The sequence below is a fragment of the Somniosus microcephalus genome, chromosome 12 (assembly GCF_052327205.1).
Source record: "Somniosus microcephalus isolate GS21.2 chromosome 12, FLI_Smic_1.0, whole genome shotgun sequence".
NCBI lineage: Eukaryota > Metazoa > Chordata > Chondrichthyes > Squaliformes > Somniosidae > Somniosus > Somniosus microcephalus.
Genome location: NC_140998.1, coordinates 74304779 through 74448957, shown reverse-complemented (window position 1 = coordinate 74448957; position 144179 = coordinate 74304779). Strand labels below are relative to the sequence as shown.

At 44.2% G+C, this 144179-nt stretch overlaps 2 protein-coding genes across 4 annotated transcripts; both read left to right on the top strand.

Annotated features, from left to right (window-relative positions):
* The first annotated feature begins 37597 nt into the window (after window positions 1-37597).
* On the top strand, window positions 37598-47387 carry cdca4 (cell division cycle associated 4). Of its 2 annotated transcripts, XM_086003133.1 has the most exons (4): window positions 37655-37828; window positions 45158-45562; window positions 46438-46520; window positions 46642-47387. In XM_086003133.1, the coding sequence occupies exons 1-4, from the start codon at window positions 37811-37813 to the stop codon at window positions 46661-46663; spliced, it is 528 nt and encodes a 175-aa protein (XP_085859259.1). In that variant the 5' UTR covers window positions 37655-37810; the 3' UTR covers window positions 46664-47387. The 2 variants fall into 2 exon arrangements, with proteins under 2 accessions (XP_085859258.1, XP_085859259.1); XM_086003132.1 differs by having other exon boundaries at window positions 37598-37828; window positions 45158-46735.
* An 82-nt stretch (window positions 47388-47469) lies between these two features.
* Window positions 47470-138044, top strand: LOC147109309 (SERTA domain-containing protein 2-like). Of its 2 annotated transcripts, XM_086003130.1 has the most exons (4): window positions 123255-124304; window positions 127407-127548; window positions 128963-129081; window positions 132077-138044. In XM_086003130.1, the coding sequence occupies exon 4, from the start codon at window positions 132081-132083 to the stop codon at window positions 132921-132923; it is 843 nt and encodes a 280-aa protein (XP_085859256.1). In that variant the 5' UTR covers window positions 123255-124304; window positions 127407-127548; window positions 128963-129081; window positions 132077-132080; the 3' UTR covers window positions 132924-138044. The 2 variants fall into 2 exon arrangements, with proteins under 2 accessions (XP_085859257.1, XP_085859256.1); XM_086003131.1 differs by lacking the exons at window positions 123255-124304; window positions 127407-127548; window positions 128963-129081 and adding exons at window positions 47470-52620; window positions 71144-71668.
* Window positions 138045-144179: the final 6135 nt, after the last annotated feature.

Below are 144179 nucleotides of genomic sequence, written 5' to 3'. Positions count from 1 at the left end.
CGGCACTGTTGGAGAAACCGCGATAGCAGGAAGACTCTCTATGGGAGATGATGTATCTGACGGGGAGCAGGATTATGTATCTGACGGGGAGCAGGCACAGAGGGTTGCAGAAGAGCTTGAGAGTGAGGAATTAGAGGGGAACAGAGACATGGAAGTGGGGGGTGGGGTGGCATCATGTGGAAAGGGAATGGTTAGTGAGGGGCAGAAGGAGGGAGAAAGGGCAGCTCCTTGGCCCAAACTTAATGCAAGGAAGAGGCTGAAACAGCAGAGAAGGTTCAAACAGGAAGTGAAAAAGAGTCGGAGGCTGCAGGAAAAAGCAACAGCTGGCCAAAAAGTTGGGAAGGAGCATGTGAGGAGGGAAGGGCCAGAGATTAAATGATGGGGATTATCAGGCATACTTCCCTTCTTTGGAGCAATGATTACATTGGTCTCGATTAATGTGAACGGACTGAGGGGTGAGAAGAAATTGCAGCAGTTGTTGCAGGGTGTTAAAGGCACGGACTTGTTGTGTCTGCAAGAAACCTTTTGGGATGAGGATATCCTAGAAAGAGTTCAGAAGGTTTGGAAGGGAGAGGTGTTTGCAAGTTGTGCAAACAATAACCGTAGAGGGGTGGCTGTTTTGGTGAGTCCGTCCATAAAAGAGAACGTTGCCTTGGTGGACAAGGACACTGAGGGGAGATTTTTACGGCTAAGGGAGGAATTTAATTGCGATCTCTTTAATATCTATGCACCGAACGACCATTGCAAGCGTCGCGGGTTTTTTCGGGGGTTATTCACTGAAGCGGCAGAGGTGAAAAATCCTTGTATAGTGGGGGATTTTAATGTATTTTTATCTCAGATGGACATTTCAGCCCAGATGACCTTTAAGGATGATAACTCCAGAGGGATGATTGTAAAAATGATGGCAAATTTAAATTTGAGAGACTTATGGAGGGACCGGAACCCCATAAAAAGGGAGTTCTCCAGATCAGTTTGGGTGGGTGATGTTTTAAAACAGAACCGAATAGATTTTGTGTTAATGCGGGAAGGGTTAAGTTCTGAGGTGATGGAGATTTATTATAAAAAAGTATTTTTTAGTGACCACTCGGCTTTGGTTCTTAGAATTAGGAACAGCAGAGTTAAGATCGGTTCAGGGGTGTGGATTTTAAACAATCAATACCTGAAAGAAATTGCTTATAAAGAAGGGATTATAAATATAATAAAGAATGCTCGGATGGAACCTTTGTTCTTGAAAGAAAGAAGAGTTTGGTGGGACAATTTCAAATATGAGGTAAAAGTTTTTTCGGTACGTTATGGGAAAAAAAGAGCGGCAGCTAACCGGCATCGAGAAGAGAATATAAACAAAAGGTTTACAGATGTCTGTAAAGCAGTTGACGGAGGGGATAAGGGAGCGGAGACTAAGTTCCGGGTGCTAAAGGAAGAGTGGGAATTATTGCAAGCTGAAAAATGCAAGGGGGCTATTCTCCGTGCAAAGGCTAGAGATGCATTGGAGGGCAAAAGATGCACTAGATATTTTCTAGAGCAAGAGAAGCTGCGACAGAGATTATCGTTAATTGAAAAGTTGAAGGTTGGGGAGAAGATCATTCGTGAAAGTGGGGAGATTTTAGAGGCGGCTAGCAGCTTTTATCAAGAGTTATATACAAAAGAAGACATTTCCAATTTGGTGATGGAGAAGGTTACTGCTTTTATTGAAGAGGGTTTAAAGGAGGATGAGAGAAGCATGTGTGACAAACATAGAAACATAGAAGATAGGAGCAGGAGTAGGCCATTCGGCCCTTCGAGCCTGCTCCGCCATTCAATGAGATCATGGCTGATCATCCAAATTCAGTACCCTGTCCCTGCCTTCTCCCCATATCCCTTGATCCCTTTAGCCTTAAGAAATATATCCAACTCCTTCTTGAATATATTTAATGAACTGGCCTCCACCGCCCTCTGTGGCACAGAATTCCACATCTGCCAATGCACTTTATTATGGTTATGTTTATGTTAATGTATTACAAGCCAAATGTATGTTGAATGTTTAAATGTCTTAATCTAAATGTACACTCTCGGGAGCCGCAAGCCTACATTTCGTTGTACTGCACTTGTGCACTAACAATGACAATAAAAGTTGATTTGATTTGATTTGATTTGAGGTTCACCACTCTCTGGGTGAAGAAATTCCTCCTCATTTCAGTCCTAAATGGCTTACCCCTTATCCTTCGACTATGACCCCTGGTTCTGGACTCCCCGGCCATCAGAAACATCCTTCCTGCATCTAGTCTGTCCAGGCCTGACAGAATTTTATAGGTTTCGATGAGATCCCCTCTCAATCTTCTAAACTCCAGTGAGTATAAGCCCAATCGACACAATCTCTCCTCATACGTCATTCCTGCCATCCCAGGTATCAGCCTGGTGAATCTTCGCTGCACTCCTTCCATGGCAAGAACGTCCTTCCTCAGATAAGGCGACCAAAACTGCACACAATACTCAAGGTGCGGTCTCACCAAGGCCCTGTACAACTGCAGCAAGACATCCTTGTTCCTGTACTCGAACCCTCTTGCTACGAAGGCCAACATACCATTTGCCTTCTTAACCGCCTGCTGCACCTGCATGCTTACCTTCAGCGACTGGTGCACAAGAACACCCAGGTCTCGTTGCACTTCCCCTTCTCCCAATCTATTGCCATTCAAAAAATAATCTGCCTTCCTGTTTTTGCCACCAAAGTGGATAACCTCACATTTATCCACATTATAGTGCATTTGCCATGTTTCTGCCCAATCACCCAACCTGTCCAAATCGTACTGGAGTTTCACGACATCCTCCTCACAGCATACCCTCCCACCCAGCTGTAGGATTAGCGGAAATAAAAGTAGCAATAAGTGGAATGAAGGGGGGGAAAAGCCCAGAGTCCGATGGACTAGGTGCAGAATTTTATAAAGAATTTTTCGAGATTTTAAGTCCATTGCTCTTAGAAGTTTTTAAGGAAATTAAAATTGCGGGAAGCCTGGCCCCATCTATGAGGAGAGGTATCATAAGCTTAGCTTATATAAAAATAAAGGGGGTAGACGGGATCTGAAGAATTGGAGGCCCATCACATTATTAAATGTGGATTATAAGATCTTGGCGAGGGTTATGGCAAATCGTTTGAAGGAGGTGTTACCGCCGATAGTTTTATTGAAGGTTTTGGAAGCATTTGGTTTCAAGTAAAATTTCATTCAGTGGATAAGGATTTTTTATTCAAACATATTTAGCTGTGTTAAATGTAATGGTTTTTTATCCAAGTATTTTCCGATACAGAGATCAGTGAGACAGGGTTGTCCCCTGTCCCCGTTGTTGTACACATTGGTAGCAGAACCATTAGGTTACATGATGCAAAAGAAACAAGGTGTAGTTGGGATTGTGGTCCCCAGTTCTGGGCTGGTGTCGGTGATACACCAATATGCAGATGACACAACCTTAACATTGAGAAATGGGGAGTCAGTGAGGAAAGCTATGGATGTAGTGGAGGAATATTGTAGAGCTTCAGGAGCCAGAGTGAATTATAGTAAGTTCCAATGCCTGGTTGCAGGAAGGGGTAGGGGGGAATGGTTGGGGGAATGTCCCTTTAAGGTGTTGGAGGTTTTGGAAGTTCTGGGTGTGCATATGGGGTGCAAGAAAGACAGGGATGAAGTGGATCGATTAAATTGGGAACCGAAGGTTATGAAAATTAAAAAGATTTTGGGAAGATGGGAAAGAAGTTGGTTGAAAGTGCAAGGAAGAGCGACAGTGGTGTCTGCTCTCCTGCTATCTAAGCTATGGTACTCATTGACGGTGGAGGATATTCCTGAGTGGGCGGAAAAGTCCATCCGAGAGGCTTGTGTGAGGTTTTTATGGGAAGGGAAATCATTGGACGGAGAAATCAGGGAGGACTCAATTTCCCAGATATTGATTTGAAGAAAAAATCCTTTAGAATCAAATGGGTGAAGAGATTTCTTCAGAAGTCAAATACAAGTTTTTGGAAGAGTTGTTTTGAGCATTTTTTTAAACGAAGTGGAATAGGAGGGCAGGGGATATTGTATATGGAATACAATAATATGTTTTTGCAATTGATTAAACTTCTCCCTCGGTTTTATAAGGGGGTTGTAGAGACTTGGGCCCAATTTTTAAAAAGTGTGCAGTTTATGCCCAAGGGGGCTGAGGAATTTTTAGAACAGCCCTTATTTTTGAACATGTGGGTCAACATCGAAGGAGAGGTTTGTAGGAATAGGTGTATTCCTAACCAAATCAGAGGTCAACTCAGGAGAAACAATCCAATAGGTCTTTAATGAAGGATTTGACGAAGTACAGCAAATAACATAGATCGATGCAGGAGCGCCTTGGAACAGGTCTTACCCGAACGGGGACGCCACGAGAACCGAGTCCGCAGTCCCGTGGATTGCGTGATGACGTCATCACGCTCAGCCGCGTTTTCCTGCGCTTGGGTGGTCACGTGACCGCGTCGTGACGTCAGCGTGTTTGCCCGCGCTTGGGCGGTCACGTGACCCGCGTCGTGACGTCGGCACGTCTACCCGGCACTGTAGCTGGCCGTTGCGGCTGAAGTCGCGGGAGCGGGAGGCCGAACCGGGCCGGCGGCCGTCGCGGGAGTGGAAGGCCGAGCTGGGCCGGCTCGCATCTGGGTGAGTCACGTGATGCGCGACGTGACATCAGTGCGTTAGGTCGCGCTTAAAGGGGCAACGCCCCGTACATGCAAACTCTAAACTTCTTAAAGGGGCAACGCCCCGAACAGGTAAGTTAAAGGGAATTATGTATAATAAGCAAGGGACACTCGGTGGTACCGCCACAGGTTTTATTTAATCAAGCTTTTATAAAAACTGGGATTATATGAGGTAATTCCAGGTTGGTTGCTGGAAGTGATAGTGAGGGACATGGTGTGGGAGGAGGATCAGGAGGTAGAGGAAAAAGCAATAGGGATCATGTATGAGAAGATTGTGAGGGCAATGCCACAGGATTGGATGGAAGAAATAAATGCGGAAATCTCCAAAGGAAGTAAAATGCGTCCTGCTTTTCCAAGCTTTCTGCTGGAAAAAGGGGGAGAGTTGGTCCAATTTGACAACTGTAATACTCAAGATTTCTATGAGGTATTTAGAGAATGGAGATTCAAGACACCTGCTGGTCAGGAGTTTTGGCAGAGTATATGCCCACAGCTGGACTTCAACAGGATTTGGAAGGGAGTGTGGGCGAATTTTAAATGTCCAGAATGGATTGAACTGGATTTCAAATTGGCTCATAACCGGATTTTTACCATGACGGTCTTGTGCAAGGTTGGACGAGTGGAGGCGGCAACTTGCCCAGTGTGTGGGACACGGGATGAGACTCTGTCCCATTTACTGGTGTTATGTCCACAGTTAAATGACTTTAAGTACTATGTTCAACAGTTGTGTGAAGCTTTTTTGCTGGGTGGGTACCGAAGAGCGAGAATGGGAATCCCGTGGGACTCAATTTTGAGATGGGGATTGCAGGAGAATCTGCCCGAGTCTAGCGGAGCGGCAATTAATTTAATGTTCAGTTTGGCTAGATTCGTGATTGTGCAAAGAAGGAATGCTCTGTTTTTTAAGGGGAGGAGAATCAATCTAAAAGAGTATTTTAAATAAAAGCTAAAAGATCATTATAAGGCTCTGTGGATGTTTTATTCAGAAAGGAATTTAAGGATAGTATTTTACAACCAATTTTTAAAGTACAATCGTTTAATATATGTTACAGGAGACAAATTAAACTTCAGGTTTTGATGTTAAAATGTGGTGGCGGAATGGCTGTGTAGAGCGGTGGAATTGATTTGTATCATACAATGAAATGATCACGATGTTGTAAATGTTCGTAATGTTCAATAAAGTATATTAATTTTTAAAAAGTGGGTAGCACACTCGCCTTTGAGTCAGAAGGTTGTGGGTTCAAGTCCCACTCCAGGGACTTGAGCACATAAATCTAGGCTGACACTCCAGTGCCGTGCTGAGGGAGTGCTGCACTGTTGGAGGTGCCGTCTTTCGGATGAGACCTGTCTGCTCTCGCAGGTGGACGTAAAAGATCCCATAGCACTATTTCGAAGAAGAGCAGGGGAGTTATCCCTGGTGTCCTGGCCAATATTTATCCCTCAATCAACATAACAAAAACAGATTATCTGGTCATTATCACATTGCTGTTTGTGGGAGCTTGCTGTGTGCAAATTGGTTGCCGCGTAGCCCACATTATAACAGTGACTCCACTCCAAAAGTACTTCATGGGCTGTAAAGCGCTTTGAGATGTCTGGTGGTCGTGAAAGGCTCTATGTAAGTACAAGTCTTTCTTTCTAAAATTGAGACCATCCGTTCAGCTGCCTCTGCCACTTGCCTTCCTTCCCCTAGCCCACTGGGCCAAACTTCCTCTATGGTTCCCCCCTGCCCTAGCCCTGAACTCACATCTTTCTCCAGTTTCTTTCCAATCTCCCCTCATGCCCTCTCTGCACTCATTTTGTCAATGAGACCCACTTCCTGCTCCCTCGACCCTATTCCAACCAAACTGCTGAGCACCCAACTTCCTTTTCTGGCTGACATTGTTAATGGTTCTCTCTCCTCAGGTACTGTCCCCTTCTCCCTCAAATCTGCCGTCATCAGCCCTCTCCTCAAAAAAACCCTTGACCCCGCTGTCCTTGCAAACTACCACTCCATCTCCAACCTCTCTTTCCTCTCCAAAGTCTTTGAATGTGTTGTCGCCTCCCAAATCCATGCCCATCTTTGCCGCAACTCCAATGACCGAAGCCATTGTTTTCGGTCCCCACCACAAACTCCGTTCCCTAGCCACTGACTCCATCCCTCTCCCTAACATCTGTCTGAGGCTGAACCACACTGTTCGCAACCTTGGTGTCATATTTGACCCTGAAATGAGCTTCCGACCACATATCCGTGGTATAACAAAGACCGCCTATTTCCACCTCCGTAACATAAACCGTCTCCGCCCTTGCCTCAGCTCATCCGCTGCTGAAACCTCATCCATGCCTTTGTTACCTCTAGACTTGACTATTCCAATGCACTCCTGGCTGGCCTCCCATGTTCTACCCTACTTAAACTTAAGGTCATCCAAATCTCAGCTGCCCGTGTCCTAACTCGCAGCAAGTCCTGTTCACCCATCACCCCTGTGCTCGCTGACCTACATTGGTTCCTGGTTAAGCAACGCCTCGATTTCAAAATTCTCATCGTTGTTTTAAAATCCCTCCATGGCCTCGCCCCTCCCTATCTCTGTAATCTCCTTCAGCCCCACAACCCCCCGAGATATCTGCGCTCCTCTAATTCTGCCCTCTTGAGCATCCCTGATTATAATCGCTCAACCAATGGTGGCCGTGCCTTCTGTTGCCCAGGCCCCAAGCTCTCGAATTCCCTGCCTAAACCTCTCCGCATCGCTACCTCTCTTTCCTCCTTTAAGACGCTCCTTAAAACCTACCTCTTTGACCAAGTTTTTTGTCGTCTGCCCTAATTTCTTCTTATGTGGCTCGGTGTCAAACTTTTGTCTTATAACACTCCTGTGAAGCGTGTTGGGATGTTTTACTACATTAAAGGTGCTATATAAATACAAGTTGCTGTTGTATGCTATTGCTCTAGAAATGAACCTCTACTTTGTTTGCACCCTTTATGGCCTTATCAATGTGTCGAGCTAGACTCACAAAAATTTTAAATGCAGTGTTGCTATACTAATTTATAGACAGTAATAGTACAGCTGTGGCTTCACATACTAAACCAGCAGAGCTCCAGCAATCTGAGCAGTGCTGCTATTACTGCACTGCTTCCACCCCATAGAGGCCCCACACAGTGCACACGGCAGTCAGTCAGAAACGTTCGCTCTGAACGTGTTCATTTGATTTCCACTAGGTGGAGCTGACACAGTATATAATAATACAAGTGTACTTTCAGGACTTTGTTACACAAAATTTTGATTATTCAGCAAATGATCAGTAACAAAGATATATTCTACAGATTTTTATTATCTTCTGTAATACTTGACTTCCCAAATCTGCCTTAAGTATCTATAGGCAACATATATGTTTATCAGAAACTGAAACGTTCTTGTTTATGAAGACCATAAAGATCCCAATATGCTAATGTTATGGGTTTCTTGAACACAAGCTGAGTTTCTATGTGGCGGCGCACTGCTCCAGAATAATGTACCACTGTACTACATATAGTATTCTTATGAGTCTGCTAGCTAAACTTTGAACGTTGTTTCCAGATACACCTTCCCTCGGATATTTCCATCCATCATGGCATGGAAAAGTAGGATGACATGGAATTTCAGTATAAAGATCTTTTGTTAAGATGAAAATGTTACATGTGTAAATAGATGTTTCAAAAATAATTCTTGTACGGGCAAGAAGGGGCCTTCAGCAGCATTCACTGTCCTCAAAAAGGGTGCTTGTGGGGATATAACAGCTGAATTTAACAAGATGCATCATGTAGAATTTGATTTTGGTAGAGCTGTGGTAGGATGAGCAAAACTCACTGCTCTAAGTAAAATAGGTTCATCTGTTTTACTACTTGTGCATATCATTTACTTGCAAAACAACAGATTATTTCATATCTTTTAAAAACCATTTATGCTGCTTTAATTGATAATAAAGACAGGGTTAAGCATACATTCTTTTTATTACAGCACCTCAGCTATGCACTACTATCCCCAGTGTAACACATAAACATTTAAATGTTACCCTGTGAAAAATCTTACACCTGTAAACAAAATAACAAATAAATTATAATCTGAATAGCCATTACCTTTAAGGTAATTCTTTCATATTTCTGCTCTTTATCTGCTGGTTTACAATACATCTGCTTCTTATTTAGCCACAACTGCAATACTGGTGCAAGACAACCACCCAACAGAACATTGCATACAATGATTTGTAAATCACAAATACCTGTGTGGAGGTGTGATTTACACATTGATTAGTAACATTATGCATAGCTTTCTGAATTGTTATTGCTATCAATTTTTTTTTCTTCCCTTCTTTAGTTTCCTGTCCTCTGGTAGTGAGAATAGACAATCTGCTCCCAAGCATCTACATTTGCTACTGGAGCAGACTGATAGGAGCTATATCAAAGTGACACTGGATGATTCTGTACTCTGATTTTCCTCCATCACTGTTGAAAATATCTGGCATATATTGAGCATGTTGTCCCTCCTCACCTCTGTGCAGTCTTCAATATGGTTGACCACTTTAACCTCCTGTGTCTTCATGGTAATCTCTGGCAGACGTAAGTTTCCATCTTCTGCACCCTCCTAATCCTTATAAACATGCTGCCTCTCAGCAATATTATTCATAAGCATTGGGTAAGCGTTAGAACATCCAGCTTTACCTTTCCTCTTCAATTATTGCTTATTGACTGTCATTCATCTTAAACATCTTCATTTTTCCCCTTTTCTCCCTACCAATCTCTCCTCCCTTACTACTCTCATGAAGATAGTGTAGCAGTCGGCGCAGACGCCATGGATTTTTTTTTAGATTATGAACATATACCCTTATTAAAAACTGGACAGGCTGTTTGGGGGGGAAGCAGTGGAAAACCACTCAAGCTGGAGGTGGCTGACGTAACCAGGTTGCATTCGTATAGTAATGAACTGTCCTTGGGAACAATGGCCCGAGAGGCCCACTCCCAAGTCTTGAATAACGAGGCTGGCGACTCATTGTTTCTGGAGAAGATGAGCTCGTTAAGTTATCGGCTGGGAGATCGAAACGAGATCTAAACCATCCAAACCTTGGAGGAGGCCTGGAAACCATTTCCCTGAGGCCATGTGTCCATTAAAACCACAGACTGCGGTCTGTGTATTGGAGGGGTATATCAGAGAGCAGTTTGAATAGCTCTCTCTCTCTCTCCTGCCCTCCACACAACGAAACGTCAAGAGGAGCTGAGCCTTGCTCTTCCAACCGAGACAGACTTCGACTCAGACTGGGACTCGCATGCCGCAAGGCCGGTACGGAACCAGGTAGCCGAGACGGACAGGAGGAAGCTACAAGCAAGATCAAGGGCAATCTAGGTGAGCATTGCCAAGCCTACACACCCACAAGATCACTTAGCTGTGTGAGCGGGTGCCTGTATGTTCCTACCAAACCAGAGGGGGTTTAGCGTTGGAAGGGTCCTGTGATAGTTTAGTTCACGGGAGGGTGTTTTTAGGCCATGGTAAGTCAGCACGGCAGGGGCTTGTTGGACAAATCAGGGTTGTACTGTTTTAAACTGTACTGTTGTGTTCACGCCACTCGTACTGTATGCGAGTGGAGTGGTTTTGTCAACCTTAATAAACACTGTATGGGTGAGCCCGAAAACGCTGTCCGTGTTCAAATCTGTCCTCAGTAATCCCTATCGTCCAGAACTTGTAGTAAGGGGGTTTGCATCCTCGCTATGGGCGGGGCGAAACCACTTACAATAATTGGCAATTGCGGCAGGGCCCATAGGAAATTGGCCACTGCAAAAACCAGTTACAATAGCTACTTCTTGCTAGACTACAATTCTTCAGTATTGGTCACTCTTCAGTACCTTACATAAATGGTCATTCTTCATAAGTCTTGGCACAACATCAAGTCTAATCTGATCCTCATCCAACACTCATACAAGCGCGTGTCCAGCAGGGTATACTTGATAGTGATTACGAGTGGGGCCCCTGACTGATTTTACACTCCCTACCCCAGAGATGCTGTGACTATCCTGCCACCAATGCCACAGAAACTGAGTTCAGCTAACTGAGCACAGATCAAGGATTGAATATGGCTCTGCACTGCTTTAACTAACTGATCCATTGGCACAGCTCACTCAATTTATTTCATGGGATTTGCAGTGTTTCGAACTACCATTCAGCATTCTTATCAACTGAAGAAAAATGCGATACAAAAGCAAAATACTATGGATGCTGGAAATCTGAACTTAAAACAGGAAATGCTGGAAATACTGAGCAGGTCAGGCAGCATCTGTAGAGAGAGAAACAGAGTTAACGTTTCAGGTCGATGACCCTTCGTCAGAACTGGAAAAAGTTGGAGATGTAACAGATTTTTAAGCAAGTGTAGGGGCAGGGAGGGGGGAGGGGAGGAAGGAACTAAAAGGAAGGTCTGTGATAGGATGGAAGGCAGAAGAGATTAAGAGACAAAAGGGATGATGGTGCAGGCAAAAGGAGATGGTAATGGGACAAGTTAAGAAAAAAAAGATGACTCTAGATGAAGTGTAAATAGCAATGGCACCATCCTCCGTCTGCTTCACGACGACATGCAAGCCGTGATCCTGACCAACGGATCCACCACAGACCCAATTCACGTACGGATCAGGGTCAAGCAAAGCTGTGTCATCGCACCAACGCTCTTCCTTGCTGCAATGCTCCATCTCACCCTCAGTAAGCTCCCCGCTGGAGTGGAGCTAATCTACAGAACAAACGGGAAACTGTTCAACCTCTGTCACCTCCGCTCCAGATCCAAGGTCATCCCATCCTCTGTCATCAAATTACAGTACGCAGATGACACTTGCGTCTGCGCACACTCGGAGGTCGAACTCCAAACCATCGTTAACACCTTCACCGAAGCGTACGAGAGCATGGGCCTTACACTAAAGATCCGTAAGACAAAGGTCCTCTACCAACCTGCCCCCGCCACACAGTACTGCCCCCCGATTATCAAAATCCACGACGAGGCCTTGGACAACATGGACCACTTTCCATACCTCAGGAGCCTACTGTCAACAAGGGCAGACGTCGATGACGAAGTCCAACACCACCTTCAGTGTGCCAGTGCAGCATTCAGTTGCCAGAGGAAGAGAGTGTTTGAAGTCCAGGACCTCAAACCTGGCACCAAGCTAATGGTCTACAGAGCAGTAGTGATTCCCGCCCTCCTGTATGCTTCAGAGACATGGACCATGTACAGCAAGCACCTCAAAGCACTGGAGAGGTACCACCAACGCTGCCTCCACAAGATCCTGCAAATCCATTGGCAGCATAGGCGCACCAACATCAGTGTTCTCGCTCAGGCCAACAACCCCAGCATCGAAGCTTTGACCATGCTCGATCAGCTTTGATGGACGGGCCACATCGTCTGCATGCCCGATACGAGACTCCCAAAACAAGCGCTCTACTCAGAGCTCCGACACGGCAGGAGAGCCCCAGGTGGGCAGAGGAAACGCTTCAAGGACACCCTCAAAACCTCCTTGAAAAAGTGTAACATCCCCTCCGACACCTGGGAATCCCTGGCCTAAGACTGCTCAAAGTGGAAGAGAAGCATCCGGGAAGGCGCCAAACATCTCGAGTCTCTGGAGCAAGCGGATGCCAAGGGCAAACAGCGGAAGGCGCGCACGTCAACCCAAGCACCCCACCCACCTGCCGCTTCAACCACCGTCTGCCCTACCTGTGACAGAGACTGTAGGTCCTGCATTGGACTCATCAGTCACCTGAGAACTCACTTTTAGTGTGGAAGCAAGTCATCCTCAGTTCCAAGGGACTGTCTAAGAGAGAAAAAGAAATGGCAATGGCAGAATGATCGACAGCTGCCATGTGAGAGAGAGAAAAAAAAATAGGGGCAGAGGTTATGGTATGAAATGGTTGAACTTGATGTTGAGTCCAGAAGGCTGTAAAGTGCCTAATCGAAAGATGAGGTGCTGTTCCTCGAGCTTACGTTGAGCTTCACTAGAACAGTGTAAGAGGCCGAGGACAGAGAGGTCACAGTGGGAGTGGAGCAGAGAATTAAAATGACAGGTGACCGGAAGCTCAGGGTCACCCTTACGGACTGAACGGAGGTGTTCCACAATGTAGCATTTATCAGACGAACCCAACATAAAGAGGAGCGTTATAATGTGTAGGTTTTTTAATGTGTATTTCCAAGTGTTTTTATTGCTGTTTTACCTTTTAAACTACATACTGCTGATTGGAGTTTTGGGAAGTTGAAAAGCAGGCTTTGCCTTTACCAAATAAAGAGAGCATCTTGCATTATCTTCCTATAGTTTTTCAGCATATTAGTCATTGGCTTGAAGTACTAAGCATTTCGGCGGTGTTAACATATTGGCCCAGAATTTGCTGGAGCGGGAATCTTGTGACAGGGCATCTGAAGTTAAACTTTTTACCTCACCATTCAGCTCTCAAATTATTTGTCCTGTAAGTTGCTGGATGTGCGAGCTGATAACGGCAAGGCGAGGGCAACAGGGCATCCGGGACCTCAGGGAACGATGGAACCAACAGTCTATCTTTTTAACCAATGAGATTTAGGGATTGAGAAAGTGTGAAGGAATAGCCATGATTCAGAGAAATACATGATACCATGAACAGATTTCTAATATTATTAATAAAAGACATACTGGGTTTAAAAGACACAAGTCTCAGTAGACAAGGCTGTGAACAGAAATACAGGCTTCTGAGATAAAGATCAGTTGATAACAAAGTTGTAAACAGGCTTTGAAATGGGAAAGGGATATTGACCAAGAAACTAAGACCCTATTGAAAAGCAAAGACTTGCTTCCGAAGAGTCTAGAGTTTGGGTGTAACACAATGAGAAGACCCAGTTTACGTGTTAAGAGCTAACACGTTGGAACAGAAACACAAACATTAAAAGAGGCATGTGCCTTTGAAAACATGACATCAAGTAAAAGAAACAACTGCTGGTCAAATAGTTCTATGTTAAACTTGGAAAACAGGAAACATAAGATTAAATATGCAACCAATTGAGATAGCTAGAAATGCATGAACCACCCTGATCAAAGTGTCTTTAATTTAGATATAGTAAAAACCATACCAAGAAGACTTTGAAGATATGACTTCAATAGAGACACCAAGCAATTGCATTGTGTTTGTACTGAACATGGAGCAGTAAGGAAAGACACAGGGGGAAAAATTCAGTTGGTAGCACCACCTGTTAGCGCTAAGTGGGGCACAAACCAACTAGCGCCTGGGCGCGGTGATATCTGCGCCTCTCGCGAAATTGATCGGACATTTTGCGGCGGCGCTAAACACTACTGCCACGATCTCCTGTGCCGGCAGATCGTGACGTCAGTCGAGTGCGCAACGCCCCGGTAGCGCCCCGGACTGGAAATTGAGTGGCGCCCCCTGCCTTAACACCTGCCGCTAGCAATGACAGGTTGAGGGGAGCGTTTTGCAGTCGGGAAGGGACTGGGGGAGCGCTATTTAAAGGCGACCGCTTCCTGCCTTTTTTTGTTGGTGACATTTTTGCACCATGCATTCTGAGAGAGAGAGAGAGAGAGACTTCTGGAGAGATTCTACACTGTGTGAAGGAGTTTTGCATACTGAGCAGCACTTTGCAGGTTCATTTTGATTTGCCCTTTCTTGTATCTATTTAGAAGAGACTGTGGGGGCTGCACTCTGAGCTCTTTCCCTGGGTCTCTCCACTGTTCTTTCCAGCAGATTTGATGTACAGGTCTCTCCAGGCCGAGACTCAAGGCTGCAATGAACAGGATGTGGATGGAGAGCAAGATAAACCCTCCCCTTTAAGATAAAAACAGAAAATGCTGGAGAAACTCAGCAGGTCAAGCAGCATCTGTGAAGAGAGAAACAGAGTTAACGTTTCAGGTCGATGGCCATTCATCAGAACTCCCCTTTAAGAATTGGCCGGTGCCAGTGTGTCTGTGTTCCATTACTGACTGAAATCACATGAGCTTCGCCAGCGCTCTGAGGTAGCGCCTCGCTCCTTGGCCTTTGCGCCTTAAGACAGATGTGAAGCGCCTGATTTAGCGCTCCAATCACCTCCAGGGGCAAGAGAGGCGAATTTTGCAGTCGGCGACGCTAATTTGCGCCGGGCGCTAATTTTTGCGCCCGGCCGATAATTGCGCCCCAAATGGGGCGATACCGAATTTCTCCCCCACAATGTCTGCAAAAAAGCAGTTAAGCCAATATTAAGAATCTTCGATAAGAATGACATCAAATAAAAAACTATAGCTGTCATTGTTTTTATGATGGTTTTTGGAACACCTAAAGGTAGAGAAATAATTATGCATGCAATAGTTGAATTGATAGTAAGAACAGAAAGCATTCGAAAGAGGTAGCAATAAAGACAATTAGCTAACATCAGCAGAGAACATCAAAGAAGAAACTACTGCCAAAAGGGTATAAAAATAAGACCTTTTTTACAGAAGTCAGGAGACGCTGAACGGGCAGGGCGTTTCTCAACTTTCCAGAGACATCTCTGTAAGTCTTTAACTATGAGTCTCGGGAAGTCAGGTTGATTTTTGGTGGATGTTCTGGATTTAGAAATAAGTAAGAAATAAGAAATGTAATGAAGTAAAGATTTGAGAATAAGGATCTCTGAGAAATAAGAAATGTAAGCTAACTGTATTTTGAATTGTTAATGTTGCGACTGATTCAACAGATGTTAATTGAATGTCGGCTCTTAAATAAAACTATATATTTTTATGAATTAATGTCAAATCAAGTACAGAAAGAGAAATAAAGAGAGGGAAAGAAAGATTGGAATAAGAAAGAGAAAAAGAGAGACAGGAAGGAAAAGTAAGAAAAGAATTTTAAATGTAATTTTTTAATTAAAAACATTTCTTATATATTTTTAGAATTGTCTCAAAGAGTAATTCTGTATAAACTCGCGAACCCACAAATTCTGTACACTCTTTTGTAAGGAGTTGCAGAATTCTGGGGGGTATTCCGGACCCTTATAATATCCGGAAGGTTAGTCTAGTTCAACTTATTAAAAGTGCTATCCGGAGGACGGTAACATCTTTAGTCGTTCCTTTCCTTTAGGGAGAGATAGCCTGAACCTTTAGACCCATTTAAGCGTCTTATGGAATTCGGCTATCTCTAACTTAAGTTGAAGACGAACATCTGGGGAATACGCCTGATCTGGGATAGCCCAAAAGGGCTAGGACTGTAATTATCCCTTCAAAAGAAACAGAGGAACAACAGAGAAGGAGGGTAAATTAGAGTGGGTGAATTAATGTCAAATCAAGTACAGAAAGAGAAATAAAGAGAGGGAAAGAAAGATTGGAACGAGAGAAAAAGAGAGACAGGAAGGAAAAGAAAAGAATTTTAAATGTAATTTTTTAATTTAAAAAATTTCTAACAACAATTTACTACCTTTAGCAATGAGACGCCACAGTTTAAATTGCGCCCTTTCTGGGCCGGAGAGGTTGACTGGCATTGCAGGAACTTGCGTAAATGCAGTAACTTTATGAAACTCACAGGGAGGTTGAGATTTAACTGCCATTTTTGCGAGGCTATCGGTGGAGTGGCGCAAATCATCCAGCCACTTGTGGCTATTCGCAATTAACAGGGTATCTCTTCGTCAGAAGTTGCTGGACGATTTACACATTAATAACGACGAGCACCATTAAGCAAATTCTGGGCCATAGAATTGTTACAGCACAGTAGGAGGCCATTTGGCCCATCGAGCCCGTGCCGTCTCTCTGCAAAAGCCCTTCAGCTAGTCCCACTCCCCTGCCCTTTCCTCTTAGCCCTGCAAATGTTTTTCCTTCAGGTACTTATCTAACTCCCTTTTGAAAGCCATGATTGAATCTGCCTCCACCACCCTTTCAGGCAGTGCATTCCAGATCCTAACCACTCGCTGCGTAAAAAAGTTTTTCCTCATGTCGCCTTTGGTTCTTTTGCCAATCACCTTAAATCTGTGTCCTCTGGCTCTCGACCCTTCTGCCAATGGGAACAGTTTCTCTCTATCTACTCTGTCTAGACCCCTCATGATTTTGAGCAACTCTATCAAATCTCCTCTCAATCTTCTCTGCTCGAAGAACAACCCCAGCTTCTCCAGTCTATCCACGTAATTGAGTCCCTCATCCCTGGAATCATTCTTGTAAATCTTTTCTGCACCCTCTCTAAAGCCTTCAAATCTTTCCTAAAGTGGTGCCCAGAATTGGACACAATACTCCAGTTGTGGCCAAACCAGTGTTTTATACAGGTTCATCATAACTTTCTTGCTTTTGTACTCTATGCTTCTATTTATAAAGCCCAGGATCCTGTATGCTTTTTTAACTGCTTTCTCAACCTGCCCTGCCACCTTCAACGATTTGTGCACATATACCTCGAGGTCTCTCTGTTCCTGCACTTCCTTTAGAATTGTACCCTTTAGTTTATATTGCCTCTCCTCGTTCTTCCTACGAAAATGTGTCACTTCGCACTTTTCTGCGTTAAAGTTCATCTGCCTCGTGTCCACCCATTCCACCAGCCTGTCTATATCCTCTTGAAGTCTATCCCTATCCTCCTCATTGTTCACTATACTTCCAAGTTTTGTGTCATCTGCAAATTTTGAAATAGTGCCCTGTACATCCAAGTCCAAATCATTAATATATATCAAGAAAAACAGTGGTCCTAATACTGACCCCTGGGGAACACCACTGTATACCTTCCTCCAGTCTGAAAAATCATTCACTACTACTCTCTGTTTCCTGTCACTTAGCCAATTTCATATCCATGCACCCGCTGTCCCTTTTATTCCATGGGCTTCAACTTTGCTGGCAAGCCTATTATGTGGCACTTTATCAAACGCCTTTTGGAAGTCCATGTACACCACATCAACTGCATTGCCCTCATCAACCCTCTCTTTTACCTCATCAAAAAATTCAATCAAGTTAGTTAAACACGATTTGCCTTTAACAAATCCGTGCTGGCTTCCCTTAATTAATCCACACTTGTCCAAGTGACTGTTAATTTTGTCCCGGATTATCGTTTCTAAAACCTTCCCCACCACCGAGGTTAAGCTGACTGGCCTGTAGTTGCTGGGTTTATCCATACACCCTTTTTTTTTGTATATGGAGTGTGAGAGGTTGCAGCCATTATTTGAAGGGGCTGCACTTCAGTGCCACGCTCCTGATCTTTGGTCACCTGGTGCGGAGGGGAGCGGGCAGGTCGGGGGACCTCCTCGTAGGCTCCTGGGCCTGGCCAAAGTGGCCATCAACTGGTCCAGGCAGTGGGCGGTCGAGGGGGTCGTTCGGCCCGACTGCCTGCCTCTCTTCCGCGGCCAAGTTCACGCCCGGGTGGCCCTGGAGATGGAGCACGTGGTGTCCGCCGGCACGATCGAGGTCTTCTGCAACCGGTGGGCACCGCAGGGACTGAAGTGCATCATCACCCCCGGCAACCAAATTTTAATTCAATTTCATAAGTTTCATTTAATGTTTTAAGTTTAGTTACAGTCTATTTGTTTATGGATTGCTCAAAAGAGTACACCCTGTTTTGAACAAGGGTGTAAACATTTGCAATTTTCCAGTCCTCTGGCATCACCCCTGTATCTATGGAGGATTGGAAGATTATGGCCAGTACCTCTGCAATTTTCACCTTTACTTCCTTCAGCATCCTAGGATGCATCCTATCCAGTCCTGGTGACTTATCTACTTTAAGTACAGCCAGCCTTTCTAGTGCCTCCTCTATCAATTTTTATCCCATCCAATATCTCAACCACCTCCTCTTTCACAATGACTTGGGCAGCATCTTCTTCCTTGGTAAAGACAAATGCAAAGCCGGAGCTGAGCGGCGGACCTGCGAGAGGCACAGAGTCAGCGAGAGGAGGATAAAAAGAGTGCGGAGAGGAGGCCTGGGACCGGAGCTGAGCGGCGGACCTGCGAGAGGCACAGAGTCAGCGAGAGGAGGATAAAAAGAGCGCGGAGAGGAGGCCTGGGACCGGAGCTGAGCGGCGGACCCGTGAGAGGCACAGAGTCAGTGTGAGGAGGATAAAAAGAGCGCGGTGAGGAGGCCTGGGACCGGAGCTGAGCGGCGGACCCGTGAGAGGCACAGAGTCAGCGAGAGGAGAGAGAGAAGTAAAAAGTAATCAAAGTGTGACATCACCAAAAAGCAGGTAAGTGATTGGTAGGTAAGTATTTCTCTTTTTTCCAAATTAATTTTTGTGGTTTATAGTTTCTAGGGTCTCTGTTGTGTAACAGGGAGTGCTGGTAAACAAGGGCCCGTGAGTATATCATTTAATTGTAGTGTAATTAGTGGTATTGATTTGATTCCAATTTAATTTGAATTAATTAAAGGGTAAGTCATGGCAGCACAGCTCAGACCCGTGGCATGCTCCTCCTGCACTATGTGGGAAATCAAGGACACTTCCTGTGTCCCTGACGACCATGTGTGCGGGAAGTGTATCCAGCTGCAGCTACTGACAGACCGCATTGCGGCGCTGGAGCTGCAAATGGATACATATTGGAGCATACACGATGCTGAGCACATCGTGGATAACATATTTAGGGAGTTGGTCACACCGCAGGTAAAGGCTGCACAGGCAGGAAGGGAATGCGTGAGCACCAGGCAGAGTAGTAGGCACAGGCAGGTAGTGCAGGGTTCCCCTGTGGCCATCCCCCTTTCAAACAGATATACCACTTTGGATATTGTTGAGGGGGATGGCTTATCGGGGAAGGCAGCAGCAGCCTACTTCCTGGCACCATGTCTGGTCCTGCTGCACAGGACAGGAGGAAAAAAGCGGGAGAGCTATAGTGATAGGGGATTCTATTGTAAGAGGAATAGATAGGCATTTCTGCAGCCACAAACGAGACTCCAGGATGGTATGTTGCCTCCTTGGTGCAAGGGTCAAGGATGTCTCAAAGCGGCTGCAGGGCATTCTGGAGGGGGAGGGTGAACAACCAGTTGTCATGGTGCATATAGGTACCAACGATATAGGTAAAAAATGGGATGAGGTCCTAAAAGCTAGGGAGTTAGGAGGTAAATTAAAAAATAGGACCTCAAAGGTAGTAATCTCAGTGCCACGTGCGAGTCAGAGTAGAAATAGAAGGATATTTCAGATGAATACGTGGCTAGAGGAATGGTGCAAGTGGGAGGGATTCAAATTCCTGGGACATTGGAACTGGTTCTGGGGGAGGTGGGACCAGTACAAACTGGATGGTTTGCACCTGGGCGGGACCAGAACCGATGTCCTAGGGGGAGTGTTTGCTAGTGCTGTTCGGGAGGGCTTAAACTAAAATGGCAGGAGGTTGGGAACCTGTGCAGGGAGACAGAGGAAGGGGAAGCAAGGATAGAAGCAAAAGACAGGAAGGAGAAAAGCAAAAGTGGAAGGCAGAGAAATCAAGGGTGTAAATCAAACAGGGCCACAGTAAGTAATAATTCTAAAAGGACTAAGAGTGTTAAAAAATCAAGCCTGAAGACTTTGTGTCTTAATGTGAGGAGCATTTGTAAGAAGGTGGATGAATTAGCTGCGCAAATAGATGTAAACGGATATGATATAATTGGGATTATGGAGACATGGCTCCAGGATGACCAAGTCTGGGAATTCAACATCCAGGGGTATTCAATATTCAAGAAGGACAGGAAAAAAGCAAAAGGAGGTGGGGTAGCATTGCTGGTTAAAGAGGAGATTAACACAATAGTAAGGAAGGATATTAGCTCTGATGATGTGGGCAGAGCGGAGAAATACCAAAGGGCAGAAAACGTTAGTGGGAGTTGTATACAGTCCCCCAAACAGTAATGCTGAGGTTGGGGATGGCATTAAATGGGAAATTAGAGACACGTGCAATAAGGGCACAGCAGTTATCATGGGTGACTTTAATCTACATATAGATTGGGCTAACCAAATTAGTAACAATACTGTGGAGGAGGAATTCCTAGAATGTATACGGGATGGTTTCCTGGACCAATATGTCGAGGAACCAACTAGAGATCAGGCCATCTTAGATTGGGTATTATGTAATAGGAAAGGATTAATTAGCAATCTTGTTATGCGAGGCCCCTTGGGGAGGAGCGATCATAATATGATCGAATTCTTCATTAAGATGGAGAGTGAAGTAGTTGACTCAGAGACTAGGGTCCTGAATTTAAATAAAGGAAACTACGATGGTATGAGGCACGAGTTGGCTAGAATGGATTGGGGAATGTTACTTAAAGGGTTGACGGTGGATAGGCAATGGCAAACATTTAAAGATCGCATGGATGAACTACAGAATTTGTTCATCCCTGTTTGGCATAAAAATAAAACAAAAAAGGTGACTCAACCGTGGCTAACAAGGGAAATTAGGGGTAGCATAAGATCCAAGGAGAGGACATATAATTTGGCCAGAAAAAGCAGCAAACCTGAGGATTGGGAGCAGTTTAGGATTCAGCAAAGGAGGACAAGGGGATTAATTAAGAGGGGGAAAATAGATTATGAGAGTAAGCTTGCAGGGAACATAAAAACTGACTGTAAAAGCTTCTATAGATATGTGAAGAGAAAAAGATTGGTGAAGTCAAGCGTAGGTCCCTTACAGTCAGAATCAGGGGAATTTATAATGGGGAACAAAGAAATAGCAGACCAATTAAATACATACTTTGGTTCTGTCTTCACAAAGGAGGACACAAATAGCCTCCCAGAGATGTCGGGGAACATAGGGTCTAATGAGAGGGAGGAATTGAATGAAATCAGTATTTGTAGGGAAATGGTGTTAGGGAAATTGACGGGATTGAAGGACGATAAATCCCCAGGGCCTGATAATCTACATCCTAGGGTACTTAAGGAAGTGGCCCTAGAAATAGTTGATGCATTGCTGGTCATCTTCTAAAATTCTATAGACTCTGGAACAGTTACCATGGATTGGAGGATAGCTAATGTAACCCCACTATTTAAGAAAGGTGGTAGAGAGAAAACAGGGAATTATACACATCGGTAGTGGGGAAAATGCTAGAGTCCATTATAAAAGATGTAATAGCACAGCACTTGGAAAACAGTGACAGGATCGGACAAAGTCAACATGGATTTACAAAAGTTAACTCATGCTTGACTAATCTACTGGAATTTTTTGAGGATGTAACTGGTAGAATAGATAAGGGAAAACCAGTGGATGTGGTGTATTTTGACTTTCAGAAGGCTTTCGATAAGTTCCCGCATAAGAGATTAGCGTGCAAAGTTAAAGCACACGGGATTGGGGGTAAGGTACTGTCTTGGATAGAGAACTGGTTGGCAGACAGGAAGCAAAGAGTTGGAATAAAAGGGTCTTTTTCCGAGTGGCAGGCAGTGACTAGTGGGGTACCGCAGGGATCGGTGCTAGGACCCCAGCTATTCACAATATATATATAAATGATCTAGATGAGGGAACTAGATGTAATATCTCCAATTTTGCAGATGACACATAGAAACATAGAAGATAGGAGCAGGAGTAGGCCATTCGGCCCTTCAAGCCTGCTCCGCCATTCAATGAGATCATGGCTGATCATCCAAATTCAGTACCCTGTCCCTGCCTTCTCCCCATATCCCTTGATCCCTTTAGCTTTAAGAAATATATCCAACTCTTTCTTGAATATTTTTAATGAACTGGCCTCCACTGCCCTGTGTGGCAGAGAATTCCACAGGTTCACCACTCTCTGGGTGAAGAAATTCCTCCTCATTTCAGTCCAAAATGGCTTACCCCTTATCCTTAGACTATGACCCCTGGTTCTGGACTCCCCGGCCATCAGAAACATCCTTCCTGCATCTAGTCTGTCCAGGCCTGACAGAATTTTATAGGTTTCGATGAGATCCCCTCTCAATCTTCTAAACTCCAGTGAGTATAAGCCCAATCGACACAATCTCTCCTCATACGTCATTCCTGCCATCCCAGGTATCAGCCTGGTGAATCTTCGCTGCACTCCTTCCATGGCAAGAATGTCCTTCCTCAGGTAAGGTGACCAAAACTGCACACAATACTCAAGGTGTGGTCTCACCAAGGCCCTGTACAACTGTAGCAAGACATCCTTGTTCCTGTACTCGAACCCTCTTGCTACGAAGGCCAACATACCATTTGCCTTCTTAACCGCCTGCTGCACCTGCATGCTTACTGATGTAAGAAAAGGAGTCTTACACATCAAGTAACTTTAAGGTAAGCTTTAAGCAACTTACAAACACACTATATACAAGAGAGGTCTTTACCATGCCTCTGGTAGAAGCCCCTTACAATACTGAACAGTCCAGTATTTATACCAGTCCAACAGGAAGTGACATGTGACAGGAAGTGAGGTATGTACACAGTTCATAGTTCACAGGAAGTGATGACATAACTTCCCGGAAGTTATTATTATTATCACATTCTTCCCTCCTGCAGGATTAGGAGGCTGTGGTCTACCTTTTGTTCCGCAGCCGCCGAACGAGGAAGAGTCGCACCCGTTTGGGTTCCCGTCGTAGAGGGTCGCTGGTCCGCTTACATGCGGTTGGCCATTGGTCAGAGTCTGTGTGGCCTGGATTACCCTGTGAAGGGTCGGGGAGATCATGGCTCCGTGTACGAGCCCCAATAGGTTCAAAGTCGGACTGCCTCTGTTCAGAGGGAGGTGCAGAGCTGGTCTGTGGCGGATCAGTACTTTCATGCGCGGTACTGGGAGGGTCGCAACTTTGAGTACGGGGTTCTACTGGCACCAAGCTAGTTGGTGTCCGATCAGGATCCTGGAGAGGGGTACCCGATAGGTCCCAAGAGTTTCCTGGTGAAATGCCATCACCCGATGTCCTACTAGGTCCTGGTGGGCAGGGAGCCAGATCCCGTAATGATACGGTAGATTCTCGGCCGTCAGAATATCGTATGTTTGCATAGGTTGGGTTGGCATCGGTTAGTTCGACCTCGTCTACGAGAGGGTCATTTTTAGACGTCCGAACGTATCTTCGGAGTAATACAGGTCCAGGAGTAGTTAGCCATGACGGGAGTGATGTCCCATGAGATGAGCGACGCTGGAATCCAAAGAACCGCTCATGAGGTGTAGTATTTGTGGCTGTAGAAAGCAGGGACCGTATAGAGTGCAATGCATCCGGAAGCACTGTTTCCCATTGCTGGTCTGGTAGGCCCCGAGATCTTAAAGCGAGACGTACGGAATTCCAGATGATACCGTTATACCTCTCTACCTGCCCATTTCCGATGGGATGGTATGATGTTGTTTTGCTTGTAGCAATTCCCCATTCTGAGAGGTAGTCCTTGAGTTCCCTTGACATAAAGGATGGACCCCGATCTGAGTGAATATAAGCCGGCATGCCACAGAGAGAAAATACCTGCTCAAGGCAGCAGATTACTGTGGACGCCAGTATATTGGAGCAGGGGAAGGCAAACGGAAAACGTGAATATTCGTCGATCATGGTGAGCAAATATGTGTTCCGAGTTGAAGAGGGCACTGGGCCCTTAAAATCGATGCTAAGTCGTTGCATCGGTTGGGTTGCATGTATGAGTATACCATCTGAGGGGCGGAAGAACTGAGGTTTTAATTCCGCACAAAGCCGGCATTCTGAGCATATTTTCTTTACATCTCCAGTGGAAAAAGGGAGATTCCGTGATCGTACGAAATGTAGCATGCGCGTAACGCCAGGATGACACAATCCATTGTGGACATCCATGAGAGTCGACGACGACATAGTGGAGCAGAATGCCCGTGTGAGGGTGTCCGGGGCCACATTCTCCTTGCCTGGCCGACAGAGAATGGTATAACCAAAAGAGGCCAGTTCCATCCTCCAAAGTTGTATTTTATTATTCTTAATTTTGGTTCGTTTTCGATTATCGAGCATGAAGGCGACTGATCGTTGGTCCGTGATTAATGTAAAGTGCTGGCGAGCTAGAAAATGGTTCCACTTCCGTACTGCCTCTATGATGGCTGTGGCTTCCTTCTCAACCGGAGGATAATGTAGCTCGGCACCTTGTAAGGTCCTGGACATAAATGCTACAGGACGACCTTCCTGATTCAGAGTAGCCGAGATCGCCACCTCCGAGGCATCACATTCAACCACGAAAGGGAGATTCTCATCGATGGAGTGAAGAGCCGCTTTCTCCAACTGTTTTTTTGAGAAGGTTAAAGGCTGCAACAGCTGCTGTTCCCAGTGGAAATGATCTAGCATACAGCAAGGGTTGGATTTTGTCCGAAAAATGAGGAATCCATTTAGCGTAGTATGCAAACAGACCGAGAGCCCGACGTAAAGAAGCCGGATTCTTAGGTGACGGGAGCTCTTGGAGCGGGCGAAGTCTTTCTGGGTCTGGCTTAATGATACCATTGCCTACGCAGTAGCCAAGGATGTTGATGGTCGGTTGCGACTCAACAGATTTGGATTCATTCAGGGTTAAATTACGGCGATGGAGGGCATCCCGAAATTTTTGGAGGTTGGCGTCGTGTTCCTGTTGATCGTGACCTGCAATGGTAATGTTATCAAGATAGGGAAAAGTATCCCTTAGGTTTTCCTGTTTAACCAGGCCATCCATTGCCCGTTGGAAGACAGCCACTCCATTAGTAACCCCGAATGGGAGGCGATGAAATTGGTACAGCCGTCCATTAGCCTCAAAGGCCGTGTACTGCTTATCTGAGACCTTCAAGGGTACCTGATGATAGGCACTTTTTAAGTCGTAAGTTGAGAACACTTTGTATTCGGCCAGTTTATTAAACATATCATCAATGCGTGGCAATGGGTAGGCGTCCAAGTCAGTATATTGATTGATGGTTTGCGAATAATCAATGCATAGTCGCTGTTTGTGAGGTTTTAGAGGGTTCTTGACAATGACGACTTGAGCCCGCCAGGGCGATGAACATGGTTCGATGATATCCTCTGCTAGAAGTCGAGAGATTTCAGCCTCAATAAAAGATTGGTCTTCCGGATTAAAGCGCCGCGATTTCGTTATTATTGGTTTGCATCGAGGCGGAATACTGGCAAATAATGAGGGTTCATCCAGTGAAGCTGCTGATAATGCACAAAACGGTAATTTAGACGGTATATTAGAAATAGTAAGACCAGGTTTGGATCCGCCGAACTCAATAGTGAGTTTCTTATGCTGTTTCTGGCAATCCAGCCCTAAGAGGAGATCACTACATAAGTCCTTGAGTACCGAAAGTCGGGTGGAGGGATACATGCGACCATTAAGTGTCATATCAACAATACAAAAGCTGGAGATTCTGGTATTCAGTGATGACTGAGCCATCGCAATTGCCTGGTCCGATGGGAAGACGTGTAGTTTCAATTTCGCAACAATCTGTTCCTTAATGAAACTATCAGTACTTCCTGAGTCAATTAAGGCATCTAAGGTATGCCCTTTAATTGAAACTTTTGTAGCTGCATGAGACAGGTTCTGTGGGCAAGCAGCTATAATTGGTGTCGTTGCACAGAGAGTGGCTAAAACTCTCGGTGTGCTTCTTCGGGAGCGAGCTCAAGAGGAAGCTTGATAGGTCCTAGCTGGAGCATCCTGATAGGCCCTAATTGGGGCAGTTCGGTAGGCCTTAGCTGGATTGGCCCTCGTAGAAGCCCTTGATAGGCAAACTTTAGCAAAGTGTCCTTTTTTTTTGCAATAACTGCAGATTGCATTGCGAGCAGGGCAGGTTTTCCTAGGGTGAAAAGCATCTCCACAAAAGAAGCATTCCCTCCTAGATTGCCAAGAGGCTGCTAAAGTGGGGTCATCCTCCTCTTCTTCATCAGAATTATCAGAATTAGATTCCCCCATGATAGGGTTCACCTGAGACCGCTTGAATTGTCTGGTTGCAGTTACAGCAGCAGATCGAGATCTGGGTAGCTGATAGAGGTCTGCATTTCTCTTTGCCAAATCCAGAGAACAAGCTAGGTCAAAAGCTTTTTGTAGCTCAAGTGTTTTACTTTCCAGTAGACGCTGGCGTATAAATGGAGAGGCAATCCCGCAGATGAAAGCATCACGAATCATTTCTTCGCGGTACAGCTCAGCTGAGGCTGCCTGAAAGTTACAATCTATGCTGAGCCTGCGAAGTTCTATAAGGAATTCGTTAATCGATTCCCCTGGCCCTTGTTGGGCTGTGGCCAGTAGATGTCTAGCATAGACCTCATTTGGGGTCTTGGCATACAGTTTCTTAAGTGCCCGAATCACCTCATCGTAATTATCCCATTCATCAACATATTCGAACACTTTTGGGGTTACATAGTTGATAAGTATCCTCAATCTAGTAGGAGCATCCGCTTCACATTCATCCAGAAAATTCTCAAAAGTACGGTACCAATGCTTCCATACCCTGCCAGCTGCTGGTGTATTCGGGTCCAAGTCCAGACGAATAGGTCTAAGGATTCTCTCCATGATGGGTGGTTCCCTGGATCCTTAACTCCGAGTTTGTCCGAAGGTCTAGTATTTGTGAGTGTAAATACTAAGTTGCTTAAATTGATGTAAGAAAAAGGAGTCTTACCATCAAGTAACTTTAAAGTAAGCTTTAAGTAACTTATAAACACACTATATACAAGAGGTCTTTACCATGCCTCTGGTAGAAGCCCCTTACAATACTGAACAGTCCAGTATTTATACCAGTCCAACAGGAAGTGACATATGACAGGAAGTGAGGTTTGTACACAGTTCATAGTTCACAGTTCACAGGAAGTGATGACATAACTTCCCGGAAGTTATTATTATTATCACACTTACCTTCAGCGACTGCTGCACAAGAACACCCAGGTCTCTTTGCACTTCCCCTTCTCCCAATCTATTGCCATTCAAATAATAATCTGCCTTCCTGTTTTTGCCACCAAAGTGGATAACCTCACATTTATCCACATTATAGTGCATTTGCCATGTTTCTGCCCAATCACCCAACCTGTCCAAATCGTACTGGAGTTTCACGACATCCTTCTCACAGCTTACCCTCCCACCCAGCTTTGTGTCGTCTGCAAATTTGGAGATATTACATCCAATTCCCTCGTCCAGATCATTAATATATATTGTGAACAGCTGGGGTCCTAGGACCGATCCTTGCGGTACCCCACTAGTCACTGCCTGCCACTCGGAAAATGACCCGTTTATCCCAACTCTTTGCTTTCTGTCCGCCAACCAGTTCTCTATCCAAGTCAGTACCTTGCCCCCAATCCCATGTGCCTTCATTTTGCACGCCAATCTCTTATGTGGGACCTTATCGAAAGCCTTCTGAAAGTCCAAATACACCACATCCACTGGTTATCCCTTATCTATTTTACCAGTTACATCCTCAAAAAATTCCAGTAGATTAGTCAAGCATGATTTACCTTTTGTAAATCCATGTTGACTTTGTCCGATCCTGTCACTGCTTTCCAAGTGCTCTGCTATTACATCTTTTATAATAGACTCTAGCATTTTCCACACTACTGATGTCAGGCTTACCGGTCTATAATTCCCTGCTTTTTCTCTACCACCTTTTTTGAATAGTGGGGTAACATTAGCTTCCCTCCAATCCATGGGTACTGTTCCAGAGTCTATCGAGTTCTGGAAGATGACCAGCAATGCATCTACTATTTCTAGGGCCACTTCCTTAAGTACCCTGGGATGTAGATTATCAGGCCCTGGGGATTTATCGGCCTTCAGTCCCATCAATTTTCCTAACACCATTTCCCTACAAATACTGATTTCTTTCAGTTCAACCCTTTCATCAGACCCAATGTTCCCCGGCATCTCTGGGAGGTTATTTGTGTCCTCCTTTGTGAAGACAGAACCAAAGTATGTATTTAGTTGGTCTGCCGTTTCTTTCACAGAATCACAGAAACCCCACAGTGCAGATAGAGGCCATTTCGGCCCATCGAGCCTGCACCGACACATATCCCACCCGATCCCCGTAACCCCTACACCAACACATGTCCCACCCTATCCCTGTAACCCCACGTATTTAATCCCCCTAACACTAAGGGTCAATTTATCATAGCCAATCAACCTAACCCGCACATCTTTGGACTGTGGGAGGAAACCGGAGCACCTGGAGAAAACCCACGCAAACACGGGGAGAATGTGCAAACTCCACACAGACAGTCGCCCGAGGCCGGATTCGAACCCGGGTCTCTGGCGCTGTGAGGCAACAGTGCTAACCACTATGCCACCGTGCTGCCCTTTGTTTCCCATTTTAAATTCCCCTGATTCTGACTGCAAGGGACCTACGCTTGACTTCACCAATCTTTTTCTCTTCACATATCTATAAAAGCTTTTACAGTCAGTTTTTATGTTCCCTACTAGCTTACTGTCGTATTCTATTTTCCCTTTCTTGATTAATCCCTTTGTCCTCCTTTGTTGAATCCTAAACTGCTCCCAATCCTCAGGATTATTGCTTTTTCTGGCCAATTTATATGTCCTCTCCTTGGATCTTATGCTATCCCTAATTTCCCTTGTTAGCCACGGTTGAGTCACCTTTTTTGTTTTATTTTTATGCCAAACTGGGATGAACAAATTCTGTAGCTCATCCATTCAGTCTTTGAATGTTTGCCACTGCCTATCCACCGTCAACCCTTTGAGTGCCATTCCCCAAAGCTGGGTGGGCGTGTGTGCTGTGAGGAGGATGCAGAGAAACTCCAGTATGATTTGGACAGGTTGGGTGATTGGGCAGATGCATGGCAAATGCAGTATAATATGGATAAATGCAAGGTGGCAAAAACAGGAAGACAGATTATTATCAGAACGGCAATAGATTGGGAAAAGGGGAAGTGCAACGAGACCTGGGTGTCCTTGTGCACCAGTCGCTGAGGGTAAGCATGCAGGCGCAGCAAGCTGTTAAGAAGGCAAATGGTATGTTGGCCTTCATAGCGAGAGGATTCGAGTACAGGAGCAAGGATGTCTTGCTGCAGTTGTACAGGGCCTTGGTGAGACCACACCTTGAGTATTGTGTGCAGTTTTGGTCACCTTATCTGAGGAAGGATGTTCTTACCATGGAGGGAGTGCAGCGAAAATTCACCAGACTGATACGTGGGATGGAAGGAATGACGTATGAGGAGAGATTGGGTCGATTAGGCTTATATTCGCTGGAGTTTAGAAGAATGAGAGGGGATCTCATTGAAACGTATAAAGTTCTAACAGGACTAGACAGACTAGATGCAGGGAGGATGTTCCCGATGGCGGAGGAGTCCAGAACCAGGGGTCACAGTCTAAAGATAAGGGGTAAGCCATTTAGGACAGAGATGAGGAGGAATTTCTTCACCCAGAGTGGTGAACCTGTGGAATTTTCTACCACAGAAGGCAGTTGAGGCCAATTCATTAAATATATTCAAGAAGGAGTTAGATATATTTCTAAAGGCTAAAGGGATCAAGGGATATTGGGAGAAAGCAGGGACAGGGTACTGAATTTGGATAATCAGCCATGATCTCATTAAATGGCCTACTCCTGCTCCTATCCTCTATGTTTCTAAAGTACTCATTTAGTACCTCAGCCATGCCCTCTGCCGCCATGCGTAGGTCTCCTTTTTTGGTCCCTAATTGGCCCACCCATCCTTTTACTACTCGTTTACTATTTATATATGCCTACAGAAGACTTTTGGATTCCTTTTTATATTAGCTGCCAATCTATTCTCATACTCCCTCTTTGCCCCTTATTTACATTTTCACTTTCTCTCTGAACTTTGTGTATTCAGCCTGGTTCTCGCTTGTATTCTCAACCTGACATCTGTCATACGTCCCTTTTTTCTGCTTTATCTTACTCTCTATCATCATCCAGGGATCTCTGTCTTTGGTTGCCGGAACCGATGTCCTAGGGGGAGTGTTTGCTAGTGCTGTGGGGGAGGGTTTAAACTAAAATAGAAGGGGGTTGGGAACCTGAGCAGGGAGACAGAGGAAAGGGAAACAAGGATAAAAGCAAAAGATAGGAAGGAGAAAAACAAAAGTGGCAGTCAGAGAAATCAACGGTTTAAATCAAACGTGGCCATAGTAAATAATAATTCTGATAGGTCTAAGAGCGTTAAAAAAACAAGCCTGAAGGCTTTATGTCTTAATGCGAGGAGCATTTGTAATAAGGTGGAAGAATTAGCTGCGCAAATAGAGGTAAACGAATATGATTTGGTTGGGATTACGGAACCGTGGCTCAAGGATGGCCAAGACTGGAAACTCAACATCCAGGGGTATTCGATATTCAGGAAAGATAGGCAAAAAAGGAAGGAGGGGTAGCATTACTGGTTAAAGAAGGGATTAACACAATTGTAATGAAGGATATTAGCTCTGATGATGTGGAATCTGTATGGGTAGAATTGAGAAATACTAAGGGGAAAAAAACATTAGTGGGGGTGGTATATAGACCTCCAAACGGTAACCGGAGGTTGGGGATGGCATTAAAAGGGAAATTAAAGAAGCGTGCAATAAGGGCACAGCAGTCATCATGGGTGACTTTAATCTACATATAGATTGGGCTAACCAAATTAGTAACAATACTGTGGAGGAGGAATTCCTGGAGTGTTTACGGGATGGTTTCCTGGACCAATGTGTCGAGGAACCAACCAGAGATCAGGCCATCTTAGACTGGGTATTATGTAACGAGAAAGGATTAGCAATCTTGTTGTACGAGGCCCCTTGGGGAGGAGCGATCATAATATGATCGAATTCTTCATTAAGATGGAGAATGAAGTAGTTGACTCAGAAACTAGGGTCCTCAATTTAAATAAAGGAAACTACGATGGTCTGAGGAGCGAGTGGGGTAGGACTGATTGGGGAATGGCACTCAAAGGGTTGATGGTGGATAGGCAATGGCAAACATTCAAAGACCGAATGGATGAACTACAGAAGTTGTTCATCCCAGTTTGGCATAAAAATAAAACAAAAAAGGTGACTCAACCGTGGCTAACAAGGGAAATTAGGGATAGCATAAGGTCCAAGGAGAGGACATACAAATTGGCCAGAAAAAGCAATAATCCTGAGGATTGGGAGCAGTTTAGGATTCAACAAAGGAGGACAAAGGGATTAATTAAGAAAGGGAAAATAGAATATGAGAGTAAGCTTGCAGGGAACATAAAAACTGACTGTAAAAGCTTTTATAGATATGTGAAGAGAAAAAGATTGGTGAAGTCAAGCGTAGGTCCCTTGCAGTCAGAATCGGGGGAATTTATAATGGGGAACAAAGAAATGGCAGACCAACTAAATACATATTTTGGTTCTGTCTTCACAAAAGAGGACACAAATAACCTCCCAGAAATACCGCGGAACATAGGGTCTGATGAAAGGGTGGAACTGAAAGAAATCAGTATTTGTAGGGAAATGGTGTTAGGAAAATTGATGGGACTGAAGGCCGATAAATCCCCAGGGTCTGATAATCTACATCCCAGGGTAGTTAAGGAAGTGGCCCTAGAAATAGTAGATGCATTGCTGGTCATCTTCCAGAACTCGATAGACTCTGGAACAGTACCCATGGATTGGAGGGTAGCTAATGTTACCCCACTATTCAAAAAAGGTGGCAGAGAAAAAGCGGGGAATTATAGACCGGTAAGCCTGACATCGGTCGTGGGGAAAATGCTAGAGTCTATTATAAAAGATGTAATAGCAGAGCACTTGGAAAGCAGTGACAGGATCGGACAAAGTCAACATGGATTTACAAAAGGTAAATCATGCTTGACTAATCTACTGGAATTTTTTGAGGATGTAACTGGTAAAATAGATAAGGGAGAACCAGTGGATATGGTGTATTTGGACTTTCAGAAGGCTTTCGATAAGGTCCCGCATAAGAGATTGGCGTGCAAAATTAAGGCACATGGGATTGGGGGCAAGGTATTGACTTGGATAGAGAACTGGTTGGTGGACAGAAAGCAAAGAGTTGGAATAAACGGGTCGTTTTCCGAGTGGCAGGCAGTGACTAGTGGGGTACCGCAAGGATCGGTCCTAGGACCCCAGCTGTTCACAATATATATTAATGATCTGGACGAGGGAATTGGATGTAATATCTCCAAATTTGCAGATGACACAAAGCTGGGTGGGAGGGTATGCTGTGAGGAGGATGTCGTGAAACTCCAGTACGATTTGGACAGGTTAGGTGATTGGGCAGAAACATGGCAAATGCACTATAATGTGGATAAATGTGAGGTTATCCACTTTGGTGGCAAAAACAGGAAGGCAGATTATTATTTGAATGGCAATAGATTGGGAGAAGGGGAAGTGCAAAGAGACCTGGGTGTTCTTGTGCACCAGTCGCTGAAGGTAAGCATGCAGGTGCAGCAGGCGGTTAAGAAGGCAAATGGTATGTTGGCCTTCGTAGCAAGAGGGTTCGAGTACAGGAACAAGGATGTCTTGCTACAGTTGTACAGGGCCTTGGTGAGACCGCACCTTGAGTATTGTGTGCAGTTTTGGTCGCCTTATCTGAGGAAGGACGTTCTTGCCATGGAAGGAGTGCAGCGAAGGTTCACCAGGCTGATACCTGGGATGGCAGGAATGACGTATGAGGAGAGATTGTGTCGATTGGGCTTATACTCACTGGAGTTTAGAAGATTGAGAGGGGATCTCATCGAAACCTATAAAATTCTGTCAGGCCTGGACAGACTAGATGCAGTAAGGATGTTCCCGATGGTCGGGGAGTCCAGAACCAGGGGTCATAGTCTAAGGATAAGGGGTAGGACATTTAGGACTGAAATTAGGAGGAATTTCTTCACCCAGAGAGTGGTGAACCTGTGGAATTCTCTGCCACAGAGGGCGGTGGAGGCCAGTTCATTAAATATATTCAAGAAAGAGTTGGATATATTTCTTAAGGCTAAAGGGATCAAGGGATATGGGGAGAAGGCAGGGACAGGGTACTGAATTTGGATGATCAGCCATAATCTCATTGAATGGCGAAGCAGGCTCAAAGGGCCGAATGGCCTACTCCTGCTCCTATCTTCTATGTTTCTATATTTACCCCTTGTGGGAATGTACCTCCACTGTACCTGAACCATCTCCTCTTTAAAGGCAGTCCCTTGTTCAATTTTTTAAAAATTTGTTTATGGAATGTAGGCGTCGCTGGCAAGGCCAGCATTTATTGCCCATCCCTAATTGCCCTTGAGAAGGTGGTGGTGAGCAGCCTTCTTGAACCGCTGCAGTCCGTGTGGTGAAGGTACTCCCACAGTGCTGTTAATTCCAGGATTTTGACCCAGCGACGATGAAGGATCGGCGATATACTTCTAAGTCAGGATGGTGTGTGACTTGGAGGGGAACTTGGAGGTGGTGGTGTTCCCACATGCCTGCTGCCCTTGTCCTTCTAGGTGGAAGAGGTCTCGGGTTTGGGAGGTGTTGCCGAAGAAGCCTTGGCGAGTTGCTGCAATGCATCTTGTAGATGGTACACATTGCAGCCACGGTACGCCGGTGGTGGAGGGAGTGAATGTTTAAGGTGGTAGATGGGGTGCCAATCAAGCGGGCTGCTTTGTCCTGGATGGTGTCGAGCTTCCTGAGTGTTGTTGGAGCTGCACTCATCCAGGCAAGTGGAGAGTATTCCATCACACTCCTTATTTGTGCCTTGTAGATGGTAGAAAGGATTTGGGGAGTCAGGAGGTGAGACACTTGCCACAGAATACCTAGCCTCTGGCCTGCTCTTGTTGCCACAATATTTATGTGGCTGGTCCAGTTAAGTTTCTGGTCAATGGTGACCCCCAGGGTGTTGATGGTGGGGGGTTCGGCAATGGTAATGCCAATGAATGGGAAGGGACAGTGGTTAGACTCTCGCTTGTTGGAGATAGTAATTGCCTGGCACTTCTGTGGCGCGAATGTTACCTGCCACTTATCAGCCCAAGCCTGAACGTCGTCCAGGTCTTGTTGCATGCAGACATTGACTGCTCCATTATCTGAGGAGTTGTGAATGGCACTGAACACTGTGCAGTCATCAGCGAACATCCCCATTTCTGACCTTATGTTGGAGGGAAGGTCATTGATGAAGCAGCTGAAGATGGTCGGGCCTAGGACACTGCCCTGAGGAACTCCTGCAGCGATGTCCTGGGGCTGTGATGATTGACCTTCAATTACAGTTTTGCCTGCCAATGTTTGATTCCAATTTACCCAGGCCAGGTCCGTTCTCAACCCACTGAAATTGGCCCTCCTCCAATTAAGTGTTTTGACTCTAGATTGCTCTTTGTCCTTTTCCATAGCTAACCTAAAACTTATGATACTGTGATCGCTGTTCCCTAAATGGTCCCCTATTGAAACTTGATCCACCTGACCCACATCATTCCCCAGAACCAGATCCAGCAATGCCTCCTTCCTCGTCAGGCTGGAAACGTACTGATCACTCTTCAGAAATTGTTTCCTCTCTCTGCCCTTTACACTATCACTATCCCAGTCTCTATTAGGATAATTGAAGTCCCCTTTATCAGTACTCTATAGTTCTTGCACCTCTCTGTAATTTCCCTGCAAATTTGCTCCTCTATATCCTTCCCACTAGTAGGTGGCCAACAGAATACACCTAGTAGTATAATGGCACCTCTATTGTTTCTTAACTCTAACCAAATAGATTCTGTCCTTGACCCCTCAGGACATCCTCTCTCTCCAGCACTGTAATAGAAAGAAACATAGAAAAATAGGAGCAGGAGTGAGCCATTCAGCCCTTCGAGCCTGCTCCACCATTCAATATGATCATGTCTGATCCTCTATCTCAATACCATATTCCCGCTCTCTCCCCATACCCCTTGATGCCTTTTGTGTCTAGAAATCTATCTATCTCCTTCTTAAATATATTTAGTGACTTGGCCTCCACAGCCTTCTGTGGTAGAGAATTCCATAGGTTCACCACCCTCTGAGTGAAGAAATTTCACCTCATCTCAGTCCTAAATGTCTTACCCTGTATCCTGAGACTGTGACCCCCTCGTTCAAGATCCCCCCCAGCCAGGGCAAACAACCTCCCTGCATCCAGTCTGTCTAGCTCTGTCAGAATTTTATACGTTTCAATGAGATCCCCTCTCATTCTTCTAAACTCTAGTGAATACAGGCCTGGTCGACCCAATCTCTCCTCATACGACAGTCCTGCCATCCCAGGAATCCGTCTGGTGAACCTTCGCTGCACTCCCTCTATGGCAAGTATATCCTTTCTTAGGTAAGGAGACCAAAACTGCACACAGTACTCCAGGTGTGGTCTCACCAAGGCCCTGTACAACTGTAGTAAGACATCCTTGCTCCTGTACTCAAATCCTCTTGCAATGAAGGCCAACATACCATTTGCCTTCCTAACTGCTTGCTGCACCTGCATGTTTGCTTTCAGTGACTGGTGTACAATATTTTCCTTAATCAATACTGCCACCCCACCTCCTTTCTTTCCTCCCCTATCTTTCCTGAACACCTTATATCCAGGATTATTTAGTACCGAATCCTGGCCTTTTCTGAGCCAGGTCTGTTATTGCCACAACATCATATTCCCATGTGGCTATTTGAGACTGCAGCTCACCCACCTTATTTACCACACTTCATGCACAGTAAACCTATCTTAGACCTTCTTGTATTTTCTGTTAGTCTGACCCCATCTAATACCGCACTAATTCTTACTCTAGTGCTTTCTGTATCGCCCACTCTTCTGTGCACTTTGTTTCTCCTTCCTACTGCTACATCCTGGTGCCCATCCCCCTGCCAAATTAGTTTAAACCCTCCCCAACAGCATTGGCAACCCCGCCCCCCTCATGAGGATATTGGTCCCGGCTCTGTTGAAAGGCAACCCGTCCGGCCTGTACAGGTCCCACCTCCCCCAGAACCAGTCCCAATGTCTCAAGAATCTAAAGCCCTCCCTCCTGCACCATCTCACCAGCCACGCTTCCATCTGCTCTATCCTCGTATTTCTAAACTCACTAGTGTATGGCACCAGGAGTAATCCGATTACTACCTTTGAGGTCCTGCTTTTTAATCTCTTTCCTAGCTCCCTAAAATCTGCCTGCAGGCCTCATTCCTCTTTCTACCTATATTGTTGATACTGATATGGACCACGAACTCTGGCTGTTCACCCTCTCCCCTCAGAATGTTCTGCAGCCGCTCAGTGACATCCTTGACACTGGCATCAGGGAAGCAACATAGCATCATGGAATCACGTCTGCGGCTGCAGAAACGCCTGTCTGTTCCCCTAACTATTGAATCCCCCGTCACTGTTGCTTTCCCGATCTTCCTCCTCACCCCCGTACAGCTGAGCCACCTGTAATACCGTGGACTTGGCTCTGGTTGTACTTCTCAGAGGAACCATCGCCCTCACCATACCGGTTAGAGAGTGAGACGCACCCAGGGGACTCCTGCACTACCTGGGCCTCCTTTTCTGTCTGGCAGTCACCCATTCCCTCTCTGCCTGCACTCTCTTAAGCTGCGGGATGACCACCTCCTGAAACGTGCTATCCACGTAGCTCTCAGCCTCACGGATGCACCAGTGACGCCAGCTGCTGCTCAAGCTCCAAAACCCAGAGCTTGAGCTCCTCCAGCTGACGACACTTCGTGCATATGTGGTTGTCCAGGACATGGGAATCATCCTGAATTTCCCACATGGCACAAGATGTGCATTCCATGGGACTGAGGTGACCTTTATTTAATAGACTATAAATTAACTTAGCAGAAATAAACTTAAAACTAAAACGAACTCACCAATCCTTTCCTTGTGCTGATGTCACTTTAGGTTTTTTTACTCCGACGTCACTCTTTCAAATTCTGCCTGTGTTGAGTTGCTCCCAGCTCCGCTCCTTCTGGTCTCAGGCCTGCTGTTCCGGCGCTATTTATGCCGCTCCGCTCCCGCTCCCGCTCAGCTCCTTCTGCAAGTACTCAGGGTGGCTCTGAAACAGAATCAGGCTATGTCCACGGGCTCACTTCATGCCATTCGGGACCGGTGGGCACTGCAAGGGCCATGTTGATTTATTGATGATAGGAATAATGCTATATTTTAACTTGAAGCACATGTTTTTAATTTGTTAGAACCAGTTGTTTTAGTGGTGCTCCTGAGTGGGCACTTGTTGGGGGATTAGTTGTTGTCCAGGCTTTTGGAGCACCAAATGCCACCTCACTGGTTCAAACAAAATATGCATGGTGCAACTGCCGTCTTACTGTGGACCGGTCCACAATCCAATCGAACGTCACTGTGTGAGGAAAGGGGGGAGGGGTGAACAGTGACAGAATGGGCGGAGCTAGCGCACATTGCCCCTGCCAATCAAACTACCGGTGAAACCATAGCAACCGGATTTACAGGCTGTCAATCAGAGAGCAGCGCTTCCTGCCGCGGCGGCTGCGATTGTGGTCCGTTCCCGTAATTTACAGATCTGAAACCTCACCCTCCCTGTGTGCCACCGTCCGTTCTTTATGCCTGCCGTTTAATGTATTGTTTGATGCAGGTGAGTGAAGCTGCGGGAATGTTAATGAAATTTTTTTTTTTTTTAGCCGTAGTTAGATTCGGTTAGGAACGAGTTAGCGAACCTAAAATGGCGGCCGTTAACGTTTGGCTAAGATTCGACTTTGTGTAGTAGTATCGTCAAAGAGAGTGCACGGCCTCCTTAATTCACTGCGGTTTGCACTGCCGCTTGTTTGGGAAGTCTTTTATCCCAGCATTTTCTGCCGGTAAATTGGAGTGCCGGTCCGTGCTGCTGAAGCCTGCCCGCGTAGGCCTGGAGTCACGTAGTTTCTTCAGGCACCATTGGTAACGTCACAAGTGTCAAGGGGCGGGAATCGACTTAAGACTCTTAAAGAGGCAACAGCCAGTGCCGGAGGGCTGCCCCAGGCTTCATGGGCTGTTTCTTTGGTACCATGGAACCGCACATAAAGGTTCCCATTAACCTGCATACATCTCAACTTGCTGATCTATTTGTTTTGAAGACTTAAAAAAAAAACTAGTTAGCATTTATAAAAATAAAAACAAAATGCTGGAAATACTCAGCAGGTCAGGCAGCATCTGTGGAGAGAGAGCAACAGTTTACCTTTCAGGTTGATGACCTTTGATCAGCACTTTTGTAGCAATTATAAAAGTTTTATCCCACAGTCATATTGAGGGGGTGGTGGGGAGACACTGCTGCAGATGCAAGACATAACCGTCAGACATTCTTTCAGCATTATAACAGTAAGTGGGTAGTTTGAAACCTGTTCTTCCCCCCCCCCTTAGCCACCAATTCCAACCCCACCTTGGCTACTGTCTTGGGTTGAACCAGACTTTTCACAACTTTGACGTCCTGTTTGACCCTGAGCTGAGCTGCTGGCCCCAAAAGCTCTCGTCACAAAGACTGCCTACTTTCACCTCTAATATTTCAGAACTCTGGCCTCTTGTGCATCTCCCACTTCCTACACCCTGCCGTTGGTGGCCATGCCTTCAGCCATCTGGGCCCTAAACTCTGAAATTCCCTTGCTCATCCTCTCCTTTAAGACAGTCCTTTTTTAAAAATGACCTCTGACCAAGGTTTTGCTTACTTGTCCTGATGTCTCTATCTTTGGGTCTGTCAATGTTTGTCTAATTACGCTCCTGTGAAGCGTTTTACTATGTTAATGGTACTGTAGAAGTTGTTGTTTTCTCATTACAGGGGTTGATTTGCTGTGTATTTCCAGCATTTTATTTTTATTTCAGATTTTCAGCACTTGCACAATTGCATTAAGTACAGTTTGTTCCAGAGGATTGTAAGAATAACCTAATTTTATGTTATAATTCTGTATGCATGCAAATTAGCTAGTCCCAAAAACAGCCCCAGAAAAGCTGATGATTCAAAAACAGATAATCACACTGTCTTATAATTTACTCATCATTCCATCACTTGTATTGAAAGAAAAAATACAAGTTTGGAGAGCCTGAAAGGGGTTAGGATGGTGAAGGGACATGATTAATTTTCTTGGGAGGTCATGGAGCATGTTTTTTTACAAACCTTTTATTTGGTGCATTTCAACATTGAACATGGGGATTGCAATTTTTATCTGAAAGCAATGGGTATTTGGTGAATTTTAGCAAAAACTACTCTCTAGTTGTCATTTCTTTATATTTCAGTAGCAGCAGATAATTATTAGTGAGATTTATTTTAAAAGTGCAAATAGAAGATTCAAACCTGATGTCTGGACCATTTCAGTCAGACTAGGTAGCAAATTTGGAATTGTGCACACTTAATGCTATTACCCCTCATCTCCACCCTCTCCCCATGGTAAGTGTTGATTAATATCTAGGGAGGTGGAGGGTAATCCACCTGGAAAATGTTCCCATTTTTGGATTTCAATGAACAACCAGATCATTTACTTATGCAAAAGCTACTTCAAAAGATATTTTACCTCCTCCCAATGCCATCCTACACCCTCCCAGTGGTCTGATCCACCCTTCCTCTGATCACTCTAATTCATGCTAATACTTTTCTCTTCCTCCATTCCTTCACTTAACCTTGGAACTCTGATTTCTCCTCCTCCCCATCTACTGCTTCTGGATTCTCGTATTCTCACTCTTTCTCTTCCCCCCCCCCCCCCCCCCCCCCAAAAGGGCTCCTATCTGATTCCTGTTGTCGTCACTGCGTTCACCAAAGTGATTGAACATGACTGTTCCCTCCCACAGTATTCAGCCACGTTAGATGACTTGAGTCAAGAGCTGCACTTGCGGGAGGGGCCTAGTTCATATTGATTTTTCACCTGTGGACCAGTCCCAAAACTTTCCGCAGCACGTATGATTCTGTGTGTAATTCTGAGAATAATTGGATAAACTGTTCTCATGTTTCTGTTAACACTTTAGGATTTGTGCAGTTGGTAGCCATGATGAGTCACAACATACTGATTTTTCCTCTGTTATAAGAGGGGAAATTTGCTTTGCTTTTCCTTGGTACTTGACCAAGATTTGAGTTTTAATTTGCGAGGAAGTAGGGTTCATGCATTTCCAATGTATACTATCCTGCTTTACTGTTGGGAGTGATGCACTTGAATTACTTCAAATTTTTTTATTAAAATAAAAATTGTTACCTGCAGTGAACAAAAGGCAACCTGGCTAGATGACTATTTCTTTTTCAATATATCCTTACAACAGTCTGTGTCTATTAGGGTTGCAAAATTCTGGGAATTTTTAAAAGAGGAAACTTTCCATGGGAATTTTCAGGAATTTATGGGAATTTTGAGTTTTTTTGCACACTGATGGTTTTTGTCTCTGACCCTTATATTCTTTGTCGTCAAAATAGACATACTGTTCCATACAAATAAAAACAGGCTTTCAAAACTTTATTTAGGTTATAATTTTGAACTTTATTGAACCTCCACAAAAAAGACCCATCTAAAATAAAATAAAAAGAGCGTCAGCTTATTTAGCCTGTAATTTGTCCTTATTTTGTCCCTTTGAGTCTTCTACTCATTGCTCCTCCTGATTCTCTGGCTCTGACGTGTCCATTTCCTCCTCTGTGTCAGTGTCTAGCTGTGTGGTGGACACTTCTGTATCTGGCTCAATAAGTTGCAGGTTCGCCCGGATAGCCACCAGTTTCTCCACTCTCTTGTTAGTCAGCCTGTTGCGCACCTTTGTATGCGTATTCCCAAAAAGTGACCAGTTTCGTTCAGAGGCCGCTGATGAAGGTGGGATTTGGAGTATCACCGATGCAATAGGTGACAGGGCCTCAGATGCACAAAGTCCCTTCCACCAGGTATGTGCACTGATATGCTTGCATGATTCCCATATCCCATCCCCATTCCAAAGACCTTGCTTGGTAGAGAACTTTGCCAGACTTCCCAGAACTTTGCCCACATCCAGATTGAGATGGTGTGAGAGGGTAGAAATCACACTGTAAGCGCTGTTGATCTGTTCTCCAGAAAGTATTGGTCTCCCAACATGCTTTGGGTTCAGCATGAATGCTGCAGCATGAATCGGCTTGACACAAAATTCTTGACGCGTCTGTATGAATTGAACAATTGCCTTCTCCTCTGCTTTGAGCAGCAGGGATGTGGGTAGGGCAATGCTGATTTGTTCTTTTAAATCAGTAAAAGCCTGAGAACATCTGACAAGACAGCGTCATCTCCTTCAATCTGAGCAATTGCAGATGCTACTGGTGAGAGCAGTTTAAGGCTGCTAACCACTCTCTCCCAAAACACATCATCCAGCAGTATTTTCTTGATGGTGGTTTCCATATCCCCAGACTGGGATATTGCCATTTCTTGCAGCGACTCCTTACCCTCCAGAAGGCTGTTGTACATTATGACAACACCACCCCATCTAGTGTTGTTGGGCGGCTTCAGTGTGGTGTTCTTGTTCTTTGTCATTTGCTTGGAGTTGTAGGTTGCTGCAACTACCTGTTTTCCCCTGACATACTTAACTTGCTTGGCTCTCTTGTACAGTGCTTCCATGGTTCTCAAACCCATGATGTCCTTGAGGAGCAGGTTAAGCCCATGAGCTGCGCACCCAATAGACGTAATATGAGGGTAGGCCTCCTCCACTTGAGCCCAAGCAGCCTTCATATTCGCAGCATTGTCAGTAACTACTGCAAAGACCTTTTGTGATCCAAGATCGTTGGATAAATGCTGCTGCATCTTTGTGGCATTCTTTACATATGGCTTTCTACAGTGTTTGCACATGTACACAGTCTTTCCATCTTTAATGCCTGGGGTAAAATGCTTCCACACATCCGACGGTAAACGTGGCATTGTTCTATGCAGAGAAATAAAGGGCATTCATCTCTGTGTCGAACTGCGGTCGATCAGCACGATTGCAACAGGGTGAGTACATTTTTGCTGATGCTCCATGTGATGGAAGCATGACCTGTACACACACGACGCTACATCACCAATAGTGTATTATTTTGTATATTTTAAATTGAAGGACAACAGAGTTCAACAAGTAACTGGTTTATTTGGTATAAAGTCTGATTTGCTTACTGCATCATCACAACATCAGCAGAAAACACTGACTTCCCTCAGGACCCCTAACCTGGATCTTAAAAAAAACTATAGCAGTCTTACAGATGCCTGCAGGCCAATCACAATTCGATATGCAAATATTACAAATAGAGGGAGCTAATCGCTCATCCACTCATCCAACCAATCAGGACACACTTGTTCACAGTCACACACAAAACTTGTAATTATTAAAACAAGCCAAGTAAGAAGATAAACATATATTGTTAAGAAATTCCTTAATAATTAAGATTCCATCTCTGTTAGTAATTTTAAGAGAGGACCTGTGGGGAGGGGGGGGGGAAAGAGAGAAATACAAAAAAAAAATATTATGCTAGCATGTGCTTTTTTGGGCAAAATTCCCAAGCTAAACTTCCCGTGGAAAATTTCTGGAAATTTACCGGAAACTTTCCACCCCTTTGCAACCCTAGTGTCTATACATAGAATTTACAACATTTGGTTCAACCAGTCTATTGGCATTTACCCTCCATACAAGCAAATAGTTGTAATCACATTTACCCACCTTGTTCCCATATCCCTCCAATCTCTTCTTTCATCCACCTAGCCAATCTAATCTTGAATGTTGACATAGTTTCTGCCTCAACCATTAACGCTAGAAGTGAATTCCACAGCCTCGCAACTCTTGTGAAAAGAAAGATTTGCATTTATATAGCACTTTCACGACCTCAGGAGTTCTCAACGCGCTTTACAGCCAATTATGTGTAGTCACTGTTGTAATGTAGGAAACACGTCTGCCAATTTGCACACAGCAAGCTCCCACAAACAGCAAAGTGATAATGACCCAGATCATCTGTTTTAGTGATGCTAATTGAGGGATAAACACCAGGGCTAACTCCCCTGCTCTTCGAAATAGTGCCATGGGATCTTTTACATCCACCTGAGAGAGCAAACGGGGCCTCGGTTTCACATCTCATGTGAAACACAGCGCCTCCAACAGTGCAGCACTCCTTCAGTACTGCACTGGGCTCATTGGCATAGATTTTTTTGTGCTCGGGTCTGTGGAGTGGGACTTGAACCCATAACCTTTTGATGCCCAAGGCGAGAGTGCTACCAACTGAGCCACGGCTGACACTTGTGTGAAGAAGGTTCTCCTGCCCTCGCTTCTAAATCTTGTATCTAGCTCCTTGTTGCAGACTGTTCAACCACTGGAAATAGCCTGCTTCTATTCTTCCTGTTCCATCCTTTCATAATTTTAAAGACTTGTATTATATTGCCTCGTAATCTGTGTTCTAATGAAAAAAGACCCAACTTTTCAAGTCTCTCTCCGCATTTCTTCAAAACAGGCAGCATCTTATTGAAGCTGTGTTGTACCCTCTCTAAAGCCTCAATCTCTTTCCTATCGTGTTCAGCCCCACTACATACAGTACTCTAACTGAGGTCTTAATTAGGTTTTATATAGGCTCAGTCATTACCGTTTAGCTTTTATATTCTGTACCTGAGGAAAAAAACCTAGATTTTTAAAAAAAATTTTTTTTTACAGCTTTATCAACCTGAGGTGCTGCCTTTAACGTTCTCTGAACCTGTACCACCAAGTCCCTCTAATTCCATTGAGTATAATTATGCTTTTTTTTTAACCAAAATGTAAAACCTGACATTGAATTTCATCTGCCACTTATTAGCTCATTCTTCAACTTATCATTATCCCTTTGCAGTTTCCTTTCACATTCTAAAGAATTAACTATACCTCCTATTTTGGTATCATATATGCAAATTTGAACACCACTCCCTGTAGGCCTCTTATGTAAATCATTGGTGTATACAGTGAACAGAAGTGACCTTAGAATTGAACCATGAGGGACATCATTACCCACTTCAACAACTTTGGAAAACCTGCCCTTAATTCCTACTTTCTGTTTACTCCCTTCTAACCAATTTTTAATCCAGTTTGCTATTCTTCCCCCTAATTCCATACTCCTTAATCTTCTCTGGCTATTTCCCATGTGGTACCTTGTCAAAGGCTTTCCTAAACTCCATGTACACAACATCCACTACATTTCCCTCATCTGCCATGTCTGTTCCTCAAATAATTCTTGAAGTTTGAAATCCATTTTAGCTACTTCTAACTATTTTTCTTTAGATATGTAGTAATTTCATGCTTAATTGGAGACTCCTGCTGCACATGTTAAGCTAACTGGCCTGCAATTATCATTAGCTCTCTCCCTTTTTAAAAATGCACACATTGGCCATCCTCCAGCACACAGCCACATTCAATAGAACCCTGAAATATAATTCCTAGGGCCTCTGCAATTTCCTCCCTCGACTTCTTCAGGATCAGTTTAACTATTTTATCTAAAATTTTCCTCTTGTCCATCATAATATTGCTCACTGTGAACCAATTCAGGATTGATCTCTTCTCCGACAAAGTACTTATTAAATACCTCTGCTATTTTTGATCATCCTCTACTATTTGACAATACTGTCCTCCTCGGGTGTCCCGTCTCGCTTAACAATTCTCTTTTTTTTATTGTATCAGTATTTCATTTTTAAGTAGTTTGGAATTAGTAATGAAATACAGTAGATGAGTTAAAATTAATTGGTGGAGTTAAGGGTGTTTATGCTCCAAACAAAATCTGCATTAAAAGTATTTAAATGGAGTGCAAATATTGATTATATTTAAATCCTTTGAGATTTGGCATTAATGATGACAAAAAAAAGTGCAATATAGCCTGAGAATTAATATTACAGCAAAATCTAGACTTTTGTATTGAATGAAATATATGCTATTGTAGTTGGGTTTTCTGTAAGTTGTGGTTAGTTCCAAAATATTTTATAATTTCTTTAATTTTGCAGAATGAGTCTTTAATTGTGATTACTTTGTTTTGTAGGTCAACATGTTGGCAAAAGGCACAAAGCGTAAATTTCCTGAAGAACAGGTTGTGGATGCCTGCCTTGATCCTGTTGGTAGCAATCTTAGTTTGCCATATAACTTGCAACGTCAGTCACTTCTAAACATCTCATTGTTCAAACTTCAGCTCTGCAAGATGTTGGTGGAACCAAACCTTTGTCGCTCCGTGCTTATAGCCAACACTGTGCGACAGATCCAGGAGGAAATGATACAAGACTGCAGCTGGCAGGGACAAACGGCTTTCACAGGAAGCGATCTGTACATAGGTCATACTTCCTCAGATAGTCTAATTGCCACAGATTTCTTATGTACTCCAACAAAAGAGCTACATGTAGAAAGTTCCACTGCCTCCACCAGTAATACCAGCACTCTTACTAAAAGCAAGGTAAACTGCTCATCTTGTGAGAATATTACTTGTTCTTCAGCTGCTGCTTCTGTTAAAGACACCAGTACTGTAAAAGATCTGGTCCAAGCACATTTTGAAAATGATCTGAATATGTTGGAATCTGAGGAGCAGCAAGTGGATCTGAAGGAGTGTCCAAAGCCCTTGGATCAAGTATTCGGGAGTTTTGAGATTGCAAATTATTCCAGTTCTCTCACAGATATGACAATAGATGATCTGTTTGCTGATATTGACACTTCTTGGCATGAGCTTGACTCAGTGATGTCTGGGTTGATGACTAGTCCAAAAACAACACCAGTCATATTTGAATTACTAAACGGTTTACCATCACACACATCAACACCCATAAATTCTACCCAAAACTGCAAAACAGACTTAAATGAGCTCGATCACATCATGGAGATTATTGTTGGGTCCTAAACTTAAGAGTCTTCTCCATTCTCTTGAAGATATTTGTATACTACATATCCACCTGGTTTTATTTTCAGTTATATCTTGTAAAGTTTTCTGTCCAGTTTTCCTTTTAAAAATATTGTAATCAGTGTTCAGATAATGCCTTTTGCACGCAATGCTTTCATTGCGTCCATTCCTCTACTTCTGGACAAAACTGTTAAAACTAAAATGGTACATATTTTCATACATTTAAATATATATTTTAATACAGATTAGATTTTTTACAGTTTCAAAAGTTTCCTGTTTGAAATTTTTACTTCAACAGGTAAAGTAGTTTTGAAATAATATTTTGTTATGTATCTAAACAATGTGATTCAAAGAGGATTTATTAAAAATGTCTTCCTTAGCTGTGCCAAGTAAAGATCAACTCTTGCGTTGTCTAAATAAACCTCTTGCATTTTCAGAATTGCCACATAAATGGAACCCTTTTATCTCTCCATGGCAATTCAGGAAAATATCACAAAAAGGGAATTGTCACTATAAAAATGTAGGGAAAATATACTTGCATTATTGTCTTACAAGCACAAAGTTCTTGATTATAATCTTTTAAGTTCATTGGATAAAAAGTTTATACGTGCTATAATGGTATTGAATTGTTTCCTTGCTAGATTCTCTGTGGACTTGACATGAAAATGTTCCACTTTGTTCTGTGTAATCGCAACAGTACTGTGAATCTGGGCACAGAAGACAACGCTGGCTAAGGATTGAAAATTGTGAAAATTTAAAGGTTTATTCCCAATTTTTTTTAAAAATTCAGCGCTTATGATTTACGCTTTGTGGTGCATATTTTATTTCAAATTAAGCCACTTTTTACGTTTATAAAAGCCATAATTTCTGATGGTTGGATAGTTAGCACAAGCTGAATTCTAATTGGGACAGTTGATCTAAGTTATTACAAGCGTTATTTATTTATTTAAGTGCATATCATACATTTGTGAAATTTTGGGTTGCAGCCCACAACTGATTTATAATTATGAATCCTGATTTGGATGGCAGATGTCTAGTCCAGTTTGTAAACGTCGTAAGAGCTATTTTAAGAGGTCAGAATTCTTTTCAAGCAGTATTATATAGAATTGCTCTCTTTTTAGTTAAAAGCATTAGAAAAAATTGCAGTATATTAATAGCAGTAATTATCGAGTTGTAAGTCCCAGAAAAAACTTTTGAGGTTAGGTTATGTTAAATGTGTTAAAACTAATCTATTTTGTATTATTCATTAATAAAGCACATTTTATTAGTCTTTTTTAAGCAATAACATAAAGCCTGAAACATTAACATGTACTTTAGACATTCGTAATTGTATGCTAATTTTTTTTACTGAGAAATTGTATATCTGTTAAATAAAAATATACACATGCATTTTTGTATAATTATTGACTTGCTAATTATATTAGCATGAGGAATTACATATTGCAAATGCAAGCTTACTTTAAAAGTTTTTCTTTCCTCTTCCTTACCTTACTGAACAAAACTATTTATCTTTTTTAATTAAAAAAATATTGTGGTCATTTTAAGTTCTCATTTATAAAAAAAAACTTAGTTTGCCCCAGGTTTATATTGTAGAATTAGCACATTGGTTGCCATGTCTCAGCAAAATAATCTTATTGGCGTACAAGTGTATCGATGGAGCTTAAATGGTGTCTTATGTATGCTGCCTACAGTGTAGATATTGGAGCCATTGAATAAGGACTTCAAAGCTGGTTTGGATTTAACTTCACACAGTATCCATTGCACATGGAGAAGTGAGGGATTTTAATATGTATATTGGGGAGAGGAGGTGGAAGGAGTTCAGTGTTGGGTTGATGTAAGAGAATAATTAAGAATGGCCTTGTGATCTTTACAAAACTGAAGGTTACTCTCCACAAGCAAAGCTGGTTTTAAATAATGGGACTTTTAGGATAAATGTATGATGCTTCAACCAGGGATTTCTGAAGGTGCAAGTTCTGTGCTATAATTTTAACATGACAACGGCTTAGAGTTTCACCAATTATTTACTTTGTAACACTTTCAAATTTCCTAGATAAGCTTTCCTTTCAAAGTTTAAAAAAAATTATAAAGTTGATTAAGAAAAACAAATAGTATATATTTGGTGTAATACACCATGAACATTTCTGAAATCTGCTTTTTGATCTTTTGCATAAAAGATTTGCAGCCACAGTTTGCACATAATATTGGAAAGAAAGGCAGACATGCTGATAACCTGAGACAGGGCAATACTTGCTTTTCCTGAAGCTCCACTGTCACTCCCACTGATCTGAGGAAGAGCAGACTGCAGGAGATGACTAGCACTTTGAAAGCCCCAGTCCATGTGGTTGCACCAGTCTCTCCAAGCTGGAGCAGATATTGGAGCTCAGAGTCTGATGGCAGCTGTCTGATCTTCCATCAAAGCTGGAAAAGCTGGTGGCATGACTCCTGCTATGAGGGCTTGGCTGCCGTATCCCTGGAGGTGGCCATACTGTCTAGGGTAAATTGCAGAGTGGAAATGCCATGAGAGAAGTCGGCATGTGCTGGAATTGCGCACTTCCATACTTTCAAACAAGGTGCTCAGTGATTGGCAGGTCTGCCAATACCTCATAATCATGGTGTGCCTCAACCATTTTTCTTTCTATGGTCAAACCCGGGAGGTCCGCATCTCTGTTGCGCTCAGCAAAGCTAGAAGAGGAGGTCTCGCTGTGAGGAGCCAACTCCTGGACTGTCCTTGCCACCAGTACCTGCTTTTACTCGTGCTGTGTTTCACAGGGTGCAGTGACATCTAACTCGCTATCACATCAGGGGTGCCAATTTCTGTGCTGGTGCTTGAGAGGGATGTAGTGCTTGATTATGGTTCCTTGGGAGGAATGCCGTCTGAGGTATTTTCAGGAGCTTGTTGAGGCTGATTTTGCTGCTGAGAAGGACCTAGAGCAAAGAAGAAGGGGATAAGAGATAGTATGGCAATGAAAGACTGGATATTTGCATATGAAAGGCTTGGCCATGCTAGTTATGGTCTTGATGTTGGCAGTAGGTACAATTGCTAGAGATACATGAAGTGGTACAAGTGATAACCAGTCATCTTGCTCAGCGGAGCCACCAACCTCGCCATCTCCAGCGCTCATTGCTCTGGATGCCTCACTTGATTTCCAGTGCCACCTCCTCTACCTGGGCTAGGGCCAAGATGTCGGCTGGACCTTCACCAGTCTTGGTTCTCTCCCTTGTGTTTTTGCACTCTTCTGCAGAAGGAGGCAGAAAGGGTTATGAGTGGCTACTGAGAAGGCAAGTGCACATGCTGGGCTTCTGCATGTATACAGCTGAGGGAAAACGAGCAAGATGCTAGGCGAATGAGGATATCTTGAGTGAATGTGAGTAAAGGAAGTGAGAAGAGGTGCAGGTTCAGTAATTGACAGCCGATGAGATGAGCATGCTGTAAGTGGAGCAGCGAAGGCAGCAAGTAGGAGGTGTTAGGAGTGAGCATGAGGTGGTAGTGTGCCCTTGTGATTTGGGGGGGGTGGTGAGGGAAGTGATGCAGGGATGGTGATTGGTCTGAATGCTGGAAGGAAGAGTGACTGAGCGGGTGCAATACAAGAGATGGGGGGTGGGTAGAAAGGAGCTGTAGTTCGAGTTTACTGATCTGGTGAGGTAATTGATTCTCTTGTGGCACTGGATCCAGGTCTTTGGGGTGATGCTCCTGCCACTCACTTCCTCTGACACCTCCAACTGGGCTTTCTTTGTGATGCTGGTGGGCCTGTTATTGCCACTGTGGGAACAGCACTTCCCTCCTGGCCCTGACTGCTGCCAGTAGCACTTCCAGGAAGGTGTCTGAAAACTTGGGGGCAACTTCGGCCCGCCCCCCCCTGAACTTCCAGCCATGTCCGAACTGCAGTACCGTAGCAAACAGGGAATAAACCAGTCTTCCAATTGATTGAATGCCACCTCTCTCTTTTTAAGAGGTGCATTTGCCCTTTAAATAGTGGCTCAGGACTGCTGCCAGAAATTGCTTGGTCAAGGTGAACAGCCATCCTGCTGCCGATGGGATCAGCCGCCCAGCCTGACGACCTTATAATGAAGCCTGGCCGTTCAAATTGTCTGGGCCTCGCTTCGTTCCTGATTTTCAGTTGCGTGGCCCCCAGCACCAATTCAGCCTCCTGTTAAAATCAACCACCCTGAATTAGTATTTTTTATCTCTTATGGAAATAGAGCTATTGGCAAAGGATGCACTTTATAGAAATGTTTAAGAGGTCATAAGAATCGCTTAAGAAATTGTAACTTTTCATACAAGTCAAATTCTGTTAATAGTTGAACAAACTTTAATTTTAAAAATGTCCAATTTTTGTATACCAAATTTGAAATTATCTTCGACTGCTAGCAAGAGTAGGAATCAAGAGAGATAAAGGTGATAGATTGGAAAAATATTTACGTGGGATCTTAAGGGTGCCTGCAGTGATGTAGGTAAATCTGAACAAAGTTTTTTTTTCAGAACATTGCGGAGTTTTACTTGGAGCTGGTGTACTTGGTCACCGTCTTTGTCCCTTACGACATGGAGCTTTCCCGTGCAGCAGCAGGTACATGGCGGTCTGGCTCTCCCTGGAGCTGATGGTCGAGCGCGTATTGTAATGGTCAGGCAGGAAGTTTCACCTGCATTGCACTCAAATATCGTTCACAAAGGAGTTCATGACGCTCACAGGCTTGGAGGAGATGCCAGAGTTGGGGTGAACCTGCTTCATTACTTTGTAGATGTAAATCGAGTATCTCTCCTTCCTCGACCTTCTCCGCTTTGTGCCGTCCTTTGCTTGGGTTTACTTTATGGCTTTCTTGGCACCATTCTTGGGTGGTGGTTTGCTCTCCTCGGGCGTCACTTTTAGACACAAGAAAAAGATGCTGAGCCAATGTTTGGAGATATTAGGTGGGGTGACCACAAGCTTTAAAAAGGAGGTGGGTTTTAAAGAGGGTCTTAAAAGAAGGTGGAGCGGTTTTGGGGAGGGAATTCCAGAGCATAGGGCCTACACGGCTGAAGATTAGCAATGGTGGATTCTGTGGGTGTAGAATAGAGGTTAATGATGATCATTAAGCACTAGCAGAAAAACTAGTATTTGTTTACCAAGACTTTGAGACTTTGCTCTTTCTCGGATTTCAGACCTCCAGGCATCCATTTAAGGAGGAGCTCCAACTATCATCTCACTTGTCATTGTCTACTAAATGTACCCAGAATGTCATATTGGTTTGGGTCTGATCTGAGATGTACTTGTAGGGGCTCTGATTTTGGTGGTACATAAGTGAATGCTTGTTAGAAATTCAGAACTGCCATTGATGCCTTCTGGGGTTCTGCAGCATCAGTCACTCCAGTAAGGGATCTGAGCGTCTTTTATGGGAGTTGATTCACATTGCCCTATATCTACTTGTATGATAGGTGTAACATTGGAACCCCCTTGTAATCTGAACCAGATAGGTGTTTCTTGCATATGTATTCCATCAATCTCTTCAAAGGCAAACAAAATAAACACTGAGGCGTAGATTGGTTCAAATCATCAAGCTGCTTTATTTCACAGTAAAGTGAATGTACAGAGATAAGATTCACTTAGTTTAATCAATACCAACTTATGTCTGAATAATAACATGAATATGCTGTGTTCCCACTTCAGTGGGTTGACTTATTTGGCCTGAATGGACTAATTACTCTGCATTCTGACTTGTTGATCCTACCTCTTCTGGGGCCTTTTTTGCCTAAGCTGCAGTTTCTGTTGCACAAGCTAGACTGCTTTTCAGGAGTCTTACTTTCTACTTTTATTCCTGACTGTTTTAAGCTGCTTTGGTAACAGAAATGACTGTCTCCTAAAAAAGCATTATTGTTTGAATTGGAATGTAAATACTGTAATTTGGAACATATCCCAAAGATAAATGTCAGAATTAAAATACTAATCAACACCCATCCCCCATATTTAGTGCATACCTTATTTGATATTTGAGTCAGCAGTAAATGAATCACCTATCCCACCAATCACTCAGTCACCTACCCAGTGTGTTTCCCACAGTACACTCACCAACCTAGCACTGAAATGTCACTCACTTATTTATACCCCAAATCACTCAGCAACTTCATCCATCTTCTACACTGTTGGTAGCTACTTATACTATTAGTTTAAAGGGCAGAACTATGTTTAGAAATAGCTATAGGAATCAAATGTAAATGTTAAAAGAACACAGGAATTTTCAGAATATAAGCTCTACCTATAAAAATCCACATTTGTAGGTAGTAATAGAAAAGTATTTTTTTAAGGAAGCTAGGAGAAAGTGACAAAAACTGAAGCATTTTTGCATGTGATTGTTTTTGTTTTATTACTAGTAACAGCACAAAGGGTTAAAAACCTAGGTTCGTTCAGAAAATGGCCTTTTCGAAAACTCATTGTTCACTGCTGACTGCAAAATCCGGGTCAAACAGCGCTCACTGTTCATTATTCTTGCAGCTGCCCACAGACTTTTTGTGGGCTTTTGAGCAGTAACTTACAGTCATCAAGAATCTGATCTGGGACCTGTGTGAACAGGACAAGCAACAGCGTGTCTCTTCAACCAATCAGACTGAAGATACCTTACTGAGGCATGCAGAGTCTGAAATAGGAAGTGTAAGTTAGAATATTTAATTCAATGTAAAATCAAAAACTTTTTTTTAAAACCTCCAATAATAATTAAAATCTGAAGGAATTAGACTCCACACTTGTAAAAGTAAATTTTCAGTACCAGAGAGGTGGTTTGGTAGTAGACTTATCACACTGTTAAAAATTCACTCTCACTTGAATGGACAAGCCCTAACTTTTTAAAATTTGTTTATGGGATCAGGGCGTCGCAGGCAATACCAGCATTTATTGCCCATCCCTAGTTGCCCTTGAGAAGGTGGTGGTGACCCGCCGCTGCAGTCCATGTGGTGAAGGTACTCCCACAGTGCTGTTGGGTAGGGAGTTCCAGGATTTTGACCCAGCGACGATGAAGGATCGGCGATATACTTCCAAGTCAGGATGGTGTGTGACTTGGATGGGAACGTGGAGGTGGTGTTCTTCCCACGTGCCTGCTGCCCTTGTCCTTCTAGGTGGAAGACGTCGCGGGTTTGGGAGGTCCTGCCGAAGAAGCCTTGGTGAGTTGCTGCAGTGCATCTTGTAGATGGTACACACTGCAGCCACGGAACACCGGTGGTGGAGGGAGTGAATGTTTAAGGTGTTGGATGGGGTGCCAATCAAGCGGGCTGCTTTGTCCTGGATGGTGTTGAGCTTCCCGAGTGTTGTTGGAGCTGCACTCATCCAGGCAAGTAGAGAGTATTCTATCACACTCCTTACTTGTGCCTTGTAGATGGTGGAAATGCTTTGAGGAGTCAGGAGGTGAGACACTCACCGCAGAATACCTAGCCTCTGACCTGCTCTTGTTGCCACAATATTTGTGTGGCTGGTCCAGTTAAGTTTCTGGTTAATGGTGACCCCCCAGGATGTTGATAGTGGAGGATTCGGTGATGGTAATGCCATTGAATGTCAAGGGGAGGTGGTTAGACTCTCGCTTGTTGGAGATAGTCATTGCCTGGCACTTCTGTGGCGCAAATGTTACCTGCCACTTATCAGCCCAAGCCTGAATGTCATCCAGGTCTTGTTGCATGCGGGCATGGACTGCTTCATTATCTGTGGAGTTGCGAATGGCACTGAACACTGTGCAGTCATCAGCGAACATCCCCATTTCTGACCTTATGTTGGAGGGATGGTCATTGATAAAGCAGCTGAAGATGGTTGGGCCTAGGACAGTGCCCTGAGGAACTCCTGCAGCGATGTCCTGGGGCTGTGATGATTGACCTTCAACCACCACAACCATCTTCCTCTGTGCTAGGTATGACTCCAGCCAGTGGAGTGTTTTCCCCCTGATTCCCATTGACTTCAGTTTTACTAGGGCTCCTTGATGCCACACTCGGTCAAATGCTGCCTTGATGTCTAGGGCAGTCACTCTCACTTCACCTCTGGAATTCAGCTCCTTTGTCCATGTTTGGACCAAAGCTATAATGAGGTCGGGAGCCGAGTGGTCTTGGCAGAACCCAAACTGGGCATCAGTGGGCAGGTTATTGGTAAGTGCCGCTTGATAGCACTGTTGATGACGCCTTCCATCACTTTGCTGATGATTGAGAGTAGACTGATGGGTGGTAATTGGCTGGGTTGGATTTGTCCTGCTTTTTGTGGACAGGACATACCTGGGCAGTTTTCCACATTGTCGGATAGATGCCAGTGTTGTAGCTGTACTGGAACAGCTTGGCTAGAGGCGTGGCTAGTTCTGGAGCACAATAGCCAAGATGTTGTCGGGGCCCATAGCCTTTGCTGTATCCAGTGCACTCTACTATTTCTTGATATCATGTAGAGTGAATCAAATTGGTTGAAGAATGGCTTCTGTGATGGTGGGGACCTTGGGAGTAGGCCGATATGGATCATCCACTCGGCCGTTCTGGCTGAAGTTGGTTGCAAACGCTTCAGCCTTGTCTTTTGCACTCACGTGCTGGGCTCCACCATCATTGAGGATGGGGATATTCTTGGAGCCTCCTCTTCCCGTTAGTTGTTTAATGGTCCACCACCATTCATGACTGGATGTGGCAGGACTGCAGAGCTTTGATCTGATCTGTTGATTGTGGGACCGCTTAGCCCTGTCTATAGCATGCTACTTCTGCTTTTTAGCATGCATGTAGTCCTGTGTTGCAGCTTCCCCGGGTTGGCACCTCATTTTTAAGGTACGCCTGGTGCTGCTCCTGGCATGCTCTTCTACACTTGTTGTTGAACCAGGGTTGGTCCCCTAGCTTGGTGGTAATGGTAGAGTGAGGGATATGCCGGGCCATGAGGTTACAAATTGTGGAATACAATTCTGCTGCTGCTGATGGCCCACAGTGCCTCATGGATGCCCAGTTTTGAGCTGCTAGATCAAACATCTGTGTTTGAATACTGTGAAATATTAGCCAGTTGTCCTGAGCGAGAACACTGACGTTGGTGCACCTATCCTGCCAATGGATTTGCAGGATCTTGCGGAGGCAGTGTTGGTGGCACCTCTCCATTGCTTTGAGGTGCCTGCTGTACATGGTCCATGTTTGAGGCATACAGCAGGGCGGGTATCAATGCTGCTCTGTAGACCATGAGCTTAGTGCCAGGTTTGAGGTTCTGGTCTTCACTCTCTTCCTCAGGCGATCGAAGGCTGCACTAGCACACTGAAGGCGGTGTTGGACTTCATCGACGTCTGCCCTTGTTGACAGTAGGTTCCCGAGGTGTGGAAAGTGGTCCACATTGTCCAAGGCCTTGTCATGGATTTTGATAATCGGGGGGGCGGTACTGTGTGGCGGGAGCAGGTTGGTAGAGGACCTTTGTCTTACAGATGTTTAGTGTAAGGCCTATGCTCTCGTACGCTTCGGTGAAGGTGTTGACAATGGTTTGGAGTTCGACCTCAGAGTGAGCGCAGACGCAAGCGTTGTCTGCATACTGTAATTCGACGACATAAGAACATAAGAAATAGGAGCAGGAGTAGGCCATACGGCCCCTCGGGCCTGCTCCGCCATTCAATAGGATCATGGCTGATCTGAATCTAGACTCGCGTCCACTTCCCTGCCCTCTCCCCGTAACCCCTAATTCCCTTATCTGCTAGGAAAATGTCTATCTCCATTTTAAATTTAATGTTGCAGCTTCCACAGCTCTCTGGGGCAGCAAATTCCATAGATTTACTACCCTCTGAGTGAAGAAGTTTCTCCTCATCTCAGTTTTGAAAGGGCAGCCCCTTATTCTAAGATTATGCCCCCTAGTTCTAGTCTCACCCATCAGTGGAAACATCCTCACCGCATCCACCCGATCAAGCCCTCTCACAATCTTATGTTTCGATAAGATCGCCTCTCATTCTTCTGAACTCCAATGAGTAGAGTCCCAACCTACTCAGCCTTTCCTCATACGTCAACCCCCTCATCTCTGGAATCAACCGAGTGAACCTTCTCTGAACCGCCTCGAGAGCAAGTATATCTTTTCTTAAATATGGAAACCAAAACTGCACGCAGTATTCCAGGTGTGGCCTCACCAATACTCTGTATAACTGCAGCAAGACTTCCCTGTTTTTATACTCCATCCCCCTTGCAATAAAAGCCAAGATTCCATTGGCCTTCCTGATCACCTGCTGCACCTGCATACTAACTTTTTGTGTTTCATGCACCAGGACCCCCAGATCCCTTTGTACTGTAGCACTTTGCAGTTTCTCTCCATTTAGATAATAACTTGCTCTTTGATTTTTTCTGCCAAAGTGCATAACCTCACACTTTCCAATATTATATTGCATCTGCGAAATCTCTGCCCACTCACTTAGCCTGTCTATGTCCTTTTGCAGGTTTTTTTATGTCCTCCTCACTCACTGCTTTCCCTCCCATCTTTGTATCGTCGGCAAACTTGGATACGTTGCACTCGGTCCCTTCCTCCAAATTGTTAATATAGATTGTAAAGAGTTGGGGTCCCAGCACTGACCCTTGCGGAACACCACTAGTTACTGATTGCCAGCCCGAGAACGAACCATTTATCCCAACTCTTTGTTTTCTGTTAGATAGCCAATCTTCCACCCATGCCAGTATTACCCCCAATCCTGTGATTTTTTTTATCTTGATCAGTAATCTTTTGTGTGGAACCTTGTCAAATGCCTTTTGGAAGTCCAAATACACTACATCCACTGGTTCCCCTTTATCCACCCTGTATGTTAATCCTCAAATAATTAGAGCAAATTTGTCAAACATGACTTCCCCTTCGTAAAACCATGCTGACTCTGTCCTATCAAATTATGTTTATCCAAATGCTCTGTTACTGTTTCCTTAATAATGGACTCCAACATTTTGCCAACCACAGATGTTAGGCTAACTGGTCTATAGTTTCCAGCTTTTTGTCTACTTCCCTTCTTAAATAAGGGTGTTACATTAGCAATTTTCCAATCTGCCAGGACCTTTCCTGAGTCCAGGGAGTTCTGGAAAATGATCACCAATGCATCCACAATCCCTACTGCCACTTCTCTCAAGACCCTAGGATGTAGGCCATCAGGTCCGGGGGATTTATCCACCTTAAGTCCCATTATTTTACTGAGTACCAGCTCCTTAGTGATTTTAATTTGTGTTTAGCTCCTCCCCCCCCCCCCCCCCCCATTGCCCCCTGTTTGTCCAGTGTTGGGATATTTTTTATGTCCTCTACTGTAAAGACTGATACAAAATATTTGTTCAGCGTCTTTGCCATCTCCATGTTCCCCACCACTAGTTTCCCGGTCCCATCCTCTAAGGGACCAATGTTCACTTTAGCCACCCTTTTTCTTTTTATATAGCTGTAGAAACTCTTGCTATCTGTTTGTTTTTATATTTTTTGCTAGTTTACTTTCATAATCTATCTTCCCTTAATTAATCTTTTAGTTATTGTTTGCTGGCTTTTAAATGCTTCGCAATCTTCTATCCTCCCACTAGATTTGGCTAATTTATATGCCCTTGTTTTCAGTCGAATACTATCCTTTATTACTTTACTAAGCCACGGATGGCTGTCTTTTCTTTTACTCCCCTTTTTCCTCAGTGGAATATATTTATCTTGAAAGATGTGAAATATCTCCTTGAATGTAGACCACTGCTCTTGTACCGTCTTCCACTTGAATCTGTTTTCCCAGTCCACTTTAGTCAATTCTACTCTCATACCTTCATAGTTTCCTTTATTTAAGCTTAGTACGCTGGTTTGAGATCCAACTCTCTCGCCCTCAAACTGAATTTCGAATTCAACCATATTATGGTCACTCATTCCAAGGGGATCCTTTACTAGGACATTTTTTATTAATCATGTTTCATTACACAGGACCAGATCTAAGATTGCCTGCCCCCTGGTTAGTTCAGTTACATACTGCTCAAGGAACCCATCTCTAATACACTCTATGAACTCTTCCTCAATGCTGCCATGCCCAATTTGATTAGTCCAGTCAATATGAAAGTTAAAATCCCCCATAATTATAGCTGTTCCCTTATTACAAGCCCCAACTATTTCCTGATTTATACTCCGACCAACAGAGTTGCAACTGTTAGGAGGCCTATAGACTACGCCCACTAGTGACTTTTTCCCCTTATTATTCCTTATCTCCACCCAAACTCTTTCACTATCCTGATCCTCGCCAGGGGATGGGACGACATTGGATATGGATTGGAGGTGACGGAGGTTGAACAGTTTCCCGTTTGTTCTGTAAATCCATTGGCAGGATAGGCGCACCATCATCCGTGTTCTCGCTCAGACCAACATCCCCAGCATCGAAGCTTTGACCACGCTTGATCAGCTCCGATTGACGGGTCACATTGTCCATATGCCCGATACGAGACTCCCAAAACAAGCGCTCTACTCGGAGCTCCAGCACGGCAAGAGAGCTCCAGGTGGGCAGAGGAAACACTTCAAGGACACCCTCAAAGCCTCCTTGAAAAAGTGTAACATCCCCGTCGACACCTGGGAATCCCTGGCCCAAGACCGCACAAAGTGGAGGAGAAGCATCCAGAAAGGCGCCGAACACCTCGAGTCTCTGCCGGGAGCAAGCGGAAGCCAAGCGCAAGGAGCGCACGTCAACCCAAGCACCCCGGCCGCCCGCCCCTTCAACCACTGTCTGCCCCACCTGTGACAGAGACTGTAGGTCCCGCATTGGACTCCTCAGTCACCTGCGAACTCATTTTTAATGTGGAAGCAAGTCATCCTCGGTTCCAAGGGACTGCCTAAGAGATTAGCCAGTCTAATTAAAAGTGCTTAGTTTGTTAATGGTTTTTGTTTTGAAATGTTTTCAAAAGATGTTGAAACAGGCAAGTCAAGTTACCTGGCACAGATGACTCAAACCAGCTTGGGTGGTATATTGATTGACAGTAGTGTGTCTGAGACATGTGGGAATGAGCAGGGTCATAGATTGGCTGTAATCTTTGATGACAGCACTGTGGCTAGAAGCTTCTAATGTGGGTATATCTTTAGGTGTGGGTGCTTAGATCACCATCAGAGGCACTGGGTTCCATGGTAGAGATCTGCCATACAAGAAGTGAGCAATCATTTTCAGGGATCTAGTTTTATTGAATGATAGCTCAGGAGAAACATCTTTGCTGTTTTGATATATTAGGAAGGTTAGCAAAGTTTGTAAATTACTACACTAATTTCTTTCGTTTACCTCTTCTATGTGAAATAAATTGTCAGTTGGTTTATAGTCTGAGCCTTGGTCTGATACAATGTGTATTCAATCCACTTGGCAAAGATGAGAAGTCCCATGGCACTCGGTAAAGTACAGTTTCAAGAGTTCTCTGCTCAATCTCTGGGCTCACTATCATTTATCTGCATGATGATGATGACAGCCGATGATGATGACCGCCTATGATTCATCTCCAATTTAATACAAGTTGTGAGTTCTCATATGACTGTAAAGTCCAATTTTTGCGATGGCTGTTTTCCCACACACAGGACATCAGATTGAGAGCTGATCTTTATTTCCTTTGGGCTCTCTTCTTCAGCTAGCTGGATACGACTTGCTTATTGGACTTATTTATCTACACATTGGAGAGGTAAAGACACACTCTGGTTTGTAGAAGATCTGAGATTTGCTTACAGGTATGATCGGTGATGCTAAACCCAAGGAGAACATCATAGTCATAGTCATAATGACACAGAAGGAGGCCATTGAGTCCATGCCGGCTCTCTGTAGAGCAATCTAGTCAGTCCCATTCCCCCGCTCTATCCCCGTAGCCCTGCAAGTTTATTTCCCTCAAGTGCCTATCCATTCTCCCCTTGAAAATATTAGTGTCTCCGCTCCCACCACCTCCGTTGGCAGCGAATTCCAGGTCCTCACCACTTGCTGCGTAAAAAAGATTTTTCTCACATCCCCCCTGTATCTCTTGCCCAAAACCTTAAATCTGTGTCCCCCAGTCCTTGTACCATCAACTAGTGGGAGCAGTCTTTCCCTGTCTAGCCTATCCAAACCTGTCATAATCTTGTACACCTCTTATCAAATCACTCCTCAACCTCCTTTGCTCTAATGAAAACAAATCCAGCTTCTCCAACCTGACCTTGTAGCTAAGATCCCCCATCCCCGGAACCATTCTGGTAAATCTCCTCTGCACCCTCTCAAGGGCCTTCACATCCTTCCTAAAATGTGGTGACCAGAACTGAATGCAATACTTCAGTTGTGGCCTAACCAGCACTTTATAAAAGTTCAGCATAACTTCTTTACTTTGTACTCAAAACCTCCATTTATGAAGCTCAAGATCCCATATGCTTTGATAACCATTCTCTCAATATGTCCTGCCACCTTCAGGGACCTATGCACATTAACTCCCAGGCCCCTCTGTCCCTGCACACTCTTTAAAACTGTGCCATTAAGTGTATATTGCCTCTCCCTGTTCCTTCTGCCAAAATGCATCACCTCACACTTCTCTGTATTAAATTCCATCTGCCCATTCTGCTAGCCTCTATGTCCTGTTGCAGTCGATTGGTATCATCCTCACTGTTTGCCACACCCCCAAGTTTGGGGTCATCGGCAAATTTAGAAATTCTACTCTGTATTCCAATATCCAGTTAATTTATACATTATATATCTATATCAAAAAAAGCAGTGGCCCCAGCACTGACAGTGGGAACACCACTGTCTACCATCCTCCAATCTGAAAAACAGCCATTTACCACAACTCGCTGTTTTCTGTCTTTAAGCCAATTTCTTATCCAAGCTGCCACTGATCCACCTATTCCATGAGCCTCAATTTTGTTAACCAGCCTTATATGTGGTACTTTGTCAAACGCCTTCCTAAAATCCATGTAGACAACTTCCATTGCATTCCCTTCATCAATCCTCCGTTACTTCATCAAAAAATTCAATTAGATTAGTCAAACACGATCTGCCTTTTATAAATCCGTGTTAGCTCTCCTTAATTAGCTTTAACCTCTCCAAATGCCTGTTAATTTTTTCCTTGATTATTGTTTCTAAAACTTTACCCACCACTGATGTTAAACTGACTGGTCTGTAGTTACTAGGATTGTCCTTGCACCCTTTCTTGAACAATGGTGTCACATTTGCCACTTTCCAATCCTCCGGCAGCTCCCCCACATCTGGGGGAAGATTGGAAAATGATGGCTAGCCCTTCTGCTATCTCCTCCCCCAATTCCCTTAGCAACCTGGGATGCAAGCCATCTGGACCAGGCGACTTATCCACTCTAAAATATACCCAGTCTTTCTAGTACATCCTGTCTATCAATTTTCACCCCTTCCATTGCTTCTACCTTTTCCACTTCTACCGATATTCTGTCAGCATCCAACTCCTTAGTAAACACCGATACGTACAAAGTACTCATTGAATATTCTAGCCTTGCCCTGCGCCTCTAAGCATATATCACCTTCTTTGTCTCTAATAGGCCCCACCCCGTCTCTTACTACCCGCTTACTGTTTACATGCCGGTAGAAGATTTTTGGGTTCCCTTTTATGTTAACCATTCATATTCTCTCTTTGCCAATCTTATTTTCATCTTCACTTCCCCTCTCAACTTATTGTATTTGGTCTGGTTCTCCCTTGAAGAATTCACCTGACATTCATCAAACACCCTCTTTTTGTTTCATCTTCTCTATCTCGCTCGTCATCCAAGGAGCCTTTGCTTTGGTTCCCTTACCCTTCCCTCTTGTTGGAACGTACCTAGCCTGTACTTGGAACATCTCCTTAAAGATCTCCCATTGTTCCGTAACAGTTTTTCCTGTCAGTCTTTGGTTCCATTTTACTCTGGCTAGATCCTTTCGCATCCCATTGAAGTTAGCCCTATTCCAGTTTAGAAGTTCCACTCTAGATTGTTCCTTGCTCCTCTCCATTGCTAATCTAAATCTTATGATACGATGATCACTCGTACCCAAGTGTTCTCCCACAGACACTTGGTCGACCTGGCCCACCTCATTCCCCAGCACCAGATCCAGCAATGCCTCATTCCTAGTTGGGCCAAGAACATACTGGTCAAGGAAATTCTCCTGAACACATTTTAGAAATTCCACCCCCTCCTTTCCCTTTACCTTAGCATTATCCCAATCGATATTTGGGTAATTAAAGTCCCCCGATATCACCACTCTATAGCTCTTGCATGTCTCTGCAATTTCCCTGCAGATTTGCTCCTCTACCACCCTCTCACTATTTGGAGGCCTGTAGAATACCCCCAATAGCGTGATCATACCCTTTTTGCTCCTCAACTCTAACCAAATGGATTCTGTCCTTGTCCCCTCAAGAACATTCTCCCTTTCCAACACTACAATGTCTTCCTTAATCAGCACTGCCACTCCGCCTCCCTTTTTTCCTTCCCTATCTTTTCTGAACACCTTGTACCCTTGAATATTAAATGCCCAGTCCTCACCGTTTTTAAGCCACGTTTCTGTTATTGCCACGTCATATTGCCACATGGCTAATTGTGCTTGTAGCTCACCAACCTTATTCACCACACTTTGTGCGTTTACGTACATGCATTCTAAACCCATTTTTGAATTTTTCGTAGTCTTTCTTAGTCTGCTCCTATCTAATATGGTACTACTTCTGCCTCTAGTACTACTTTCTTCTCTAGTACTATCCAACACACTCGCTCTTTTATGCACCTTATTCTTCTTTTCTACTCCTATATGCTGGTGCCCATCCCTCTGCCAAGCTCGTTTAAACCCTCCCCAACAGCACTAGCAAACCTCCCCGAGAGAATATTGGTCCCGGCTCTGTTGAGGTGTAACCCGGCTGGCTTGTTCAGGTCCCACCTTCCCCAGAAATGGTCCCAATGCCTCAGGAATGTAAAGCCCTCCCTCCTGCACCATCTCTCTAGCTATGCATTCATCTGTTCTATCCTCCTATTCCTGTACTCACTAGCACGTGGCACCAGGTGTGTTCCAGAGATTACTACCTTTGAGGTCCTGCTTTTTAATCTCTTTCCTATCTCCCTATAGTCTGCTTGCAGGACCTCATCCCTCTTTTTGCCTATGTCATTAGTATCGATATAACGACCTCTGGCTGTTCACCCTCCCCCCTCAGTGGCCTGCAGCCACTCAGTGACATCCTTGACCCTGGCACCAGGGAGGCAACATACCATCCTGGAGTCACATCTGCAACAACAGAAATGCCTATCTGTTCCCCTAACCAATGAATTCCCTATCACTATTGCTCTTCCACTCTTCTTCCTTCCCTCCCCCCCCCCCCCCCCCCCCGTGCAGCTGAGCCGCCTTGGCTCTAGCTGCTCTCCCCAGGGGAGCCATCACCCCCACCAGTTTCCAGAACTGTGAACCAGTTAGCAAGCGAGATGCACTCTGCGGATTCCTGCCTTACCTGCCTGGCGGTCACCCATTCCCTCTCTGCCTGCACATTCTGAGGCTGCGGGGTGTCCATTTCTAGAAACGTGCTTTCCAAGTATTTCTCAGCCTCGCGGATGCACTATAGTGACTCCAGCTGCCGCTCAAAATCCGAAATCCGGAGCTCGAATTGCTGCATTTGGCGACATTTCCTGCACACATGGTTGTCCAGGCCGCAAGAAGCGTCCAGGATATCCCACATGGCACTGGATGTGCAAATCACGGGACTGAGCTGCCCTGCCATGCCTCTAACAGACTATGGAGGTAATTTAGCAGAAATAAACTTAAAACTTAACAAGAAACACTCAACAGCCACCACCAATCAGCACTTCCCTCTATTTAGATAGGCTATGATCTACTTAGCAGAAATATACTCAAAACAGAACAAAAAAAACTTACCCCAAATACTCACCTCTCAGCCCCCTTGTGCCAACGCCACCTTTGAATTCTGAAGTCACTCCTTCGTTGTGTCGCTTGCCGACTGGCTCCCTTGCAGGTAGTCCGCTTACTCAGACTCCCAGGCCTCTGCTCTGCGCTGCCTTTATCCCTGGTCTCCGACTCTGTTCCTCCCGCAGGTCCGCTCGCTCAGACTTAGGGGAAAGTTTTTTTTTCCAGGGGCAGACGCATAAGTTGGAAGGGGAATGCGAGTGGTGAGGGATACAAGGAAGTGATCAGAGATTGCCTTGTCTATGATTGAGATGATGGGAATAGAGGCCATGTGAGATGGCAAGGTAGAGAGGGCTGCCATGACTATTGGTAGGAGGGTTTATATAGATGAAGAGGTTAAGGGAGGACAGGAGGGCAGTGAACTCAGAGGAGAGTGCAAGTTGAGATTTGATGGAAACTGAAATCACCGAGGATGAGAAGTCACTCAGTACAGAGGCTGAGGGAGGAAAGGAGTGAGGCTATCTCAGTGAGAAACTTGGGTGGTGCTTGGATGGGCAGTAGGGTAAGAGAATTTTAAAGGAGAAGTGAGAGGGGAGGAACAAGGTGAGGTGCTCAAAGGCGGCGACGGTGCCAGAGGAGTAGAAAGACAGACCAAGTTGAGATTTGGTGATAAGGGCCACAACGCCACCACAGTGGTTTGGGTGGGACAGATGACGGAAGGTATAGCCAGGCAGGTGGCTTCAGTATGGAGAACGGTCTTGTCTCCTGTAAGCCAAGTTCCCATCAAAGATGCGAATGAGGGACTTAGTGGTGTTGGCTGAGGTATAAATATTGGCCAGGACACTGGGAGAACTCCCCTGCTCTTCTTTGAACAGTGTTAGGGGATCTTTTACATTCACCTAAAACTGTAGACGGGACTGGTTTAACATCTCATCTGAAAGACGACACCTCTGACAGTGGAATATGAAATAATAATCAGAATTCTTTGTACAGGGTTGAAACCTGTTTCACATAACAAACAAGGTATTCAAGTACCTTCCTTACTAATACCACACATAAACTGAATATTGAATAAGTAGTATGATCCTGGTTTTCACACTTCACTTTTTTGGGTTCCAACTATAAACAATTTTAATTTGCATCAAATTTAGGGCTTTTTTATGATTGTATTGTAAAAAAGTGAAATTCAGAGCAGTAATCCTAATTATCAGCTGAACACTATTCTCTGATTTAATGTTTGCTGTCTCCTGTGCAGAGTCGGGGAGGGCGGTGGAATGCTCAAATCAAGGATTGGAGCTTGAATTCCATTTCTGAATTGAGTATTTAACTTTTATCTGCTCATCTTTCATACCAGGATGAAAAATTTAAAGAAATATAAATAATCAAATTAATATTGAAATAATTACAATTATGAATAAATACTAATTTCAAAATATTTTGATCAGATGAGGCTTTTAAAATCAGTTCAACCAGAAAACAAGGAACTCTTTTAGTAAGCCAAATACAGAATTTGTTCCAGAAATAAGGAATGCACCAAACATCTCAGATTTTCCAACTGGATAAATTGCATATTGGAGAGATTCAGGTTCCTTGTTTTGTAAAGTAGTTCTTAAATGTATTGTACCTATTGTTAACCTCACTATTTTAATCAAATGCCAAAGCAAGCATATAACTTTCTTTAAGCTTCTGAAGAATGATAAACATAAAAAATACATTCTACTTTACTGTAAAGAAACTAGTTAAGAGGAAAGTGAATTATATTAAAAGGTAATAAAAACAGAAAATGCTGGAAATGCTCAGCAGGTCAGACAGCATCTGTGGAGAGAGAAAGAGAGTCAACATTTCAGGTCAATGACCTTGTCTCAGAAGGTAAGTTTTGTTGATTTTACTCCATCTATATGATGATCAGTGTCCACAGCTTACTGTTCTTTATATTTTAAGATGATGTAGAGTTTCAGTAAGATATCTTCAATGGTAATATTTGAAAATTACTTCCAGGGCAAGATCCCTCCAGAGTCTATGCATTGCATTTTAACATCCTCTGATGCCAGGCAGGGTTTCCAACGAACAGATATACTAACCACAGTGAGATTTTTGGGAGTCCTTCTGTATAGACCAGTCGTGAGCTTTCATTTCATATTTAAATCCATTCCTTCAGTGGTTTATTGCTGAATACTTCCCTGTCTGTTCCATCCTCAGCTGTAATTACTGGTGCAAGAAGCTCTGAAATGTCTTTACCAAGATAGAGACCACACGTGCAGCTGCCACTGCTGCACCCTTTCCCCTTGTCCACATAGCCAAACCTCCCCAGTTCCCCATTGACCCTAACTCTGAACCCTCATCCCTCTCTAGTTTCTAGTAATGGGATTAATTAAGAGGGGGAAAATAGATCGAGAGTAAGCTTTCAGGGAACATAAAAACTGACTGTAAAAGCTTCCATAGATATGTGAAGAGAAAAAGATTGGTGAAGTCAAGCGTAGGTCCCTTGCCGTCAGAATCAGGGGAATTTATAATGGGGAACAAAGAATGGCAGATCAATTAAATACATACTTTGGTTCTGTCTTCACAATGGAGGACACAAATAACCTCCCAGAGATGTTGGGGAACATAGGGTCTAATGAGAGGGAGGAATTGAATGAAATCAGTATTTGTAGGGAAATGGTGTTAGGGAAATTGACGGGATTGAAAGCCGATAAATCCCCAGGGCCTGATAATCTACATTCTAGGGTACTTAAGGAAGGGGCCCTAGAAATAGTACAGGTAGATGCATTGCTTGTCATCTTCCAAAATTCTAGAGACTCTGGAACAGTTCCCATGGATTGGAGGATAGCTAATGTAACCCCACTATTTAAAAAAGGTGGTAGAGAGAAAACGGGGAATTATAGACCGGTGAGCCTGACATCGGTAGTGGGGAAAATGTTAGAGTCCATTATAAAAGATGTAATAGCAGAGCACTTGGAAAACAGTGACAGGATCGGACAAAGTCAACATGGATTTACAAAAGGTAAATCGTGCTTGACTAATGTACTGGAATTTTTTGACGATGTAACTGGTAGAATAGATAAGGGAGAACCAGTGGATGTGGTGTATTTGGACTTTCAGAAGGCTTTCAATAAGGTCCCGCATAAGAGATTAGCATGCAAAGTTAAAGCACATGGGATTGGGGGGTAAGGTACTGTCTTGGATAGAAAACTGGTTGGCAGACAGGAAGCAAAGAGTTGGAATAAACGGGTCTTTTTCCGAGTGGCAGGCAGTGACTAGTGGGGTACCGCAGGGATCGGTGCTAGGACCCCAGCTATTCACAATATATATATATATATATAAAAATGATCTAGACGAGGGAACTAGATGTAATATCTCCAAGTTTGCAGATGACACAAAGCTGGGTAGGTGTGTGTGCTGTGAAGAGGATGCAGAGAAACTCCAGTATGATTTGGACAGGTTGGGTGATTATACTGCATTTGCCATGCATCTGCCCAATGTTGATAAATGCGAGGTTATCCACATCGGTAGCAAAAACAGGAAGACAGATTATCTGAACGGCAATAGATTGGGAAAAGGGGAAGTGCAACGAGACCTGGGTGTCCTTGTGCACCAGTCGCTGAAGGTAAGCATGCAGTACATCAGGCGGTTAAGAAGTCAAACGGTATGTTGGCCTTCATAGCGAGAGGATTCGAGTACAGGAGCAAGGATGTATTGCTGCAGTTGTACAGGGCCTTGGTGAGACCACACCTTGAGTATTGTGTGCAGTTTTGGTTGCCTTATCTGAGGAAGGATGTTCTTGCCGTGGAAAGAGTGCAGCGAAGATTCACCAGACTGATACCTGGGATGGCAGGAATGACATATGAGGAGAGATTGGGTCAATTTGGCTTATATTTGCTAGAGTTTAGAAGAATGAGTGGGGATCTCATTGAAACTTTTAAAATTCTAACAGGACTAGACAGACTAGATGCAGGAAGGATGTTCCCGATGGTGGGGGTGTCCAGAACCAGGGCTCACAGTCTAAGGATAAGGGGTAAGCCATTTAGGACTGAGATGCAGAGGAATTTCTTCACCCAGAGAGTGGTAAACCTGTGGAATTCTCTACCACACAAGCCAATTCATTAAATATATTCAAGAAGGAGTTAGATATATTTAAGGCTAAAGGGATATGGGGAGAAAGCAGGGACAGGGTACTGAATTTGGATGATCAGCCATGATCTCATTAAATGACGGAACAGGCTCGAGGGACCGAATGGCCTACTCCCACTCCTGCTCCTATCTTTTATGTTTGTTTTGCATCTCCCCACGCCCTCGCTCAACTCATCTCTTCCACGAGACCTACCTCCTGCTCCCAAGACTCCATTCCCACTAAACACCTAACCAACCAACTTCCCTTCCTTACTCGCATGCTAGCTGATTTTGTAAATAGTTCCCTCTCCCCAGCCCTTTCAAAACCACCTTCATTCCCTCCTCCAAGAAAAATACCCTTGACCTCTCAGTTCCCATTTCCAACCTCCCTTTCCTCTCTGGTCTGTGAACATGTTACCTCTCAGATCTGTGCCTAATTTTCCCAGCAATTCTGTTTGAATCCCTCCAATCAGGTTTCCGACTCTACCACAGCCCTGAAACAGCTCTAACAAAAGTCGCAATGACATTTTCTTTGACATGTAACCATCCTTTCTGCTACCTTTGACACAGTCAATTACACCATCTTTCTTCAATACTTCTCCAACACTGTCCAGCTTAGTGGGAATACCTTCGCTTGCTTTCAGTCTTACCTATCCAATTGTAGCCAGAGCAACTGCAGCAATATCTTCTGTTCCCATCTCCACACTGTCGCTTCAGGAGTACCCCAAGGATGTATCTTTGGCTACCTGCTTTGCATGCTGACCCTGCGGACATCATCCACGGACACCCAGCTCTACCTCGTGATCCATGCCTCTGTGCTATCAGAGTGCTTATCTGACATCCAGTCTTGGATGAACCATAATTTCCTCCAGCTAAACATTGGGAAGACTGAAGCCATCACCTTCCACCCTTAGCAAAAACTACATACCCTCACCATCAACTTCATCCCTCTCCCCAGCCACTATCTCCGGCTGTACCAGAGTATTCATAACCATGGTGTCCTATTCAACTCATAGAAACATAGAAGATAGGAGCAGGAGTAGGCCATTCGGCCCCTTGAGCCTGTTCCGCCATTTAAATGAGATCATGGCTGATCATCCAAATTCAGTACCCTGTCCCTGCTTTCTCCCCATGTCCCTTGATCCCTTTAGCCTTAAGAAATATATCTAACTCCTTCTTGAATGTATTTAATAAGTTGGCCTCAACTGCCTTCTGTGGTGGAGAATTCCACAAGTTCACCACTCTCTGGGTGAATAAATTCCTCCTCATCTCAGTCCTAAATGGCTTACTCCTTATCCTTAGACTGTGACCCCTGGTTCTGGACTCCCCCGCCATCGGGAACATCCTTCCTGCATCTAGTCTGTCAACTCCTGTTAGAATTTTATAAGTTTCAGTGAGATCCCCCCTCATTCTTCTAAACTCTAGCGAATATAAGCCTAATCGACCCAATCGCTCTTCATATGTCATTCCTGCCATCCCAGGTATCAGTCTGGTGAATCTTCGCTGCACTCCCTCCATGGCAAGAACATCCTTCCTCAGATAAGGTGACCAAAACTGCACACAATACTCAATGTGTGGTCTCACCAAGGCCCTATACAACTGCAGCAAGACATCCTTGCTCCTGTACTCGAATCCTCTCGCTATGAAGGCCAACATACCATTTGCTTTCTTAACCGCCTGCTGCACCTGCATGCTTACCTTCAGCGACTGGTGCACAAGGACACCCAGGTCTCGTTGCACTTCCCCTTTTCTCAATCTATTGCCGTTCAGATAATAATCTGTCTTCCTGTTTTTGCCACCAAAGTGGATAACCTCGCATTTATCCACATTGTACTGCATATGCCCAATCACCCAACCTGTCCAAATCATACTGGAGTTTCTCTGCATCCTCCTCACAACACACACACACAGCTTTGTGTCATCTGCAAACTTGGAAATATTACACTAGTTCCCTCATCTAGATCATTCATATATATTTTGTGAATAGCTGGGGTCCTAGCACCGATCCCTGCGGTACCACACTAGTCACTGCCTGCCACTCGGAAAAAGACCCGTTTATTCCAACTGAGCTTCACACCCTGTCAGAAAGACAGTCTACTCCCACGTCCAGAACATTGACTGCTTCTGTCCTTACCTCAGCTCATCTGCCACTGAATCTTCATTCATGCCTTTATCACCTCCAGAATCAATTATTCCAATGCTCTCTGTAAACTGCAACTCATCTGAAACTCTGCTGCCTGTTTCCTATCCTTCCACTTGCCCATCCTCACTGACCTACCTACATTGGCTCCTGGTCCCTCAATACCTCAAATTATAAATTCTCATCTTCCTATCTTTGTAACCTCTCCAGCCCACAAGCACGCCCCCACCCCTTAAGCTTTCCGTTCCTTTGACTGGCCCCACTCTCTGGAGTGCCTTCCCTAAACCCCTCCTCTTAAGATTTTCCTTAATGCTTTTGGTCATCCCTCCTAAGTTTTCATTTTTGGGCTCAGCGTCCATTTTCCCTCACTCTTCTGTGAAGCACTTTGAGCCGTGTTTTTTTCACGTTAAAAGAGCTATATAACTGCAAATTGTTGATCAGAAAAAGAATATAACGACATAGTGTCCCAAAGAGCAGTCCTTCAGCTCGCGGTAACTTAACGATAGGAATTAATTTAAACCTAGTTGTGGGCTAACTACACTTGTAAAACGTGAAAGTTTTTTCATGCATTTCTTACCTCGCCTGTAACCAACTCTTATTTCCCCCTAGTTTGACAAGAACTCTTCGTGTCCACAAAATCTTCCTCTCAGGAAGAGGTTGACAAGACATGGTACAATGGTTGCTCTCTTAATAGTGCCGGTATTGTAATAGAGAGCATAAAAACGCGGGCCTTTACCAAACGCATAAGTGTTTGTAAATAAATTGGCTAAATTGACGAATTCCAACAAACAGCACGACAACTTAGCTATAGGGATGTTTTCAAAAGCAGTAACTAATTTGCAAGACTGACTTTTTTTTGGAAGTGTTCACGTAGTAACGATAGATGGTCTGTCAAAGATTAGCCAGTGATTGCTCAACAGAAATACGGTACCTCAGCCGACGCCAGCCAGCTATAGTAAAAGCTCCTTCCAGTGCACTTTACCTTCGTCACTACTGAGAGCTGGGGCTTTAACTATTTCAGCTCTTGTATGTGTTTGACCACTTTTAACTCTGAAACTAGGCTACTACAAATGCACCATTGACACTGCATAGCACTACCTGAAACTGTAGAGGAGGTACTCTATATACCTAAATAACACCGTGCCTCTATTTTACAGACACACAACTGACCAACACTACCAGGCTGCTGCGCTCTTTCACGGGTTAAGAGACATCCCACGCTTCCGCTCGCTGGGCGGGCGCTCGCTGCCTTGCGACACACGCTGCATCGTTTTGATTGGTCGAAACCGGGGGCGGGCGAAGCACTGATACAAGTTACAGGCCAATCAGAAATCGCCCCTTGTTGCCCGGACGACGTCTCCCTCCAATGAAGGAGCGCGCACCTGACGAGATGTCAATCACCGAGTATCTTTCCCGTAGTTTCGACGCTCTTGAGCCCTGGAGCCGCTTTCGAACGAGCGACGAGACTGGAAGCCGAGGGCTTCTCGGAGCGCAGCTTGTGCGGAAATGTAGCGGAGGGTCTGCAAACCAACCTGCAATGTAGATCCAAAATGCATCAGGGTGAATGTCTCTGAGAGACTACTTTCCCATGAAAATAAAGAAAATCTCTCAAGAATCTATTTCCCTGCTCAGTCCTCCGCTGGTCGAGAGAAGGAAGTTGCAAAAGTCTCCTCTGTATTAAGGTGGGTGTTGGAACTGTAGACAGACATTGGGTTTATTTTCTGGTGTGTAAGCATTTTTACAGGGTTAGAGAAGGGCAAAATCCGAAGCTTCTTATATAAACATATAGCAGTATATTTGTAACATTACACAAGTCATAAAATCATCGTGACAGTCTCTCGAGGCTCCTGTACCCTAATGGCTGATGCGAAGACTTTAGTCAGAAAGCTAATTTGTCCAGCCTTCTATACTATGTGGGTCTTTAAAAAGTGTCCGAGGTGTTTTAAATATGTATGATCTCTGGGGAAAGGAACTGTTGTAAACCTTTACTTAATTGGAGTTCGTCATCAGTACTGCGAAGCGTAAAAAACGCTTCATTTTACAATTTCTAATGACTAATATTTCATCACACACTCCTATTCTCTTTCAAATTACTAAGCTTCTGTAGTTAAATGCTGGCATCTTCTAACATTATGTTGCTTTTCCAGCCCACCCGACTCCGCAGTGGTTTGGGAGAACTGGTTGTTCCGCTTGATTTGATGCACGGTTTTGCCAGTCTGACAGTTTGGCGGATGAATGAGTTCATGTTTACTGTCCCAGTAAAGATTGACACTTTCCCCCAATTCAGAAAGCAAATGGGGCAGAATAGGGACCGGGAAGAGGCGGGATCATAGCTGATATTTTCCTGGCTGATTATGAACATGAATTGAAAAGGTTAATAACTAATGTCTTTATATTGTAAGATACAAGAAATAGAAAAATGGGCATATGATCCAGGAAGGTTCCTGTTTTGATCCGGGCCTGTCTTGAGTAAGTTGATCTCAACCAAAGTAATGGTGGAACTCTAAAAATGTACTTGATGTCTGTCACGCTTTAGGATTTCAGACTTTGTCATGGGGAATGAAGGGAAGGAAACCTTGGTGTAAAATGTTAAAACGCGCCTGTTGAGCTCTTAAGGGGACCTGTAAGCATAAATTCGTTTTCAGATGGAGTGTCTGGACCTGTGTCCTGGAGACAATGAAAGATCGTTTGCCGTTCCAGTCATTGTTCACACTCTTTGGGACGACTCTTTCATTTGAATTTAACAGAGGCTATATCCAAGTTAGGCTGGTGGATTCCTCTTGGGCGGGGGGAGACTAACTGACTTAAAGCTGACACTGGAGTCAGGCTTTTATAAAAAAAAACAGGGCCATTGGGACAACAATGGGCTGTAAGAAGGATGGAACAGAGGTGGGGGAGTTAGGAAATTAGCTTTAAATAAAGCAAGACATCCCACTGAATAGCCTGTTTTTTTTATTATGCAGCGATAAGTTGTATTAATGGAAATAAGTGAAACTGATTATAACAGTTCTGTATCTTCACCTTACTGGGAAATAAAGCAATTTAATGATTCGTATCAATTCAGCTCACTTAATGGAAACTTGGCCCACCACCAGGAAGGTTGAATTTTTTTTTTTTAAACTCAAGTATCTGGTCCAGATCACAAGGGGATTCTATTGTTACATCCCTGGATTATACTATCGTACAAGTAGATATAGGATAGTGTGAGTTAACTTCCATAAAAATAAGATGTCAGACTTATTAAAGATCAACTGATGGCACTGAACCTAAGAAGGTATCTACAGCAGACCTGAATTTGTTAGTGTTCTTGGATTAGGAAGGGTAAAAATGAACTTGGGTTCCTACTGCTGATCACCTAACCCTTACTGGAAAGTGTGTATATGTGTCAGTGTACAGTGAGGATAGATTGGGCCTGGCCAATTATTTTTCCTGTGGTTGAATAGCCTTTTGATGCTTGCTGTCTAGGCTCTGGCATAATCAATAACCTCTTGGGGAAGGTGTTAAAGGACTGCTGCTGCCCATTCAGCACGAGTCAATGGGAGAGAATTGAGGGGGGGTGGTGGGGAAAAGGATTTCTGACTGAACAGTTTCAGATGGTGGCAATCTGATTCTATACAGTCTTCACTAAGAATGCCAAAATAAAATTTGCACACATTTTAGACATACAGTACGACTTCAAATTGGTAGGAGATGGCCTCATGAAGGGGGCTCATACTTCTTGATTTATACTGCCATTTTTGTGTTGGTGTGCACCCAAAACTGTTGCACATTGATATAAAGGTGGCAGTCTAACCGCAGCCCTATGTTCTGTGTTAAATAAATTGTGCATGTTTTAGAAATCAAGAATTTATCTACTGATGGTGGAATTTAGTGTGGCAGGCATTGTCCTGATGATGAGTGCTAAAATTACTTGTGTAAGATAGCATGTTACATTATTGTTAAATGCTTTCATTACAGTGGATGTTGCGTCAGGGACAATGTGATAAATCAGGAGTTCTACAACCTTTTCATTGGGCTTTTTGCTTGATGCAGTTGTACTTTGTGACCAAGTGTCACATTGCTGCTTTTCTTCTCTGTTCAAACTTCTTGATAAGACAGCCTTAAAATGACAAACCCACTGACAAAATACACTAAAGCGACATTGTGGAGGTGGACCCCTCAGAAAAGTGTATTTTTTTTCCCTTAAGCTACATATCTGCATAAAACTTTTTCTTAAAGACGATTGGATAAGGGAAAGGCCACCTAATACCGAAATGAGGAGGAATTTCTCCACTTAGAGGGTCGTGAATCTTTGGAATTCTCTGCCCCACAGGGCTGTGAATGCTGAGTCTTTGAGTATATTCAAGGCTGAGATAGATTTTTGGACACTAGGGGAGATCGAGCGGGAAAGTGGAGTTGAGGTCGATGATCAGCCATGATCTTATTGGCCGTATGGCCTACTCCTGCTCTTATTATTATTTCTTCTTCCTTTTCTTCTTGTTTAAGACTACTGTTGCCATTGCCAACTTTAATGTTGAAACATTTTAAATGCAACTCTAGGTTTTAGGCCTATACTCTTCCACAGCCTCTCCACAAGAGTCATTTAAATGGCATGTACCCGCACTGTAGTGTGCATCAATACAAGATTGGTACTTTGTTAATTTTTTTGGTTCAAACATTAATTTAGTGCTACAATTTATCATTAGATTCATGAATAGAATACCACATGGGTGCTAGTATGATATTCCATTTAAACAACTCAACTGGACATAACCACTTTTGTGAATTAGTTGCTTGTCAGTTTATCATCTTTAAATCTGTTATCAAACTGCGATCTGTTTGGTACAGGTGCACTATCCCTTATCCGAAACCCTTGGGACCAGATGTTTTTCAGAATTCGGAATTTTTCGGATTTCAGAATGGTATTCAGAATCAGTATGTAACACCCTAGCAGGGGTCTGGGCAGCACCCTGTAAGCAAACACATTAATATTTCTGCAGCGAACCTTATGAATATTCACACTGAGTGGGATAAATAAAGAATATAAATAGTATTACAGTTTATTTGTACAGTAATAATTTGGTAAATTAAATAGTGGGATAAATATAGACCATAAATACTCTAGTTACGCGCCACGAAAAAACTTGAGGTTTTCGGTTTTCGGAAGTGCGGATAAGGGATAGTCTACCTGTATTATCTTTGTGTGCAACATAAGAACATACATAAAATGTGTTGTAGCATTTAGGATTCTGGATGGATGAATTAAGATGGACCGTACTCTTCTGTAAGTATCTTGTGATCAAGTAGCATATAAACAAAGCTAGATAACAACAACAACTTGCATTTATAGTGCCTTTAATGTTGTAAAACGTTCCAAGACACTTCACAGGTGCGTAATCGGAGAGAAATTGACACCGAACCAAAGGAGGAGACATTAGGGCAGATGACCAAAAGCTTGGTCAAAGAGGTAAGTTTTAAGGAATGTCTTAAAGGAGGAGAGAGAGAGTTGGAGAGGTTTAGGGAGGGAATTCCAGAGCATAGAGCTTAGACAGCTGAAGGTACGGCCACCAATGGTATAGCACTACATTTACCTATGTAATAATAATGACTACACTTCAAAAGTACTGCATTTAACATGAAGCACTTTAAGATGTTCTGGGGCATTTTTTTTTTACATTAGCTGATTTGGTCCTCCTCTTGGTAATTGGATCGGAACAACAACAACTTGCATTTATATAGCACCTTTAACACAGTAAAACACCCCAAGGCGCTTCACAACAGCATTAGCAAACAAAATTTGACACCGAGCCACATAAGGAGATATTAGGACAGATGTCCAGAAGCTTGGTCAAAGAGGTAGTTTTTAAAGATCATCTTAAAGGAGGAGAGAGAGGTAGAGAAGTGGAGAGGCTCAGGGAGGGAATTCTAGAACTTAGGACCCAGGCAGCTGAAGGCACGGCCACCAATGGTGGAGTGATTAAAATTGGGGATGCACAAGAGGCTAGAATTGGAGGAGCGCAGAGATTTTGGAGGGTTGGAGGTCTGGAGGAGGTTACAGAGATAAGGAGGGGCGAGGCCATGGAGGAGTTTGAAAACCAGGATGAGAATTTTTAAATTGAGCTGTTGCTGGACCAGGAGCTAATGTAGGTCAGTGAGCACAAGGGTAAGGGGTGAACAGGACTTGGTATGAGTTAGGATACAGGCAGTACAAAATATATACTTTAATATACACTCTATTATATAAAATTAAGATCTATGGGAAAAGAACACTTCAGAATGCTTACACTCTGGTATTATGAAGAGTGTACATGATCTACATGTCTGTTATACTGATCACAAACTTTAAATGTTCTCTGTAAGGAAGCTGACAGTTTGTATTACAGGTTGAGCGCCCAAAATCCGGAGTTCCGGAATCCGAACTCCGGGACGATTGGTGGCAGGGTCGTCCGGAATCCGTAAAATGTTCCGGAATCCGGACACCCTGTTTCCGCCGCCAGCCGGGCCCAGGCATTTCCGGGCTCGGAATGTGTTTCTGATGTCTGAAGTCCGGAAATGCCCGAGCCCAGGTTGTGATATTTCCAGACTTTGGACATCAGAAATACATTCCGAAGTCCGGAAAAACACAAAAACCGGCTCAGCCTCGGTCCCGAGGTTGCCGGATTCGGGACATTCAACCTGTACTCCTATTTATTGCTTCTAATGCATAAGTTGATGTAGGTTTCTCTTTATGCAATTATATATTTGTTTCAATCATAAAGGATTCAAGAAAGGAGGGAGCGAGAAACTAGGGAACTCTACAGGCCAGTTAGCCTGACATCAGTTGTTGGGAAATTGCTGGAATCTATTATTAAAGAAATGGTAACAGGGCACTTGGAAAATCATAATATGATTAGGCAGAGTTAGCATGGTTTTATGAAAGGGAACTCATGTTTAACAAATTTATTAGTTTTTTGAGGATGTAACTAGCAGGGTAGATAGAAGGGAACCAGTAGATGTAATATATTTGGATTTCCAAAAGGCATTCGATAAGGCGACACATAAAAGGTTGCTATGCAAGATAAGGGCTCATGGGGTTGGGGGTAATATATTAGCATGGATAGAGGATTGGTTAACAGACAGAAAAGAGAGTAGGGGTAAACGGGTCATTTTCAGGTTGGCAGGCTGTAACTAGTGGGGTGCTGCAAGGATCAGTGCTTGGGCCTCAGCTATTCACAATCTATATTAATGACTTAGATGAAGGGACCGAGTGTAATGTATCTAAGTTTGCTGACGATACAAAGCTAGGTGGGAAAGTAAGCTGTGAGGAGGACACAGAGTCTGCAAAGGGATATAGACAGGTTAAGTGAGTGGGCAATAAGGTGGCAGATGGAGTGTAATGTGGGGAAATGTGGGGTTATTCACTTTGGTAGGAAGAGTAGAAAAACAGAATTTTTTAAATGGTGAGAAACTATTAAATGTTGGTGTTCAGAGAGATTTTGGTGTCCTCGTACAGGAAACACAGAGTTAGCATGCAGGTACAGCAAGCAATTAGGAAGGCAAATAGCATGTTGGCCTTTCTTGCAAGGGGGTTGGAGTACAAGAGTAAGGAAGTCTTGCTACAATTGTACAGGGCTTTGATCTGAATTATGCAATGCACTAACAGTGATGGGAATTATTTGCAGTCATCAAACTGGCATCGTGACATGCAGATAAAGTGGAAACCTGATGAGGGAGAGTACAAATGGAGAACTAAACTTGAGAAAGTTCAAACATCCCCATCAGTTCCCATGTAACTAATTGTTTATAGTGAAAAACTGTGCTAACCTTTAGATGTTTAGTCATGGAATGTACCTCACAGATAAATGCAAATTGGTACTTCCAAAGTGTTGAAGTACTTTTATGCGCTGTCAGTTGTTTTTGCAAGCACTTGTATGAGTTTAGCTAATGTTCTATGTATTGTAACCTGTTGATAACGTGTACAGTCAGTTTCAAATCTTTACCTGAAATGGTGAAATAAAAATCATCAGAAAATGGTTCTACGATGTACTTCAATATATATGTGTTCTTAAACTAATAAATATGGCCCCAGAACTTTAGAATCATAGAATGTTACAGTACAAGATGTGCCATTTACCCCATCAAGTTTTCTACATATGAGCTACGTAGTCTAATCCCACACTCTTGCTCAATCTCTATATCCCTTAATGGTCCTCTTTTGTAAAAGCAACTATTTAATCCTCTTAAAGAATGGACTCTGCTTCAACAACAGTGTATGGTGGAGAATTCTATGTTCTTAAATTTCTGTATTCACATTACCATCTAGCTGACCAGTGGGGAAAAAAATCTTTTACCTTATCATAATCTTGAACACTTCTTTCAGGTCAATACTTAACCTTTTCATGCTCTTACCGAGCTAATCTTGTCTATGAGAACCAACTCCCGTTCACTTGACCTCATTACCACTAATAGAAAGAAAGAAAGACTTGCATTTATATAGCATCTTTCACGCCCTCAGGACTTCCCAAAGTGCTTTGCACACAATGAAATACTTTTGAAGTGTAGTCACTGTTGTAATGTAGGAAACGCGACAGCCAATTTTCACACAGCAAGTCCCACAAACAGCAATGTGAGGGATAACTATTAGCCAGAACACCAAGAAGAATGCCCCTGCTCTTCTTCGAATAGTGCCGTGAGATCTTTTACATCCACCTGAGCGGGCGGATGGTGCCTCGGTTTAACATCTCATCCGAAAGACAGCACAGCACTCCCTCCGTACTGCACTGAAGTGTCAGCCTGAATTATGTGCTCAAGTCTCTGGAATTGGACTTGAACCCACACTGAGCCACGGCTGACACCTAATCCTCTGACCACCCCATTTCCCTTCCTAGCCCCATGCTAGCTGACATTGTAAATGCTTCCCTCTCCTCGGGTACTATCCCCCTCCCTTTCAAAACTGCCATCATCATCCCCGCTTTTATATAAAAAAAAAAAAAAGAAATCCTTAACCCCTCTGTCTTTGCAAACTACTCCTCCATCTCCAACCTTCCTTTCCTCTCAATTCCTTGAATGACTTGTTCTCTTCCAAATCACTGCCTAGCTTTCCAGCAAATCCCTGTTTGAATCTCTGCACTCAGGTCTCTGCCCCTGCTATGGAACCAAAACTGCTCAAACTAACATCACAAATACATCCTCTTTGACTGCGACTGTAGTACATAACCCCTCCTCGACTTCTCTGCAGATATGCTCAACCACACCATCCACCTCCAACACCTCTCCTGCCCTTGCTTGATTTCATTCTTACCTATCCAGTCATAGCCAGAGCATCTCCAGTAATGACTTCTCTTCCCATCCCCGCGATCTTGCCACTGGAATCCCCAAGGATCTATCCCTTCACAGAATCACACAGAATCACAGAAACCCCACAGTGCAGATAGAGGCCATTTCGGCCCATCGAGCCTGCACCGACACATATCCCACCCGATCCCCGTAACCCCTACACCAACACATATCCCACCCTATCCCCGTAACCCCACGTATTTAATCCCCCTAACACTAAGGGTCAATTTATCATAGCCAATCAACCTAACCTGCACATCTTTGGACTGTGGGAGGAAACCGGAGCACCCGGAGGAAACCCACGCAAACATGGGGAGAATGTGCAAACTCCACACAGACAGTCGCCCGAGGCCGGATTCGAACCCGGGTCCCTGGCGCTGTGAGGCAACAGTGCTAACCACTATGCCACCGTGCTTCATCTATATGCTGCCCCATGACATAGGGTCAGGTTCCACGTGTACGCCGATGACTCACAGCTCTACTGCGCCACCCTTTCTCTTGACCCGCCACTATCTGTGTTGTCAAACCGGTTGTCCAACATCCAGTCTTGGATGAGCTGCAATTTCCTCCATGGGGAAGACCAATGCCATCAACATCAGCCCCTGCCACAAACTCTGTATCCTTGCTACAATTCCATCTCCCACCCTGCCTACTCTCTCAGGCTGAACTACACTGAACTTCAGCATCCTACTCAACTTCGAGCTGAGCTTTTGACCCTATAGTCTGTCCATCATTGAGACCGACTACTTCCACCTCCACAACATAGCTCGTCTCAGCCCATTTGTTGCTGAAACTCTCATCCATGCCTTTGTTGCATCCAGACTCAACTATTCCAATGTTCTCCTGACCTCACTCGCAACCTCCACGCTCAGTAAACTTCAGCTCCTCCAAAGCTCTGCTGCCCGTGTCCTATCCCACACCAAGTCCTCTTCAAGTAACACCCTGCCCCACCACCGATGGCTGTGCCTTCACCCGTTTAGGTCCTATGCTCTGGAATTCCCTCCTTAAACCTCACTGTCTCCCCTCCTTAAAACCCACCTCTTTGACCAAACTTTTGGTGACCTCTCCTAATAACTTCTTTCCATGTGGCAAACATTTTTTTGTTTACGTCTCTGTGAAGTGCCATGGGATGTTTTTCTATGTTAAAGGAATTGTATAAATGCAAGTTGTTGGTGAAAGAAGCCATAACTTCTTAAGTCTCTCTTCAGAATTGTAACCTCTTATCCCTTGTTTTAAAAAGACATGACTGCTGAATATTATCCCTACAGCTTAGATATTGTCAATAAATTGCTTATGTTATTGAAAGATTAGATATTTGCAAACAAGATCTTAAAATTACCCAATGGAAGTTTTTTTTCTCCTTAAATACTTCAGAGTTGGTAGTTTATAATGGAAGCTTAATTTCTGCCACAATGAAGGGATTCTCTCCCTCTCATGGATCACTCAGTTGAAGTACAATACTGTAAAAGTTCCCATCCAAATTCTCAACCTGCCGTGAATTGGCAACCTAATAGTTAAAAGCCCAGCAAAGGTGCAAGCCGACCTGGCCTGACCCAAAGGATTCTGTGCAGTGTTTTATTCTCAGTGGATTTTGTAGAGCCCAGAAAAAGAAGCAGCCTGATCTGATCTGAAGTGCATGTTGAAATTAACTGAAGTGTGTATAATGCCAGGCCCAAAGTTGCAGTCCTGCAGTTGAAACGTGTGATCCAACCCAAAGATCCAACTCCTGTCTGTCTATCTTGCACTTAATTGCAAACATGAATAATAGGAGAGCAGATATTTGGTTGTATCTAGTGTATTTTAGCTACAGTTGGATAAGAATAAGAGCTGGTAGAGGGAGCATGGAAATTGAATGTCATGCCTTTGTAGCATTAGTGTAGCAGAATATGTGTTGCTCCATTATGTGAAGTTTGGCTCACTAGGATGTTTTTCTGATCATTTAATATAAACACTTCAGATTCCCTTTGGTTAAGCCTCTTTGATGTTATCACAAGAATTTTTGTGTTATTCATAAAGCAATTCAATGGAATTACTAAACTGGATTTTATAATTTTTAAGTGATTGTGGAACATGTAACCTTTGATTAAAATTTCTGTACAATATGTGTTACATTAGTCTGATGGATTAGGCGTTCCTTGTAATCGAGCTACAGTGCACTATCATGAATTCCTCAGTTATTTTTTTCAAAGCCCCAGGTCCCCTTGTGTTTACCACATTTATCCTCGGACCTGAAATTGGCAGCAGTGTGAGCATTCAGCAGCCCCATTTTCTTCTTGTGAAACTGCCCCATTTGTTGTTCAAATGGCTTCCTGACTGAGGGAAGGGCGAGTGTCTATAGTGGTGAAAAAAGCATGGCTGCTCTTCTCCTCCTGTCCTTCCACCTCTCCGTAGTTTTGGTTGTGCTTACCTTGAGTCAAGCTCCTCTGCTCACCATACTAAATGATAATTGGACAAAAGTGAATTTTAAAAAGTCTGCATGTTTAACATCAGATATTTTGCATTGTGCAGCATGTTCCTACACGTGCTGTGAACAATTTTTAAATTTGTTTAGCAGTATTTTAGAATGGTGGAAAGAGGAACAGTGTGCTGATTTACATATTTAGAGTAACGCTTGGGCAAAATTTAAAAATGAATGAAAGCAGGCTAAATGCCACACTGAAGTTTAGCATTACATACATTTGAGGTTTGGTTTTAAGCCAAGTCTTTCTGTAAATCACTATTCCAAGATATGAAAAAAGAAACACTTGCATTTATATAGCACTTTCCTAAAGCGCTTTACAGCCAATGAAGTACTTTTGAAGTGTAATCACTGTTGTAATGTAGGAAACACGGCAGCCAATTTGCGCACAGCAAGCTCCCACGAACAGCAATGTGATAATGACCCAGATAATCTGTTTTAGTGATATTGTTTAAGAGATAAATATTACCCAGGACACCAGGGCTAACTCCCCAGCTCTTCAAAATAGTGTCATGGGATCTTTTACGTCCACCTGCGGGAGCTGATGGGGCCTCGGCTCAACATCTCATCCGAAAGACAGCACTCCCTCAGTATTGCACTGGAGTATCGGCCTAGATTTTTGTACTCAAGTATGCAGGTACAGCACGTCATTAGGAAGGAAAATGGAATGTTGGCCTTTATTGCAAGGGGGATGGAGTATAAAAGTAGGGAAGTCTTGCTACAACTGTACAGGGCGCTGGTGAGACCACACCTGGAGTACTGCGTACAGTTTTGGTCTCCTTATTTAAGGAGGGATATACTTGCATTGGGGGCAGTTCAGTGAAGGTTCACTAGGTTGATTCCTGAGATGAAAGGGTTGTCTTATGAGGAAAGGTTGAGCCTATACGCATTGGAGTTTAGAAGAATGAGAGGTGATCTTATTGAAACATATAAGATTCTGAGGGGGCTTGACAAGGTAGATGCTGAGAGGATGTTTCCCCTCGTGGGGGGGCATAGTTTCAGGATAAGGGGTCGCCCATTTAAGAGGGAGATGAGGAGGAATTTCTTCTGAGTTGTGAATCTTTGGAATGCTCTTCCCCATAGAGCCTTGGAGGCTGAGTCAGTAAATATATTCAAGGCGGAGATGGACAGATATTTTAGCTACAGGGGAGTCGAGGGTTATGGGGAACAGGCAGGAAACATAGAAACATAGAAGATAGGAACAGGCGTAGGCCATTCGGCCCCTCGAGCCTGCTCCGCCATTCAATGCGATCATGGCTGATCATCCAAATTCAGTACCCTGTCCCTGCTTTCTCTCCATATCCCTTGATCACCTTAGCCTTAAGAAATATATCTAACTCCTCCTTGAATATATTTAATGAATTGGCCTCCACCGCCCTCTGTGGTAGAGAAGTCCACAGGTTCACCACTCTGGGTGAAGAAATTCCTCCTCATCTCAGTCCTAAATGGCTTACCCCTTATCTTTAGACTGTGACCCCTGGTTCTGGACTCCCCCCACCATCGGGAACAGCCTTCCTGCATCTAGTCTGTCTAGTCCTGTTAGAATTTTATAAGTTTCAATGAGATCCCCTCTCATTCTTCTAAACTCTAGCGAATATAAGCCTAATCGACCCAATCTCCCTTCATACGTCATTCCTGCCATCCCAGGTATCAGTCTGGTGAATCTTCGCTGCACTCCCTCCATGGCAAGAACATCCTTCCTCGGATAAGGCGACGAAAACTGCACACAATACTCAAGGTGTGGTCTCACCAAGGCCCTGTACAACTGCAGCAAGACATCCTTGCTCCTGTACTCGAATCCTCTCGCTATGAAGGCCTGTGAGTCAGTAGGTTGTGGGTTCAAATCCAACTCCATGAGACTTATAAGAAACACAAAAAATAGGATAGGAGCAGGCCATTTGGCCCCTCGAGCCTGTGGCGTTCAGACCAAGATCAGATCTGATTTTATTGAATGGCGGAGCAGGCTCGAGGGGCCAAATGGCCTACTCTTGCTCCTGCTCCTATCCTATTTTTTGTGTTTCTTATAAGTCTCATGGAGTTGGATTTGAACCCACAACCTTCTGACTCACAGGCGAGAGTGCTACCCACTGAGCCACGGCTGACAACTCAATATATGGTTTGTTATTGGAACTTGCACACCAATTAAAAAAAACAAAATACAGCGTACTCCATTGTATGTGCAGTCTTCTGATTGGAACTTCCAATTCTGATGATGTCAGACATTTAGAAAGTTTGGAGTGCTGAGTTCTGGCATTCATTGTCTAGCCTAGTACTTCTGGCCTCCTGCAGCACGAGCTATTCCCATGCTAGTGGATGGATTATATTTCCATTATAATAATGTACATCACCCCACTGACTTGTTGCTTTCAATTGTCTGTGTTTTTATATTTAGTACATAGGAAATGTGTTCTTGTCAGTATTATTTACATCCCAAGACAGCATTGACAACCCATCCCTAGTCAACCACATAGTGAGGGACTAAAGTCACGTGTAGGCTGGGCCAGGGTTGCAGCTTCCCTTCCCTAAAGGACATTAGTGAACCGGGTGGGCTTTTATGACAATCCAACAATTCAGTATCACAACTTGCCATGGGTAGGACTTGAATTCATAACCTCTGGGTTACTAATCCAGTACCATAACTACTAGGCTGCCATACCCGTAGGCCTAGTTACTAAAATTTAGCACTTTGGTGCCCTACCATCCCTATGAATATTTCATGGAAAAATGGTGGCTATGTCAGTGGTCACCCATACATAACTATGTTTTTAAAAAAGCTTTTTTAAATCTGCAAACGAATAAAAAATATGTGGGGCAATTAATGGATTAAAAACTCTAGGATAGGATCATTATCTAGGTTTATCTGAGTAATTCTTTAATACAATAAATTGTAAGGATCACAGATCCTACAATACAGATATACAATGATAGCTTTAGCATGTTCCTTCAGTCTTCACATTTATAAAAGAAAGGTTGACAACAACTTCCATTTAAGTAGAAAAACATCCCAAGGTGCTTCATGCAATCAGACAAAAATGGGGGCAAATGAAGGCGATATTAGGAAGGTGAAACTTGGTCAAAGAGGTGGGTTTTAAGGAGGATCTTTAGATAAGAAAGGGAGGTGGAGAGACTGCGGGGTTTAGGGAAGGGATTTCCAGAACGTGAGGCCTAGGCGGCTGAAGGCACAGCTGCCAATGGTGGTTCAAAGGGAGTGAATGTTGCCCAAGAGGCTAGAGTTGGAGGAATGTAGAGGTTAGGGGAAAAGTTGTAGGGTACAAGGAGATTAGAGATAGGGAGGGGCATGGCCACAAAAGGGTTCAACACAAGGATGAGAATTTTAGATGTTGGAAGATTGGGAGCCAATGTAGGTCAGCAAGGACAGGAGTGATGGGCGATTGGGACTTGGTGCAGGATAGGTAATGGCCTCAGAGTTTTGGATGACTTGAAGTTTACAGGGGATGGGAGGCCGGCCAGGAGAGCATTGGAATAGTTGAGTCTGGAGGTGACAAAGGTATGGATGAGACTTTCAGCAGCAGATAGACTGAGGCAGGGACCCAGATGGGTGATGTTTATGGAGATGGAAGTAGTCGGTCATTGTGATGGAGGGGATATGGAGTTGCCAGCTCAGTTCATTGTCAAATAGGATGCCAAGATTGCCAACAGTCTGGTTCAGCCTGAGACAGTGGCCAGGAGAGGGTTGGAATCCGTGGCAAGGGTATGGAATTTGTGGCATGTATTGAAGATGATGATTGGAAGAAATTGCAGCTCATCCATGATTGGATGTCGGAAATGCAATCTGACAGCACAGAGTCTAAGAAAGTAGTATAATTATTATGTATCTTTATTCCTAATTGCCAATGTTACTTTATCAATAGATAAATATTTTTAAAAATATATATTTCCAATGGAATTGCTTAAGTTTTGATGTGCTCTATTCACATCTGAAGAACAAACTGAAACTCTGGTATTGCACCTGTAGCTAACTCACTCACTCATTTCTGTTCTCCATTAAAAAAAAGTTTTTCTTAAGTCTGCTTACCAGTTTACTTTATACTGTATGACTTTTGTAGCTGCCATTTCACTTTTTAATCTTGCACTTATTGTGATGTGAGCTGTAATGACCTTGTTAAAAGCTTTTTTTGAAAGTTTGGGGTAGGAATTGGTAGGCATTTTGCATCTTTCCGGGTCCAAAATGGTTGCCACAAAGTCTAATTCTGCAATAAGATGTACCGCTGGAAATGTGCGCAACACCATATTGGTTCGAGCACTCGACAGGTGTCCTTGCTCCTTCAGACCTCCTCCATCTATACCTCCAGTGCAAGGGGGGCTGCAGCTTCTCCTGTGCCTGTCATTGTCCACAATCCTCAGTTATAGTTGCCTGCAGCCAAAGTGCACCTCCTTTAAGAGATGCAGACTGCCTTTAAATGCCATCAACAATGCGTAATATTGACGCCCATCTTTACGTGAGCTGCCAGTGAACGGCGCGAGTAGCGCTGGCAGCCCGCCTATTTTATTTAAATTACTCAGAGTGATCAATTTGGAGCCTTCGTTGCATCCTCATGATTGGGTTCTCACTCTGAGCACAGTGCTCATTCTAAGCCTAAAAAAGGAACTTAAACCAACTTTACCCCTTAGCCTGCTATGGGTGGATTCTTTAGTTACTTCTATACTCGGAAAGTGCAGTCGGCTTCAGATAAAAAACATATATGATCTGTGCTTCGAATTCTAGTGTACTAAACCAGGGGTGTCCATGCTTTTTGTACTTGAGGAGCCACATGTAAACTGTAAAATTGATGTTCCCATCAATTTGCAGAAATCTAATGTTGCTGATATGAACGGGCCTTGTTCTGATTTAGCAATTATCTATGAACAAAGTAACAGTGCTAAAAACCACCCTATCCAAACTTTCAGGCCCAAAAATTGAAATGGACAAATTAGCAAATAAAAAATAGAACTGAATAGCTTGAGCTTTGACGACCGGATTGTCTGGTTACAAGTGCTACATGTGATAGAACTAGGGTTGCCAACACTGGTCGGATGTATTCTTGAAGGTTCAGTCAAGTTCTGTGTGATCACATGACATGCAATCACGTGACATTGTTCAGGCTCACATGAAGAAAGGCTACTCGGCTGGTGGAACCGTACCCCAGTGAGAGTCAGTGCCAGGTGAATCATACTCCAGTGAGAGTCAGTGCCAGATGGATCATACCCCAGTGAGAGTCTGTGCCAGGTGAACCGTACCCCAGTGAGAGTCAGTGCCAGGTGAATCATACCCCAGTGAGAGTCTGTGCCAGGTGAACCGTACCCCAGTGAGAGTCAGTGCCAGATGAACCGTACCCCAGTGAGAGTCAGTGCCAGATGAACCGTACCCCAGTGAGAGTCAGTGCCAGGTGAACCATACCCCAGTGAGAGTCAGTGCCAGGTGAAGGATACCTCAGTGAGAGTCAGTGCCAGATGAACCGTACCCCAGTGAGAGTCAGTGCCAGGTGAATCATACCCCAGTGAGAGTCTGTGCCAGATGAACCATACCCCAGTGAGAGTCAGTGCCAGGTGAACCGTACCCCAGTGAGAGTCAGTGCCAGGTGAACGATACCCCAGTGAGAGTCAGTGCCAGGTGAATCATACCCCAGTGAGAGTCAGTGCCAGGTGAACCGTACCCCAGTGAGAGTCAGTGCCAGATGAACCATACCCCAGTGAGAGTCAGTGCCAGGTGAACCGTACCCCAGTGAGAGTCTGTGCCAGATGAACCATACCCCAGTGAGAGTCAGTGCCAGGTGAACCATACCCCAGTGAGAGTCAGTGCCAGGTGAACCATACCCCAGTGAGAGTCAGTGCCAGGTGAACCGTACCCCAGTGAGAGTCAGTGCCAGGTGAACCGTACCCCAGTGAGAGTCAGTGCCAGGTGAACGATACCTCAGTGAGAGTCAGTGCCAGGTGAACGATACCCCAGTGAGAGTCAGTGCCAGGTGAACGATACCCCAGTGAGAGTCAGTGCCAGGTGAACCGTACCCCAGTGAGAGTCAGTGCCAGATGAACCGTACCCCAGTGACAGTCAGTGCCAGATGAACCATACCCCAGTGAGAGTCTGTGCCAGGTGAATCATACCCCAGTGAGAGTCAGTGCCAGGTGAACCATACCTCAGCAAGACTCAGAGTTTAGGAGAGAAGGGGAAGAAACAAACAAACATGGTCTTGAAAAGGAAGATTATTATATTGGGGGAAAGGAATTCCCCTTTAAATACTGGGCTATTTCATATACACTGTCTCTTTAAGAGATGCGTTGCTGACCTTTCTGACGTTTGGTCCAAAGCGTTCATATTATTTGTCAGGAGCTGAAATTCGCTGATTCGGATTCTTTCTTCCTTCAGGTAGCTGGAGTAGGTCTGTTTAAATTCCAGCTGAAGGCCAGCCCCAGGAATTCCTTCTTGTCTCCAAGCCACAGGCAGTTCAGCACCATCTTGGTGAGGTTCAGGAACGTTCTGTCGAAGCACAAGCCATTGGACAAGTGGAGCCTCACCTGCTCGGTGATGTCCTATCATTGGTGTGCAGCATGGCCACCACATTTCGACTTACTGCAGGCAAAGCTGGAGTCAGTCTGAGAAATGAAAGTGTGCAGGCGTGAAGCAGGAATGTGAAATTGTTTTCTCCCGAGTTGCCAGCAGAAGCGCTCAGGAGACGAATTGCCAATTTCGGGAGACTCCCAGCCAAAGCAGGAGGAATGGCAACCCTAGGTACAACCCTATTTAATAATATCCCATTCACTCTCGCCTTGATCCAGCCATATATTCAGTCAACAGATGTGGATTTCACACATGAAATGTTAAGACTTCGCAAATATTGGCCCAGATGTTACGGTATGTCCGACCCTGTACACACAGTGTACGCTGTTGTAAACCTTCAGAATGATCCCACAGGTTCTGCGTTTCGCGCATGCAGAAACCCGGAACTTGTGATCTGTGAAGTTTCGCTTGGAGAGATTCACTGCATCCGCTACAAATTCACTTTCGCTGGCACAGAGTTGGGCTATTTGCTCAACAACTGCCCAGCGAATACCAACAAAACCCTTATGCCTGGTAAAAGCAGGCGTAAGGTCTTTTTACCAGTGTAAAGGTTAAAATAAATTTAAAATACATTTTTTTTAATGATTTAAACATTCACATAGATTTAAAATTAGTTTAGGTCAATTTTGTCCCGTTTACATTTATTTTTCAAAAAATGAAATTTTTATTTTACATGTTTAATTAAAGGGTATTTTAATGAATTTTGAACATATTTTATTTTTATTTAAGTGGTGTGAAATTTAATTTTTTAGGTGATTTCTATTTTGCTTATGGGGATTCTGTACGTAAATGGAATCCACATAAGCATCATAGGAATCCCCCTTTGTCATTGGTTGGCCTGGCCCACGGGACCACGGGGACGCTTGAGAACCGCATGCGCCCCTGGGATCCGTGGGCCTTTACACAGGCGTACACCTGCAGGACCAGGACCGCAAGAGTCCGAAGCTCTGGAGACACCAGGTAAGTTCGTACTTTTCTTTCGGTTTGGAGGCGTACGCCGGCGGCAAGCCTCCAACCGCAATTTCCAGGCCATTCAGTTTTAAATATAGTTAGCCCACTGCCAAACTTCACCTGCAGACAGCAATACACTTTAAGAATCTAATCATGTAAATTTTGTTTGCGTTGCTAAAGGGATCATTAAATGGTCATGGTAGAAAGATTTTCAAGTTGGCTATTTTTTATTTATATTTGAGAGTAAACTTATTTTTCTCTCTCTTCATCCCATTCATTTGGTACTTTCCCAGGGCCTTGCACCAACTGTGGTGAGAGCTACATCCAAGCCTCTTCCACTCCTGATTCCAGATGGACATTGGGAGGTTAATGAGAGTGGCCTGGGGTGGCGATCTGTATCTCCTTTCCCACAACAATGTGCTGAGGGTGGAAACCGAAGAGCATGGTCAATCAAACCTGCAAACATTCTTCCATGAGAGCTTTACTAGATTTTGTTCAGTGCAATTTAAACTTTTATCAGGCTCCACAATTGATTACAATAAAAGATGAACAAAAGGGAAATTAAAGAAGCGTGCAATAAGGGCACAGCAGTTATCATGGGTGACTTTAATCTACATATAGATTGGGCCAACCAAATTAGCAACAATACTGTGGAGGAGGAATTCCTGGAGTGTTTACGGGATGGTTTCCTGGACCAATATGTCGAGGAACCAACCAGAGATCAGGCCATCTTAGACTGGGTATTATGTAACGAGACAGGATTAATTAGCAATCTTGTTGTACGAGGCCCCTTGGGTCGGAGCGATCATAATATGATCGAATTCTTCATTAAGATGGAGAATGAAGTAGTTGACTCAGAGACTAGGGTCCTCAATTTAAATAAAGGAAGCTACGATGGTCTGAGGAGCGAGTTGGGTAGGATTGATTGGGGAATGGCACTCAAAGGGTTGACGGTGGATAGGCAATGGCAAACATTCAAAGACCGAATGGATCAGCTACAGAATTTGTTCATCCCAGTTTGGCATAAAAATAAAACAAAAAAGGTGACTCAACCGTGGCTAACAAGGGAAATTAGGGATAGCATAAGATCCAAGGAGAGGACATATAAATTGGCCAGAAAAAGCAATAATCCTGAGGATTGGGAGCAGTTTAGGATTCAACAAAGGAGGACAAAGGGATTAATTAAGAAAGGGAAAATATAATCTGAGAGTAAGCTAGCAGGGAACATAGAAACATAGAAGAAAGGAGCAGGAGTAGGCCATTCGGCCCTTCGATCCTGCTCCGCCATTCAATGAGATCATGGCTGATCATCCAAATTCAGTACCCTGTCCCTGCCTTCTCCCCATATCCCTTGATCCCTTTAGCCTCAAGAAATATATCCAACTCTTTCTTGAATATATTTAATGAACGGGCCTCCACCGCCCTCTGTGGCAGAGAATTCCACAGGTTCACCACTCTCTGGGTGAAGAAATTCCTCCTCATTTCAGTCCTAAATGGCTTACCCCTTATCCTTAGACTATGACCCCTGGTTCTGGACTCCCCGGCCATCAGAAACATCCTTCCTGCATCTAGTCTGTCCACACCTGACAGAATTTTATAGGTTTCGATGAGATCCCCTCTCAATTTTCTAAACTCCAGTGAGTATAAGCCCAATCGACACAATCTCTCCTCATACGTCATTCCTGCCATCCCAGGTATCAGCCTGGTGAATCTTCGCTGCACTCCCTCCATGGCAAGAATGTCCTTCCTCAGGTAAGGTGACCAAAACTGCACACAATACTCAAGGTGTGGTCTCACCAAGGCCCTGTACAACTGTAGCAAGACATCCTTGTTCCTGTACTCGAACCCTCTTGCTACGAAGGCCAACATACCATTTGCCTTCTTATCCGCCTGCTGCACCTGCATGCTTACCTTCAGTGACTGGTGCACAAGGACACGCAGGTCTCTTTGCACTTCCCCTTCTCCCAATCTATTGCCATTCAAATAATAATCTGCCTTCCTGTTTTTGCCACCAAAGTGGATCACCTCACATTTATCCACGTTATATTGCATTTGCCATGTTTCTGCCCAATCACCCAACCTGTCCAAATCGTACTGGAGTTTCACATAAAAACTGACTGTAGAAGCTTTTCTAGATATGTGAAGAGAAAAAGATTGGTGAAGTCAAGCGTAGGTCCCTGCAGTCAGAATCAGGGGAATTTATAATGGGAAACAAAGAAATGGCAGACCAACTAAATTCATACTTTGGTTCTGTCTTCACAAAGGAGGACACAAATAACCTCCCAGAGATGCTGGGGAACATAGGGTCTGATGAAAGGGTGGAACTGAAAGAAATCAGTATTTGTAGGGAAATGGTGTTAGGAAAATTGATGGGACTGAAGGCCGATAAATCCCCAGGGCCTGATAATCTACATCCCAGGGTACTTAAGGAAGTGGCCCTAGAAATAGTAGATGCATTGCTGGTCATCTTCCAGAACTCGATAGACTCTGGAACAGGACCCATGGATTGGAGGGTAGCTAATGTTACACCACTATTCAAAAAAGGTGGTAGAGAAAAAGCGGGGAATTATAGACCGGTAAGCCTGACATCGGTAGTGGGGAAAATGCTAGTGTCTATTATAAAAGATGTAATAGCAGAGCACTTGGAAAGCAGTGACAGGATCGGACAAAGTCAACATGGATTTACAAAAGGTAAATCATGCTTGACTAATCTACTGGAATTTTTTGAGGATGTAACTGGTAAAATAGATAAGGGAGAACCAGTGGATGTGGTGTATTTGGACTTTCAGAAGGCTTTTGATAAGGTCCCACATAAGAGATTAGCGTGCAAAATTAAGGCACATGGGATTGGGGGTAAGGTATTGACTTGGATAGAGAACTGGTTGGCGGACAGAAAGCAAAGAGTTGGAATAAACGGGTCGTTTTCCGAGTGGCAGGCAGTGACTAGTGGGGTACCGCAAGGATCAGTCCTAGGACCCCAACTGTTCACAATATATATTAATGATCTGGACGAGAGAATTGGATGTAATATCTCCAAATTTGCAGACGACACAAAGCTGGGTAGGAGGGTAAGCTGTGAGGAGGATGTCATGAAACTCCAGCACGATTTGGACAGGTTGGGTGATTGGGCAGAAACATGGCAAATGCACTATAATGTGGATAAATGTGAGGTTATCCACTTTGGTGGCAAAAACAGGAAGGCAGATTATTATTTGAATGGCAATAGATTGGGAGAAGGGGAAGTGCAAAGAGACCTGGGTGTTCTTGTGCACCAGTCGCTGAAGGTAAGCATGCAGGTGGTTAAGAAGGCAAATGGTATGTTGGCCTTCGTAGCAAGAGGGTTCGAGTACAGGAACAAGGATGTCTTGCTACAGTTGTACAGGGCCTTGGTGAGACCGCACCTTGAGTATTGTGTGCAGTTTTGGTCGCCTTACCTGAGGAAGGACGTTCTTGCCATGGAAGGAGTGCAGCGAAGATTCACCAGGCTGATACCTGGGATGGCAGGAATGACGTATTAGGAGAGATTGTGTCGATTGGGCTTATACTCACTGGAGTTTAGAAGATTGAGAGGGGATCTCATCGAAACCTATAAAATTCTGTCAGGCCTGGACAGACTAGATGCAGGAAGGATGTTTCTGATGGCCGGGGAGTCCAGAACCAGGGGTCATAGTCTAAGGATAAGGGGTATGCCATTTAGGACTGAAATGAGGAGGAATTTCTTCACCCAGAGAGTGGTGAACCTGTGGAATTCTCTGCCACAGAGGGCGGTAGAGGCCAGTTCATTAAATATATTCAAGAAAGTGTTGGATATATTTCTTAAGGCTAAAGGGATCAAGGGATATGGGGAGAAGGCAGGGACAGGGTACTGAATTTGGATGATCAGCCATGATCTCATTGAATGGCGGAGCAGGCTCGAAGGGCCGAATGGCCTACTCCTGCTCCTATCTTCTATGTTTCTATGTAAGCTTTTGTAAAGAGGCCTGCTGGAATGTTTTTCCTGATTCTCTTCCTTTTTTGTTGTATGTGAAAGACATAGGTTCACAAACCGTTCCATGAACGAGCACACCCTTTTCCTTTCCTATTAATATTCATCTGTTAAATGCCCAAAGATATGCAGCTTAGCAGTGATTTTGCTTGTGCCACATGTTGTAACATTATATTTTCAAAACATAGGGAAAATGTGCTGTGATACATTGCAGTTGTCAACTTTAAAATGTTTATTAGAAAATCTCAATAATTTATATATTAGGCCCTTTAATATCAAAAGCTAAACTCTAGTAATTAAAATAACATTTCTAAGCAGGTGACTCCATTCATCATCGATATGCTGTATGAAGATACCATTGCCATGAAAGATGCCAAATCAATTTAAATCGCAACTACAGGCTATGGATAGTCACCCTTCACTGCAGTACTTGCGTGGGCTGCAGATGGAACCAAGTTTACCCACTTAATGTACATTAGATCACACTCTAGTGTCACTTGCAAATGGCTTTCAATTCATATCTTGTGTATAGTGCATGTTCTGTTCTCCACTTTTAGACAGTTTTTTGGGCAACTATATTATTCAGATTTCCAGGAAGCCTTTAAATCTGAACTGATCTGCTTTATTTATAAAAAATATGCTGGGAGGAGACTATTATAATTCAAGATAATTTGTTAAATGAGAATTCAGTGCCTTTACCAGTCTATTAGATATCTCCAGATTTCAAAATAACTTAAAAGATCAAGGGCTAGAAATTCCCCTGGTTTGCACCTCTTGTTAGCTCCTCTGGGGGGTGATGATGTGGCGCTACCAGCTTTGCGACCGGGCGCGGTGAGAGTACTGACGCCCGTGAACTTCCCCTGCAGGTTAGCGGTGGCGGTAAACCCTAATACCATGATCTCCTGCACCCTGGAGATCATGACGTCATCCAGTGCGTAGCGCCCCGGATGCGAACTTGGCTTCTGCCCCCTGCAGCATCGCCGTGCTTCAATACCGGCAGCTACAGGAAGTGTTGTCACCGCAGATGGCCGCTTGGGGAGCGGTAGTTAAAGGGATTGACGGTGAGGTAGGTGAAAACTGTTTCATCAAGACTCTGTGCACTTTTTTTATTTTTCCGGTGCCGCGATTGATCAGCCCTGCACTCTGTTAGAGAGCTTGGGGCTGATCGGTGCCAATCGGAGGTGCCGTCGGCGATCAGGGGATTCGTTTTCTTGCAGAGCCTGCAGCAATGGCCCTTCCCTTTAAGGGAGGGAAGGAGCCTCTGTTCACGGCAGCGCTGCACTGGACATTGTGAAGCGTTCTACCGCTACTGCCCCATTGCCTGGTTTAGCACCCCAAGGGAAGATTTAGCGCTTGATTTAGCGCTGCACTTCCCTCCTGGAGCACTAAACTGGAAGTTCGCGTCGGTTAGAATTGGGTAGCGCCCGGTGATACTTTTGTGCTCCTGCAAAAGTTATTGCCCCAAACCCAATTTCTTCCCCCAGGTGTTTTAAAATATCAGTAAGATCCTGGAGTGCAGTAAGATACTGTATAGAAGAGACCTTGATTAATAAACTGTGCCAATGTGCTGCCCATTATAAATACATTCTAATATAAGAGCATAACAAAGCAGCGAATCAGAAAAGACCTTCAGACCCCTCAAGCCCACTCTGTCCAAAGACTATGCACAATCTACGTTATTATAAACTTAAGCTGCCCATCTCATATCCTGAGAGGATGTCCAGCACAAACACTCCCTGATTCTCAACAATAATTAAGCAAAAGTGCCGATTATGTATTCATCTACATGATTCGACCCTGGCCTGCTGCTCTTCACTGGAGATAACCCCTCCACCCTTGCCCACCAGCACAGGAACTATTGTAAAGCTAATGGATGGAAAATAGCGGGCTGGGAGTGAACAGTCTTGCGATTTGTGCTCCTGTTGGTGTGACCAAGATGTGGTGCATAGCAATTTTTTACCTCTTGGTTGTAAAGTGGAACTTATAGATCTTGTAACTTCTGACACTGATGTTGTTCAATATATTTCTGCATGCCAGCTACACTTACTGGATGTTCTTGCTTCCTGTAACCTATGGAGCAGCACTGTGTAAGTATGTACATGACACATGGTGAAGAACTGTGGTACTCCCAAGATTGTCAGATAACTGGAGCATCCATTGTGTATGGCCAATATAATCTGCTCAGCACGTATTACATAGTAGATCATTGCCTGTTGATTCAGTCCAATTTTTGCCACCAGGTGTTGGCATTGATGCATGGCATGGCACATAGGGATAATGGAGCGGAAAAATGCTACTTCACCTGGAATGGAATTCCTAAAATGTGTACAGAACTCCTTCCATAAAAAGCATCCTAGTAGGCCTACAAGGGTGTAGTCGCTGCTAGGTCAGTTTCTGAATAATGAAATAGATCAGGTAGATGAAGTAAATGTGGGTGAGCACCCTGGGAGTAGTGACAACAATATGATGGGGTTTAAGATCCAACTATAACGGGAAAAAAATCAATACAAAAACTAGAACACCAAATTGGATTAGGGTAGAGTTTAGGAAGATGAGCGGGCTAACAGGTGAAGGAGAACTTGACACACAGGACTGTAAACTGTGGAATGTTTTTAAACAAGATTGCAAATGTACACAATAAGTATATTCCATTCAAAAACCAGGAAAGTAGTTTTAGGATGCCATGGATAAATAAAGAGAAGAGGTTAGAAACCAATTACATTGAAGAAAGTGATTATGGGGACTAAGAAGAATAATAAAAAAGCTAAAGGAGAATATGAGAAAATAGAGGTCAAGAGAGGGATAAGAAAAGCTAAGAGGGAGTATGAGGAAAAAGTGCAAACAACATGAAGAGAAACAGTATTTTACATGTTTATCAGTGGAAAGAGAATTGCTAAGTGAGGTGGGATCCCTGAGAGGAGAGTATTGTCACTATATAGATGGTCAAAAATTGGTGCAGTTATTTAATAAGTACCTCACATCATTTTTTACTAAAGAGAAGCATATCAGAGAGGAGTTGAATACTGAAGTGGTTGAGAGTGAGATGAGCGATATTATGATGCATAAAGGAATTTTTAAAAAGTTTACGCTAAGGGAAGACAAAGCACCAGGGCTTAACAGGATACATCCTAGGATCCTGCGGGAGATGAGGGAGGAAATTTCAGCTGCCCTAGAAACTATATTTGAAAGATTATTTAAAAATATAATATTGCATATAGTATCGAATGAAATGTGTGTTGGATTAAGCATTTTGTTCTACAAATGTAATGGACATTAAGTTATAAAGTACTACAAGAGTAAATGATTTCTATTCATATGCATCAAATTTTGATCATGATACAATTTGAATTATGAATCTGCTCCTACAACACTGGCATAGGGATCTTCACAAAATGGTAAGTGCTATGGAACTGCATTAACTGCATCAACTAGGTGTCTTTCAGACAAGACATGATTATTGATGAATTATAATTAAAGAATAAATGATATTGAAAGAAACCCCTTAAAAGTGATAAAGGAGCTGCACCAGTTGAAGGCACTATTAAAAAGGTATGATTAATTGACAAACCAGACAAAAAATAAGTCATTTAAAATCTTAATTCCAAGAAAATTGCAGCAATGGGTGAATTCTGAGTGTGGCCCTGTGTCACACAACAACAAATGTATTCGTACCATCATAAAGCACGTGTGCATGTGCGTGCGTGTGCAACGGTAATGAAGTTGCACTGTGACCATTCACTGGCCTAGAAATTCAGTTGGGCGCGCCAGCCGTTAGCGCCTTAGGAGGAGTAGATCTCGAGCGCTAGGCGCTTATCGCCCGGGCGCAGCGCGATCTGCGCCTCTCCCCAACTTCAGGACACATTTAGCGCCGGCGCAAAGTCTTAGCGTGCGCCCTGCTGCGCGCGCAGATCATGACGTCATTTAATAGTGCAACGCCCTTTGTGCGCCCCAAACCGGAACTTCACTCGCGCCGGCCCATTGTGCACCGGGCGGCCCGAGCGACTGTGAAGTGGAACGGTACACAGGCCAGCCGGGCCGCGGGGAGTGCAAATTAAAGGGCACTTACCCAGCAGTATAAAGGCCAGCCATTTTGCAGCATTCACTCTTGAGCAACGGTTTTTTGGACAGAGACCAAAGAGGAGAGTTTACTGGTTTGGACCAACACTTGGACAGGTATTTTTGGCTCAGGCTAGAGCTTACCAATTATCTTTGCCTTCATTCAGAGCTCAGTGTTTGCCAGCATATAATGGGGGCTGCATTGGGTGGCAACGCTGAATTTCAGCCTTATGCCAGAAGGGCTTACAGACGCCGTGAGAGTGGCAGCCCTGGCTAGACGCAGAGGGGGCGACAGGCGTCGCCAACTGAGGCCTTACCCACGCAGGGTATACCACCAGCAGACCTCCTATCTGACCATGTCTGCCGCGATGTGTGTTAGGAGGCTGCGATTCCGAAGGGAGGTGGTTGCAGACATCTGCCGGCTGCTTCAGAGAGATCTGCAGCCACAGCTGATGCGCAGGACGTCTCTGTCGGTGGCAGTGAAGGTGACGGTGGCTGTCAACTTCTATGCCTCCGGCTCCTTCCAATCCGCTACTGGGGACATCGCTAACATCTCCCAGTTCGCCGTGCATTGCTGCATCCGCCAGGTGACCGAAACCCTTTTCAGAAGGAGACATCAATTCATCTCCTTCCCCATGACCCTGGACAAGCAGCAGCAGCGTGCAGTGGGGTTTGCAAGAATAGCGGGCTTCCCCATGGTGCAGGGCGCCATTGACTGCACACATGTGGCTTTGCGGGCACCTCTTGAGCATGCCGAGGAGTACCGCAACCGGAAGGGCTACCATTCCCTCAATGTACAGCTGGTGTGTGACCACAGGCAGCGCATCCTAGCTGTCAATGCCCGCTTTCCAGGCAGCAGCCATGATGCCTTTATCCTGCGACAGACAACTGTGGCTGACATGTTCCAGGCACAGCCTCCCCCAAGAGGATGGCTTATCGGGGACAAAGGCTATCCTTTGTGTACCTGGCTCATGACCCCGCTCCGCGCGCCCACGACCCCTGCTGAAGAGGCATACAACGAGAGCCATCAAGCGATGAGGAACCTCATAGAACAAACAATCGGCGTGCTCAAGCAACGGTTCCGCTGTCTCGATCGCTCCGGGGGAGCCCTCCAGTATTCGCAGGATCGAGTCTCCCAATTCGTCGTCGTTTGCTGCATGCTGCACAACCTGGCTATCCGCAGGACTCGGGCACTGCCACCTCACGTTGGACCACCACCTCGGGAGGAGGAGCATGAGGACGACGAGGACGAGGAGTACCAGCCCAGGAGGGACGCACAAGGTCCAAGGGCCGCCCGTCGGCGGCTTATTGAACGTCACTTCTAGGCCCCCTGTCAGGGAATGGCTTGTGCCAATGATAGGACATGATTGCAGCTGCTCCGCAAGCCCTCAGCCGGTTAAGGCAACAAACACTTCAAAGATCAAACATGGACAATGTGAATAAATAAAATGCTTTATTGTACAAACTCTGGGCCCTTCCCACATGAAAACCAAAAACAGACGAAACCCCCCAAAAAACACTCAAACACATTACTCGCTCCCACAACCTGGAGAGGATTAACAAAATAGGGCAACTAAAATGGCCGTCATTCTCAGCCTTCGTCCAAAACAAACATCACATCATCGGCCTTCAAAAAACAAACATCCAATTCTCGGCCTCAAGAAACAAACACAAATGGCCACACATTCGACTATTTGGCCCGCTAGGGCGATGCCTTGGCCATCTTTGGGTGGCCCCTGCCCGCCCTGCTGCTCCGCCTCAAAGTAAGGCCATTGGCTGCTGCAAGGCTGGGGGCAGGCTCCTGAGGGGCACATGTCGTGACGGCAGATGCCCTTGGGGGTCGGCCTAGTCGAGGTCTGGCCGTCGAGCGGGCGGCTGTTGATTGCTGCAGCTGTGGCTGGCCAGCATCAGTCGCTGCAGCAGCTCCTGGCAGCTCCACTGGGGGAGTGGCAGTGGCGGCTGGAGGAATGGCGGCAAGCTGGCGGATGGCAGGCGCTCGCAGGTCGCCTGAGACACTGGCACTCGCCCGGGCCAGCACTGCAGCATGCGCACCAATCTGCCGAGGGACAGACCACTGTGCTGCTGCAGCGCGCCGGGTGCCCTGGCGATGCCTGGCTGACACAGCGAGTGTGGCAGCAGTGAGTGCCCGTGTTGACCTGTTCACTGACCGCAGCAGAGCAGCCAGTGACTGGACGGCACCACTGATCACCTGGCCAGTCGCTGACAGATCTGCCCGGTATTCCGCCCGACTAGTGGCCTCTAGGGGCCCGAACTCGGCCACATTCCGAGAGAGGGAATCGATGGACTCAGGCAACCGTGCCACTGCCGCCATGAGCTCCGTGTGCCGGCGCTCCGAGTCCGCGGACAAGTCTTCGAGGCGCTCCATCTCCTCGGCGAAGAGCATCTCCTGACTGGAGGCCGGACTCTCCCTCTGGGGAGAAGGCCGCTGAGCTGGCCGACCCTTCCTGCGTTGCTGGAGGCCGCTGGGCCCAGCAATTGGACTCCCCTCCGACGCATCCCCCCTCTGGGGAGAAGGCCGCCGAGCTTCCACCCCCCTCCCGCCTTTCTGCAGCACGCAGGTCCCAGGAGCTCCCCTCCCCTTCGACAGTTCCGCCACGCTGCCCTCCAGGGAAGACGTGTCCCCTACATTGGCCTGGGTGGCCGCGGCTGAGGGTTCCCCTGATGGGCCGCCTTCCTCTTGCTTCTCCTCCTGCTCCTCCTTGGAGGGTCTGTCACTGGCAAGTTGAGGGACCTCCTCTTGACCATCTGAAAGCAGGAAGGCACAAGAGTAGCTTTAGAGTGAGGAGAGGGCGTCAGTGCGGGATGCATGAGTGGTGGCATTCAGCGCATTGGTCGGACAGTGGCAAAGGATGTAGATCTGATGCGCAAGTGGGACGAGAGAGGTGCAAAAGGTGATGTCCTTACCATTGCTGCCCAGAACAGGGTCGGCATCTCCACATGCAACGGGCCCAATCACCCGGCCACCCATGAGGCGCTCCACGCGATGTTGCAGGTCGGTGAGTGGCTGGATATGGGGTCGGCCTCCCCCGGTCGCAGTCCGGCTCTTGCGATTATTCGCCAGCTTGGCCTGCAAGAGAAAGGACGGCCTCTAAGTACAGTGTGTCGCCGTGATCTTGTGTGCACTGCCTCCCATGGTGGAATAGCCTGGCCAGTGTGTCGCCATGATCTGGTGTGCACTGCCTCCCATGGTGGAATAGCCTGGCCAGTGTGTTAAGTGCAGAATGTGCAATTGATGCTCATGCCTGTGCCATAGCTGCTGGATGAAGGCTGGCCATTAGAGCTTTCAGGTCCCTTTGCCCATAATGTGAGGTGCACATGCAAGGATGAGGAGGTCATTGGAAAGGGTACTCACCCTGACAATGCGTGTGAGGTCATTTAACTTTTTGCGGCATTGGGCACCGGTCCTGGGGACGTCGCTGTTGGCTGACAGCTTGCTGGCGACATGCCTCCAGGCTCTCCTGTAGACGCGGACCGTCGCCTTCTTGCCATTGTCCGGGTACAAAACATGGCACCTCTTCTCCACAGCAGCAAGCAGCACACTCAGATCATGCTCTGAGAAGCGCTGCGCACGTTCACGGGCCTTCTCCATGTCTTCAGGCGCTATTTGGGTCCAGCAGCAGTGTTCAGGCCTAGCTGGAGGGCTCCACTATCCAGGGCGTGGCAGCAGACACAGTCGACCCTTCCCCCTTAAGAGCTGGCCGGCGCCAGGGTGTCTGCTGTCAATCACGAGATGGCCACACCTGCGCTGCGCCCGGCCTCGGCGCTATCGATCACCACCTCCGGCTTAGCGCCCAAAGAGAGGCGTCCAGCAGCAGTTTTAGCGCTCGCCCGAACTAGTAGGGCGAAGCTAATGAATATCGGAGAAGTGGCCTAGATTTGGGGACGGCTGCAAACTTTAGCGGGCACCCCAAAAGTGGCGTCAATGAATTTCTAGGCCACTATCTTGCTCCCTGAATGCTTGCCTAGTGGTTGGGGGTTTCACTGTTAAACTGATATGAAAGTTCAAGAGGTTTTATCAGCAATGATTTGAAGATGTACTATGAATGTTCAAACATCTGGGAGGGGGGTGTCTGCGTTAGAACCTTGTAACACTACTTAAATGTATACCTTTGCCACTTGAGTGTCAATGCTATGCTTTTGTCATCTATAGTTTCAACTATATTGTCCTCCCCAATCTTTGAGAATCATGCTGTTCAAAAAGTGTTATTGCAAATGGTATAACTTGAAGGAGATGTTTATATATTTGCCTATTAGAGAGAAAGAAGGGGCACCATAAACAATGTTATAACCATTGTGTGGGGATGAGACAGGGTAGATAGACTGTTTCCAGTGGTTGAGAGATCTAGAACGAGGGGACATAGATATAAGATTAAATGTAAGAGATTTGGGACAGGGAGCAGGACAAACCTTTTTACACAGAGGGTTATGAAACTGGAATGCGTTATTTGAATTGGTGATTGAAACAGAGACTATGTCAGCTTTTAATATTAGGTTAGATAGTTGGTTGAACTAAAGGGAATAAAGGGATACGGGAATAGAGTAGGCATCTGGGATTAGGATGACTACTCATGGGGAGGATTAACACCAAGAAAGACAGGTTGGGCCAAATGGTGTGTTTCTGTACAGTAGTTCTATGTAATACAATATCCAAGAAAATATTAGTGAAGTACTGCTTTTGAAAATGACTTAACATAGTGCCTCTTGGAATGATCAAAAAATAAGTTAAAATACTGTTTGTGTTCTACAAAGTGTCTGTTAGTTCAGTCATCACATCTAGTTTAAACTTTTCTTATAGCTACAGAAGAATTTGTAACTGGGTGACTAACATAGTGACACGTGTAAATGAGTCATAATAGGCAGCTGTTTCACTTACTGATATGGACAGCAATGTCTTTCAGCTTGTAACTCTCCTTTAATGGTAAAATAGTCCTAATGAGGAGGACGGCTGGTGATTGGCCTGGCCTGAGCTAAAGTGCAGCCCACTCAAATGCAGCTTTCTACGTGGCTACAACCATCACCCATCACTCACTTATTTCCTGTCGTTGGCTTGCTTCTTTGTCAGGCTGCAGCCAGTAAGAGGCTGGTTCATGATCCTGCCCTAAGTGTGTAATCCGTGGGAGTCAGACTGCCAAACGCCTACTGCTTGCCACTGCATCACTGAGTCACGCGTAACAATTTTTAATGCTAGGTGACTGAATTGTACCAACAAAATGTTAATAAAAGTATTTTAATGTTAAGCACAGTAGGAAGTCTTTATATGGTGTCTAATTTTAACTGAATTTTTTTAGCTGGAGAAAATTAAGCCTTTAAAATATGGCATTCAAAACCACCTACATTACATTTTAAAAATACAGCAGATGTGCTAAAATTAGAGGGTGAAATACTACGTGTAAGTAGTTCATACTCATCCTTCTGCCATAAAATTGTGGACCATCTATGCTGGAGATTTTCACTATGCTTCCTGGTGAGGTGTGGCTCTGTGCTATCTCTATTGGTTTGAGAGCTACACCAACAGCAGGACAACCACTGATGTATTATCTTTTTTCTTTAAAAGGGGAGGGATTGTTATTCTTTTTGAATGGGAAATCATTTGGCTTTTGAAAGGCTGAATGTTATTTTTGATGTGTACCATGCAAAGCAACACAAACAAATCTGACTTTCATGCTGTGGAGTTTATGTAGTGTGTTTATAAATAGAGCTTCAAATTTGTAACAATTTTACAAGAGCAATGATGCTTTAAGTCCTTCCTGATGGCTTAGCGAGTTTAGTCAGCAATAAATGATCTACAGAGACTAGGTTCAATCGGAGGTTTCTACTGAATCACTGAGGTAGTGGTAGGAATGTTAGAATTGACTTCTGTGCTCTGGGTAAGGAGAGAAAAATTGTCCAGAGTTCCTGATTCTGATCACTTTTTATATGACCCTTTCTGAAGGTGTGTGCGCGGGTTTGTGATTGCGGGGATGATTTTGCCAATGGGGAGCTTTTGGAGGTGGAACTCCCACTTGTCGGGTTTCAGTCCCGCCTCCATCAACTTCTGGCCAACCCACGCTATCTTCCCTTGATTGACCTTGTTAAGCCCATCCAGCTGTGAAGCTGCCAAACAGTGACATTCTCTGTAGTCCCTCTTTCTTTTGCAGAAATGAGATGGTTGTTGCATTGGAGAATGCAACGGCCATCTGTCATTGCTACCACGGAGGTGCTAGACTCTCCGCATACCCACTGACTGAAGCCTGCAGGAAGAAACAAAGGTAAGTATGTAGGAACGGAGGTTCCTAACTAAATAATTCAGCTCAACTCGATGGATTAAAAGACTGGAATTTAATAACAACGAAGTTTGCTGGATGTTACAAGGAGGAAATCAAAACACGTTCGTTCAAGATGCCAGGTAGTCGAAGACTGCTGGAAAGTTCTCTAAGCTGACGTCATGACGTCCCCATGTTCTTCGCGCCACTGGCAGTCACGTGATCGGCGTCATGACATCACCACGCAGGATAAAGGCAAACACACACTGTAAAGGTAACAATCAGTTTAAAGGTGCAGTCCCCGGCTGCACTATAATACAATTAAGGGGATTATACTAAAGTACACTGAGTCTCTTGTGGCTCCTCCACAGGCGCCCCCCCAGCATCCCCGTTAATGGCCAGTGTCAAACGAACAGGGGGCTTGATGGTTCTCTCCGAGCGTCGATGACCCTCAGGCGGCGGAAGTGGAACGTCGGGAGAAAGCATGGAGCCTGGCTGTGGTTGTTGCGGCGTGTCAGGTGCGGCGAATGCAGTGTCTGACTGCGAAAACGACGGTGAGGCATCTGTAGGCAGTTCAACGGCTGGCTGCTGTAATGATGAATCGGCGTGCAACGGCGGTCGTCCTCGGCGAGGTGGCTGGGCAGGCACTATTGTTCCAGTGCAATCGAGGTGAGCGGCCTTCAGACGGTCGATGGAGACGGTGTCCGGTCTGCCACCTACGTCGACAGTGAAATATTTCTCACCGGCAGATATGACACGAAATGGGCCGGCGTATGGTGGTTTAAGTGGGTCTCTGTGCGCATCGTGCCTGATGAAGACATAATCGGCGGACATGAGGTCCGCAGGAACGTGAGGCCTCTGTAAGCCATGATGCGAGGTCGGAATGGGCAGGGAGTTCTTGGCCGCCTCGCGATGCTGGATAAGCTGCTGAGTTGCAGACCACGGTTCTGTATGCGGAGGCAGGAAGTCACCAGGGACCCTCAAGGTTTGCCCGTAAACCAACTCAGCTGATGAAGACTGAAGGTCTTCCTTGGGAGCCGTCCTTAGCCCCAGCATCACCCAAGGCAATCTGTCTACCCAGTTGGATCCGCGCAGGCTGGCCCGAAGGGATGCCTTAAGCGACCGATGGAACCTTTCGCACAGGCCATTCGCCTGCGGATGGTAGGCGGTGGTACGGCGTAGCTTGGTACCTAAGCCGTGTGCAACGGCGTTCCATAATTCAGAAGTGAATTGTGGACCTCGGTCCGATGATATGTCGGATGGGACGCCGAAGCGAGCCACCCACGACGACAGGAATGCCCTGGCAATATCAGCTGTAGTGGTAGCGACCAATGGAATCGCCTCTGGCCACCTGGTGGTGCGGTCCACTATTGTGAGGAGATGCGTGAAACCCCGTGAACCGGGGAGAGGACCCACTAGATCCACGTGCACGTGGTCAAACCGTCGCTCTGGCACTGGAAACTCAGCCAAAGGGGCTTTAACATGCCGGTTGACTTTCGCTTTTTGACAATCAATACAACTGTTTGTCCAATCTCGGACATCTAAGTGCATGCCCTTCCACACGAACTTGTGGGACATGAGACGTTGCGAAGCTCGCATCCCTGGGTGCGACAACCCGTGTATCGCCCGAAAGACTTTCTTGCGCCAGTCGACCGGCACTATGGGACAAGGCACTCCCATGGACGTGTCGCACAAAAGGGTGGTTCCTGCTGAGTAGAACTGAACGTCAGCGACTTGCCAACTGGAAGGCGTGGTCCGCTACGCTTGAACTTCGGGGTCAGCCAACTGCTCTTCTGCTAAGCCAGCGAAATCGACGCCCAGGTTAACTGCCAGGACTGGAACGCGGGAGAGGCAATCGGCCACGAGATTGTCCTAACCCGAGATGTGTCGTAGATCGGTGGTGAATTCCGAAATGAAGGTGAGGTGGCGCTGTTGCCGCGCTGACCAAGGTTCAGACGTTTTGGCCATGGCAAACGTGAGTGGTTTGTGGTCCACAAACGCGGTGAACGGGCGTCCTTCTAGCAGAAAGCGAAAATGTCGAATAGCCAAAAACAGGGCGAGCAACTCCCTATCGAACGTGCTGTACTTGCGTTCGTTCTTGCGTAGTTGGCGGCTGAGAAAGGCCAGCGGCTGCCAAGTCCCGTCTACCCACTGCTCCTGCACCGCTCCAAGGGCGTAGTCCGAAGCGTCCGTCGTGAGAGCGATGGTTGCACCTGGAATAGGGTGTGCCAGCATGGTTGCATCTGCCAGTGCTGCTTTGGTATCTAGGAAGGCCTGGTCCATCTGGGGAGTCCAGTTGATGAGGTCTTTGCCAGATTTCCCTTTCAGTGCTTCATACAGCGGTTGCATCAACTGCGCTGCCTTGGGGACAAAACGATGGTAAAAATTAACCATCCCCAGGAATTCCTGCAAGGACTTACAGCTTTTCCACGTCCCCTCGCTGTTAACAGCCTCGACCTTGGTGGCTAGTGGAACGGCGCCGTCTGATGTTATCCTGTGCCCCAGGAAATCGATGCTGGTGAGACCGAATTGGCATTTGGCCGGGTTGACAATGAGGCCATGTTGGCTTAACCGAGTGAAGAGCTGGCGTAGATGTAACAAGTGTTCCTTGGGGTTCTTGCTAGCGACGAGTATATCGTCCAGATATACGAAAAGGAAAGGCAAATCCCGTAAAACAGAGTCCATGAGCCGCTGGAAAGCCTGCGCTGCATTTTTTAACCCAAAAGGCATTCTGAGAAATTCGAAAAGGCCAAAAGGTGTGATGACCGCCATCTTGGGGGTGCACCGCAACCTGGTGATACCCGCGGACGAGATCCACCTTTGAAAATATTGAGTTTCCAGCCAAATGTGCTGAGAAATCCTGGATATGAGGTATGGGATACCTGTCCGGAGTCATGGCATCGTTTAGTCGTCTGTAGTCACCGCAAGGCCGCCACCCTCCACCTGGTTTGGGGACGATATGCAGTGGAGAGGACCAAGGACTGTCGGAGCGTCGGATGATCCCGAGGCGCTCCATTGTTTGGAATTCGGCTTTAGCCGCCACGAATTTGCTGAGTTCTAACCTGCGCGCCCGGGCATAAACCGGTGATCCATTCGTGGTGATATGGTGTGCCACACCATGTTTCGTGACTGCTGCCGAGAAGGTAGGCCGGGTGAGCTCTGGAAAATCGCTGAGTAGGCGTGTAAACCCGTCTTGAACTGGTACCGCACAGGTGACCGACCAGGACACGGCGGTGCTGCGGTGGCAGGGCACCACGTGGTAAGTGGACGCGTGAATAAGGCGGCAGTTTTTGACGTCGACTAGAAAACCATTTGCACAAAAGAAGTCGGCTCCTAGTATGGCCTGTGACACTGTGGCAGTGATAAATTGCCAGAGGAACTGCTGACCGCCGAAAGTAACGGTAACCGTCCGTTTCCCAAAAGTGCGAATCGCCACGCCATTGGCTGCCTCGAGTGCAGGGCCGCGGCCGCCGGATTGTAGATCCAGCCTGGAATCTGGCAAAATGCTGCACTGGGACCCAGTGTCGCAGAGGAATCGCCTCCCCGTTGTGGAATCCGTAACAAAGTAATTTCCCCGTTGAACCGACCACCATGGTAAATTGAACGTGCTTTTCAGGGCTTGTCGTCCTTTTCGAAGGGCGATGGCTTGCTGAAGGATTTTTTTTGGGGGGGAGAAACTGCAGGGAGGCTTGCAGCATCGAGCTTTGGCACCAAAACGGGCGTGGTACGTGCACCAGCCTGCTGGAGGAGGGCTGGGCTTCGCACGCGCAGGAGAGGGGCGCCTCGTGGCTGCACAGCACTGCTGTGAGACTGCAAAAATTTTGTCTGCCTCTGCCGCGAGCTTAACACAGTCGGTGATCTCAGAGCTGGCCAAGGCTGTCTGCACCGCGTCAGGTAGCTGGCAGAGGAAAAGTTCTCGGAATAAAAAACATTGGTCTTCCGAACCAAGTAGGGTGAGCATTTGGCTCATTAATTCCGAAGGCTTTGAGTCCCCGATGCCTGGCATGGCAATGAGCCTGCGTGCGCGCTCTGATTTGTTAAGGCCAAATATTTGCAGTAAACGAGCTTTGAGAGCTTCATACTTGCCCTCGTCTGGTGGACTGCTCAGTAGGCTGACGACCCTCGAGGCCGTGGCGCTGTCGAGAGCGGAGACCACGTAAAAATAACAGGTCGAATCCGCTACAATCTCCCGCAGGTGAAACTGTGCTTCCGTCTGTAGGAACCAAGCTTCTGGTTGCTGCTCCCAGAACTGAGGCAATTTGAGGGCGACGGCATTTGTGCTCATGTTAAATTCTCTTCAAAGTTTGTTCGACGAGATCGGGGTCACCAATGTAGGAACGGAGGATCCTAACTAAATAATTCAGCTCAACTCGATGGATTAAAAGACTGGAATTTAATAACAACGAAGTTTGCTGAATGTTACAAGGAGGAAATCAAAACCCGTTCGTTCAAGATGCCAGGTAGTCGAAGACTGCTGGAAAGCTCTCTAAGCTGACGTCATGACGTCCCCACGTTCTTTGCGCCACTGGCGGTCACGTGATCAGCGTCATGACGTCACCAGGCAGGATAAAGGCAAACACACACTGTAAAGGTAGCAATCAGTTTAAAGGTGCAGTCCCCGGCTGCACTATAATACAATTAAGGGGATTATACTAAAGTACACTGAGTCTCTTGTGGCTCCTCCACAAGTACACTTTTTCTAACACTTCCACTTACCTCGGATACTCACCTCTCCACACTTGCATCGAATACTTACCTTCATAGCACACTTTTGCACCCCCGAGCCCCGCAGACCCACTACTCGCCTCGGTGACCCTGGCGGGGTTTGGAGCCTTCAAGAAGCCCGCAAAATGATGATAAGCCTATTTTCTGCCTGTTAACTACCTGTTAACAGGTAGTTAATTGGCTTTAATCCCTTCCCGCCTCCAAGGTTGGGTGATTGGGCAGATGCAGTATAATGTGGATAAATACGAGGTTATCCACTTTGGTGGCAAAAACAGGAAGGCAGATTATTATCTGAATGGCAATAGATTGGGAGAAGGGGAAGTGCAATGAGACCTGGATGTCCTTGTGCACCAGTCGCTGAAGGTAAGCATGCAGGTGCAGCAGGCGATTAAGAAGGCAAATGGTATGTTGGCCTTCATAGCTAGAGGATTCGAGTACTAGACAGACTAGATGCAGGAAGGATGTTCCCGATGGCGGGGGAGTCCAGAACCAGGGGTCACAATCTAAAGATAAGGGGTAAGCCATTTAGGACAGAGATGAGGAGGAATTTCTTCACCCAGAGAGTGGTGAACCTGTGGAATTCTCCACCACAAAAGGCAGTTGAGGACAATTCATTAAATATAGTCAAGAAGGAGTTAGATATATTTCTTAAGGCTAAGGGGATCAAGGGATATGGGGAGAAAGCAGGGACGGGGTACTGAATTTGGATGATCAGCCATGATCTCATTAAATGGTGGAGCAGGCTCGAGGGGCCGAATGGCCTACTCCTGCTCCTATCTTCTATGTTTCTATGAGACGGGACTTGGCGCGGGACAGCTACCCGTTTCCTGGCAAGATGGCATGGGGGTGGGTTGGGCACCCGCCCCCAAATTTTGCCATTTTCCCGGCAGACCCGCCTCCCCAGAGCTGGCAAGATCGCACCCTCAATGCTTGTGTGCACTTGTGCTTAGTGGATGTCTGGTGAGGACAGGATCAGGCTTGGCTCTGATAGCTCATGGTAAAATAGCCAGCCACAACTTGCATTTGAGACTCTCACAATAATGGCCATAAGAGCAAAGGCCATCTGATGTACATGTAACTGTAGCTTTGCAAGATCAGTTTTGCTTTTTTTTATTCGTTCATGGGATGTGGACTGTCAAGGCCAGCATTTATTGCCCATTCCTAGTTGCCATTGAGAAGGTGGTGGTGGGCCGCCTTCTTGAACCGCAGCAGTCCGTGTGGTGAAGGTTGCGAGTTTGGGAGATGCTCGAGGAACTGCTTCAAGAGAGGAGGGAAGATGAGAAAATTGGTGAAAAATAGATGTATGTTGTTATTGTGCATATAAATAGATTCTTGGGATGTCCCGGTGTTCCAGCAATACCTCTGGACAAAAATAATTGTTTGGTCCACAGGTTGATAATCCTTGGCTTAGTAAATGTATAGTTGATAAGAAAGCCAACCTGGTGAGCTTTATATTATCATAATGTAGGACTGAAGAATAGAGATGCAGTCGGAAACCTCTTCAAAGAATTGTTCTTCTAGAACTTTCTTTCACATGGTTTGATGCTGAGCAAACTTCTATGTATTTGTTAATTGACCCTTTACATGTGACAGAATTGTAACTGGGTACCAAAAGCAGTTAAGCTAATAAGTGCGTCAATTGTCAATTAATGTACATTTGTGCACTTATTAATTCTAATTGCCCTGTATCATCCTTCATCACATTTTGAACACGTACACTTTCTGATGAAATGTACATTTTATGTGACATATAGTTAAATAATCTTTCAACAGTGATGTATTTTTGAGCATCTGCAAAGCTTTTAGCACCTTCAATTTAAAGTCTAATTTTACTATTTTGTGCATGCCACTGCACATATAGTGTGCATTGTCAGCTGCACACTAATATGGTCTAGTCAGTTTATTAAGTAAAGGAGGAATAATGGATGATGTAGGAAAATATCTGCAGATTTAACATTATTAGGAGTAAGTACATTGTGTTACACATGGGAAGTTAAGACCAAGTGTAATCAGGTAATATGGGTTAGAAGGTTGGGAATAATTGGGCCAAGGCACATGGCAGTAATTTATACCTCATTTTAATTTTTTTACAGTGAAAGTTGTTTCTTTCTAAAACATTCAGTCCTTACTTTTATTGAATACTTTGATGTTATATATTGGGCCTGAATTTGCAATCGGAGACTTCCCGCGGGCGGATGCCTTAAATTCATCAAAAAATCGACGAATTTACCTGGTGGTCTGGGAGATACGGAGGCTTCCGATCCTGGGCCTCTCCTGGTAGAAATGCGTAGAGGCCCACGTATCCCAGGGCGCATCTGGTTCACGAGCACCCCTGGGATCACGTGGGCTGGTTCAAGCAATGAAAGAAGGGAATCCTCATTCATACTTATGGGGAGTCCGTATGTACGGAACTGTCATAAGTATGAATGGGGATCACTTAAAAAATACACGAACACATGAAATTTAAAAAAAAAAAAAATTACATAAAAAATTAATTAAAATGGCATTTAATTAAATATATTTTAAACAATTTTTTAAATATGTTTTAACGGGGCTAATTATAAACTTACCTTATTGGACAGGGTATTTAATGTATAAGTGAGTAATTTTATTTTTCTATTTTTTAAAACTCTTATGCTGGTAAAAATTCCACGGCCTTTCAGCGGGCGGAGGTTGGGCAAATTAAATAAATTTAAAATGGAGATACAGTTTCCTAGCTGATAAGGGAATTAGGGGTTACGGGGAGCGGGCAGGGAAGTGGATGTGAGTCTAGGTTCGGATCAGCCATGATCCTATTAAATGGCGGAGCAGGCCCGAGGGGCCGTATGGCCTACTCCTGCTCCTACTTCTTATGTTAAATAGCACAACTCTCCACCTGCAGAGACTCTTTTCCTGGGGATGCGGAGGATCTGTCGAGAAGATTCTTGACAGATCGCAAGTGCCGGGTTTCAGCGCATGCGCTTCACATGCCTAAACCCGGAACCTGTGCGGCCCCTACAGGCGCGTGCGCACCTCGTACACACCCGTAGGGGACACAAAATACGGCCCATTATTTATATTAAAGAGTAAAACTTGCAGCAATCTGGGAAGCAGAGAAGTAGAGTTGGTTGGAGCAGAAGAGATTCTCTGCAGTATAGGCTGAGGACGTGGGACATGCAAAACTGAAGCATTATAGTGTCACTACTGGTGAGGGAGTGTAATTACATTGTGACAAGTTTACATAGGCAGTTTCCATTACAAATGGAAGGTGCTATATAAATGCAAGTTCTTTCTTTAGTGGAGTTTTCCATAGAACCAGACATAGAAGTTTTCAATGCATTATGCAATGAAATGTTGCTATCCACTTTGCAATTTTAATGTATACGATAGATAATGTACCCCTTAATCTGCTGAAATGCTCAGGAATTTGCACATCATTTATTCTGTACCAATTATTTTTCACAAAATCCCTTTTGAGGAGCATTGGTAGTAAATTTATGCTGTAACTGAGACTGGTAGTTGCAGTAAGGGTTCCAGTTAGGCAGTCAGGCTCCAACTGTAATTTTCTGTTTGCACAGAGCTCCCATCCCAGGTTGCCCAGGACATCCAATACAACCCCTCCTCCATTTCTGACTATTTTTGAAATTAGATTTGACCTAGCATTGTAGTTGTACTCTGTCCAGTGTCAGACTTGAGTTGTGAGAGAGTACCTCTTCTAAGGGTCTTCTGCTCCTCTCCATTGTCTGGTTGGGCCAGAGTTGTACTGCAACTTTAGCATTGCTGTAAAGTAGAAACCTATTCACAGTAATGCTAAAGTTGTAGTATAAATAATACATTCTGAGTTTCAAATAATGGTTTTAGCACCTTTTGAGTGTTGTAAAAGTGAATTATCCCACTTGCAATATCAAACCCGTATAGTGACAAAAATGTAGTATTTTTGTTCCTGGTTTATAGGTCTTCTCTATGTACTATGTTATGTAAATAAAAAACAATATGTTTTTTGTAAGAGGTTCACTCTTAAAATGGCTACCACTATTGCATGCTGGGAAGCTAGCTATGTTTCTCTGGCCATGCCTGAAGCTGGGGAGGCCACCTTACCCTTTTCCAGCTGTTAAGGTTTTGCCCACCCTTCAACTCCTCCAGATTCATGGCTCAGTCAATGGCCAGGTAGTGCATTATGCAGTGATGACAATAATTCTGGCTGATATAGAAGGGTGCTGTAACATTTGCATATTGAATTATCATTGGCCCACAGGCATCTGTAAGGAATACCTATTATATTCACATGTGATCACATGCTGAGTTGTCATTGGCCTGCAGGCATCTGTAAGGACTGCTATTGTTTTGAAGACCCAGGCTAGGGGTCCTAACACCATCTTGTCCCCATGGTGCTGTATGAGTCAGATCACAGACCTATTGCTTATTAAAAGAGTTAAACTGTAATACTCCGTTGTCCTGCAAGTTATTATTTTTGTACAAGTGTGCAAAACAAGACATGGTGTCAGAACAGAGATTGAAAATGGACATCGTTGGAGCGCCCTTCCCTTGAATGAATTGGGGATCTTTGAACTTACCTGTAGAATGGCGCAAGTTCAAGCAACACGTGGAGTTAATGTTCTCGGATCCGTTGAAAAGCAAAGGGGAGGAAGAAAGATGCAGCTACCTACTGCTGTGGATCGGAGAAACAGGGAGAGACATTTTTAACACATGGTCTCTCACCACGGATGAAGCAAAGGTACTGAAAAGTTATTTTGACCATTTTGAATCCTATGTGATGCCCAAGACAAATACGATATTCGCTAGGTACAAGTTTCAGGAGAAAGTACAAGGAGCTAGTGAGTCATTTGAACAGTTCGTGACTGAGTTAAAACTGCTGGTAAAAGACTGTGAATATGCAGGTAAAGATGAGATGGTCGGAGACCACATCGTGTTTGGAATACATTCAGCTAAAGTGAGAGAAACTTTTTTGAATGTTGGGTCCGGGCTAATGCTGGACAAAGCTATGGACATAGCTAGATCACACTAGATAGCCCAAGCACAGTTGAAAACCATAACCGGTGCCACGAGCAGCTCACGTGAACAGACAGTGCACGCAGTTAATAGACACACACCAAAGAACACTGCCCAGAGAGCGTGTTTCAGAACAGAAAGAACAGAGAGTTCTAAAAATGAGCGACACAGACATAAAACGCTTCAAAAACTGTGGATATTGTGGAAACAAGATGCATGGAGAGAAGGAGCACTGCCCTGCCTAAGGAAGGCAATGTGGTAAACGGAACCACTTTGCTAAAGTTTGCAGGACAGTTTTTGGAATGCAGTGCACACAGTGAGTTACAGCCAAATGCCAGATAGAGAGCCAAATGCAGAGGAACTGTTTATTGATTCTGTGTCAAAGAAAAAACAGATTTCAGAGACTGAGCAAGCCTTTGCCGATATTGAGATAGGAAAACAGGGCACAGAGCTTAGGTTTAAACTAGACACTGGAGCTCAGGTTAATGTAATTCCTCTGAGTGAGTATCACAGCTTGAAAGATGAGTGTGAGCTACAGCCCACCTCACGCAGACTGACCAGCTATGGGGGTGAGCAGCTCATTGTAAAAGGCACATGCGTGATGAAATGCAAGTACAAAGAAAGCGACATGATGTTGGACTTTTACATTGTTGACACTCGAGCACCTCCAGTACTAAGTCTAAAGACATGTTTAGACATGGACCTCGTCAAGCTAGTGCTATCATTGACAGCAACAGTTGACAAGCAGACAGTCATGGAGGAGTTTGCTGACGTTTTCAAAGGAATCGGACTATTCCCAGGTGAATGCACTATTCACCTTGACCCAGCAGCAACCCCTGTGGTTTGCCCACCGAGAAGGATACCCCTTGCTCTACGTAGTCGCCTGAAGGAGGAGCTGCAGAGCATGGAGAATACAGAAATCATCGTCCGGGAAACAGAACCGACAGAGTGGGTCAACGCGTTAGCAGTGGTTGAGAAACCACGTACAGGAAAGCTCAGAGTCTGTCTCAACCCCAGAGATTTGAACAAGGCTATCAAATGCCCTCACTGCCCTCTACCAACGCTAGATGACATCACACCCAAGCTAGTGGGAGCACGTTACTTCAGTGTAATGGACGCATGATCAGGATACTGGACTATCAAGCTCACGGAAGAGTCATCAAAGCTAACAACGTTCAACACACCATTTGGACACTACCGATTTCTGCGTTTACCATTTGGTCTTATCTCCGCTCCGGATGAATTCCAGTGGAAGATCGACAAAACCTATGAAGGCCTCGACGGAGTAGTCGCAATCGTAGACGACATCCTCATCTATGGCAGGAATAGAGAGGAACATGACAGGAACCTCCGTGCGATGCTACAAAGATCACGGGAGAAAGGTATCCGGCTCAACCCCGAGAAAAGCATAATCAGATCCACCGAGATCAGTTATTTCGGACATCGCCTCTCAACTGATGGCATTAAGCCGGATCCAGAGAAAATCTCCGCCATCAAGAAGATGAAGCCGCCGAAGAACCGCGCAGAGCTAGAGACAGTACTAGGCATGGTTAACTACTTAGCCAAGTTTGCCCCGAGCCCCTCCAAAATCAACGCACCCATGTGTCAGTTGCTCAAACAATCCAATGAGTTCCTGTGGGACAAACAACATGACGCAGCATTTCAGAAAATGAAAGACCGAATCACCAGAGAACCAGGACCAGTTCTTGCCTACTTCGACCCCAACAAAGAGCTCAGACCACAAGTGGACGCGTCAAAGTACGGACTAGGCGCAGTATTACTGCAAGAAGGAAAGCCCATCGGCTACGCTTCCAGATCTCTCCCTCACAGTGAAATCAACTATGCTCAAGTCGAGAGAGCTATATGCAATTCTGTTTGGATGTAAGCGTTTCCACCAGTACGTCTATGGCCGACAAGTCATTGTGGAATTTGACCACAAGCCCCTCGAGTCAATCATGAGGAAACCACTAGCCGCAGCCCCACCAAGGCTACAGAGAATGATCCTTCAGCTACAGAAGTACGACTTCACAATCATTCACCGTCCAGGCAAAGACATTCTGGAGAGCGTGTCTGTGACAGGAAAGTCTCTTCGCTACCAGGACAGCAGCCTCAGTGAAGGCATGGATGTGCAGGTACACATGGTGCACAACAGCTTACCTGTGAGTGACTCAAAACTGAAGGAGATCCGAGCAGGAACAGAGAAAGATGCACAACTCGCACTGCTGAGCAAAGTCATACATGAAGGATGGCCTGAGGAAAGGAGGAAATGCCCTCAGAGCATATCTGAATTCTGGAACCACAGAGACGAACTGTCACAAATCAACGGAATCGTCTTCAAAGGGGAGAAAATCATCATTCCTACCAGTCTCAGAGAAGAGATGTTGACAAAAATTCATGCTGGACATATGGGCATGGAAAAATGCAAACAAAGAGCACGTGACATTATGTTTTGGCCTGGAATGTGCAAACACATTGAGGACATTGTCGGAAAATGTTCCATTTGTCTAGAACGCCGCCCATCAAATGTCAAAGAGCCCATGATACCTCACCGTATCCCAGACAGGCCCTGGCAGGTCGCGGCAACGGATCTGTTCACATGGAACAACAAGGACTACATAGTGACTGTTGATTACTACAGCAGATTTTTTGAACTGGATAAGCTTCACAGCACCACATCTGCAGCTGTGATCCACAAGCTAAAGGCAGCCTTCGCCAGGCATGGCATGGTAGAGACTTTAGTCTCAGACAATGGCCCCCAATACAAATCAAAAGAGTTCGAGTCATTTGCCAAGGCATGGGATTTCACACATGTCACATCAAGCCCACATTACCCTCAAAGTAATGGCCTTGCTGAAAAAACTGTCCAGATTGCAAAAACACTCATGGACAAAGCCAAAGCGGACAAAAGAGACCCCTACATCAGTCTCCTTGAGTACCGCAACACTCCGGTTGACAACTTCAAGTCACCAGCACAGCTGTTGATGAGCCACAGACTTCGCTCAATCCTTCCAAGCACCAACCAGCAGCTGCAGCCAGAGGTCGTCAGCTGCAAGCAAGTGCATGCAAAACGTGTACAGAGACAGCAACACCAAAAGAGATACTATGACAGGTCAGCTAGATTACTGCCGCCGCTGCACAATGGAGAATCCGTCAGAATCCAGGAGCATGACTACTGGAAGCCAGCAGTCGTCATCCAGCCAGCTGACACTGAGCGATCGTATCACGTCCACACCCCAGAAGGACAGGTGTACCGCTGCAATCACAGGCACCTCCTGAACACCACCATCATTCCGACGAGTGGATCAGTTCAACAGAGTGTGATGAACAGAGCAATACACAAAACACATCATACTTACCTGAACCTAAACCTGAACCTGAATTGTTGACCGATTCGGGAGCATGCTCAGTTCCATACCACACAAGGTCGGGATGAGAGGTCAAGCCTAGAGTTATCCTTGACTTGTGAACTGTCAAAGGGTGTAGGCGGATCGCTGCCCTAAAAAAAAAACTGTACATCGTTATTGAAACATTGAGATGTTTTCAGTGCTAGTTAAATGCTGAGTTTACTTATATGTTTATGCTACCGAGAACATTATGTAGAAGAAAGGTTTAAAAGTAATGCATAACATTTTTCTTTTAAAAGAAAGGGGATGTAACATTTGCATATTGAATTATCATTGGCCCGCAGGCATCTGTAAGGAATACCTATTATATTCACATGTGATCACATGCTGAGTTGTCATTGGCCTGCAGGCACCTGTAAGGACTGCTATTGTTTTGAAGACCCAGGCTAGGGGTCCTAACGTCATCTTGTCCCCATGGTGCTGTATGAGTCAGATCACAGACCTATTGCTTATTAAAAGAGTTAAACTGTAATACTCCGTTGTCCTGCAAGTTATTATTTTTGTACAAGGTGTGCAAAACAAGACAGGTGCCTCCAGAATTGTCGAGGCATTCAAAGTGCTGTTTGATCAAACCTATCCTTTGCTCTATGATAGATCCGATGAGGGCAGGGGCATTGTCATACTTGTTCTGGGGGGGTGTTTGCGGATGGTGAATGGGTGAAATCCACTCTGCAGTCCTGAGAGTCATACATTGCTGTACAGAATAGGACCCCAAGGGGTGACACCAGGGATTTAAGGCACTTCAACTATTAACAGTGTGAGGCACAGTGCGGATGATTGTTAGACCAGCGAAGGGTCAAGGGCCTAATCAGGAAGACCAAGTCTGATTGTGAGATGTGAAACTGTCTGTTGTGAATTTACCCCTGATGCAAGGAATGTGGCACTATTTATATGCCCAGTCTCAATGAACAAGCAGTTCACTGAATCTTATGTGATATAGCTTCTAGATTGTTGTAAAAACCCAACTGGTCCACTAATGCCCTTCAGGAACTAGGAGCCTGCCCAATCTGTCCTATACGTAACACCAGTCCCACAGTATGGCTGCGATTTTGCCAGCGGAGGCGGGATCGCGGCGGGAGAGGTGGGTGGCGAGTCCCGGTCCTGCTCCCGGCTCCAGCCTGCGCTCTCCAAGTGATTTTACGTAGATTGGGCTTGTTAATCCCGCCCTGCGCATTTCCCCGCCAATTAAAAGGAAGCGGGTCTGATTACTTCATTTGATGACGCATCATCAGCCGGTTTCCTTAAAGGGGCCATGTCCACATTCATTTTGACAGTTGTTCTGTCAGTGTTCTGCAGCATTGAGGTGCTGCAAACACTGACGAGCACTGCACAAAGGTGTATGGCTGCACCCAGGCTCTCGCATGACTCCCTCCATATGCTTATGGAGGGAGTCACAGCACACAGGGAAGTTCTCTTCCCTTCCCATGGGCGGAAGAGACCTCCCCAGGACACCAACGCAGCTTGGTTGCACATGGCACAGGAGGGCTAAACCAGGGATGTCGTCAGGAGGACCAGGCTGCAGTGATGCAAGTCTTTCAATGATCGGAGCAGATCATGAAACATTACTACCAAGCCACACTCAACCTCATCCCGTTGTGCCACTCATCACATCCCCATCATTCTGCCTTCCCTACCCTACTCCTGCACATCTTTACTCACACCAACTTACCTTGCACCTCCACCCATCCCCCTCTCTCTACATTATCACTTCCCCATCTCACTAGCCCACCCTCACCCTCATCCTACTGCAAGCATACCAACGAAGAACACACAAGGGTAGGTACTTGAGTGGTTTAGCCAATGTTCGTGAAGTTTCTATTAATGTGTTGTCAAACATTGAAATCTATATTTTCAACACTTTACCTTATTGGACAGATCTGTGCTAACCTTTAGAAGTGCCTTAGTGAGTTCCAGTGAATGTTGAGACATAACTTTCCCCCCTCCCCCCCCCCCCCCCCCCCAATTGTGATGAGTGTGAAAGGAATGGCTTAGACATTATAGGGATGCTTTGTGGTGCTGGTGTGGGGTAGTGCCAACCTGGCGCATCATGTGGCAGCCAGGGTGTACAGCATCAAGTGAAGTAAATCTGGCCTCCCGGGCAGCAATGTGCTCGGGTGCTGATGCCCTGTGTCCTGTGCAACATCAGGTGATTGCAGAGAAGGTTGGTGATGTTGTTGGTGTTGGGGCTGATCATGGAGGGATTCAATGGACAAGATGAGATTTTTTTTTTTTTTTTTTTTTTTTTTTTTTTTTTTTTTTTTTAAGGGCACCAATGTTGCTGGAATAGATGGCAGCTAAAGTTGAGATGACAGAAGCAATCTGTCAATAGTGAGAGAGCTTGCTCCAAGGAGGTGACAGTGGATAGAGAGTTTACTCCAAACACTTCCAAACTGCATAAATCTCAAAAGTGTCTTCCAAGTCCTGAAGGCTCAAGCTTCTGACATTGGAGAGTGACCAGCTGTGAAATGGTAGCTTTCATACCACTTTTGCAGCTGTTACCTATTACCTATTTACAGCAATGGGGAGACATAGAGAACCTGACCTACTTACCTGACGTGATCTCCGAACGACAGGAACCTCGTAAAAAAAGTGGTAACATAGAAATAGGCTGGCAAAATTGTAGTTAACAAGCATTTCTCTATCTTAAATGCCTCCCCCGCCACTTGGTGTCGGGTCTGTTTTGAAATCACAGACCCGACACTTTGGAAACTTACATGGAGGCGGGTTCAGAGCGGGCCCCCAACCCATTGTCAATCATTTCGATTTTGATAACGGACCCGCCTCCAAACCTGCACTGTGAGCACCGGCAAAATTCAGCCCTATATGATTGATCCTTGATGCCTTCTGAAGTGGCCTAGAAACCTGCTTGGTTGTAAACAATCTGTATGTAGACAATGTTGGAGCCATGGTAAAGGTGCATTGTAGATTCACTAAGATGGTACCAGGGATGGGAGGATATAGGTTTAATAGACATGCAAAAACTAGGGCTGTATTCAGTGGAGTAAAAAAGGTTGAGGGGGAATGTAAAGAAGTTTTCCAAATCATTAAAAGGGATTAAGATGGTAATAAGTAAATCAGTACTACAGGACATAAATTATAATTATAGCAACATAAAGAGGGAGCTTAGAAGATTTTTTTACAACATAAGAATTATTAGAATATGGATTACAGAAGTGACTCAGCTTCAAAAGTCAATCATTATATTTAAGAGAGAAATTGATAAACTCTTGAAGAAAACAATTAAAAAGCCGGGAGAAAGAACAGGAAAACAAGAGTAGATAACTGCAATGTGGGACAAGCAAAGCCATGCTGGGCAAACCAACTGCCACCTTTGCTGAAATGTTTGATTCTATACCAGGAAGGCCCAAAGTTCAATTCTTGGTCTGCCATGCATTTGCTTATCTCAGTTTGTGTGGTAATAGGGGATTACATTTGGTTTCATTGCCCATGAATGGAGGGAGAGCGAGAGAGAGCGAGACGGAGTGGGGGATTGGAGAAGACCAGGATTCCCGCTCCTGATTGTTGTTCAGTGATGTCTGATGCAATGTGCACCTGTGTGAACTTTGTGAAGACGGAATCAGGCCTATGGTTGAATAGCTTGCTGACACTCAATATCTATTGAACTGCGGAGACCAATACAGTGGAGTTTGAGCCAGTTTTCACCTGGCATTCACACACCTGCACATCCAGCAAGGGTCGCTGGATAGCAATTGTGAGGAAGGAGCGCTGCCTTTTTTTAACTCTTCCAATTCCAGGGATACTGAGGCCAACTGTGACATCTCCATTGCTGCCCTAGCACAGGTTGTCTAACTCAACAGAGATCTGGAATCAAACCCAGACCCTTACTGGTTTGTATGATTCCAGTGCTGTCCAATGTATTGTATTCACTCTGTAAGAGAGCACTGGTATAGTAACTCTTCATATAAGTGGAACCCTTGTTATTAATGCAATAGCAGACACATTTTTCATAAATGTAATATACTATTTCCATGGTTAAGAACTTATAGTGAAATATATTGTCTTTATGTATTCTAGTAAATGTAAACATTGGCCGTGAAATTGCCGTCTGAGGCGTACCTCTGGAGTACGCCTCCGACCCGCGAAACATTTCCAAACTTACCTCCAGGCTATTCGGGAGAATTCAGGTCTTGGGCCTCCAGGTGTACACCTGCGTAAAGGCTTGTGGATCCCAGGGACGCAGGCGGTTTGGAAGAATCCCTGGGATCATGTGGGCCCGGTCCTCCAATCACAAAGGAGGATTCCATTGCAGCCATTTCCAAACGGAATCCCTAAAGACATGCAATGGAATCCCCAATTAATTAAACAATTTACACAATTCTAATAAATATAAATGTTCTGATTTTCAAATTTACAGTCCCTTCATTACACCAAATACAATAAAAATTTAATTTTTTGAAAAATAATTTTAAACATTTTAATCCGGGCCAATATTTGCATAAACAAATTTTAAGTGTTTGAGTGTCATTTTTTATTTTTAAATGTTTGATTTAAGATTTATAATAACCCTACCTGCTTTTACCAGCCGTAAGAGTTTCGTGGGCAATTGCTGGGCAGTTGTTAGGCAAATAGCCCAACTCTCTGCCAGCGATACTGATTTTACTTTTGGTTTGGTAGATCGGTCAAGGCATACCTTGACAGATCGCAAATTCCGCGTTTTCACACATGCGCAAGTGCATGCGGAAACCCGGAAGTTACGGGGCCTTTCAGAAGAATTACGACGGCGTATGCTGAGCATACACCCTTGAAGACACCGTAATTTCAGGGCCAATACCTATGTTAAAAAATATATATAATTGAAATGTATTATTAAGAGAATTATTTTAAATTGGGTAGTTAGTTTCTAAATGTATATTTGATAGTGGGGGTAGTTTTCAACTTTGCCGCTAAAGAGGTAACTGGAAATCAATGGACCGCTTTACAATGGCCGGTGATCCACTCCATCAGGTCACCACCCCAGGTGGTGAAGTTAAAGATCCCCTCCCCCCGTCCATACTAATTGCATTAAAATGTTTTCAGCAGTGTGAATTTAATCATAATTTCTTTAAAAATAAATTTATGGAAATGGAAAGGTACCCATGGATTGGTGGGTAGCTAATGTTACCCCACTATTCAAAAAAGGTGGTAGAGAAAAAGCGGGGAATTATAGACCGGTAAGCTTGACATCGGTAGTGGGGAAAATGCTAGAGTCCATTATAAAAGATGTAATAGCAGAGCACTTGGAAAGCAGTGACTGGATCGGACAAAGTCAACATGGATTTACAAAAGGTAAATCATGCTTGACTAATCTACTGGAATTTTTTGAGGATGTAACTGGTAAAATAGATAAGGGAGAACAAGTGGATGTGGTGTATTTGGACTTTCAGAAGGCTTTCGATAAGGTCCCGCATAAGAGATTAGCGTGCAAAATTAAGGCACATGGGATTGGGGGCAAGGTATTGACTTGGATAGAGAACTGGTTGGTGGACAGAAAGCAAAGAGTTGGAATAAACGGGTCGTTTTCCGAGTGGCAGGCAGTGACTAGTGGGGTACCGCAAGGATCGGTCCTAGGACCCCAGCTGTTCACAATATATATTAATGATCTGGACGAGGGAATTGGATGTAATATCTCACCAAATTTGCAGACGACACAAAGCTGGGGGGGAGGGTATGCTGTGAGGAGGATGTCGTGAAACTCCAGCATGATTTGGACAGGTTGGGTGATTGGGCAGAAACATGGCAAATGCCATATAATGTGAATAAATGTGAGGTTATCCACTTTGGTGGCAAAAATAGGAAGGCAGATTATTATTTGAATGGTAATAGATTGGGAGAAGGGGAAGTGCAAAGAGACCTGGGTGCTCTTGTACACCAGTCGCTGAAGGTAAGCATGCAGGTGCAGCAGGCGGTTAAGAAGGCAAATGGTATGTTGGCCTTCGTAGCAAGAGGGTTCGAGTGCAAGAACAAGGATGTCTTGCTGCAGTTGTACAGGGCCTTGGTGAGACCACACCTTGAGTAATGTGTGCAGTTTTGGTCACCTTACCCGAGGAAGGACGTTCTTGCCATGGAAGGAGTGCAGCGAAGATTCACCAGGCTGATACCTGGGATGGCAGGAATGACGTATGAGGAGAGATTGTGTCGATTGGGCTTATACTCACTGGAGTTTAGAAGATTGAGAGGGGACCTCATCGAAACCTATAAAATTCTGTCAGGCCTGGACAGACTAGATGCAGGAAGGATGTTTCTGATGGCCGGGGAGTCCAGAACCAGGGGTCATAGTCTAAGGATAAGGGGTAAGCCATTTAGGACTGAAATGAGGAGGAATTTCTTCACCCAGAGAGTGGTGAACCTGTGGAATTCTCTGCCACAGAGGGCGGTGGAGGCCAGTTCATTAAGTATATTCAAGAAAGAGTTGGATATATTTCTTGAGGCTAAAGGGATCAAGGGATATGGGGAGAAGGCAGGGACCGGGTACTGAATTTGGATGATCAGCCATGATCTCATTGAATGGCGGAGCAGGCTCGAAGGGCCGAATAGCCTACTCCTGCTCCTATCTTCTATGTATCTATTACCTGTTCAAAAATCTTCCATGTGGCCATCAAAAATATTGACTAGTTTCTAGGTAGTGCATGTGTCTTTTAAAATTATTTAGAAGGATAGTTTCATCAGGATGTCTCTATATAGTTATAAAGAAATGTGTCAACACACTTTTGTTCTATCCATTTTTCTGTGTATTGTTTTAAATATATATGTTTGCATAAGCTGCAAGTGTTGATTTTAAGTGAGGGTACTGGCTTGAAAGGGTTACTGAGACTGACTGACTAATTATGCATGCATCAATTCATTTTTCAGCTAATATATATAGTTGATGTGGAATCATTCCTCTGGAATCATTTGTACTTCTGACTCTATGCATGTTGATTCAGCTCACTTCTTTGGTTTGAATAGCTGACTTTAATGAAACAAGATATATTACTGAAACAGACAGCAAAATACAAAAGAGCGTTTACCTTAATTCTTTGTAATTCTCTGATTTAAAAAAAATATATATATATAGGATTCGATATGGTGAGACTCTGGTTTTTAAAGTCCTCCATGCTTACTACTAAAATAGAAACCTCCTAAATGGGAGGCAGTTGTGAAATAAGTTTTTAAATGTCCTGTAGCTTTGTCTCAGGCGCTTTTATTTCAGTAATGTTTTTACACTATCCAAGTGGATTGCAGTGTATAATGCTTCAACAAACTGCTGTTAGCGGACATGGTAGAGACACAGTCAGCATTTCTGGAATAGCACAGTTGGGGTCCTGTGTGCTAGTTGGGCAGTTCTCTGACTGTTCACCGAGCTGGAGATGGACACTACTGCAAGCCACAAAGCTCCACCCACTTTTCAAGCCCCACTCCTTTCCACGGCAGCTTAGTGTTCTGCGTCATTGTGCTTGTGCAGTTGCTGTTTGTCAGCTGTCTGAAAAAAAGCAAGACAGCTGCATGGCAGTTTGTGCAAGTGAGAATTCTAGCTTGCATACAAAAACTGGTCTAAAAACCAACCGAGGACTAATTCATTTTCATTCGAAATGTTCAAAATGTACTGTCACACTAACTCCAGAGATTTGGAAATAAAAATTGTGGCACTTTGGAACAAGGTAAGCTTTTATTGTGTAGCAGTTACACTAATTATCACAAAAATATCTGTTTCTTTGTTATATTGATACTTTATTTGCAATAACAGCATGGGGAGACCTAAAAAGAGAGAGTAGTGTAAGCAAGGGTTAGTGCAAATTCTGTTTTGGCTTTAAAAAGGTTCAGTCAGACAGACCTCTTTGTTTACTGTACACCCTATGTATGTGAAGGCATACAGTAATCTGAGTAGGAATTGTCCTGCCTGGATATTACAAAAGGATTGATAAATACGAGAAGCAGGGGTAGTGCTTTAGTAGGAAGCAGCTGTATTGATTTGAGCACTATGATTTTAGTATAAATGTACATAAAGGCAAGAAAGAGTAACCTCTAGGTATCAGTGATAAACAAAGATCAAGTAGTTTAAATTATCTAACAAGTGTTTGCCCTGAATTCTACATATCGGGCCAGATTATTTGTACAGTTATTATCCTGTGAAGTTGGGAGTTACTGAATCTTGTTTTGTGATTCATTTGGGAAATGCTGTGAAAGTGTTGTGAGGCTGTGTTCAGAAAGTCCATTACCCACTCTTGTGTAAGTGCTTTGTTGAAGTTCCAACATCTGTAACACATATAATTAAATGGGTTTTTGAGATCCCGCCTAAATTGTTCAGCAAAATTATCAAATACTTAAGTTTTGAGATGGTAGTAAGCAACGTAGCTTCAACACTGAAGTGGTGAAAATGTGTACAATTAAATAAACTAGAGGGATTTGGAAAAACTCTCATCTTGCTGTCTGGGTTCACTTTTCCCAGGTTTCTAATACAGTAGTTGTATGTTACTATCGTATATTAATGGGTCTGCAGTCACATTCATCAACTTTTTGTGATTTGACTGGTGGGATGATGAGCACAGGGGATTTGCAGAGAACCTAAGTATGCGCTTCCCCAAAAGATGCATCCTTTTTAAGACTACTTTATCTATTGGTCTGAAAACTGAATTAAATCGTGCAAATCCATGCTTTATACCATTTTCGTTCAACATAGTTGTCTGTTATCACTGGAGATAAGGCAGTGCAACTTACCTAGAACTTGTGATTAAAACTTTAACACGTGTCATCCTGCCGACAAAACATATCAAGATGTGTGTCATATCATTTTTGCTTTACTGATTGTCGGAGAACTCTGTAGTAGTCATTTTTCAGTTTTAAATCTACAGATCTGCCAGATAGTATATGAATTAAATTAAAAAACATTAAAAGTTTTTTTTTCTGTTACAGAAGAGATGCTTATAAACCTTGCATTAAAAAATCTTCAGTAAAAAGTGAATCCTTCCTAATCTAAAAAAGTTGGGTATGGTTACTGCATGGCAAGAAGAATCATATGCTGAACAGTTTAAAATATGCTGAAAATGCCTACTTTAAGGTGGGGAAAGGATACAAATTTCCTCTGTGATATAACAATCAATGGACAAATTGGCAAAACAAAAATCAGCCTTAAAACTTTCAGATTTTGTTTCAGTCTCAAAATAGCTGGAAAAATCTTAAATTGCCTATATGGTACCTTATATTTTAATTTGAAAGCTTATATTTAAAATGCTGTATTAACTGGGTGCCAGACTAACGGCTGACTATCAATCACACTCAAATTTTCTTTTAATTTCACTCAATCACAAAAAAATTATTATTTTTATTTATATATATATATATTTTGCGCTGCAGTGCAATTCGGCCAAAATTGGCCAAACCAGCACAAAAGATCGAGAATTTCAAACGCAAATTATGTCCAGCACATATAGAGTGTTTGGGATCTTTTTGCGACAGTTTAAAAAACATCGCGCTGGAGGCAAGCCCTGCCCACAAAACTGGCAACGCCCCCAGATTGAATTAATCACCATGGCGAGTTTCCACTAATCACACCCGTTTGCGGGCCTTCAGGAGGCTCTTAAAATTAAGCTTTTGTTAGACGCAAGGGCCCTAATAGGCACTTTTTAAAAGCTTTTAATTTATTAAGAAACTGACTACTGTACACCAATATAACTAGTAAATGGTTCTGTATAGTTCTTTAAAGCCATTTTCAGTTATTTAAAATAAAGTTACTCACAGATGGTGGAATAGACATTCTGATTAAAAATGCTTATTTTTTGTGATAACTCCATTTTTAGCTGTATTAATCAAACGGCACCAGGTTACCACTCTTAATATATCAAGGAATATTTTTTAATGCTTCAAAAAAGTTACGTTCTAAAATGCTGCCCAATTGCGCTGGTTCATAGCAGATTTTATGTTCGGCGATATGGAGATTTGAGCAAAAAATTCAGTTCAGAAGACGAGTGCAATTTGCACCCGGCTTGCCGATTGTGTCCAAGGTGGAAACTCTACCCCATTATATTAAAATACACATGACCCTACCTTGTTGAACTAGCATTGCCTCAGCTATTTAGTGCTTGTCTTGGTCAGAGCACTTTGTTCTTTAGAGAGCCACCTGAACTGCTGTGGTCTCTTTCCTGATTAAGAATTGTAGATAAAAGGTGCATGTCAAGGCTCCCAATGTAGTTCTTGCATAGAACAAATCTTCATTACAAATACAAAAGCAAAATATTGTGGATGCTGGAAATATGAAATAAAAACAGAAAATGCTAGAAATACTCAGCAGGTCAGGCAGCATCTGTGGAAAGAGAAACAGAGTTAACGTTTCAAGTCGATGACCCTTCGTCAGAACTGGAAAAGTTGGAGATGTAACAGGTTTTTAAGCAAGTGTAGGGGCAGGGAAAGGGGGGAGGGGAGGAAAGAACAAAAAGGAAGGTCTGTGATAGGATGGAAGGCAGGAGAGATTAAGAGACAAAAGGGATGATGGTGCAAGGCAAAAGGAGATGGTAATGGGACAAGTTAAGAAACAAAAGATGGCTCTAGATGAAGTGTAAATGGCAATGGCAGAATGATCGATATTACAAATGTTTAATTAAATGGGAATGATATATAGTGACTTCACACAATGATCCTCTAATTTATTGAGAGGGGGGAAAAGAAACTAAATGCAACATTTAAACATTTGGTTGGCAGAAACTCATTTTAAGAGGTTTCTTGTAGTACCATTATTCTGCAACAATAAGGCTCTTTGGTCTACACAGAAAATGGAAGAAATCCAGAATGTGGCCTGTACTCGGATTCAAAAAATAAAGAGTGATTCAATTTCCGTGCCTCATAGCCTTAGTGGTGCATCTGCTGCCACATCATTTCAGAAACTAAACTGCGCTGGATTCAGCTTTTCAGGTACTTTCCATCACATATTGCCCCATAAATATTGTGTACCGGCAGCCTTGGTAATGATAAGGTTGCTCGTTTATACAGTATTTTGTTAATTGGACTTAATTTTTTTTTTGTCTTCGATTATTTATTTATACACTCTCCATTGCTATTTAACTACATAAAAATATGCACCACTGTCGGAACCTATGGATGATATAGTGGCCTTGGAAAAGGTCTGGAGGAAAGCTACGAGAATGATTCCTATCTTAAAGAATCTTAGCTACTCAGATAGGCTTAAGGAGCTGGGTGTACTTGCATTAGATCAGCATAGATTTAGAGGCGACCTGATCGAGGTCTCTAACATACTGGCCCAGTAATTCCGGGCACAACGCGTGAGTACGGACGGGGTACTCACGCATGTGCCCGGAGGAATTGCTGATTTTCAGCATGCACAGCGCATGCGCTGAAAACCGGCATTTCTTGTCCTCTGACCCAAGGGGTTAAGAGGCAGAGCGCGCGCGACTGCACAGGCAGCACGTGCGCAGTGAAATTCCTTTTTTTTTTCCAGAGTTGCGCGTGTGTAAAGGCCTCCGGTCTTTACGCATTGAAAAACCACACGTAAGTACTTAGTTTTTCAGGTAAGTGGGCTTTTAGTACAATTGAGAATTTTTTTTTCCACAGGTTTGTTATTTTTTAAGAATTTACAGTAAGGTAAGTTTAGTTTTAGCCCCAATTTTTTTATATAATTTTTTTTTCAAATTTTAAAATTATTGTTTAAAATAGTTTTTCAGAGTTCTTTATTGTTCATTTAAATAGTGCACTGTTTTTTTAAATTTTCTTTCAGGTTTAAGTAGTGTTTTGGGGCCAGGAGTTTTCATGAGTTTGACAGCTCTTACTGTCAAACTCATGAATGAGTTTCCCCTCCCCTGATTGGCTGCACAGTGCTCACCTGATCCCAGCCGGCACATCGCACTAACTACGCCGCTGGATCAGGTAAGCACATCGCGCTGACATCGGAACCGGGCCAGTGACGGGAAATGCAAGCAGGCCCAGGCTTCAGATGTCGGCGCGCAGGGTGAGTGCACATCAGGGGCTTGCACGCGCGGCAAGCTCCCAATCCTAATTTCAGGGCCAATGAAAGGGCTAGATAGCGTGCTTATTGATAGATTATTCCAGTTTAACAGATTGGGTAGGACCAAGGGGCATGAGTTTAAACTACGCAAGAGTAGGAATCAATGTTTCCTTTAAGCTGTGCGGCTGTGCAACACTCTGCAGGTCCCGCGCAGCTGGTGAGCTGGCTTTTAAATAGAAAAACCGCGCATGCGCGGAATTGTGAATGGCCCACACAGCCCGTTAAAGGGACCGCGTGGGTGAAAGAAAAATTGGAGGGAACATTGGTAGGAATAGACTGGATGTTAGCTGGTTCTTCTTTTCCCAGAGAGTAGTGAGCCTCTGGAATACATTGCCGGCTGGTGCGGTGGGTGCTGACTCGATGTACGCCTTCACGAGGGAGCTGGATCGGTTCTTGACTGAGGCATAGATTACATCATGTGGAAGGTAAGTAACTTTACAGATAACACATGGTCCAAGTGATGATCTGGACTGGTTTCAATCAACTGAGGGGGTGGGTGGGGGGCTGGTGGGGTAGGGGGGGTCAGAGAGGAATTTTCCAGAGTACTTTTTTCCTTTATTGGCCCTGGGGTTTTCTGTCATTTTGCCTCTCTCAGGAGATTACATGTGGAGGGGTAGGAGTAGGCTTGTTGGCCTTTTCCTGCCCGTCAAATTCATATGTTCGTAATCTTTGCTGGTACTACATTGAGCGAGCCACTGGCACACTCAAATGCAGCTCATACTCTCATATGTTGCCTGCAATGGTGAATTCATTTCAAATAAGTAAGTGCCAAATTATTGTTTCTGGTTCATAATATAGTCACTGTGCTACGGTGAACTCTTGTAATATGCTAATGGAAAAAGGTTTAAAAGAATAAATTGTAGTGAGGTAAAATTGTACAAGTCAAAACTGGTTCCTAGTGTAGTCTGATGATTATAACTAAAGAATACTGCATGTGTCAGCAGGAATGTACCTGAATGTTACATTCAGCTAGACTGCTGGCTCTTTTTGGAGTAAAATATTTCCCACAGCCACTAAAGAAGTTCAATGAAGGATCTGCAGAGGAGTTCAGGGAATCAATTAAAACGCGTTAGAAAATGGTTCAACTTTCATGATATCACTGAGGAAGACTAGAGCAGAGATTTTCAAACTGGAGTCTCTGGGTCTTCAAGGATCTGCCAGGTCATCACATTTCTGTTGTGTGGTCACATTTCTGTATTTTCTGACTTAATAGCATATTATTTTTGGTGTTGTTTACTACTGAGAGCACTGGTGACCTTTTGAGAAGCTGACAGTCTTTCAAAAGTTAGGACAGGGGGGTCCCTAGGAATGATTTCCCTGTACAGAAAAGTTTGAAAACCACTAGACTAGAGGGAGCTGAATCTGGCATAGGAAAATGATAAATAGTCAGGCTGAATCCAAAAAAAGGCAGTCAATTTTGAGTTTACACTCCCTGTGCAGAGCTTCACATAATGGGGACACATAGCCATTAATTTCAATGAACAGAAGATTGTATGAGCTGCAAATGTGCACTGACCGTTGCTCCTGAATGTCGAATATCAGCTTCTGATGTGTGAAGCTCATTGCTGGGAGCACAAACCTGCATAATTACTCTTGGGGCTTGGGAAACAGAGAAAGTTTTTTCTTGTTGGAGTTGTGTTAAGTACTGAGACTAGCTCACCTGTACAGAGGTTAAGTAGTGCATGAACACTAGAACCAGTAAAGAATACACTACCAGTAATCCTGGTTAGATTTTGAATTATATTGCAACAAAGATCCTTGTTTCTTGGACTACAAGGAAAAAGCTGGAAAAGCCCTTTGCTAACAGTTCATTCACAATTTAAATTCTCTGTTGTCCGCTAGGGATTGACAAGTAATTGATTCACCGTAGGTAGTTCGTAGCTTGGCTATTTAGCACATGGAAACAACTAAGCTCCAGGGTTTGTCGATTTTGGGATGCTATTTGAACTCTTAATTTTCACCATACAAATAACCTTAGATTTGCTTTTAATGCATAATCTGTGTTTCAATACAGAGGCTTAATGTTTGATTATTTAAACTACAGTGGTCAGCAGTTCTTGTTGCACTTTGAATTTGAAAGGTGATTGAAGAAATTATATATCAAGCAGCTTATTTATTAGCTTTTATTAAGTCTTACTTTTATTGCTATGAAAACCATAACTATTGTCTAATAAAAATGTTCTATTGTAACAGTGCAGTTCATGCGATTCATCTTAAAATATATCTACATGCTTCACTGTTTCCCTCCCCTTTCTATTTATGGTAAGATCCAAAGAAACACAAATGGACATTTATTTTTTGTGGGATTTGAAAGAACTTCAGGCAGTTCCCAAATGGCGAAATACTGAAAGATTCGGCTAAATCTGATGTCTTTTGTTGCATTTTCTAATAGTTGGCCACTTTACCTGGAAATGATCTGGCTTTTAAAAATTAACATTTCTGCAAAACTCTCTAGTTAGTTCGTGGCTAAAATGGAGTTAATTTTAGCCTAACTTGACGGGTGGGTAACCCACGTGATCGGGTGGAACGATAGTTTTACACCCCACCCGATCTTGCTCTCCATTGACCAAGACCAGCATTGCACCCAATCTTGTCAGTTTCCTGATGGGCGGGTTAGGTTAGAAATGCCCCCAATGTTTTTAAACATCTATGGGGCAAAATTGGGTCGCGCCACCTTTGGGGTGCTAACTTTTCCGGGGCACTACTTTTTAGCGCCCCCCAAAAATTCACTGGTACCGCCCGAAGAGGGAGGCGGGGTGCTACTGGAAGTACCCCGCCTCCCTCTTGGGGCACTGCGAGTGACTATCGCAGCGCTACATGCAGCAGTGTTATTAAAGGGGAGGGGCCTAGCGCAGCACGACCCGGGACCCAGCTGGGCCGGCAATAGAGCCCGGGGACAGGAACGGGAGCAGGTGCTGGCAGGCGGCCAGCAACAAAAATGGCCGCCTGGCACCTCCCCTTTAATTTGCGCCGCCCCGGCCGCAGGTAGGCCCCCTTGACCTTGTCGGACATAGCATCTGGCGGTAAGTCAGGGGGCGGCTACTGAAGATCGCGGCCGGGGCGCGAGCAGAGCGCAGTGCATGGCGATGATGTCATCGCCGGAGGCGCAGTGCCGCAGGGCGCTAACGGTTACCGCTATTGCTAACCTCCCGCTGAATTTCACGGGAGGCGTTAGCGGTGCCGCGCCTGGGTGCTAGTTCATTTGCGCCCCGTTAGCGCCCTAATGGGAGGCGCAAATCAACCGATTTTTTTTTCCCCCCTACTATGTTAATTCAAATACTAGTTTTCTGTTCATTGTTGCATATAGTTTTTTCAGGTCTCAATAAACAACAAAATAAACATTTATTTAAAGGTCATATTTAACTAAAATATAATGACAGAACAGATATTCAGTTTTTCCCCTTTTTTCTCTTCTCCCAGATTCATGTTGGCTAAAGGACTGAAGCGCAAGCTTAGCGATTACGAAGAAAACATGGCTGGTGTTCCTGGTGCCTTTGATTCCAACCCAGGGCTGCCCTACACTTTGCAGAGACAGTTAGTACTTAATATGTGCCTCATCAAATTGCAGAGCTGTAGAATGCTGGTGGAACCAAACTTGCATCGTTCTGTTCTCATAGCGAATACTGTCCGGCAGATCCAGGAGGAAATGAGGCAAGAGAGCAGTCACGAAGGATCTAACCTATGCAGTGGAACGAGTCCAATTCCAGACACATACACAGCATCTCCGGCAGGTATTGAATTAACTGGAACGTCATCATTTGTTCTAAATAACTCTCTAGATTTGACTGGTTCTTCAGATTTTTCAGAAAGTCAGATTGAGAATTCTTTAGTGGTGGTTTCAGATGATGACATGTCATCTGCCATTTCATCAATCCTCAAAGATTTGGATTTCATGGAGGATATCAGTCCATCTCCTTGTCCAGCACCTGCAGGCGAGGATGATATAAATACAGACATATCTTTTGAAGACAGACCGCAAGAAATTAGGCTTGCAGAAACTTTATTTGGCTCCTTTGAAATCACAAATTCAACGAGTTACCTAACGGACCTTGCTTTTGATGACATATTTGAAGACATTGATACATCTATGTATGACTCAGATCTGTGCTTGCTTCCATCGACATCTGCTAGATCACCACCAGCTATTGCGGATGATGTTCCAAAACCCTTTCAGTTATGCAACTCTACATCAGTGAATGCCATTCAGATCTGCAGAGTAGATTTGAGTGACCTGGACCACATCATGGAGATTCTTGTAGGGTCCTAATTCATTACTGGAGTGCTTCAGAGTTTTAGGTGCTTGTCTTCCTAATTATTTGAAACAGCTTTATCGTTACCAATAGTGATGGGAATAGCCACTGTAATAGCAAGCTGCAATTCAATCTTTCCAACAGTATAATTTTCAACTGTTGTAAACTCTTCAAAAAGTTGTGTGCAAAAGACTGCGGCAAACACCAAGAGCATTAGCATGTGGATCATGGCAGGTGAACTGTTTGCTTGTAATGACAACTTCTGGTTTGCAATCCAGAAATGTGACCATAACCACTTGGGTTATTTTTATGGGATAAGATTGTTTTTATGAAATTAATGTACTGCTGCAACATACTGAACATTAACTTAATCAACTAAACCTTTTAATAGGGACTAAACTGTGTTTTGTCTTTCTGTACATCTTTTGATAGTTACAGTTTGTCAGTATCTATATCTGAAGTGTGGGAGGAACTCATTTTCTGAAGGACATTTTGATGAGCAGGTTTATTCTATCCACTGAAGCACAGTGTGTTTTATTTCCTTGCAGAATGTTTTTATATGGTATTCTTGTACCAACAAAGGCACCTTTATCAAAAGGTTACAAGAATGTTTTATATGACATCTAAACTATTTATTTTTTTAGAATTTTATACTCTAAATCTCTGTTTGTTTGTCTTGTTTGGTCTTTAGTTCCAGTCTGACAGGCTTTGCTGTTGGATTTGGCTTACACTACCTCTCCCAAGATCTAACAATAAAGCTTTGTTTTTTTAAATATTTGTTGTATATGAGCGGATACAGCTTCTGGTTTTTAATGTTAAAAAATGTTCATGGGGGAGGGGAATTTAATTTATCCAGAGCAATGTAACTTTTCTTCTTAAATGTGAAGCCGTTGAGATAGATTTACATATTTATGATCTAGATTGGTTTTATTCCAATTCCGTTTTTAACTCATCAATTATCTGAAAATATTATAACCCAACATTATGACTTGCTTGATTTTGGGGTTTTATTTTGAACTGAGCATTTATGTTAGACAAAATTATGCACATTCAAGAACTATGTACTCTGGCAGCTGTGCCAGAGGATTTCTTGTTTAGTTATATAGTACTGTAACTGTAGATATTCTGACATCTGACCTGTAAACAAATGTATTGCCTCTTTATTTCTGTATATTACCTATAATGAGATTAACTACCCAAAGCCATTCTGTTGATGAAAGACTACCACTAGGGAATGCATATGATGTTGGGAATGAGGAAATCCACATGAAAACTGAACCAGTATATCATTTGGTTTAGGAGCCCGAAAAGGGAGGACAAGTGTAATTATTTGGGTGAACCAGTTTTTGCAATTTGCACACTGAGCTAGACACTTCAATACAGTATGAGGCCAACAACTATCACAATATCATTGAAAGATGAGATGAACAATTTTGCTAATTTTATATCTTTCTTGCCTAAGTTGATGTTTCCTTATGTTCTGAAATATCAATATGATATCTTTCTTGCCTAAGTTGATGTTTCCTTATGTTCTGAAATATCGATATGAACAGATAAATTCATGATGGGCTCATTGCTGAATTCTGGGACAAATATAACTAACTGGGAGAGGGATGGTGTTTAACAAACAAAGTTGAATTACACCAAGAGATTTCCAGAAAATGTTGTCTCTTTCCTCCATTATATTGATATATTTTGTTAACACATGCAATATGGAGGAGCTTCCCTGTTAATATAAAGACATGTAATGTGACCATACTTTTGCAATGGTCTATCTTCCTCCTACCCCTACCACCACAAAGCCCTACAGATTTGAGCACATAATCTAGGCTGACAGTTCATTGCAGTACTAAGGGAGAGCTGCCTTGTTGGAGTTGCCACCTTTCAGGTAATATGTTAAACCTAGGCCTTCTCAGGGATATTGAAAATCCCATGGCACTATTTGAATAATAGCAGAGAGTTCTTTTGGCATTCTGGCCAACATGCCCCTATTAACCAGCACCATCAAAAATATATTATTTGGTAATGCAGCAATTTTGGGGCCTTGCTATGCATACATTGGCTGCTACATTTGCCTGTATAACAACAGTAGCTGCACTTCAAAAAGTAATTCATTGATTGTAAAGTGCTTTGGGATGTTATACTACATAAATACAAGTTTGTTTGTTTATTCTTTCTTTCTCACTCTCTCGCTGACCCTCTGCTCCATTCATTAACCAGTTTAGTTTGCCCTCTCAGGTGAATGTAAAAGATCCTATGGTACACTTCAAAGAAGAGCAGGAGAGTTCTCCTGGTGTCCTGGCTAGCATTTATCCTTCAGCCAATATTGCTCAAAGAAAGTTTAATTGGTCTTTTATCTCATTGCTGTTTGTGAGACCTTGCTGTGCACAAATTGGCTGCCACTTTTCTCTGCATTACAACAGTAACTACACTTCAAAAGTACTTCCAGTTCTGACGAAAGGTCATCGACCTGAAACGTTAACTCTGTTTCTCTCTCCACCGATGCTGCCTGGCCTGCTAAGTTTTTCCAGCGTTTCCTGTTGTTATTTCAAAAGTACTTAATTGGCTGTAAAGCGCTTTGGGACATCCTGAGATTGTGAGAAAGGTACTCTATAAATGCAATTTCTTAGTTGCAGAGCTATAAGGATTTAGCTCTGCTTCTCCCATACCCAAGGAGAGCAACCAAGAGAGTGCTATTGAGAGGTGATGCTATCTTAGCCTCAACGGTGTAAGTAAAACCATAATGTTAATAATAACAGAATAATAGCATTAACTGAACTTTTTTCACTTGCATTCTGGATAGTCCTCTCTTGATTTCTGTCGGAGGGGCGGAAACAACAGTGAATCTTGGAGAAAGGAGTGGATGAACAAAGACAAGATGGGATTGACCCATTCATTACCTAGTTGGGTATTGAGAAGTTCCAAATGAATTATTTGACATATTGCTATTAACTTTTAAGTTGAAATACATTATATGATGGACAGTCTATGATATTTAGATATGAGGAGATAGTTAGCATTCTGAGTGAGGATGTTTTGTGTGAAGTCAATTGGCGCCTTATACTAGTGCACCAGACTCTGGTGTGAATCAACCCTTATAGCAGGTGAGGTTTACATCAGCACCTGTTATTGGGATAGGTGTGATACATTATGGGTCAAAGTGTGACATTTTTTGTTCAGATGGTTCCAATCTGTACCAGTATAACCAAAAGATGATAGAAATCCATAACCATTTAATGTGGCCTGATTGTTCTTTCCCGCCATCTCCCCCCCCCCACCCCCAATTCATTAAATAGCACATTTGACCACCTCCTCCTTATCTAGTATTAAAAGTAGGCTTGATCTTTTAAGTGTAGAACATGTGAAGGAATTCTATATACTACTAGTTTACCAATTCCTTCATTTCAGGGAAGGGAACCTACCAGTACCACCTCTACCTGGTCTGGCCTACATGTGACTCCAGTCCCACACTACATGGTTAACCTTTATGTAAAGGGGATGGGATAGCCTAGTGCTTATGAAACTGGACTAGAAACCTAGAGATTGAGTTTACATCCAAGTTATGAAATTGAACACAAAAGCCCTGAGAATTTGTAGGCTAACACCAGAAAATGACCTATTCCTGCCAAATGCATTGATGGTCTGTGTAAAATTCAATACTAGAAATTGCCATTTCTAGAAAAATCATATAAATAAATAGGTAAGTTTGGGTGTGCAATGAGAGAGAGTTCTTCTTTCTAATTTTCGTATAACATGTTAAATAAAATGTACTTTTTTCTGTGTGAATATACTAATTTAATTTGGTTACAAGTATCTAGGAGAAAAGAATAAATTTTATGGTATCAAGCTAAGATAGTTATATACTTTATACCAGATGGTAGTAAATGTCATTTGGTTTTCATAGAATTGTGTGTTTTCATTAGTTACTTATCCTGAAGTTGCTTTGAACACTTTTAGGTTAGACATTTAAATTGCAAATTCTATTGAAAGTTATGTACTTGGTTCAATATGATTGCTACAGTAAACCTGGAGGCAGCACAGTTTGAATCGGAAAGTTTATCATGATTATATATTGTAACCTAGAAGATTTTTTTCAAAATTATGTTTACTTAGTTGTGGGATTTAACAGGAAGTTACGTTCTAAATCCTGAAATAATTAAAATCTATATGGTTGGGGGGGGGGGAGAAGCAGCAATTTCTTTGTAATTGGCCAAGAAATTGATTATTTAGAACAGACAACTTGATCAAAAAAATGTTAATCCTTCTGTAACATGAAAATTCTTTCAAAAATAAGGAAGCTCTATTATAAATACAACATTTTGGAAAAACATAACTGTAGCAATTGAGGTGAAGGCTCATATGTCTAAACTGTAACTTTCAGTATGCATTTCATGTAATGCATAATTATAAAAATAACCATCAGTGTTGAAAGGAAGTCTGTGGGAGTTATGACTATGCATCCTCAGGAAGTGACAACTTTAAATTTCCTGAAGTACTTAAAACAATCCTCACAACTGACCATTTAGGATTCTATGCCAGTCCAATTTTATGTACACACTTTCACCTTCAATTCCAGATTCTTAACCAATTTAAATCATTTTGCTTAGGCTGAAATATTTCCAGTAGCCTACTGCAAATTAAATGTATTGGTGATTGGATTAAAAGCACCCGTCAAGTTATCACCTACACGAAGGGGATAAATTTGCCATTTGTAGTTTCACTGTTCAAGGTATTACATTTCATAATGAAATCTGAAAAGCTTGAATTCAAAGGACAAGGCCAATTCCATTATTATAGTGCAATTTACACACAGAAATTCCAGCATGTTTGCATTAATAGTGTTCTGTTTTAGTTGATTACCACTTGTTCCAGTACAGTTGAGATTAAGCATGTTGTAAATCATGATAATACGGTACCATAGCAATGATGATTTGCTAGAACATGCTCAGTGTGACTGTAGTTAGTATTGCATGATCTGTTCTATTTTTAAATGAGTAATTTTGAATGTGAACCATAGAAATTTCAAAGTCATTTCTGTCTTCATTTTCTCCTCTTGCAATACTGTTGTAACAGGTCAGTTATATTGAAAAATTTGCATTTTTTCACTTTTTTGTTGAAAATAAAGTTTAGGTAAATCACTTGCATTTGTAATTGAAAATATTTTTTAAAATGTGTATAAGAAATGTGTAAGTTCTGTCAACTAATATTTGACACAATCGGTTTCTACATTCTAAACGTTTTGTTGAAAAACATGTTGAAGTTTGTTTGTTAAAGAAAGGCACCAAATGAGTGTTTCAGTATGATTTTAGTTCACTTCAGTTACATTTCCTTGTGCCCAACACAAACATCCACAAACAAGCACACACTCGCTAGGAAACAAAATGTGACGTTATGTGCAAAATAATGTCGGATCGCAAGCTGCAGGGTGAATTATGAACTATGCACTGAAAATAATGCAGGTTAGCACCGTATGTTCTTGATCTCTGACTGACACAAAAATTACATCCCCCCCCTTCCCACGGTTGTAAATCAGTACTCACTGGTACAATTACTGTACCACTGGTGAGAACTATACTTGCAGCTTTTTGTTCAGGTGAATTGTTTGCAAAGCCTTCTGGTCCAGGACATGTGGAATCCGGCTTGAAAGTGTTCCCTGTGCACCCAATGCCTCCCATACCTTGCTTTTGCTGTGCCATCATGCACTGTGCAATAAGGTCCGTGGTGTTTGGCCTTCAGACATACAGCTTTGCCAGGCTGGCTCTGTCCAGCAACATGGCTGAAAGCTCCGTGCTAGTTTTGCAGCCAGCTGTCTCTGCTTGTTTGACCATTAATGGTAGATGCCAGCTACAACACTGGCATCTACCCAACAAAGTGGAAAATTGCCCAATTATATCATGTCCACAAAAAGCAGGACAAATCCAATCCAGCCAATTACCACCCCATTAGCCTACTCAATCATCAGCAAAGTGATGGAAGGTGTCACCGACATTGCTATCAAGCAGCACTTACCAATAAACTGCTCACTGATGCTCAGTTTAGGTTCCGGCAGGACCACTTGGCTCCAGACCTAATTGCCGCCTTGGTACAAACATGGGCAAAAGAACTGAATTCCAGAGGTGAGGTAAGAGTGACTGCCCTTGACATCAAGGCAGCATTTGACCAAGTGTGGCATCAAGGAGCCCTAGTAAAATTGAAGTCAATGGGAATCAGGGGGAACACTCTCCACTGGCTGGAGTCAGACCTAGCACAAAGGAAGATGGTTGTGGTTGTTGGAGGCCAATCATCTCAGCCCCACTGCAGGAGTACCTCAGGGCAGTGACTTAGGCCCAACCATCTTCAGTTTCTGCATCAATGACCTTCCCTCCATCATAAGGTTAGAAGTGGGGATGTTCACTAATGATTGCACAGTGTTCAGTTCCATTCACAACTCCTCAGATGATGAAGCAGTCCATGCCCGCATGCAGCAAGACCTGGGCAACATTCAGGCTTTTCTGTTTTTCTATTCCTACCAAAGTGAATAACCTCACATTTTCCCCACATTATACTCCATCTGCCACCTTCTTGCCCACTCACTTAACCTGTCTGTATCCCTTTGCAGGCTCTGTGTCCTCCTCGCAGCTTACTTTCCCACTGAGTTTTGTATCATCAGCAAACTTGAAAACATTACACATAGTCCCTTCATCTAAGTCATTAATATAGATTGTAAATAGCTGAGGCCCGAGCATTGATCCTTGCAGCACCCCACTAGTTACAGCCTGCCAACCTGAAAATGACCCGTTTACCCCTACTCTCTGTTTTCTGTCTGTTTACCAATCCTCTATCCATGCTAATATATTACCCCCAACCCCATGAGCTCTTATCTTGCATAGCAACCTTTTATGTGGTACCTTTATTGAATGTCTTTTGGAAATCCAAATATACTGCATCCACTGGTTCCCCTTTATCTATCCTGCTAGTTACATCCTCAAGAAACTTTAATAAACTTATTAAACATGATTTCCCTTCAATAAAACCATGTTGACTCTACCTAATCATATTATAGTTTTCTAACTTCCTTAATAATGGATTCCAGCATTTCCCCGACAGCTGATGTCAGGCTAATTGGCCTGTAGTTCCCTGTTTTCTCTCCCTGTCCTTTCTTGAATAGCAGGATTACATTTGCTACCTTCCAAGCCACTGGGACTGTTCTAGAATCTAGGGAATTTTGGAAGACCACAACCAATGTATCAACTATCTCTGCAGCCACCTCTTAGAACCCTAGGACATAGGCCATCAGGTCCAGGAGATTTGTCAGCTTTTAGTCCCATTAGTTTCTCAAGTACTTTTTCTCTACTGATATTAATTACTTTAAGTTCCTCACTCTTATTTGCCCCTTGGTTCCCCACTATTTTTGGTATGCTTGTTGTGTCTTCTACTGTGAAGACAGATACAAAATATTTGTTTTTAGGAGCTGTCCAATTTAGTCCCACACACCAGCTTTTTTCCCCATACCCCCATAATTGTGAAATAAAATTCAATGGCCTATAAATTGGACTGCAACATGAAAGTTGCTGGTGTCACTGTGGCCTCGGGTTAACGGCCACTGAAAATTGTCACGCTGGTAAGAGAGAAAACTTCGCGCTGGGGGCTAAAGTTTTTTAGCCTAGGGTTAAACTCACTGTGTAATGCCCTCCTGGTGGCATTAGTGCAGGCATGGGTAGTGAAGTTGGCATCTAGAAGCCGTGTTCCATTTTCCAACAGTCTTTGGAAGTGAGGCAATGAGTTTGCTAGGTATTGTGGGATATTAGAAGGACCATGCCTTTTGAACTGAAACACAAAAATGAAGTAAAATAAATGCAGTTTTCAGCCCTTACTGCCTTTAAAAAAAAAAAAAAAAATAACATTAAAAAGAAGTCCCAAATGGGAGTCCTCAGCTCTTAAAGCTGAATTCCCTTCTTCACCTCACAAATGGGAAAAATGTTTCAGCACTAACACAAATGGCTCAGCAAGCCAGGGAAGGGCACCTAGGGTCTTGCGCGCCACACTCCAGCTTTGTGCAGGTGGTCAACACTGCAAGAGAGATCCTCTAACCACAGGAGCCGGAGACCCTCCAGAAAGAATGATGTGGGACCACATCACCAAGGCCATTACTGCCAACAGTGTCGCCCCCACCACCTGGCTCCAGTTCCCAAAGAAGCTTCATGACCTCAGACCACTGGTCAAGGTCAGTGAATGCATCTTCAAAAGCCGTCTCCTCCCAACTGCATCACTAGCCTCACACTTCTCAATGCACGATTTCCCGCCCTCCCCCCATCACTCGCCTACCAACAATCTGTACCAATCACGAGGCACACCTCCCATTCCTAGCTTCACCTCACCCCACTGGAGGAGACGGTGCAGGCCATTCTTGGCAGGGTATGGCTGAGTCCTTGGCCAGCGGTGGGGCTCAAAGGGTACAAGATGCTCGTATCTATTAAATCCGTGTGTTAATGGAGACACGGAATGCAGGAGTTGGTTTAACAAGTCTTTACTGAATGGAGACAATCTGGAATCTGAAACTACAGAAGCCTGCCAGGGCCTTTTATACAGGGGTGGTCACTGCCGGAACTGCAGTCTGAGACCAGTTATTCCCTTAAAGGGACATACACAACAATTCCTCCCCTTTTAGATAAACAGTACATAACATTCATTTAACAACTAAATAATAACTAATTACAATTACAATTACGGTTGCTAGATACATTAGTTGAAGTTAAGCAATTATAAGTTCAGTCTTTGAGGAGGCTTCCTGATTCTGTCTGGATAACGCCTCTTTGGGATATCAGGTTCTTCTGGCAAGGTTGAGTCGGGATCAATGTCGTTGTTTGGTTCGTCTGCTTCCAATATCACCGATTCTGAGGTAGATGCAATTGGTACTTCGGTTTCATCGCCAGGTGTATCAGATCGTGGTGTGGAGTTGAGGTTTTCCAGTGACTCTAGAATCTGGTCAGCATGGTGTCTTACAATGCTTTCTCCAACGTCCACGGTATACATTAGAGGTCCTTGCCGTGTACAGATCGTTCCTGGCTGCCATTTCTCTGTGCGGTAGTCCCAGGCCAAAACTGGTTGACCTATCTTAAAACTCCTGGTCGGCCTTTCATTCATATTCTGAAACTGCCTGTTCTCCACATCTCTTCTGACGTTTGGCTTAACCAAATCCAAGTGGCATCGTAGTCTTCGATTGAAGAACATCATGGCTGGAGTTTGGTTGGTAACCGCATGTGTTGCATTCCGGTAGGCAAACAAGAAGTTATCCACCTTGTGTTGTAGGGATATATCTTCATTACACATTGCCTTAATAGCCTTCTTGAATGTTTGAACAAACCTCTCGGCCAATCCATTAGTGGCTGGATGATAGGGGGCGGATGTGTAATGCTTAACACCATTGTTCTTTAAGAACCTCCGGAACTCTTCAGACACAAACTGTGGTCCATTGTCAGAGCAAATCTGTTCAGGCAGCCCATTCCTGGCGAATATGGTTCGTAAGACTGTGATAGTTTTATCTGTGGTGGTTGAGGACATTTTTATTACCTCTGGCCACTTTGAATGTGCATCCACCGCAATTAAAAACATCGAGTCCATAAAGGGACCAGCAAAATCAATGTGCACCCTTTGCCATGGAGATGAGGGCCACTCCCATGGATGTAGAGGGGCTTGTGGTGGGGCGTTTTGGACCTTCTGGCATCCTGCACAGCTCTTGGTCATCTCTTCGATTTCTCTATTGATTCCCGGCCACCACACAAACGCTCTGGCTAAGTTCTTCATTTTTACCCCTCCCAGATGACACTCATGAAGCTCATTGAGCACTCTATCCTTCAATTTGGGTGGAATTACTACTCTGGATCCACACATCAAGGTTCCTCTGCACACTGACAGCTGTTCTCTTCTTGGCGAGAATGCTGGCAGCAGTGGTTCGCTATGTGCTGGCCATCCCTTCACCGTTAAATCATAGACCCAGGAGAGTGTTGGGTGATTTCATGTTTCCTTTTCTATGTTTGCATTCGTTACAGGGAGACATTCGACAATAGTCGAGTGGAATAACTCCACTGGATCCACTGCCAGTTCTTCTTCCACCGTCGGCAACAGTAGGCGCGACAATCCATCAGCATTCCCATGCTGTTTAGTTCCTTTGTACTCGATGTCATATTGGTGCGCCCCTAGGAAAAGGGATCACCTCTGTAGCCGTTGTGCCGTCATTATCGGTACGCCCTTCTGAGGGTTGAAAATGGAGATGAGAGGTTGATGATCAGTTAGTAGAGTAAATTTCTGACCGTGCAGGTAGTGATTGAACTTCTTCACCCCCCACACCAGGCTGAGGGCCTCTCTGTCAATCTGGGCGTAGTTACGCTCAGCTGAAGTTAACGAGTGTGACGCAAAAGCTATCGGCCTCTCAGAACCATCAAGGAATTTATGTGACAGTACCGCTCCAATGCCGTAGGGAGACGCATCACACGCCAGTCTTATCGGTAGTGATGGGTTGTAGTGAGCCAATACTTCTCTTGAAGTGATTAGGTCCTTACTCTTCTGAAAGGCCCGCTTACATTCATCGCTCCATTTCCATGCTACTCCCGTTCATAGTAGGGCGTTCAGTGGATGCAGAATTGTGGACAAATTCGGCAAAAACTTATGGTAGTAATTCACCAATCCGAGGAATGACCTCCTTTGCGACACATTTTCAGGCGCTGGAGCCTTAACTACCGCTTCAATTTTGTCAGCGGACTTATGCAACCCCTCTTCATCAATCACGTGGCCACAATACGATATCTGTTTCTTAAAAAACTCGCACTTGGGGCGATTGGCTCGTAGCCCATGTTCACGTAGTCTAGTGAGCACCTGCTCTAGGTTGGCAAGGTGTTCACTGTCATCTTCACCTGTCACTAGGATGTCGTCCAAGTAACACTGAGTCCTCTGAACCCCTTGCAGGACTTGTTCCATCACTCTTTGCCATATCGCCGGAGCTGATGCTACTCCGAATACCAGTCGATTATACTGGTAAAGACCTTTGTGAGTGTTTATCGTGAGATACTTCCTAGAGGATTCTTCAACCTCCATCTGCAAATATGCTTGCGCTAGGTCAATTTTTGTAAAACGCTTCCCTGCGGATAGTGAGGCGAAGATATCTTCTATCCTTGGAAGAGGATATTGTACTGTGTGAAGGACTGGGTTCACTGTCACCTTGAAGTCCCCACAGATGCGAACCTTCCTTGGCTCCTCAGACTTATTGTTTAACGTTTTCTTCATAACAGGAACGATGG

Coding starts and splice junctions, on each gene's coding strand:
- LOC147109309 (XM_086003131.1), top strand. CDS start 132,081: ATGTTGGCTAAAGGACTGAAGCGCAAGCTTAGCGATTACGAAGAAAAC.